The following is a 128,234-nucleotide window of genomic DNA, read 5'->3' as shown; positions in this document are numbered from 1 at the left end:
CAGGATGAACTGAAAACTTAGACTTATGAGCCTGTCTCATAATCTCTTCCTTGAGTTCCTTATTATTAGGAACACTGACCCTACCATTGACCAAGATGGTACCATTGCCAGTTGTCTGGTACTCGGTCTTGTCATTGGCGGCTACCTTCTTTAGATTTTTATCCAGGCCCTGTGCTTGCCTGATCCTGGTCAGGAGATCGGCCTGGTTCACTGCCTCCAACCCCAATGGCTCATCTGAACCAACCAAGGTGTTGAGGTTCAAGGACCTGATCATCCCTTCCAATTCATCCGCCTCCCTCTCAGATGACACTTCAGCCCTTCTGCGTCTCAAAGCATCAGCCACTAGGTTAGCTTTCCCAGGATGATAAGCTATGTCCAGATCATAATCTGCAACAAACTCCATCCATCTCCTCTGCCTTAAGTTTAACTCAGGCTGGGTGAATATATACTTCAAGCTCTTATGGTCTGTGAGTATTTGCACCTTGGCACCATAAAGATATGATCTTCATATCTTTAGTGCAAATACTACTGCAGCCATCTCCAAATCATGGGTAGGATAGTTACCCTCATGCTTCCTTAGCTGTCTGGAAGCATAGGCTATCACCTTCCCATGTTGTGTCAAAACACAACCAAGACCAGTTATGGATGCATCCGTGTACACCACATAAGGCTGATCAATCTCAGGCAACACCAGGACAGGTGCATTAGTCAACATGTTCTTGAGTGCTGCAAAACTTTTCTCGCACTCCTCAGACCATGTGAACCTCACGTCCTTGCCTGTCAGCTTAGTCATAGGTTGAGCTATGCTCGAGAACCCCTTGACATATTTCCTGTAATAACCAGCCAACCCCAAGAAGCTTCTAACTTCCGTAGCATTCTTTGGCTGTGGCCATTCCTGAATACATTTAATCTTATCTTGATCCACTGAGACTCCTTTATCAGACACCACATGTCCAAGGAACCCAATGCTCTTCTGCCAGAAACTACACTTGCTTAGCTTAGCAAAGAGCTTCTGTTCCCTCAGACGGCCCAACACCGCCCTAAGGTGTCTTTCATGGTCCTCTTTTGTCTTGGAATACACGAGTATATCATCAATGAAAATGATCACAAACTCGTCCAAGTATTCTCTGAAGATGTTGTTCATCATCTTCATGAATGCAGCAGGTGCATTGGTCAGTCCGAACGGCATAACCACAAACTCATAGTGGCCATACCTAGTTCGGAACGCTGTCTTCCTCACATCATCTGGTGCAATGGGGATCTGATGATACCCAGAGGCCAGGTTAATCTTGGAGAACCACTTGGCTCCACGGAGTTGATCCAACAACTCGTCAATCCTGGGTAAAGGGTACTTGTTCTTCACAGTCACCCTGTTCAAACCCCTATAATCAATGCACAACCTAAAGCTACCATCCTTTTTCTTAACAAATAGGACTGGTGCTCCCCAAGGTGATACACTAGGGCGTATGAACCCCTTCTCAAGCAACTCCTCAAGTTGCTTCTTCAGCTCTGCCATCTCAGCTGGTGCCATTCTATATGGAGTTTTTGATAATGGGGCCGTTCCAGGTTCCAATTCAATGATGAATGGGTCAGCCCTATCAGGGGGAATGCCCTGTAGTGCCCCAAACACATCCTGAAATTCCCGAACCAACGGTATACCCTCTGGGTCACAGGCCCCTACAACCTCATCGGTGTAAACGGTAGCCAAAAAGGCCTCACATCCATTTCCAAGCATACGTTCTACTTGGACTGCTGAAACCACCAAACTACAAGAGGTTGGCTTAATTCCTTGGTACTTAATCTGGGGCCCAAACTCGTTCTCAAGTTGCACCCTTCCGCGGTGACAATCTAGAGTTGCCCGATACTTTCCCAACCAGTCCATGCCCAAGATCACTTCATGATGCTTGAGGGGGACAACAATCAGATCTATAGGCATCGGCCTATCCAAGATCACCACAGGGATGTCCTTAACCAGACCGAGTGAGCTCATAATTTGCCCTCCGGCCGCACTCACTCGTTCAGGACCATCCCATGTTCCATACTGGAACAAACCTTTTCCAATCATACTTGGACTCACAAAACTATGTATAGCTCCAATATCAAATAACGTGTGTGTTTCCACACCACCAATACTTAAGGTCCCTACACAAGACCCATCAAAGTATATCTATCCATCCTAGGTTCCATACCATGCAATTCTACTGGAATTGTAAAAGTAGTAGTCTAGAATTTTACCAGTGATCGCTTGGAAAGGCTGAGTCCCACCCACATCCTTGGATAGTTCATACACACGAGGTGTTGAGGTCTGACCTCGTCCCTGGACTGGCTTGTTAGCCTCTCCACGTCCCTTACCCTGGTTGCCTTGCAACTTAGGGCAATCCCTGTGGTAATGGCCCTTCTGGCCGCAGTGGTGACAGGTCCTGGACTCACCCAACGGGCTTGGACAATCCTTTGCTGAGTGGTCCATCTTACCACATCGAGTGCAGGCACCCATGGCCTTCCAGCACTCTCCACCGTGGTGGCGACCACACTTAGGGCACTCCGACCTACCACTTGAGGCTTTACCCTCCTCGGTCGAGTCTCTCTTCCTCTTCTTGTCACCACTCTGACCCGAAGATACCACCACACTCTTCAGCTTCTGCTTACCCTCCTCGGTGAGGTTGGTCTCCAGCAAGGCCATCCTCTCAACCAACTCAGAAACCGTGGGGAACTTACAAACAGAACAGTAGGTTCGAAGCTCCACCCTTAGGCCTCAGATGAACCTTCGGACCTGAACCTTCTCATCCTCCAGTTCTCTTCCCACATACCTCCTGAGTAGGTTGAACTCTTCTTCATACTCATGAACAGTCCTTCGTCCCTGAGTCAAGTCCAGGAACTTGGACTCCAAACGATCCCACGCCTCAGCAGGAAAGTACTTATGGTTGAACTCAACCTCGAAATCAGCAAAGTGTTCAATGGTGCCGTTGGTACGCTTGTCCAAGGCTAACCACCAATTATGTGCATCTCCCTCCAGGAAATGCACTGCTATGTCCTTTTGGTAATCCTCAAGACATCGTGTGGACTTGAAGTTTCGAACCAACCTGGTCCTCCACTCGTCCGCCTCCATGGGATCAACACTTCCAGCAAAGTGTTTGGTCCCCAACTTGGAGATATGCTCCAGCACCTTCAGATAGTCCATACCATGCAATGGCATGACCGGTGGATCTATCTCAATCACCTCAGCCACACGACCAGCACCAACATCAGCCACTCCAGCAGCAACCCGAACCGGGGGATTAGCCTGTCCCACGGACGAGTTCACCAATGGTGTGAACGCATGTGTCAAGGAGGCTATCTGAGCTCCCATGATCTGCATAGCCTCCACCAAGCCCCTTATGGTCGGCTCAATGACCTCCTCGGCACCAGTGACCCGAACATTGTTTGCACCAACATTCTGGCCACTCCCAGCACCAACATTGGACGACCCAGTGTCGTCTCCATGGACTTGCTCTTGCTGCTCGTCCACATGAGTTTCATTAACCTCAGTAGGAAGAGTTGGACCCACTGGAAGTCCGGTTACATTGACCACCTGCTCCACCTGAGCGGGTAGCATTGTGGTTAGAATGGTTCCAGCTGGTGACACTCCGGTCTGTTCAGCACCATCCTGCCCCACTGCTCCAGACGCTCCAGTTGCCTCCTTTCCTTTCCGAGATTTATACTTCCTTGTACCCTTAGGAGTTACCAACACAAACAAAAGGTTAGTCCACAACTGAACACACAAACCTCAATCAGTCCTAAGTTAATCAGTACAAAAGATTACTTAGAACCCAACTATCTCACCATGAGTCCAAACGGCCAAGTGTGTGGTGAACCAATAACCCAACAAATCCTAGAATCAAGAATGCTCTGATACCAACTTGTAAGACCCGATCCTGGATTCCTCAATCCAACCAGACCGCAGCCTCACTAAACAATGCAACCAGTTTCATTTACATATTCAAGTTCCAGTGTTAAATAATTCTAAATCTTTTTCAGAGTTTTGAGGTTCAACATTCTACTAAGGCAAATAGATATTTCATAGATAATAACCAAGGTTCATACATCATTCATCATCCTAATAAATAGATCACACACTAGAATCGCATAAGTTCACAAGTTGCACAATAGGCTACAATAATTATACAATTTTTCGAATCAACCCAATCACCACACATCTTCCCATGGTCGCGGTCCTCATGGTGCTTTTCCCTTACCACGGTCCATTTCTGGTCCTGGATCCAACACAGACAAACACACAATCACAAGGTTAGATTACAAAACAAGAATCAGTTCACATTGCATGGTCGGATCCAATCTAGACAAGAACAATCATCAAAAATGTCAAATCTGACCCCTTTAAAAAGAGATCCAAATACCAAATAAAATTCATGATAATTCATAAGAAAAATATTCCCATAATCAGAATCAAAAGAACCGGCTCAGATCATAGAGATCTCGGCCATGATCAGCCCACACAAGAACAAGGGTTTTTCATGGGAATTTGTTCAGGCCAAGGCCTTAAGATCAATAGATCCTTCCCTGTAACATCATAAAACAATCCCTATATAATATACATAAAGAAAACAGAGTAGAAGAAGTCAGAGTAAGGAGTGACCAATCGATCCAAACCGGCCAGACTCACACGGCTATCACCCGCGGCCTTGTCCGGTTACTTTTGGCCACACCTCTCACCTTAGGAGTTCGGTCTCCAGGGGCGACTTCCTTCTCTTTCTCCTTTGCCTTCTCCTTGTCTTTCTGTCTCAAATCCATCCTCTTGATCACACGCCAAACACACCAGGAACACTCAAGAACAATCTCTTGGATCAAATCGGCCAATCCAAGTTTTGTGTCTCTCTTTCTCTCCTGAGTTTTTCTCTGTGTTTCTCTCTGTGTTCAGATGAATAAAATCGACCAGAATGGCAGAAAAGAGAGAGAGAGACCGAGTTAAACTGTCCCCAACTGCCTGGGGTGGCAGTTACCAAGAATCAGATTCCCTTCTTCCCAAAACCGCCCCATAACCGTCCCATAACTGCCCCTTGGCGGTTTCTCCCCTTTTCTTCCTTTGAAAAATTGATCCCTGAGCCTCAGCTCACACTCTGGGAACTTGTCCACTCCCTGTCCCAAGTCTAAGACCAATTTGGTCGAACCGTCCCGTACCCGGACCATCGGCTCGCCCAGTAACCGTCCCAGACTCGTCCACACTGATCCGAACCAAAATGCACTGTTCACCGGATTGAGCTGGTCTCCAGCTGTTCCCAGCTGAGTGAGCTAGTCTACCAGCTCCCGTGAGCTGAATAGATCTTAGTGAACTGAATACCAGCTGAACCGAGCTGATTGAACTCAAACCAACACTCGTCCAGCTGCCTAAACACTCACTCAACTCCTTTAACCTTGTTTCCATCCTATTCTGGTTAAGTCTCAGCTGACTGATGCCCTTTAGGGCCATGATACGCTTGTCTCAAGGTCCAATGACCTGACTGGTGCGTCTCCCCGCACCATGGCCCGTCCAGCCGATCCTATCTAGGATCGGGGACATGACAGTTCGAATCCCAATCACCAGAGAATTAACATTTCAACATCGTCAGAGACATAGGACCGACACATTATAACAAGTGACTAGTCTGTATCATTTATGTGGGGTCAGGATATCCCTGTATAATTCAAAAAAAAATTAATTTAAAAATCATACATCTTATATCAATATATTGTTTAGTTATATTCATATTGTATTTTTCATCTATACTAACATTCTAATTATTGCAGAGTTCTATAGCTGCAAAATGAAAAGTTCGGTTTTGGTCATGTTGGAATTGAGGCAAAAAGAAGAAAGATATTTGATGCAAAGTCAAAACAGTATTAAATAATTTAACATTCAAACCAACGTGTCAATGACTATAGTTATTTGTTTCCAAAAACTCACAAATAGTTAAAACAAAACCCAATGATGAAAAATGTGGAGACGAATAAAAGAGGCCGAAAATAAAGGGAGAGAGAATCATTTTGTAGTAGTATGATGATTGCAAAAGTGGGACAAAAACAGAAAGCTCATGATTTGGTCACGAGAGTGTATATAAATAGTTCCCTTGTTCTAAGTACAAAAAAGCTTGCTTAGAGAAGCAAGTAGTGAAGCAAGAGATTGTTAAAACATCACTTTCTATCGTGTCCAGTTCCAGAATGTGTATGGCATAACGTTTTTGTTTCCTCGTATATTTTTCATGAATACTAATGTTGTTTCATCTTCTGAGAATAAGTTTTAATCTGCAGCATTCGATGGGGATACTAACCTAAATCATCATCTACAAATGTATCTATATGTATTTTAAAAATCCTAGCATAACTTTTAGGTAAACTGTATGGTTGATTAAACATGGCATGCACATGCAAAACGTAGATATACATCCACGACGGTTGGAGTGAAAACATACAAGAGAATAACATAGTTGAATTTCATGATAGTCGATAAGTTTTTGACGGAATACTGAGACATACAAACAGACTATTAGATGAAGTTAATATCCATAAACCACTGGTGAGTATGAATTGTGAAATTAACTACTGCAACTAACTCATTCTCTTGATTAAATTTGAGTTAGGAGTATAACTCAAAAATGTTACAAATTATGAATTACTTAAAAGAATTTCGAGTTAATGTTTGAATTAGAATATTGTGTTATACTTGAATTACTTTTGAGTTATCCTCTTCGTACAATTGATAATTCAAGTGATAACATTAAACAAAATCTCATGTATTAGAAGTTGAGTTAATATTTTTGCATTTTGTTAGCTAACTTACGGTTACATTATGATTTTTAATAATTTTAATTTTTAATACACTGCATACAATGATTGTCTCACGTTACTTATCATTAGTTGATAAATCTTTTTTTTTTGAAAATGTATAGTTATTACCTAATTAGTCAAAGATTTTATAAACCTTTTCTTTTCTTTTAATTATTTAAATAAAATATTTTTATAAAATCTAATTTTTAATTCTGTTTTGTAACTGAAAATTTCATAAATAAAATTAGATTTAAATATATACATTTGTTATAATATATGCATAAATTTAAGTATATTTCCTTAATTTATATATTTATTTTTCTTAAGTCATTTTATTAAATATATATAAATGTTATTATTGACATTTATATATTTTAAAAAAGTTATGCATGCTACATTTTATACATCAAAAATATTACCAATTAATTATGTTGAAAAAATAGTAATTCATATTTATACAGTAAACTTACTACATAAATCTATAGTTTTTTCTCCCACATAATTTTTACTGCAAATTACAATACATCAAGCTATGATTTTTATTATAACTCAACGCTAATACTACAATCAGAGCCGTATTTTTAGACAGTTTGTTTGTGTTTCTATATGTTACAATGGTTAAATAATATAACATGGAGCGCAAATAAATTTTCAAGTCCACAAAACCTAATTATTCACATGTAAGCGGCATTATTCTTTGGGTTGATTCAGGCTGAGGACAAAACAATAAGACCATGTTTATCGGTAATCCTTAATAGGTTTCTTAGTGTATTAATAACATTTAATTAAATAAAAAAGAAGGAAAAGATAGATTATCGATCCTTAAGTGGTGATCTTTGTGACCGATTATTAGAGAGTTTTCCAAACCACGTGTCAGCATTTTCACCGAAATCATTATTGTTTTCTCTTCTTCATCTCTCTTTCCTCTCTTCGTGTTCTCCGTCACGAGTGAGAGAAGATCGAAACCGATTGAAACCACCAAAGATCCTCCACCACCAATCCTCTGTCTTCGCTCTCGTCTTCTCCTCTTCTCCGTGACAGAGGAAGGATTCAAACCCACCACCGATCGAGTTTCCCCAAAAAGTACGACGACTCTTTCTCTTCTCACGGCGTTCCTCCGTCTTGTCTCGCTCCTCACAGCGTCTCCTCCGTCTTCTGTCGTCTTGTCCGTCTCCACCACCGATCCTCCGTCTCTCGCTCCTCAAGGCGTTCCTCGGTCTTCTCTCCCTCCTCACGGCGTCTCCTCCCCTCCGTCTTATCTCGTCTCCCTCAGAAGAGCGATCGAAATCCACAGATAAGTGATGTTTCAGTTTCTCTTCTTCACATGCAAAATCAAACTGTTCGGTTCAGTTTTTGTTGTTGGCATAATCTACTGATTTTTCATTAATACCGAATCAATCTCTCTCGTTTCATCATCTAGTTTCCAAGGAAAGAAGAAAAGAAAAGTTTTTCTGTCAGTTTTGTTTTCTCGGAAGAAACTAGATTCTGACTTTGATCAACGATCCTTTAGCTTTAACTTTAACTCTTTCTGTGTTTACTGGTTAGATATGTGTATACTTTGTTTTAATGATCGTTTTCAATTCAACAGGACGCCAAGGAACATCTTTCTGTATTGGCTTCGTCTCTACCAGACAAAATGGTAACAAACTAACTCTTTTGTAGTCACGTTATTTAAGTTAATAGCGAGAGGGAAGTGTGAGCTTTTAAGTGATGTTTTAGTCTTCTTGTGTTGATAATTTTGACAGGGTTGAGGGCGATGTGAACAAGGTTACACATCCAGTTCATCGAGAAGCAAACACAACGTGAGACTGTCGTTGTTAATTACGGCAGGGACCTTGAGGTCGACAGTCAACCACTTCTTCAGAGTCTCGGTAAGTTTGCAAGAATTGATATCAGTAAAAAAAAAATTTCTTAATTGATTTAGTGTGGATAATAGTTAGCTTAATAAATGCTTGTTAGGTTGTGGTTAGTGAAATTCGTGTGATGAATGGTTGTGATGTATGGTTGTGATGAATGCTTGTCTGCTTAGGTAATAAATAAGTTAGGAACATGTCTTCTCATCTCTATTTAACTCAACTCAAAGCTCTTATTAAAACTGTATGCTTTCTTTCTTTCTTTTCATCTTCTTACACAATCTCTTTCTCTCTTTCTCTCTTTCTTCAAACACATTGCTTCTCTCTTTCTCTCTTCTCTTCCTCTACGAAATGGATTCTACGAATCCACATACTCAACCCTCCAATTTTGTTGATCTGTTGAACAGACAACAAGACACTCCCTTTCCTTATGCGAGTTTTCCACTCGATGGGGATATCGGATCATCACAACTCCCTCTGTTCAGTACTCAAGCAACTGCAACATCTAGCTTCTATGAAGACTCTCCTACACAGCGTAAAGGAAGAAAGAAATGGAGTCCCTCGGATGATCTAGTGCTGATTAGCGCATGGTTAAACACCAGCAAGGACCCTGTTGTGGGCAATGAGCAGAAAGCAGGAGCTTTCTGGAAACGTATTGCAGATTACTATGGAGCTAGTCCAAAGGTGGGTGGAGGTGATAAGCCAGAGCCCATGCAGTGCAAGCAAAGGTGGCAGAAACTGAATGATTTTGTTTGCAAGTTCTGTGGATGCTATGCCGCTGCAACAAGATAGAAAACAAGTGGTCAGAATGAGGCTGATACTGTTAAACTGGCACACGAAATCTTCTACAACGATCATAAGATCAAATTCAACCTTCACCATGCGTGGGAGGAGCTGAGGACGACCAGAAATGGTGTGAAGCTGCTACTAGGAAGATTGATGGAACCGGTAAGAAGAGAAAGTGTGATGATGGAGCACAATCAGAAAGCTCTCAAGCTCCGGCTGATCTCGGTGAAGAATCTCCACGTCCTCCTGGAGTTAAGGCAGCTAAAGGAGCAGCTGGAAAGAGAAGTATAGCTGATAAGGAGGCAGGGAAAGGTGCAGCTCACTTTCAGACCATGTGGAGCATTAAGGAGAAAGATCTGGCCATCAAAAAAGAGCTTAAGAAGATGGGATTGCTTGACAGTCTCATCTCCAAAAAAGAGCCACTTTCTGAATTTGAAGATGCTCTAAAGAAGAAGTTACTTACGGAGATGTTGAATCTTTAGTGTGAACTCATGTTACTTATCTATGTTTAATTTCATGTTCTATATGTTTACTCCTTGACAGTCTCTATGTTTAATCCGCTAATTTCAAGTTTCATTATGTATGTTTCCGGTTTATGTTATATTATGTGATTTGTTTCTGTTGTTTGTTAGATGTTCTGTTCTGTTAGCTCTTCTGTTTAATTTCAAGTTTATTATGTGATGTGTGTCTTTTCATGTGCAGTTACGAGACAAAGAAGTCAGAAGTCTTGGTGTCGGTTTTGTTAGAGAGGTCACGAGATGGCGTTGTCACAAGCAATAGAAGTCATGCGTTTTTGAATTTTTGTGTCACGAGTTTTGTAAGTGTCACGAGTTTTTGAATGTTTGTGTCACAAGTTTTGTATCTATGTGCCAGTGTCATGAGTTTTGTATTCAACAAAGTGACTTATTGAAGTCACAAGATGTTTGTTCCCTCTTGCTCTATATATACGTTTGATCACCAAACATTGTATTCACAAAAACAAGTTTCATTCTCTTCATCTCAAAACACAAAAACAAGTTTCATTCTCTTCATCTCGAAACACAAAAACAAATTGTCATTCTCTTCAGCGCCAAACACAAAAACAAATTTCCATTCTTTCCTTCCGGTCTTTTAACAAAGCTCATCATCACAAAGTCTTTTTCTTTTCTCATTGATCACAACACTTTATACAATTTAATTCTCATTATCAATTTTATGGCTTCTTCTTCTCATAACAGTTTTGAGGATGTTGATGATGGAAGTTTTGATCAATATTTTGATGACTATTTTGATCAACAATTCGATCAAACATTCGAGAATTTAGCCATTAATTATGGTCATCAAGAAGTCGAAAAAAGAAGAAGAAAAAAACGAGTTCATATTGAAAGAAATCGTGAAGAAGGCGATCAACGTTTATGGAATGATTATTTCAGTGAAACTCCAACATTTCCTGAAAATCTATTCCGACGACGATTTAGAATGAACAAGTCATTGTTCATGCGTATTGTTGATCGACTCTCCAATGAAGTTGACTACTTTCGACAAAAGAAAGATGCTCTCTGAAGGCTTAGTCTCTCTCCACTTCAAAAGTGTACAGCAGCCATTCGTGTCTTGGCCTATGGTTCTGCGGCTGATGCTGTAGACGAATACCTCCGACTCGGTGCTGCGACAGCTCGGTTATGTGTGGAACATTTTGTGGAAGGAATAATATATTTATTCGGCGATGAGTACCTAAGAAGACCAACACCGGCTGATCTTCAACGTCTACTTTATATTGGTGAGGAACGTGGCTTTCCCGGGATGATAGGGAGCATCGATTGGGGAGTGGAAGAATTGTCCCACCGCTTGGAAAGGTCAATATTCACGTGGTTCGGGTAAACCCACAATCGTTTTAGAGGCGGTTGCTTCGTATGATTTATGGATATGGCATGCATTTTTTGGACCTCCAGGTACCTTAAATGATATCAATGTTCTTGATCGCTCACCTGTTTTTGATGACATAATAAAAGGTCAAGCTCCGCAAGTTACTTTCTCTGTCGATGGAAGAGAGTATCATTTGGCTTACTATCTCACCGATGGTATTTATCCGAAATGGGCAACTTTTATCCAATCTATTTCAATACCCCAATGTCCGAAAGCGGTTTTGTTTGCTCAACATCAAGAAGCTGTCCGAAAAGATGTTGAGCGGGCTTTTGGAGTGTTGCAAGCTCGATTTGCCATTATTAAAAATCCAGCACTTTTTTGGGATAAAGCTAAAATTGGGAAGATTATGAGAGCATGTATCATACTCCATAATATGATAGTAGAAGACAAACGAGATGGATACACTCATTTTGATGTTTCAGAATTCCAACAAGGAGAAGACACTGGAACTTCACATGTCGATCTCACGTATTCTACAGATATCCCTTCAAATATCGCCAATATGATGGGTGTTCGAACAAGAATTCGTGATAGACAAATGCATCAACAACTCAAAGCTGATTTGGTTGAACATATATGGCGTAAATTTGGACCTAATGGAGACAACTACTAAGCTCAGATGTTTTTCCAAATTATTCTCGATTATTGTACTAGTCTTTTTTTTATGTTTTTTTAATAAGTATGTTCTAAATGTTATCTTTTAATATGTTTGAATTAATAAATAAATTTTATCTTTAAAATTTTTTTTTTTTTAAGAACCCTTAATTAAGAAACTCTCAATGGACCGCTCCAAATGGGATCTCTTAACAATGGTTCTTAACTCCACTTAAGTACAATTAAAATATTAAATAATTACTAAGAAACACACTTAAGGATCAAGGGATAAACATGCTCTAAGAACGCGTTGTTTTAAGTTTCCAAATTTTTGAAGTTTCAGTTGACAGTTGTATCACAACTACTATTCATTGGTTATGTAGTTGACGTTCTGCCACGGCATGACGTACGGCATTAAGACAAAGTTGGAGGTATTCGCCGACGGAGAGATATTAGCAGATGTCAAATGTCATTAAGCATGAGATCCCAAATCGCTGAAGTCAAAAATTTACCATCAAACATGATTACTGATCATCACTCCTTTTTTATAATCACGGAGGTTAGGTAATAATTATTTATTATATCTCCTTCTAAAAGAAAACCACTCAATTAATTTATGTTATTCTCAGTTTCTTTTACTAGAAAAGGTATTCTACTTTACTTGATTTCAGCACATAACGAAAGAGGCAATTTTGAAAAATTGGGTCCACGATAACGGACTCCTTAAATTGATTTCAAAGTTTTAAGTAGTATTGTTTAGTGAAAAACATTTCAAGTCAATAAATAGTTGTGACAAATTCTATTAAGTCTAAACTAATGATTTCTTTTTTCTCGTAACCAAACCTCATTAACTTCGGATTCAAACAAGATATTATAATTAGAAATAAGATGGTTTATTTTCTATTAAACCGCCAAAAGTGCTATAAACAAAATCAATTCAAAATTTTACATGATTATTATAAGTGAAAGATATCTGAAACTTTGATATACATACTAGATTCAAGTATACATTACAAAAAAGTATACATACAAAATCTTCCTTTTTTTTTCCCAACTGGTTCGGGAAACTTTTATGTCTCTCTATAGTTGTTGGTATATCCCTCTATATAAATCTTTAGTTCTAAGTAAAGCAAAAGCAATAATTATAGAGTTTAAATAGTAGTTTGAAGTTTTAATTAACAGAAGGAATTGTAATGAAAAAGTTCGAAAGATTTTTAAGGAGGTGACATGGATTTTCAAAAGATATAAAAGAACTAATAATTTTTTTTTTCTTGGACAAAATAAAAAGAACTAATAATAAAAAGTGTTTTTGTCTAGTTGAAAAGTATGACCCATGATCCTACTCATGCATAATTACATTGAGTAGGACCTTAACTCATTTTCCAAATACCTTCCTTTTCATTTTTTTTCTTTGTCTAATCGAGTTCTTATTTTTACATATTTGCATCCATATTCATAAATTCATAGAACTCACATGTACTACTGGTTTAGACTTTGACAATTTGCGTCTCAAATTTTCCATTCAACTCAAGGTTTTTTTTTTTTTGATTAACATGGAGTATCTGAAACTTATTATGTAATAGTCCAGACTAATTTTTAAGTAAAAAGACTATTTCTCTACGTATTCAAATAAATCATAATTAAGCAGTAGACTTATACATGTGTGTGGTCACATGATTTAATATAGTAAAATTCTTTAGAACCCGGATTACTTAGCAATCTAAAGCACGGCTACTCAAAGTTTATTATTCAAAGTCGGTATTCCTGAAAACTAACTGTATGAAAAAACTAAATTTATATGAGTTAAAGATTAACATATATAGTAGCAACTAGCAATCATAAAAAGGTATCTTGTCTGGTTGGAAAAAAAAATGAGCCATCACATGAATAGTTACATGATGTGTTTGGTAATTAATTAAGTGGGGATGAAATAATACAATAATAGTCAAATCTCTGATTACCCACACTTCATTACTTAAATATTTTTCTTCATCCTCACTTTCTTAAACCTTCCCATCTAGTCACTCTCTTTTTTCTTTCTGTAAGTCTATGTCTCAATTATAAGGATCGAACTCTCTTTTCCCCAATCTAACCTATCTTTTTCAATCCTTTAATTATCTTCCAATGTAAGAATTATTATGAATTTGTGACGCGTAACAGCTCCTTATTTGATCATTTTCTCTAATTTCAGTTTATTAGCTTTAAAGAATGCACACATTTCATACGATTTTATTTGTCGGCCATGCAATACTTGATAGTGTCCACACGAAAGAAAAAAAAACTGGCAATACTTGATAGTCACGAAAGAAATTATTAAAAAACTGGCAAGGCAAATTCTTTTGTAAAATAAATATATGAGAAATTTTAGTATGTGATTATCGTGTGTTTTATATATTGCATTCATAAGAGAACAAACCCAAAACTAATCCAAATGATCTGATCGAAAATCGACACTACTTTAGATTGGTTGACTGATTCAATCCGTTCTATAAGTTTAAATTTGTAGATCAATTAATTCACTCCAGTTTTAATATCATCTTGTGTTGAACGGCATACTTTATGTTGAAAGCCCGGGAAACTTAACAGAGCCGTGCTCACCTTATCAATTTTGGGGCATTGGCCCCATGCTTCCTCTCACATTAGTACATTTTGGGGTCTCCATATTCATAAATCATATAATCGATATATGATAATATGATAAAAACTATAATTATCTCTTAATACTTTTCAATAATATGATCATTTCTGTTTAGTTGTTGTGAATATTAATTTCATTGTATATTTTTTATTTTGAATTTCGAAAACATTTTCCTGCATATAATTTGAGTTTGTATATACAATTTCAGTTGTAATCAAAATATAACTTTTGCCATTAATTTTCATAAGATTAATTTTTCTTAAAAATAATTTTAAAATATAAGATAAGAAAACAATTTATTTTCTGGTTCGTATTAAAAAAAATTAATACGCATATTTGATATAAAATAAATTATTTTTGCCCTATGCCCCTAATAGCCTTGCACTGAAACTTAGTGAAATGAGTCAGAAACTTAGAATATATAAGTGAGACTATCCCAATCAAAATGGGTTCGTGAATTTGGCAACTATTTTTGAAGTTCGGCTAAAAAATTGCTACTGTTATGAAATAACTTATAATTTATAGTATCGAGAAATTTAAATAAGAGTAGAATTTAATACCCGTAGGAAGCAAATAACACTAGTATAAGGGAGAGAGTTTATTATAAGGAAGAAGAAGAAGATGTAATGGTTCTTTGATTATAAACTCTTGTTCTTGTTTGTGGTGTACAAAAGAGTGAGATGAGTGATGGTATTTATAGTGAACAACAATACATAAAATAACAAAGATAGTGCTTAATTTGGTAAATGAGTGGGTGATCATAGTGTTTGATGAGTAGATGATCATAGTGCTTGAGTTGGTAAAGGAGTGGATGATCATAGTGCTTGAGTTTGGTAAAGAAGTGGATGATCATTTCAATGCTTAATTTATAACACTCCCCCTTGATCATCCATCTTGTATTACGTGGTGCCTCGTTAAAAACCTAGTCATGGAAAACCCAATGGGAAAAACCGTAGTAAAAGTAAAAAGAGTACAACTACGTAAGCTCCCCCTCGAATGAGTAGTCATAGAACCTTTAGAACAATGATAGATTTTCATCTCTCAAATTGTAACATTCTCTTTGGTTGTCTATCTTTTGTATGTTCTTTGTTGCCTCGTTAAAACCTTGTCATGGAAAAACCCAATGGGATAAAAAAAAAACCATGATAAGGAAAAAGAGTACAACCACACTTACTATCATATTTCTTTCCCTGGAAACAATATCTTCAGGATATGCATTCCAATCAACTCTCTTCAGAGAATTAAGCTTAAGAGAATAAACTCTATTCATTTCTATTATGATATCTAGGGCCTTTAGACTTCTTGTCCATAATTCTCTTTTGACTTAGACAATAGTTTATTGGTCTATTTGGATTTCAAACCAAATTTCTTACATATAATCGTATAGAAATTCGTCTCGTACATACGAATTATTCATTTGTAACTATAGAAGTTACTATTATGATTTTCTTTCTTTTCATATGAAATTACATCTTTCAGTAATGAAAAAGATTAATAATTTTCTTAAATAACACTCTTACGTATGGTATTTCAGGACCAAACATATACGAGCGTCTTAAATAAAATACTTTAAGGATCTTTATGATAACATCTCAGTTTTAGATCTCCAGTTTAGAATACATAAAAACAATATAGTATTGTCAAGAGTTTTCTTTCAAAATATAATTTTTCTATAACTCTTCAGGAGTTTTGATTATATTCAAATCATGATTCTATTGATTTATAATCTCTTGATAAATACAAATGGATACATTTGTTAACCTTATAATATTTCATATATCCCATAAAATAGTTTGTTTCAATTCGATCGAATATGCAGAGTTCCCGGGAACATGATTTTGATATCATCAATCCTTCATGGATTATACTTTCAGGGATTAACATTTTTCAAGTGGATTGTTTTATTCAAGTTCTTCCTTTATTACCAGACTATAAGGAACTTGAAACTAGTTGCATCTACCACATGAAATTATGTCTCTTCACAATTAATTTCATATTGATCATTCTTTGTGTGCAACGGTTCATTTACATCTCACTTGTTTTACACCTTTTAGTGTATGGACTACTGGTCCAAATACTTCTCTATTTCACAAGAAGTTTATATCTTTGTCTATTGCATCTTTCTGATTTGGCCAATCATTTCTTTGTGTACACTTTTCAATAGACTTTCTTTCATGATCCTCTTTCTCATTTATTATATCAACTGCTACTTTGCATGTATAATATCATCGACGTCAATTTTCTTATCGGTTCCATTTTGTTTCATACATGACATAACTTATTGAGATCTCTTCATTTGTCTCAGGTACCTGAATTTTCGTCAGTCATGTTTAATTTCTCTTCTGGAGATCATACAAAACTATATTGCCTCGTTTTGACCATTATCAATATATGCTCCTTTTCATTTACGAGGATTTATCTTTGGAACCAATCTGTCTACCACGCTGCAGGCGTGACTAGCAGTTTGATATTGTTCTTGTAGAACATTTATTCTTATTGGAGCATTTACAGCTGGTATATGTGACTTGATCACTATATTTATATGGGTCGTGTCTGGCAACTGCTTTAGTAAGTTTTGAAATGAATTATCTTTTGGACTTCTATTTCACATTGTGTTTAGCCCGAGGATCAATGATAATTCATTTCAACTTATTTTCTTTTCCAGCTGTTTATTTTCTCCCCCTTATGTTGGAAGTACTAACTCACTTTTAGAATTCATGTATAGCCTTACTTATAGTTTTCGGGGATGGCTCTGGATTCTTAAGTGTCAATAGAGATTTATATCCAACATATATTTCCAACCTCATTTGAAAACACATCTTCATTTGAAGCTCTGTGGCGGAGCAACATCCAACATTCTTAGATGAAAATGATTGGTTTCTGATTCTATACCAATGATGGGGAGAACTAGTGAATATTTATTGGCTTGATGCGATCCAATGTTGCTCAAAATGTTTAGCACTTATCTCAGTGAATGTGCTATAGTCGTTAAAGACTTTAAGAAGTGAATTCACCAATATTATAAAAATGCATAGTGGGTGATCAGTCCACTAACATCTTCGTTATTTATGCCAATATCTTATTTTGGCTGGTGAAAACCATATTACCCTTTTATCTTATGGGTAAGCAACATATGTCAAATCATTCGGAAGAATCTTCTGGTTCTTATATGACTATGCATATGACCTTTAAGTATATATTCGCATTATTAATGAACCAAAATGGTCTAACTGATTCATGCCAAATGTAAACTTCTAGTTTACTATACATTTATCTTCATTATACTAATCTTTGTGTAGTACAATATATAAGAGGCTGTAGATATTTTCTCTAAAATACTTATACTGCTTTGAGAATTATTTCTGATTGAAATGTATATATCATTTCGTTTGCTTATTGTCTCAACATAAGTGTCTCAAAATCTTACGGATTTACTTTGAGAAAAATTCATTAATCTTAGTTTTAGTGTAAACATAATCTTCTGGATGTTTGACTTATCATAAAAAGTGAGATTCTTTAACTCTTCCCCTCGAGATGATACTACTACAGGTTTATCAATCTCGAATGTATCTCATTTTCTTAATCAACAACATATCCTACATGGGTTATGTATTTTTCGTAGATCGTTTTAACTTTTGATACTTATAAAAATACAATACCTTAAGAACTTTAAATTGCATTCTTAAGAACTTTAAATTAAATTTTTATGTGCAGTAATACTATGTATACTTCTGGAGCATCATATATATCCTCTTTTTAAGCATTCTATAAGTTTTTACTACCTTGTATTGTACACACAATAAATTTTCTTTCATCTTCAGATGAATTCATAATTTCTTTTCTTTATTACCATGTTTATTTTCTCAACTTTAAGTGAGAGTATGAGTTCTATAAAGAAACTCTTTGGACCTTGACCTCATTTATGCTCACGTCTAAAACCACTATTTATGAGTTTTTTTAAATGTCATATTCTCTTCAGGAGAATGAATCATAATCAACTAGACGTGATTTATCAATAGATATTTTTCAATATATATGCATCATAAAAAAAAAAATTCTTGAAGAAATTTTACTTTTAAACTTAACATCCAACATAGTTGGCTTTATTTACAGACTTCAGGTCTTGTAATCTTTAAATGCAAAATACAAAATGAGCTTTAGGTAATCACTTCAGGTGATAATACCTTTTTTATATATATTATCTTCCAAAACTTATGGATCTTTTAGAGTCAAGCTTTAAACTTAAAATCCTCAATATAAATGGTAATAAAATCAAAATATTTCAAATATATATAAATATGTATTAACAAAGGTGTCTTATTATATCAGAAAATAAATAAAACTTTCATAGTAATTATTATATAGACTATATTATTACTCTCATGCTTTTTAACAAAGTTTAACCTATCAATCAATTTAATGAACAAATTTATATCACTGCCAACTTCATGCAAATTGATTTATCTAATCAAGTTTGTTAAACTTGTATATAAAGCATAAAAATACTTATCTTATAAACAGAAGTATATCGGCGATGAAAGTTTCAGCTGTTCACGTTTCTGAATTGGCTGATAACTTGTACATATCTTTCCGAGAGAATACACAATCCTGAAAACTTTAAATTTTGCTCATATAAACATGGCCATTACATTAGTAAATATCAACATATAATCCAAATTCTTTTATGATATTAGACCAAAGACTAATCGACCACAAAACTAACCGATTACAAATAATTTCTTTTATGATGTAGACCATGAATCATAAAGTATGTTTCCTTAATACCATTAAACCATGAAGCATATTAAAGTATAATAAGCAAAATTTAATTCATCAAATAACTATTATTCTTACATATAGACAAGCGTTGATATATATATATATATCATCGTCTAAAATGACTATATATATATATATATTTAGAATTTCGCAATTTTAAAATGAACCATTTATTATGAACTTCATAATTTAAAAACCGTTTACATTAATCATACAAGCAATTACAAGGAGAAGCGATGTAAAGAAAATTAAACCGATAATCATCTTAAATTCACTCGGAGTAAATTCTCCATCGAATAAACCATAAATAGAAACACAAATAAAAATGGCACATAAAAACAAAAGTGCGCGAATCATCTTTCTTGAAAAATCGGAGGAGAGCGATTTTGAAATTTTTGAGAGAAGATGAAATGTTTTGGATGATGAAATGAAGTGAAAATGAGTTGTATTTATAGATGAAAATTACTGTTCATGACCGTTGGAGAAAGGGGAAATTTTTGAAAAAAATTCTTTGTGACCGTTGGGGTTAAATCGAGTGCACCAAAAATTAGTCCGAAAATATCGTATTAAACGGTCAATCAAATCTATAAAATTTCATAAAAGTGAAAAATTATGACAATGAAATATTTATGTTATATGACAATAAATCATGCGACGGCTCAGCCGATCAATGCAGAATAATAAATAAATTATACGGCGGCTCGGCCGACCAATTAATAATAAACAGAATATAAGGCGGCTCAGCCGACCAATAAATAATAAACAGGATATAAGGCGGCTCGGCCGACCAATAAATAATAAACAGGATATAAGGCGGCTCGGCCGACCAATAAATAAATTAAATTACTAGTAAATAATATAGGCGGTATTCCGGCCATTATAACATGATATAAATAATAGTAGAAGCGGTATACCGACCATTATAACAGGGTATAAATGATACAAATAAATTTTACCGAATTGCAGAGTGATCGTGCTGATAACGTGTTATGAAATAACTTATAATTTATAGTATCGAGAAATTTAAATAAGAGTAGAATTTAATACCCGTAGGAAGCAAATAACACTAGTATAAGGGAGAGAGTTTATTATAAGGAAGAAGAAGAAGATGTAATGGTTCTTTGATTATAAACTCTTGTTCTTGTTTGTGGTGTACAAAAGAGTGAGATGAGTGATGGTATTTATAGTGAACAACAATACATAAAATAACAAAGATAGTGCTTAATTTGGTAAATGAGTGGGTGATCATAGTGTTTGATGAGTAGATGATCATAGTGCTTGAGTTGGTAAAGGAGTGGATGATCATAGTGCTTGAGTTTGGTAAAGAAGTGGATGATCATTTCAATGCTTAATTTATAACAGCTACTTATTTATTCATCAAAACTAATAAAACTAGCCCCTGCTAATAATATATTGCATCGAGCACAGGTAAATAGAGCTCCATAAATAGCTCTCACCCTTTAGGCCCAATGGGCTCAATAAATAGTCACTGGCAACAGTGGCAGCAGCCCAAAAAGGACCAGGATGAAAGCATGTCTATTAGACCAGTCACCAGCGACTTGTTTCTGTATTACTACATATTTTTTTTTTCTAAACTGTAAATATGATATAGATGAATAAAAAATTTTACAAGGGAAGATCTTAGATTTTGAACCATCTTGGCAAAAAAGAATTAAAAACAAGATGGAGCTCTGAAATTTGTCCTACGAGAAAACTATTTCAGCCACATCACCATGAGAGCGCTGAAGGTCCTTCGTACTCTCACCACAAGAAAACACTCCTAATTCCGACGGAGCTTCCGACGGACACCAAGGTCGTCGGACATTTGCGACGGAATACTGACAAATTTCCGACCAAATCCAAAAAAATGAAGTCGTCGGAATTCCGTCGGCCATTTCCGACGGAATTCCGACGACATACGGTTCGTCGGAATTTTCCGACGACTTTTCGACGACATTCCGATAAAAAATGTAACCGTTGTAGTCGTCGGAAGTTCGTCGGTATATTCCGACGAAATTCCGACGACATTCCGATTAACAGCAAAGTCGTCGGAATTCCATCGGTATTTTCCGACGGAATTCCGACGAACCATGTGACCGTTGCCGACAAATACATATGACCGTTGTATAGCCGTTTGGGATTGGACAATTCCGACGGACTTCTTTACATCCGTCGGAATTTCGTCGGAAAGTCGTCGGAGGTCCGTAAGCAATTTCCTATAAATACAACCCCTCCTCATTCAACTCATTCACACTTCATTCTCTCTTCATTCTCTTTAGTCATAACAATTCCGTGAAAATCATGTCTTCAGAAGTTTATTATCGTTCGTGGATGGATAAACCTCATTTGGATCCGAACACCAATTTGCTTACGGAAGAATACGTTCAAGGGATTGGAGAATTCATGAGGCTTGTTCAACAGCAACCGGATGCAAAAAGTGGTATGTTAAGATGTCCCTGCTCTTCTTGCAATAATAATAAGGTTATAAAAGAATTTGATGTTTGGACTCATTTGTATATGAAAGGGTTTTCACGTAATTATAAAGTTTGGTACCTTCATGGGGAAACTGGTTATGAATATGGTAGTACTAGCGAACCTCAGCCTGTTAGTGAACCTCAGCCTGATATTAGGTTAGAAGAATCTAGAACGGATATAGATTATGGTGTAGGTACTGAGCAGATGGTACATGATCATTATAGAGGGGAAGAACCAAACCCCGAGTCTAGGAGATTTTTTGACATGTTGGATGCAGGAAAACAACCTTTGTATCAAAATTGTAGAGATGGTCATTCAGTCTTATCATCTGCAACTAGATTAATGGGTATTAAGACAGACTATAATTTGGCTGAAGAATGTATGGATGCGATTACTGATTTTGTCAAAGGTATTCTACCTGAGGATAACCTTGCACCGGGTTCATACTACGAGGTTCAGAAACTTGTTGCAGGTCTTCAACTACCGTATGAAGTGATAGATGTATGTATTGACAACTGCATGATCTACTGGAGAGCGGATGAGACACGGAATGTATGCAAATTTTGTGGGAAACCTCGTTATCAGGAGACGAGGGGAAGAGTTCCGATCCCATTCAAAAGAATGTGGTATTTGCCTTTGACGGAAAGATTGAAGAGGTTGTATCAGTGTGAGCGCACAGCAAAAGCAATGAGATGGCATGCAGAGCATTCCACAAATGGTGAGATTAGACATCCTTCAGATGCAAAGGCTTGGAAACATTTCCAGTCAACATATCCAGAATTTGCGGAAGAGAGAAGAAATGTTTATCTTGGATTATCTACTGATGGTTTCAGCCCATTTGGAAAGCATGGAAGGCAGTATTCTCTATGGCCAGTTATTGTGACACCGTACAACTTACGGCCGAGCTTGTGCATGCGACGAGAGTTTTTGTTTCTCTCAATTCTAGTCCCCGGGCCAGATCATCCTAAAAGATCACTAGATGTGTTTCTTCAACCACTAATATATGAGTTGCAACAACTATGGGCGCATGGTTTTGAGACATACGATGTTTCGCGCAAAGAAAACTTTCAGATGCGGGCAGTACTTATGTGGACAATAAGTGACTTTCCAGCATATGGTATGTTATCTGGATGGACAACACATGGGAAGCTATCATGTCCATATTGTCAAGATGACACAGATGCTTTCCAACTAAAGAACGGAAGGAAAACGTGTTGGTTTGACTGTCACAGACGATTTCTACCACCTGATCATCCATACCGCAGGAGTAAGACTTCGTTTACGAAGAACAAGCAGGTGTTTGATGGTCCACCTGAGGAAGTTAGTGGGAAAGATTTGTTGAAGCAGTTTAGGTATTTTGATGCAGAAAGGACGCCAGATGTAGGTGGACATGAAAACATTCGAGTCAATGCGGTTGGAGAGCTACATAACTGGCACAAAAAGAGTATTTTCTGGGATCTACCATATTGGGAGAGTCATCTATTGCGGCATAATTTAGATGTCATGCATATTGAGAAGAACTTCTTCGATAATCTGATGAACACAGTCCTTAACATCCAAGGTAAAACGAAGGATAATTTGAAGTCAAGGTTGGATTTAGTCGATATTTGTGATCGTTCTGAACTTCACGTTGATGAGAACGGTACGGCCCCTTTTCCCATTTATCGGCTAGATGGTGCTAGAAAAGAAGAGTTCTTTGATTGGATTACAGAGAAAGTGAAATTTCCTGACGGATATGCATCAAATTTGGGGAACTGCGTTGATAGAAGCGAAGGAAAGTTTACTGGCTTGAAGAGTCATGATTGTCATGTAATTATGCAGCGCCTCCTTCCGTTTGCCTTTTCAGCATTATTGCCACGTAATGTTCATGAAGCAATTGCAGGGATTAGTGTTTTTTTCCGTGACTTATGCAGCAGAGTATTGACTGAAGAGGGTATTAATAATTTGAAGACAAACGCACCAGTCAGCATGTGCAACCTTGAGAAGATATTTCCTCCATCATTCTTTGATGTAATGGAACATCTTGCTATTCATCTCGCAAGAGAATTGGAACTTGGTGGTCCTGTGCAGTACAGATGGATGTATATTTTTGAGCGTTATATGCATCATCTGAAGAAGATGGTCAAAAATCAAAGCAGGGTGGAAGGATCTATAGTGGCACAGGTGATCAATGAAGAAACTGCAATCTTTGCTGAAAATTATTTTCCACCAGAAGTGCAAACAAAACACCGAAGACCTGCTCGGCATGATGATAGAGGGGAGAGAGCAACATATCATGTTACTGTCCCAAGCATGTTCAAGGAAATAGGACGACTTAGTGGAAAATTCACGAAGCGGAGACTTACGGACACTGAGAACGCTCATTTGCAAACATATTTGCTCACCAACTGTGAAGATGTTCTACAATATGAGAGGTAAAAATATTTATTCATTTATTGTTAGATTAATATTCAATAAATTTATTTCATATTGATAATATTTTTGTATATAGTGTATATATGGCGGAGTTGCGTATGACTCACAGGCATGCAACAGAAGATGAGCTTCGACAACTTAGAGATAACGGATTTGCTGCGTGGCTTCGTAGTTATGTGAGTCATATATCCTATTACCCTATGCAAATGATTAGTTTAAATTTAATATATATAAACTAATTAATTTTGCAATCATATATGTTTTTTTTTATAGGTGAATGATGGTTTGGCCAGAGGTCTTGTGTTCGATGATTGGATACGCGAATTTGTGCAGGGACCAAACTATGTGGTCAAATCATATCCTAAATTTTGTACGCGAGGATATGCATTCACAAGGAAAGGTCATTCTAAGACAACATATGATGCTGGTGTTTCATCTTCTTCTGGTGACGATGTCTACTACGGCAACATAAAAGAAATATTGGAAATCCAATTTCCTGGAATGGTTGGATTGCGTTGTGTAGTATTCTATTGTGATTGGTATGACACCACCCCAGATAGAGGAGTGAAGATTGATGCGTTTGGTGTTACATCAGTTCATTCGCGGCGGAAACTTCAATATTATGATCCCTTCATTCTTGGTTCGCAAGCTGATCAGGTATGTCAATATATTCATAATTTTTTACCAATATAATTAATTAATGTTATATATTGAACTAATACTTTGTATAATTGATATGTATAGGTGTGCTACATCAGTTACCCTCGGGTGACGTACAGAGACGATCCATGGGTTACTGTAACGCAAATCAACCCAAGAGGACGAGTGGATGGAACTTCTGATGATGATGAACCATTGCAACCAGAGTCTACCAGCAACGCCCAGGCAGTTGAAGATTTGGAAAATGTTCAACTCGTTGAGAATTTGACTGTGTTTGGACATGATGCTGTCGTACATTCAGAGCCGGAAGCCGAGGTTGGGGAGTTTGATGAAGATTCAGAAGATTCTGATTAGTTTTTTTTTTTTTTTTTTTTTAATGGTCCGTCGGAAATCCCTCGCAATATACCGACGACATAGCGACGACAACGGGTTTCATTGAAAATTGGAAAGGTCGTCGGTATTTCGTCGGAAAATACCGACGACATGTTTTTCTATAAAGTTTCAATCATAAAAATCTATAAATTTAGATGCCAAAACTATGAAAATAACACATAATAAGTGTTTAGTATAGTATTAGATCGCAACCGTTCAAATATAACAACTCATTAAAATATTTATGTATGCATATCATTGTTTTCATAACATCTCATCTTAACATTATGTACTTATACAATCATATTTATATAAGCTTACACTACAAAAAATATTGTTGTGTAAAATCGTGTTATAAAACATTTTTATTGTTAAATCTTTATGCAAATACTATATATATTATCAAAGGTTTGGATTTTGCATTTAGAAACTTGAAAAGAACACCCTAAACACTAAGTCGTCGGAATTCCGTCGGAAAATACCGACGGAATGTGTCCGTCGGAAAATACTGACGGACACGTTCCGTCGGAATTTCAATTAGCCCGGGAGAACCAAACCGCTTGAAAATTTTCGCGAATCGGCATTTGGTATATTTTAAATATACCGACGGAATACCGACGAACCCGTGTCCGTCGGAATCCACGGAAATAAAAATCCTTCTCCTTTCTTCTTCGTTATCTCCGCGGCCTCTCTCTCTCTCAAAACTCTCCGGCGATTTCGGCGACTCTCCGGCGATTCCGGCCTCTCTTCACCGGCGAATCCTCTCCTCACCCTCCTATCTCTTCCCCAAACCCCAAATCATGTAAGAATCATCCCAAACCTTTTTTTTTCAATTGTTTAGGGTTTTGGAAGTTGATCTCGGATTTTAGGTTGTTTGATTGAACATTTTAGGATTGAATGGATAGTTTAGGATATATAAGTTAGGATTGTTGTTTTAGTTTTTTTTGGAACATTTTTTGATTTTTAAAAACTTTTTTTGATTTTTTAAAACGTTTTTTTTTATTTTTAAAAACGTTTTTTGATTTTTAAAAACGTTTTTTGATTTTTAAAAACGTTTTTTGATTTTTAAAAACGTTTTTTGATTTTTAAAAACGTTTTTTTGAAAAAAATATAAATATTTAACACCATTTTTCTTCATTTATAAATTTTAACAACATTTTTCTATATTTATAAATTTTTTATAATTTTGTATACATATATATATATATGTAAATCATGTATAGTAAAAATTTTAAAATTTTAAAATTTTTTATATTTTTTTTTAAGTTTCCACTAATAAATATTTAACAACATTTTTTTAAAAAAATATAAATATTTAACAACATTTTTCTTCATTTATAAATTTTTAACAACATTTTTCTATATTTATAAATTTTTTATAATTTTGTATACATATATATATATATATATAAAAAGGTTTAATAGTTTTTTTTAAAACGTTTATAAAACCTTTTGTAAATATATAAATGAAAATATGTTTGATGGGTTAATTTTTTTTTTTTAGGGCCGAGGATGAAGCCCGCCCCGCAGCCCGTCTTCGACGTAGTTCGGTGAGCGGTTCCCGTGCATCGGTATCGTCTCATGACTCGGTTCCCGCATATATTCCCGCTCCAGCTCCCTCTGCCCCTCACGCTGCCCCTCACGCTGCTGCTCAACAGGATCCGGGGGTCATGCCGGTTCATCTATTGGTTCAACAACCAGGTCGAGAGCATCTCCCGTTTCTCCAACTCAACCCACGACGAGGCCATAGCACTTGGTTAGTATTTTTTTTTATTTGTACCGTTATATTTTTTGCTTTAATTAACTTGCTAACTTGTATTTTTTTTTAAAGGTTCACCAAGTCGAAAAATGGCATTAGCCGGAGCATCAACCAGATGATGTACTCCATGCTCCGTTTTGGATATCCAAAGTGGAGTGTGATCCCTTCCGACGAACGAGAGTTGTGGTTTCGTCAGTTTGCGGTATAGTAACCCTTCATTTTTTTTAAGTTTTTACATTTTTTTACATATATTTACTTATTAAATTGTGTTTGTTTTGTAGCAAGAGTTCAACTGGCACTCCGATCTTACGGAAACAGTCCGTAAGAAATTCAACGAAAAGGCCATGGACTCTTACACAAAGCAGATAAACGCGTGGAAGACAGTTTGGCAGAAGAACAAGAAGCCACGGTTCATCAACGGGGGGGTGTGGGAGCAGTTGATAGCTCATTGGGAGAGGGAAGACACTGCAGAGACGTCTTCTAGGAACTCCAGGAACCGGAAGAGCGATCGTGGCGGGAAAGGTATGTATGTGCACAACCTCGGCGCTTGCTCCATGTCTACTAAGGAGGATGAACTTGTAAGTTTTTTATTATTATTTATCTTTATATTTTTTAAATAAATATTTTATATATTTTTTGGCTAATAATGGCGGTTTTTTTAGATCGAAGCAAATGACGGTAATCCCGTTGATCGTCTCCAACTCATTAAGGTGGCTCACACTAACAAGACGACGGGTCAAATTCAGGACCCCGTGATCAGAGGTGTAGTTGATTTGGTGGAAGCTGAGATAGTTTCTCAATCTCAGCCTCTCTCTGATGACGGCGACTCCACGGGAGCTTCAACCAACCTGTCTCTATTGCAAATAAATGAGATGGTTGAAAAGGTAATTTTTTTTATTAATATATTTTTTTTATAATGTCGATTACTTACTTGTCCATATTTACTTACTTTAAATATTTTTGTAGGCGGTTCCTAAAAGGAAAGGAGGCCGTTTAGTTGGGTTGGCCCGTCGTGCTTCTTCGTATCCGGCATCTTCTTCGCAAGCTCCGTATGCCGATCCCATGATTCTCGAGGAGCTACATGACAAAGATGAACGGATTGGGGCATTGGAGGAGCAGAACACCACTATCCTTTCGGAGAATGCCACTATCCGTTCGGAGAATGCCACTATCCTTGCTGAGTTGGCATCCCAGAAGAAGTTCAACACCGAGATTATGCAGAAGCTAGATCGTTTGATGTCTTCGAGTTCTTCTTAGTTTATTTCGGCTTTATAAAACTTTCGGAATGTTTTTTTTTTCTATTTCGGTTTGTATGAATTTTAAACTTTATGAATGTTTTTTTCCTATTTCGGTTTTTATGAATTTAAATTTTATAATATTATTAGTTTTAAATTTCCAATTTTTTAAATTTATTAATATCAAAAAATATATAAAAATGCAAAATTAATTTGTAAAAAAAAAAGGGTATATACCGACGGACAACGGTCGTCGGAATATACCGACGGACATATATCCGTCGGAATTTACTGACAAACTCATTTCCGTCGGAATATACCGACGAACGTGGTTCGTCGGTATATTCCGACGACCGATGTCCGTCGGTAAATTCCGACGCCTACAGTTCGTCGGAATAAACCGAGGAACCACGTTCGTCGGAATTGTAGTTTTCCGATGAACTCTGGTCTCGTGTAGCCGCATCGTAATATCGTCGGAAGTTCGTCAGAATGACGTTTCTTGGTATTCGTCAGAAAGTCGTCGGAATTTCTGACGAAATTCCGACGAATTTTTTTTTTCCGACGAAACGATACCGACGGACGGGTTCGTCGGAAATTCGTCGGAATAGACCGATTCCGACGAATTACCGACGATTTCGGCCATCAGAATCCCCCTGTTTTCTTGTAGTGTCTCCTAGCCGAAATGATGTTTCTGAGCTCTTTGTCAATACCATAGAACACTGCAGAAGCCGGGATTGAATTCTGGTTGTGCACTAGATTGTTCCTTTGCTTCCACAGATGAAAGATGACTGTTTGCACCGCAAGCTTTCTCAATAGAGTAAGCTTCTTAGCCTTTAAAGATCGGATCCACGAGAGCAGCTCTGCCCAACTGGTAAACATTGTTGACAGAGGTTGACATCTACGAAGCACCTCATGCCAGACGTCCTTGCTGTAGCCGCATGATAGCATCAGATGGTCTCTGGTTTCATCAAATCTAGAACACATTGGACAGGTAGGTGAGACCGGGAGTCCCCAAGCAGCAAGTCTGGACCTCGTCGGCAGTCTATCGTAGTTAGTTACCCACATAGTGAAGGCGTGTTTAGGAATGCATCCTTTGAACCAGACGACGTCCACCCAGTCTTTTACCTCCTCTCGCGGTCTTAGCACCTCCCAAGTGGTGACGGACCTGAAATTATGCAAGGGAGAATCACCAGCTATCCATTCATACTCATCATTCACATCCATAGATAAAGGCAAGTTAATAGTTGTAAGATAAGTATGGAGTTCAACTTCCTTTTGGGATCTTGGGTGTGGGAGAGACCAATTTGATCTATTGATTGCATCCGCCACCACCGAATTCTTCCTTTGCCTCAAAGATCTTGGACCTGACGGGCCAATGTGTTCGATCAGCTGACCAAGAGGCGACCAAACATCAAACCAGAAGCTTGCGGACCTGCCATTTCCAAGTCTGATTTTACAGAAGTGAAGCGCCAGCGGTCTGAGATCAAGAAGCTTCTTCCAGGCCCATGAATCAGTTACTGAAGCTTCAACGGTCCAAAAAGATTTATCATTCAAGTGTATGCTCCAATGCCAATCCGCTCACAAGGATGGGGTTTTTGACAGTAATAACCAGATGAATTTGAGACAAAGGACCTGGTTCCAAACTAAGAAACTCCTAAGACCGAGACCACCTTCTTCTTTAGGCAGACATACTGTTCTCCATGCTATTTTTGCTAGACCTTTCTTGTCTATATTTCCAGACCACATGAATCTAGAGCAAAAGGCTTCAATACTCTTTATGCAGCCTTTAAGGAGAATGAAAGCCGAAATCCAGAAAGTGACGGTGCCAAAGATGACGGTCCTGAGTAGTTGCAGTCGCCATGCAAAGGACAAGTGCTTTGCCGACCAGGATTGAAATCGCGAAGAGATCTTGATCATCAAAGGGGCATACTCAGATATTTTTACTTTCCTACTCATGAGAGAGAGCCCGAGGTATCTGATAAGGAATTGACCAGAAGGAAATCCGTAGCTAGGGAAAGCAGCGGATTCATATTGGTCTAAACCTGCTGTGAACAGCTCGGTCTTAGTAGTGTTCATGGAATTTTTGTATTACTACATTTGCTTTGCGTTGTGGCCAGCGACTCGCCGAAAAGTTGAACTCTTTTTTGTTGTATCGTCCTCCTTTTTCTCCGCTTTGTTTTTGTATTACTACATTTGATTACTAAAGATCAAAATGTTAGTCCTTAACAAAAGAAAAACATCACGTTAGTGCCTTTTGAATTAGAAAGAAAGTGGTTAATACTTGATACGTGCATGCTATATTTCTACTACAATTTCTAGCATAATTTTTCTTGTTAACCGATGGTGGTGTCAGGACGAAACCCAGCTATTCTCTCAAACGACAGTACTGAGGCGAAGCTAAGTTACCAAGAGTAGTGGCAAGTTTTTACCCTTTTTTTTCGCCCGTGGAACCAAATATACAAGTCTTACATTTTATCAATCATATTTTGTAGATCTCAACTTTCATTTGGTGAAACAATATTTACATTCTTAACAAAAGCAATATATTAATCTTTCAATGGACATTGGCTCAGGTGGTAAAGCTCAGCCTATGCACCCATAATATCTCAAGTACAAAACTTTTTGCATATGTATTTTTTATTATTAAAAATGCACCCACTTAATAACTTTTCTATGTTCGCCTCTAGTATTGATTACTAATCCTTTTTAGTTAAAATTTGAAGTATGATCTTTTTCGCTCACCAAATAGTAGGCATGGAAATTAATATCTGATATCCATTGTCGGATTCAGGATGCGCTTCGAAAAACAGATATACAGTGGTCCAAATATGCATCATCCAGTGCTTTTACAGATCCGGATACAGATCCGACGGATCCGGATAGTAAAATTTCAAGCCCGGATTTGGATCCGGGCCTATTATATATTTTAAAAATATTAGAAATATAATTATATTTATATATGTATATTATATATAATTTTAATATAACATCTAAATTTTAATTTTATTAAATTTCAATATTTTCAATTATGTTTACAAAAATAATTTTAAATAGTAAATAAATTATTAATTTGTTAGCTTTTAATATAAATTTAATTTAAAAAAAAATATGGATATCTGCGATTATTTGAAGTTTAGTCGGAATATCCTAACTACGGATATCCGGATCCGAATAGCAATTTTACGGATCCAGATATCTAAAATACTCTGGATATTCGATCCGTCCCAGCTTAATTTAAGACAACGGTTTTAATATTTGTCCCAATTCCCAAATCAACTTTTACCGCTAGGCACCCATGGTTAACTTCTAGCAAGGTTTTTTTTTTGAACTATAACTTCTAGCATGTTTTCAGTCCTTTTCTGCTTTTACAGTCTGCGGTAGAACTTTTTATTCCGATCCTTTATTCATCTAATTATTAAATTCATATGATTCGGTATGTAAATAGATACCCAATAAAAGAAATCAAATAGCTTACAGAAAGTTAAAAAATGAAATAAAATTATAGTAGGAAAAGGAAAAGAGATTTTAGATGGTTGGTTCTAGTACGGGAGACACGAAGTCATGTCTTGTCCATTTTGACAGAAAGTGTTTCAAAGCCAAATTGATGGGCGTGACTTGATCTTCAAATCATGAATCTGTTAATACAGAACAATTATATAGCCTACTTGTACTCTAGGTTTTGTCTTTTGTTTCGTGTAGGTCTAAGCATAAATAAACAATCGAAGAATTTATAGATAGAATCTTGAAATAGGAGATAGCACCATACTTGGATGATTATGTTTCTTGGTTTTTCAAAAATGTGTTGTGTTTTGAACGGATGGTCAGTAGTAATTGATCGAGAAATTACATTACAATTAGGGTTTGTTATTGATTTGGACACGTCAAAACTAATAAACGAATATTTATTCCTGTACAATAATTTGTGAGACATACAAAATACCTATAAAATTATGTCTTTATGAAAAAATTGTTAATCTTTATCGTTTTTACTCTTTCAGTTAAATTTGTTCACTTTAAATTTAATTTTGTATACCTGTTTAAAAAAAAAAAAAAATTAATATACAAATAAGAAAAAAAAACTTAATATACCAAGTAATGCATCCCTAAAATCAACTCTCAGTGAATTGACTATGGAGTATGATAAAATATTACATGATCTTCGCTATAGAAAGAAACGATTGATCCCTCGTCTTCACGAAATGTTGGGGAGCGTTAAAGGTTTGTTCCATTGATGTCCACATTAGTAGCAATTTGACATTTTGAATTAGATCCAGCTCAAAAATACTTGTTTTGGGTCAAAAAGTACATATCTAAAAAAGCTAAGCCCCATGTTCTAAATTATTGCAGTAGAGTCTGTAGATATGGACACCTTGTCAGTGCATCAAACATAAAAATGTAGGCATTGCGAATGTTACTATTTAAAAGTGAATGTAGATTATCGTTCGAATCTAAAACAACTCAAAACCGTTCATTGAAAAACATGAATCTCCATATTGCCTACTTGATCATTTGATCTTCAAGTTAGGACAAACCCATAATACCCAGCTACAATGAGTTATAAGCATTTTATTTGGTTTCCACTTTCCATGAACAACCTAACTTTCGGTTTACTTTTGATGGGTTATAATTAGGAAAGTAAGCAAAAACTAAATGATTTTGACTTTTTTTTTCTTTTTTTTAAGCCCTAACAAAAAAAGATGAAAATAGAAAACTTATAGCCATTAACTTTTAGGTATTCCCGACATATTAATTTGGATACAGGATCTAATTAATTTGATAGATTTGAATGATTCCCAAAACATATCATGTTATTTTTTCAAATACAAAACTTTTGTTGAAAGTGTGCTCCAATTATATATAAATTAAATTTTTTATTTTTGGGCGAGATAGTTTAACATATTTCATAGATAAATTTAAAATGTTTTGATATTATCACTCTCAATGACTTATCAATTAAATTTCCTGATTTAACCAAATCTCTCTCTCGTTTGTTGAGACTTGCAAACAAATAAGAATCCAGCCATAAAAAGTTAACAATCTATAGATTTAACTCTTAAGTATTAAATCTCTCTGTTTCTTCAAAAATATCACTTTAACACATGCGGAATAAAAAAATGATAAAATATATTAATGTACTCTCATTTAAGAATAATTATTTAAATAAAATGATTAAAATAAAAGTGTATTGGTTGTTTGAAAATGTAAGAAAGAAATTATATATGAAAATTGCATTTGAAAGATAAAATGACACTTTTTTGAAACAAAAAAAAGTTAGAATAACACTTTTTAAAAAACTGAGAGAGAGTAAAAAAAATTTTTGTAAGTTATGAGTGTGAATGGCAAACACTAGAGTAAGTGAGAACAAAATAAAATAGAGTAATTAGAAGACAAAACAACAAAATAAATGAAAAATTAAAATAGAAATTTGCGTAACTGGTTTCTCTTCAAAAACTGAGAAGAAAAAATAAAATATTTTTCTCTCACATGTAGTAAACATAGTAAGACCATGATGAACCCTAATCTCTTAACTGGGGTTCTTATATTCGGGTGAAACGGTTCTTAACTTTTCTTAGATTTTAACTAAGAAAAACTATGAACCGTCTCTTAAATAAGAGATATAAGAACCGTCTCTTAGCCTAAAAGTGTAAAAAAAAAACAAAAAAAAAATATCAAATCATGAATTAAGAACCCCGGCTAAAAAACCGGGGTTAATCATGCTTTAAGAGAATAAAAGTCAAATTTTCACTTGCTAATAACCTCTTCAGCTGAACCTATAGTAATAGACTTACAGGTAATATATTAACTCTATTTGTGACATCCAGTCATTCTTTCGATCATCTGAGTATTGGCGTTTTTGAACATGGAATATAACCAACAGATCAAGTAAAACCTAACTTTACTTATTTGCATAAGGAGAACAATGCATCATCTCTTTATGATTATAACATCTATTTTGTTGTTTCTGCTCCTTAATTCGTTGTGTGTATTACGGCTAAAATCCGTAGAAAGTCCTGAACCGCGTAGTTAACAAAGCCACAGTAGAAATACCCGACTAATTTCCATCTGAACCATGGCTAAATTTCATAATTAATGTTTTATGTTCTCTTCTCATACATTTTTTTTTGATTAATCTGGGGTATCCCAGACCCATGGAGAGGCCCAGACTAATCCCCAATGGGAGGTGCAGCCCACAGATAGACTTTTTCTCCGGGTATTCAAATGGACCCTAAAGCATAGGTCTATATCCGTGTTAGGTGAACAGAATAATTGTGACTTAGTTTCGCGCAGCAGATGGATCGAACCTGAAACGTGTTGGAGTCTCAGTCCCGTCTCCTACTCGACCATCACCCGGTCCTCTTCTCATGCATTTGTTATTTATATATATATATATAATAACATTTATGTTTAATAAATATGATTTTATCACTAAAATATATTGTATCAAATTTTAAGAAAAAGAAAAAAAGTAAAAGGATATCAAGATATTATAATAGACAACAAAAAGTGATTGTTATCAAAATAAATAAGAAAACTGGAAAACAAATGTACAAATACAAATAAGCAAAAGATGGCGAGCGGGAGGAAGAGGGCAAATCAAGGAACAAATGTACCTTTATATGTACAAACTACAAGTGGGAAAATAGAATCATCTGAGCATATATTGTTCTAGATTCTACAGCTAGCTCCAAAACTAATTCTTCTTATTTAATTAATCGCAATAAATACCAAGTGCAAGTACTTCCTATAGATTATGCTAGGGCTGGGCAAAAAACCCGGATCCGAAAAACCGAACCGAACCCGATCCGAAAAAGTAGTATCGAACCCGAACTGAAATTGATTAAATATTCGAATGGGTTCAAAATTTTGGTATTTAGAGAACCGAAACCGAACCCGATCCGAACCGAAGTATTTCGGGTACCCGATTATATCCGAAATTGATTTATATACCTATATATATTAATTATTTTTAGATTTAATATATATTAAGAACATCAAAATATATAAGATACTTTTAACTTATCCAAAATACTTATAAATATATACAAATAGTCAAAAGTAACATGTCTAAAATAGCTAAAGTATACTCAAAACACCAACAATACTTATTGATTCTCTATCCAAATATTCAAACCAAACCAATTTATATGTTAATTTTAGGTACTTTGACATATGCTATTCAAATTTATAAGTAATATATTGTTTTGTTTATAGATTTTGAGAAATTTAAAGTATATAATGAATTTTAAAAATTTTAAAATAATTTAAATGGGTTATCCGAACCCGAACCGAAATTTAGAAATACCCGAATGGGGCTGAAATCTTTGAACCCGAAAACCCGAAACCCAAATAGACCCGAACCGAACCCGAATGGGTACCCGAACGCCCACCCCTAGATTATGCCAGTTCTAAAAAAAAGGTACTTCCTATAGATCGATATACATGAAACAATATAGTGTAAGATCTCAATTTTTAATACCTAGACCCGAATAATATCAAAGCGTACATATTTAACTTAAAATCAACTAGAGTTTATCCCGCACATAGTGCGGGTATATTTTCATTTTATAAATATTTAATTTTAATATTATTATATAAATTTAAATATACAATTTATATTTTAGTGTTTAGTATTTTATAACTTTTTATTTTATTGTTTAAGTTTCTTATTATTTTATTAATATAGGGGTTTGTTTTATACATTTTACCTTTTTTATTACGTTTTCGAGTTTTCATAATTTGAAATCATCAAATAAAAAATATTCTTCAACATATGATTTTTGAAAATATATAGCTGTAGAAATAAATTTTTAACATATGTTAATAACTTCATTTGTATAAAACAAATCTGACATGATTAACAAATTTGAACCCGTTTTAGTGGTAGATGATAATTTATTTAAATGAAAGCATTCTATTATTTAATTACGAAATTAATTAAACAAATATTAAATAAAAATTATTTAAAAATTTAGTAGGATTTTGTTAGATTTTTCTCAACAGATTTTGTTATAACTGAAAATAAAATTCAAATCTATAGTTAAAATTAATTTATTATTAATATTCCTATTAATTATTATATCATATTATGTGATTAATGAAATGGTCCTAGTAGACTTCTAAATAGTAGATAAAAATGGTACTTCTCTTTTAATAGAGAAGATCGGTGATAATTAGATTGATCATAATTTTTTATATATTATATAGTTCATTAATTCTTTAATTATCGATGTAGAACTTTATTCATTTATTAACATCCTCCCTCACACTCAAGTGTGGACTATCAAGGAAACAACATCTACAAGATGACCCAACATCGGAATGACTCTGACACCATACTAAATTTGAAGTTATCGTAAGTTTATAATTTAAAGCCAATTAGTGATAAGTTGATTGACCAAAACTCTTTATATTTTAGTTTATTAATTCTGTAACTACCAATGTGAAACTTCTTTCATTAGCAAGTATAGTTGAAATATTTATGTGGCAGTCTTCATGAACACTTAAAACATATCTATGAAACTTCGTATGTTATTATAAATTTTGACAAGTTCATTTGTAATATTAATTGTAGATAATGACTTTAAGCTGTATATAAGACGACATCTTATAAACAAATAATCGTAAGGACATCATCATGATCATCAAAGAAAAGATAAAATACATATAGAGCCAAACTAAATAAGCTATTAGCTTCTTCTTTTTTAATTAATTCATCATGATCGTTATGATTATGATGATGGCTAGTTATGATGAGATTGACTAGGAGGGAGAGTTTGGCGCTCGGACTCAGAGACACGAGAGGCATGGAACCTGGCGATGAAGGCAGAAGCTTTACGGTCAATACCTGGCTCAGCCACCCAATATCGCTTGTCCTCGTCGCTGGCCCATGCCTTCCTTGTGTATACGCCGTCGTCCCAGGCGTCTGCTTGAACTCTATGAGACGACCTTCGTGATTTATAGAAGCTGAAGAAAGATAATTGCTTACTGCTGTTGCCTCCCATTAGACAGAACAAGAACACTCCAAGATGCAAGACAAAGTAACTGGTTTAAGTTTGTTTTAGTTTGTTGTGTTTTTGTTTATGTGGAGAGACGAGGTTTGAGGATGTATTTATAGGGTGGCTGAGCAACAGACTTTTTTGTGGGAGTTTCTGTTTCCGGTTTGGTTCGAATTTGGCTCTGTTTAAAATTTACCGTGCGGACCGACATATTTTTTTATGTGTCGTTTGTAATTTTTACGGGTGTAATAGTTACATTTTTGTGTAATTAGGGTTTCCATCATAGATTATAAAACATAATATCCTCGAAAATCAACGTCAAACTTTACTAAAATCTTTACATAAACGTAAACTATTTTTCTCCTCGAACACAATGATTTATTTTAACTCAAACTCAGGACCAGTCATGATATATAAAAAAATGAAGTATTGCTTATAACTTTCAAAATTGTAGAAAAAATTACATACATATATATATATATATATATATAGGATTCTAAATTTTGTAAAAAAAATTTACATATGCTTTTACTAAATGGACTCCAAAATTTTAGGATTGGCTCTATTCAAATCGACAATAACCAATTCGTTTTGTGTAGTGCATGCAGTTTCTTGTTTACGGTTAGCTACTACCTACACCTATATCACCTTTATCAGATAATAATAATAGTAATAAATAATAACAATAATATTAATAATAATATATTGGTACGATTTCCTTATTTTCTAACTTGTAATACAGATAACGAGCAAAGTTATAAGTTCTTCTTTGGTTTTCCACGATTAAATAACAGAAATTAATGTAGAGAAGATCATAGTATTGAGATTATTATTCTGCAACCGGAAAGAAGATGAAGAAACGTGGAATCTGCTGTTACAAGCGGATGATTTAAGTTTATTTTATTTTGTCGCAATTCCTCCCCAAAGGAATCCATCCAAGTTCTCTGTCTCTTTTAAGTCTTTTCATTTGAACTTTCTTACAAAAATTATATTAGAGTGATCGAATCAAACAAAAAAGTTTGCGTTATTTTGTGTTTCACTATGCAACGATTGTATTATTGTAATTAAAAATCCAAACACCTTAGTACTGTTTCTTTGTTGGTTCGTGCTTTATTTTCTTAATCATATATGCTTCTGTACCTGGCTCTCTCAAATTTCAACGAATACCAAACTTAGTTGATCTGCCTAATATTAGTCAATGTAAATAATAAAACTATTATTAGTAGTCCCCAATTTTTTGGTAATCTTTACATAAAAACACACACCTTTAAAATATCCATTAATCTCCGATAAAAGCATATTTAATGTTAATAATGGATTTCTCTCTGACTAACCACGGCAGTATCTTACCCGAGTTTTCAATTAATAATAAAAGGTCGTTGGATCACCTATTATCGGAATTCGAGGTAAATCTTAAGTAAACGTATAAATGTTGTATCTCATTGGTATATCAAACCAATCAGTGGGTACATAAGGTTTATACTATATATATATATATATATATATATCTATTGAATACATTGGTTAACATGTCTAGATACAAATATAGCCAATGAAGGGAATATAGCCAATGGTATACAACTAAGCCTAATGATATGGCTCAATTCAGACTCATAAGCTTATGCAATGTCACGTACAAGATCGTCTCTAAGGTCTTATGCCAGAGACTAAAGAAAGTCTTGTCAGATATCAGAAACCCAATTAGCCTTTGTTGCTGGAAGACAGATATCGGATAATATCATGATTGCTCAAGAAATGTTTCATGTCCTGCGAACAAAACCGAGTGGACGTAATAAAAGGATGGCCATCAAGACAGATATGAGTAAAGCATATGATAGGATGGAATGGTCGTTTATTGAAGTTGTGATGCGAAAGATGAGATTCTCCGAAACATGGATCACCTGGATTATGAGGTGCATTACGTCGGTAAAATAAAAGTTCTTATGAATGGGCAGCCAAGAGAAAATATTGTTCCAGGTAGAGGCCTACGTCAAGGAGATCCTTTGTCTCCTTTCATTTTTATTCTGTGCACGGAAGTGCTCGTTAGTCTTCTCAATCATGCAGAGAACCAAGGAAAGATAACGGGGATGCGCATCACACGCGCATGTCCTTCGGTATCCCACCTTCTCTTTGCTGATGATAGCCTTTTCTTCTGTAAGGCGGAGCTCCGTGAATGTGAAGAAGTAATGTAAGTAGTCAGGACATATGGTAAAGCATCTGGCCAATGTACTAACTTCGACAAATCTTCCTTACTCTTTGGTAAGAGGATTAATACAGCTACTAGGCAAGAGATTAAAGATGTACTTGGAATACATAATGATGGTGGAATGGGGAAGTACTTGGGAATCCCAGAGGATATTAGTGGATCCAAATGCAAACTCTTTGCATTTCTAAAGGATAATCTGATGCATAGTGTGAATGGGTGGACTGGTAGATGAATCTCAAAAGGGGGGGAAAGAGGTAATGATCAAATCCATTTTACTCGTCTTCCGACATACGTTATGTCGACGTTTCTGCTCCCATTGGAGATTTGTGAAAACTTCGCTAGTGCCATTGCACAATTTTGGTGGAGTTCGAATCCACCAAAAAGTGAAATACACTGGGCGGAATGGGAGAAGGTTTGCCTGCCAAAAGATGAGGGTGGAATTGGCTTCCGTTTAATTCATGAGTTCAATTTAGCATTCCTGGCAAAGCAATTATGGAGATTGGTCCAGTACCCTGATTCACTTGTTGCTCGAGTCTTGAAGGACATATATTATAGGATGACCTTGCCATTAAGAGCGGTCTCTGCAAGTAGTCCATCATATGTGTGGACAAGCATCTTCGCCGCAAGGTAGCTTCTACTTCTGGGGATCAGCCAGAAGATTCATTTTGGCTATGAAGTCAAGGTGTGGGAGGATCCGTGGATTCCAATGACACCTGCTAGACCAGCTACACCTGTAGCACCTATGATGCACCCGAATATGAGAGTTAGTGACCTCATTAATCAGGAATCGAAGGAATGGGACGTATGAATATTAGAGGACTATGTCCATCCTGATGGCATACCACTCATTTGCAGTATGGCCATAAGCTCTACTCATCGCCGTGATACTTTCTGCTGGAACTACAGGAGGAATGGTCAATACACAGTTAAATCTGGATATTGGGTTGCTCAAAATCTGTTGAAGCCAGAAGAGGAAAAGAAAATACTGGAACCAAGTATAACTAAACTTCAAGCCTTTGCTTGGAAGTTGAAAGCGCCAGGGAAGATGTGCCATCTTATTTGGCAATTGATAACGGGTCAGGTGGCAGTAACGAGGAATCTAGTAAGGAGGAATATGAGGTGCGACAATTATTGTCCAAGGTGTGGGGAAACAGAGGAATTTGTAACTCATGTTATATTCGAATGCCCTCTAGCCCTGCAAGTATGGTCCTTATCGGCAACTCCTACAAGCCCAGGTTCATTTCCGGTGTCAAACGTCTACACAAACATGGACTATCTATTCTGGAGGAAGAATAATATCATAGAACCAGACCAAGACAGAGATCCTTATCCTTGGATAATATGGTATATTTGGAAGGCTCGCAATGATAAACTTTTCAGAGGAATAGACAGAGACCCTTTGGAACTAGTTCGATACAGAAAGTGAATGTCAAGCCTGGTTTAGTGCAAATGAGATGATACCACCAGTAGTACAGGCCAGCAATAGTGAAGAAAACCAAGTCTTAAGCTTGGGTAATATTTGCCTACTGGATGGATCTTGGACAGCTTATGATCGCTTTAGTGGATGTGGATGGGTCTGGATGGATAGTGGGGAGAACATACAACTTATGGGAACACGGAATTTCACTCGATGTGAATCAGTATTGCATTCGGAGGTGGAAGCCCTACGCTGAGCGATGGAGAATATGTTTCAACACTCGCCATGCCAGAACTTTAGAACAGACTGCAAGAAGTTGATTGCAATGGTAAAGGAACCCCAGAAGTGGCCAAGCTTCGCGACAGAATTGGAGAAGATAGAGACGCTGCAGATTTGTTTCCCGGACTTCAAAATCACCAATGTGCCATGAGTGCGCAATCAGGTTTCAGATTTTTTTATCTAAGACTGCTATGACTTTTCGTAGGCAGTTACTTTTCATTGGTTGTTATATTCCGGTCTGGTTACCCGGACCATCTCAAGTTTGAGTAATAAAATGACCGTTCGACGACAAAAAACACATGTCTAGATTTCCAATGTCTTAACAATGCATTCACACTCATAGTTTCACAATTTGAGTATTAACAATTACCATGAAAATTCAATTAAGGAAGATAGACGAGGAAACAGTCAAAAGAAAAATGAAATGAATCTGTCCAAGAATAAAACACTCCAACATGTTTTTATATGACAAAGAGAGCTTCTTCTTTCATTTCCCTTCTTTGAACTGAGGAATATATTCAACAGCTTCAAAGTATTTTGTGACAACTAATAGTGAATTAATATAATCTTCTATAGTAATCTTTTAGCCTACAAAATCCATACTTTAATCTATAATTAAAGAATAAATAATCCACCACCACCAACCAGCAAAGATCACTATTGGGTTTTGAAGAGAATATAAACGAAAGAAAATGTTTAATTGATTCTTAAGGGATTTGAATAAATTGATCTTCATTGTTTTTTTAAATGTTTACGAGATTTGGCTTGAAATCTATATATTTTAAATGTTAGGAATCAAATTATGTGATATGATCCTTTCTATATACTATTCAATTTTGTTAAATTTAAGTTTTTTTCCTATTTTTCAGTTATGCTGATGATCTATTTGGTTCGTCAATTGTTTTCTCTTTTGCTGAAAATTTGATAAATTATAAATAATCATAATTATAAATGATCACACCATAAACGTTTGTAACTAAAAACTAAAAGATGAAACTAACTATGGATCTACAGGTTCTGGGGGTAAATATTCTTACAGAAACTAAACATGCACCGTACCCATGACTAAACATAAAAAACATTCCTTCTTATCAATGTGGTTTTGGAAAAATATTACTACAAGTAGTATACAATTCTAAATTATAAAAAATTTAGTTACGATATTTAAAAACATGCTTCAAACGTAGTATATGTTTCAAAGTAAAAGTCATCCACTAACTCAGTAGCACCATTTATGCCATTACAAAGTCACTCATCTTTTAATAATGACCAATCATATGGAGGAATAAAATTACAGCCATTATAATTTTCATAAATAAAAATGAGAAAACATGCAAATTAGGAAACCGAGTGGGTAAGTTCACTCGATTTCTGGGAGAGAATCCTTTCCTTTATTACTTTTTACAAACAAAAAGTTTTTTAAATTTCAAATTAAAATTGAAATACAAAATTTTGAATTACAAAGATATTTGTTATATTTTTACTATAATTATTTTAATATAATGATGTTTTCTGAAATAAAGTATTACTGTATTTGATTAAAAAAAATTTATCTATATTTTATTTTCCTTTGATGAAATATATGTCTGAATATCTATACATTTTCTTTTCCAATTATATTTTAGTATTTAAAAAAAAAAAAAACTTAATGCAACTATATGATAAAACTTAGGGTCGACTACCTATTTCCTCTCGAGAACTATCGTATAGTGTTATATGCCTCCAAAACTATTGCCTCTATCTATATCTCCCTGAGAATAAAATTGCATTCCTATTTCCCCCCGAATATATAGATCGAAACCTATTTCTCCTCAACCATCGAATTAGACGGTTTAATATCGGTTTATTGTTTTAAGTTGAACCGTAAACCACTTAAGGTTAATAGTTAACCAAGTAAGATCCGATTAAGATATATATAAACCTAATTATAACCCAATTAAAGACCCATCCACATTAAAAAAAACAGACCTGAGTTTAATCTATCGAAACCTAAAATCCCAAATTGTAGAGCCGTAAAGGAAATCTCCATGGATTTGGAAGCCATTCCATTGAAAAATATCTAATCCTTGTACAATATCCCATTACCACGCCTCAAATAGTTCGTCGACTTTGTTTCAAAAATTTCTCATCCTCGTTACCCTCATTATCGCTGTCAGCTGTGTCACTTTCTGGAACTTCATCGTGTCGAATTGAAGGCTCGTTGACGAAGTCCTCAACCAATTGATCAATTTCAAATTTGTCTCTCTCCACAGCTTCTTCGTCGAACTCATCTTCCACGTTTTGAACAGCTTTAGAGACTGACGCCATTGATCTCTTGTCAACTTAGCTTCCAAACCCAAGGAGATTTCCTTCTATGCCTCTACAATTTGGGATTTTAGGTTTCGATAGATTAAACTCGGGTCTTTTTTTTTAACGTGGATGGGTCTTTAACTGGATTATAATTAGGTTTATATAGATCTTAATCGGATCTTATTTGGTTAACTATTAACCTTAAGTGGTTTACGGTTCAACTTAAAACAATAAATCGATATTAAACCGTCTAATTTGATGGTTGAGGAGAAATAGGTTTCGATCTATATATTCGGGGGGAAATAGGAATGCAATTTTATTCTCGGAGAGATATAAATAGAGGAAATAGTTTCGGAGACATATAGCATTATACGATAGTTGGGGAAATAGGTAGTAGACCCTAAAACTTATTATTATGCTCATTTATCACCGTGGTTTGTTATTGGGCCCAGTTCGAAAGTTCAAGGCCTGTTAAGAAAATAGCAAGCCAGAGAGAAACAAAGCTCTTCATCGTCCATTGTTCTTCTTCTTCTTCTTCGCTCTGCGCCGCGCTCTCTCTCTCTAGAACTCTCAGCTCAGGTAAGCTTCTTCGACCATCCTCTTATATCAAATAGGTGCCTTTTGCCTCCGTGCTTGTAGCTTCGCGTCTAAAAGTAATCTGTATCTCTTCTCTAATGCTTGTGCCGATCTCAAAGCACATTAGATTGAGAAAACCCTAATTTTCGACACCGTAGAGAATCTTGACCTAGATTAGTCTTAGACTCTGTGATTCAATTGTAAGACTCTGTGATTCAATTGTATCGATCTGGAATCGATTCAATTGCAAATGACGGCGAAACCCCTAATTTTCCATGTGCTCTGTTTTGTTTCTTCATAAAAAAACCCGAACTTTCGATATCTCTGTGATTCAATTGTATCTATCTGAAATCGATTCGATTGCAAATGACGGAGAAACCCTAATTCACCATGTGCTCTGTTTCGTTGCTTCAGAAGCCGTAATGGATATTAGGCGGCGTGAAAGTAAGACGGAAGCTAGTGATAGAGAGAAACGGATTAACGAGAAGGAACAGGTCAGTTCCTGTTTTTTTTTTTTTGTCTTACTGAAGTTTTTATGTGTGTTTGGTTATTGATTTTGAGTGGCTTGGACTTGGACTTGTGTAGATGGATCAAGAGTCTTTTCTTGAGGAGCTTGCAGGAGAGTTTAGATTGCCAATAACACACAGGGTGACTGAGAACGTTGATCTAGAGGATGTGGAGCAAGCGTCACTAGACACAATGATATCATCAACCAACGTTGGGTTTCGTCTTCTTCAGAAGATGGGTTGGAAAGGGAAGGGTTTAGGAAAGCAAGAGCAAGGTTTGTGTAGTGTAGTGTAGTTTAGTGTAGCTCAAACTTACAGAACTGGTTGTTTAGAACTGATCGTTTGTGTTTTACTTAGGCATAACGGAGCCTATAAAGTCGGGTATCAGGGATCGAAGGCTCGGTTTAGGGAAGCAAGAGGAGGATGATTACTTCACTGCGGAGGAGAACATCCAAAGGAGGAAGCTTGATATTGAGATCGAGGAGACTGAGGAGATCGCTAAGAAACGGGAGGTATGCGCTCTCAAAACCAAAAGAGCACAAGGCAGTTTTTTATTACCTGGTTGGTGGGTTCCTTCTACTGCCCGCTTCGTGCCTGTTATGACAAATCCAGGTCCAAGCAGAACGTGAGCTGAAGATTGAGAGCGATGTTAAAGAGATTCGCAAAGTCTTCTACTGTGAGCTTTGCAGCAAGCAGTATAGAACGGTGATGGAGTTTGAAGGTCACTTGGACTCGTATGATCACAACCATAAGAAGGTAGAAATATACTTAAACCTTTATTCTTGTTTTTTATAGCTTTTCGAAAGCTCTAAAACATCCAAGTGTTGTGACTATGCAGAGATTCAAAGAGATGAAAGAAATGCATGGTGCGAGCAGCCGCGATGATAGGAAGAAGCGAGAGCAGCTGCGTCAAGAGAGGGAGCTGACTAAAATGTGCTCAAACGTTTTGTAGTATCTCTTCCTCTTACATGTTTTGAAAGATTGTGGACTTAACCCTGAATATTGTTATTCTGCTTGTTAGGGCTGATGCTCGTAAACAACAGCAGAAGCAACAGAACATGCAAGAAGACCCAGAGAATGTCCCAGTTCCAATACCGGCTAAGCCCGCTCTTGCACCACTTGTTGTCCAAGATCAGCGGAAGTCATTGAAGTTTGGCTTTTCTTCAAAAAGCGGCAGTACATCAAAGGTACCATATATTACCTAGTCACGGACTAGGACTGGTTAGCTCTACACCATATCACTGAAACTGATTATATGTTTCATCTTTGTAGAGCCAACCCAAGAGCAGCGTCAAGAAGCCTAAATTAGCAATTGCATCGGTTTTTAGCAACGACAGCGACGAAGATTAAGGTTTACATCATTATAAAGTATATTGTACTAAATGTAATTCTATTTTGTGGTTCTTCCTTTTACACATTTAAAGCTGAACATGGTCTGGAAAAATCTTAACATCTCAGGACCACAACACAGCCTTACAACTTTTTGTGTTTGTTAAATCTTAAAGACTCTTTGGCTAGACTAAAGCTTTTTACTCCAATGAATGAATGTTATTCAAAAATGTTTTTTAAAAAAAAGATGATGTACTAATAATCATTATAGGTCGTGTGGAATTCATCATTAGCTTTTCTAGGGATATTTATCAAATCATATCTAATATTTGGATTTGTTTTTCAAAATTTTGGTAATGAGCAAATGAAATTCAACAACCTTTTTTCTATCAGAAATGGGGTAAAATTAAAATGTTAAATGTGTATAAAAGATCAAAAGTTACATCTTAGCATATGACTATGCAGAGAAAGAAAGAGAGTTCTATCCCCAGTCAATGGAGGGAAGTTGAGGATAGCCTTGCTCCGGAGGCGGTCTCAGCGACGGTGGCAGATCGAACCAACCTGTTCCTCCTGCTCTCCCACTAAAACAGTCACCTGTGTATTTTTAACAATATTAAACTTCCAATATCAAGATTTCTATAAGTCTAGAGAGTAGAGACTACACTAGTCACAATCATGCATACGGTTTAAACTACTTCCTTGGATGTGTTGGTTAGGCAAGCCAGCAAGAAGTTGTGTATTGCTACTATTATTGGTGTATCCTGCATTTGATAATGAATTCAACACGTGATGATGTTTCTGAGCAGCAGCACAAAACAGAATCTATAATTGCATGTAATGGATACGCTGGTTTTAAAAGACTGAGCTAAACCTGTGTTTCCTGGAATGTTGTTAGGATGCAAGTATCTGCAAGAATCTCCAAATGGGCAAAAGTTCTGCAAAACACTCCATTAAGAGTACACAATAGTCAAATTGGTTTCAATACAAAACGACAGGAACACAAAGCCGAAGTCATATTAGTACAAAACCCACAAACAAAGGAGAAAAAAGTGTGAACTTGTTGGGCTAAAAATCGCTAATTCAAGAACAAAATCATCGAAAGAAGAAGACTTTACATTGCTACGACGAAAACAATAAATCGACTGAAGACCATACCGATGAAACGAAACGATTGCAGAGACCCCTCGACGCAAAGCTGGAGACTTGTGGATTATTAACAGCTTTAGAGAAGAACAAAGGAAGATGTTAAAAACTCATCCCCATAAGAAACAGAAGCCAATCAGAGAGACAACAGGGAGTACCTGAGGTGGTGGTAGAGCTGTACCAAAGTGCTTTAGCTCGAAGATGAGGTTTGCTCTGAAGATGTCGTTTTCTAGCGACTTGTGTGTCCTGAAACTCCTTCTCGCAGTAATCGCAGTAGTACTTCCCCGACGGCATCTCTTCTTCTTCTTCTTTTTTTGTTTCCTTTCGATCAAACTAATAGGTTTGGTCTTTTTAAGTGACTCACACGCGCACCACTGGGCTCGTGAAAGGCTTTTCTTTATTCTTGTCAAATCTATGTTTTTCCGGTTTAATTCGGTTTGGATTTTTTTTTAAGCAATTTGATTCAGTGAGCAATGAGGGGAGGAGAGGAAGAAAGATTCACAAAAGCAAAAGTACCAAAACTCTTGATGATGGCTATTACACTATAAACCACTCACAGTCAATATAACTCTTTTTTTTTTATCTACTAATACAACAAACAAAGGGTACATATCAGAGATAGATGCATAAGTGTTGCGTTTGTGCTACATTCAGTTTTTTTTTTTTTTTTTTGATGAAAATCACAAACCGAGCCAAGGACACTGCTTCCTCGCATGCTCAGGTACTAACTTAGCTACAATCTCCACCGCCACACCTTTCAGCTCTGTCTCTCACAAAGAAGATTTTAGTTAGTGTGCCAAAGATGGATTTTTGTAGGCCAAAAAAACTAGAATGATATGCCTTACCGTGAGGCTTGAAGTTGAAGAGTGGTGGAAGGAAACGCCCATTAGGCAGACGCGCATTTGGATCTCTTAGCTCATCAAAGAATGGGTGGACCAATGTGTCCAGCTATGACCAAACAAAAAAGAAGAAAGAGATTAGAAATGAAAAGATTCAGAGAAGAATGTCAGACTTGTAATACACTTACAGCGGCAGATCTTAGATTGGGAGAGTATTGAAGAAGCCTTGAGACCAAATCAACAGCTTCTGGTGGCATGCGTTTGTGGAAAATCTGTTAATAATATATATGATAAAAACATGTGTCAAAACTGGTCTTGAAGAAGACAATGAACAACATGTTGTTGATCTTGATGTATACCTTGTGCCATGGATGAGCTTTGATCTGAGGGAATTTGAACTCGGTGTAGTTAGGGTTCATGCACTTGATTTCTTCCCTAGTAGGCGTTCCCAAAACCTACATTACATCAAAACTATTGAAATCAAGAACTTGTCATTAATGTGAACAAGTGCAAAAAAGCTTATTACCTTGATAATCTCTACAAGTTGATCAACACCACTCTCACCAGGGAACAATGGCTGCCACATGAGCAGATGAAATATATAAGTCAATATTACAAAACTTCAGTTTGAGTTAGAACACAAAACGTTTGAATTAGCTTTTACCTGTCCAAGCAAGAGCTCAGCAAGAACACATCCTGCAGACCAGACATCAATGGCTGTTGTATACTCGGTTGCTCCAAAAATAAGCTCAGGTGCTCTGTAATACCTCGAGCAAATGTAGGAGATGTTTGGTTCTCCTTTCACCTATGTTTTCAGGAAGTTGCAATGATTACTAAAAACATTCAAAATAAACGTGTAACAAGTAAGAGATTTTTATCAAAACGCACCAATACTTTAGCACTTCCAAAATCACACAGCTTCACTTGATGTGTGTGTGGGTTTACCAACAAGTTTTGAGGTTTGATGTCACGGTGACACACGCCAATACAACGGTGAATGTAAGATAAGGCCCTAAAGATCTGCCAAAACATAGAAGAAAAACCGATAAGTAATCCAGCAAAAACACTCTAAAACAAATCACAAATACAATAACTAATAGTCCTCTCATTTCAATATTTTTTTTCTTGTTAAACAAAAATGTCATTTTAGAATTTTAATGCAGCTTTAATCTTAATATTAATTACAAATGCATTGATTTCATAAATGATTTTATTTATCTCAAATACAATTAATAAGAACTTAAATGTATTTCAATTATTTTTTTTAATCCTAGTGAAAAATGTCGAAATAACACTCATTTTGAAACAAATGGAGTAGTACCTGATAGGTGTAGAGTTTGACGTATATGAGAGGCATCCGCTGGTTGAGTTTGTTGTAATGTTTGATAACACGATGAACTGTCTCCGGGACGTATTCAAGCACCAGGTTGAGGTAAAGCTCATCTTTCTCGGTGGTTGAGAAGAAGCAGTGTTTGAGAGAGACAACGTTGGGATGGTCAAAGAGCCTCATGGTCTGAAGCTCACGGTTCTTGTACCTCCGGTCTTGTAAAACTTTCTTTATCGCAACAGTTTCTCCCGTCTCAAGACACTTGGCCTGTAAAAAAAAAAAAAAGAGAGGGAAGCTAACTCAACAGTCCATTGGTTGTTAAAATATCATAGTAAAGGAACAAAAAAACTCACTTGGAAGACAACGCCAAATGATCCTTGCCCGACAACACGCTCTGCCATGTAGCTGATCGTCTGCATTCATGTTTAGAGTAACTTAACAGATGGTAACGAAGAGATTTTGCAATATATACTAAGGATTAACGTGCGGGTGTAGTGGTTGAATAAGTTTTATTTTGTTATTTGTAATCGACAAGTTTATTAATGGAAGTAAATAGACAAAGAAACAAAAGTTAACCTGTTTAGGTTGGCCGTTTCTTCCACCAATAGTAGTGACTATGATGTGGCCAGTCTCTGTACCATTGCCATCTACCACTATAGGTTCCATTTCCTAGCAAATCAAAACCCCAATCATTAGACTTTCATGAACATTTAAAAAAAAAAATAGTATATAGTAGTATTAGTATGTAACATGGTAACGAGAAGCTTACTTTATCGTCACGAAGTTTCATGTCGTTCATTTCTTCAGGCAGTTTATCGAGACCTGTGGAGTCTCTAGCTCCATGAACTGGAGGTATAGCCACGGATGCCATTTTCAGGGAACAACAAAACAAGTTTCTTTCTTTATATTTATCAGACTCTTAGAGAGCTCTCAAGCCTGCAGCAATATATAACATTAATTATCAAAGGAGGAAACTTTGAAAGTGTAAAGCTTTTACAACATTTTGGAAACACTAATTACCCAAAAAGGAAAGATTTTTTTGACGGAATTAAAAAAAATAAAAATTAAAAAACAGTATATGTTTCAGAAGACCTTTAACCCTAAAATCAATTCCAGAGAATCAGCCGATCAAAATGTTTTATGAAAAAATCTGAACTTTCATCGAAGCAGATCTGGAGCTAAAGAATTGGAGATGAGAAAACTGAGCAGAAAAGAATAATCTTTTTAAAACGTACCGATGAAAAAAAAACGTGAAATCCCAGATCCAGGAAGGTATGAAGGAAGAAGAAGAGATCCGTACGATTAGGGAAGAGATTGTGTGTTTGGTGATGATTATGAATCTCTCTCTTCTCTCTCTCTGTCTTTTAACTTTTGTTTACGAAATTTTTATTTTATGTTCCGTAGTATTATTCCTTGTGAGGTGTGAATCATTGCTTATAATGCGTCTGGAGACATTTTTATACTATTGGTTACCAGTAAATAAACAACATTTGATTAAGAGTTTCTTTTTGTAAGTGAGTAAAAGAAGATTTTTCAAAAGTTACATTGGTTTTAGGGGGCACCTCTTTTATTGTGAGTTTTGACCATTCAAACTTGTTCTTTCTCCCAAAACACACGTCAAACGAGTGAGGGATAAAGCATGGTGGAAATTGGCAAAAATACACATTGATAGAAGCCAATCAGATATGCTTTGTTTGAAATTTTGAATCGTGTGAATATTAAAATGAATGAAAGCCATGTTGCGAGTCTTATGAACGAGGGTAATATTTGTCTTTCATTATGAGTCTGCCTACGCACATTGCTTATGGGATTACAAAGAATGGACCAAGCAGACCAAAATGGGCCGTTGGGTCAAACGTGTCGGAGAGGCAGAAATAAAATACAAATCAACGACCACTTTTGTAAGGTGAGAGACGATGCCCTATCTAGTATGTAATGTAAGCTACCCTCGATAACTCCTCAGTTATTGAATTGTATCCCTACAACATTCAATTTTAGAGGAATTTGTAAATAAAAATTGGACAATTCTTCTATTTATTGATTTCCAAGGACATTCGTTTAAACACGCACGAGGTGATCTGAATTTATTACTACCTCCGTTCCTGAAAGTAAGATGTTTTAGATTTTTTCCTTGTTCCACAAAGATAGATTTTCTATATTGTTAAGGTATTTTTTTATACTTTTGAGGAACATTAATTGAGAATATTTGAATTGATTAAATTTCATTGGTGGAAAGTTATTGGAAAGTGTATAATCAAGTAAAAAATAAATTAAATTATAAACATTTATTAAATTCTTAATAAGCGTGCATACTCTTGAAAATCTTGCTTTAGAGGGAGTATGAATCAAGGTTTTTTGTTTTGTTTTGTTTTTCTTCTTACAGTAAACAACTGGATTCTGATAATTTGGTTAGTGTAATCTGTTATTAGATTATGAATTTCTTATGTAGATGTACTATTATTTTAGCTCAGAAAACATATCAATCAAAAAAGTAATTTACCAAGGTAAATGAATGGAGAGTATTTTTTATAAAAATTTCTCTAAAAGTAAAGCTGTTAATTCTCAGTGGTTTAGTCAAAAAAAAAGGGTAAATGAATGGAGAAAAAACAAAGCGAGTAAAATTGCTTAAAAGTCGGTCATAACTTTCTTCGCACATGCATGGAAAAAACTCATGAAACACACATCCTCTAGAATCTCAACATCTTATTAGACTTCAAAACAAGTCCCCAGTCACAGTACATTTGAAATTTCAATTCAACCTTATAAACTCACGACTTCGAACAGTTTTCATTCATAACAAGTTAACAACAATTCAACAACACAGTGTCTCTGACCCATTTCATTAATCATCTCATCTAACTTCCCATTTTCCCCAACATTTCTTCTAACTAAGAGTATTTTTAACCTCAAAATTTAGAGTAAAAATGTTCTAATAGTACTCTATTTTTCTAGAATAAAAAACAGGTTTACTCTATAAATAGAATAATTGATTTATTTATTTTTGTTCATCACTCTATTATTTATTTTAAAATAGAATACAATTGTAGTATAACCAACTTATATAATAGAGTCACTCTACTATAAAGAAACAAATTAACATCGATCAGTCAAAACACACACAAAAGGCTTCTCAATGATTTTTCATTAGTTCTCGTTTGTTTTTGTCTTGGAAGAAATATTAAACACCTTGCCTACTCGGTAACGAAATATAAAATGGTACATGCACCATATCTACTGCTACTACTACTATCTGCACTGCAACTACTACATACACAACAACAAAAAATGAGTGCAAGATCAAATTAACACACAAGAATTCATTTTTTGGAGACAATCACTAATAACAACATGGACATTGACACAACGATCTTGAACCCTGAGGTATCCCAAAAGTTTGGTTTCTCTCTAGGAACCGATTCATTCCACTGTTTTCCAGTAATCTGATCTCTTAGCTCTTTAATAGCCTTGTCTCGCTTCTCCCCCATCTGCATTTTACATTTCATCAATCATTACAATTCACACATAACTCAAAGAGTAAAGCTAACATATATACCCTTTGCAGCTTTCTTGTCTGGCTACCAGCTTCTTGCAAACAAAACTCCAGTTTCACCACCTTCTTCTTCAACTCTTGATCTGTTCTTCTTTGTTTCTCCAACTGAAATGGTCATTTGTAAGTCAAAGACCGAACACAAAAGAGTAAAGACAGAGAGATATGGATGCTGCACCTGAGTTTCGAGTCCCTTAGTCTTGAGTTTCCAGTGAGCTGACATTAGCCTTACCTCATCTTTTAGCTTTGCAATCTCTTCGTCTTTCACACTCAACAGCCTGTTCATTCTCTCAATGCTCTTTGGGGAAACCTCTTCCAGAATTTTCCTTAGCTCACACTCCATGTCTTTTCCTGACTTTGCAACAGCTTCAGTTATCTAACGCTCTATTCTAATAACTTCATCACTCAGCTCTTTCTGAGAACACTCTCTGGTCCTTAGATCTCTCTGGAGGTTATCAAGCTGGTTGGCGAGTTGAGTTACACGGTCTTGGTGTTCTCTTAGAGAACGTGTCTTGTCGTCGAGTTGTTGTGATATCACTGAGCATTGAAGCTGTGTGGATTGAGCAGAAGCAGCGCTTGTTTCTGCAGTTTCCTTTGTTGAAGCTAGCTGTGATCTCAAGTCATCCACTTCTTCAAGAAACTGTTTTCTCAAAAAGAACAAAATTAAAACTCGTAAGAAACACTTTCTTATGTTCCAGATACATTCAATAAGGCCCTATGGAAACCAATCAAGAACCGTATTAAACCAAAATGCATGGAGTGCTCAAGAAAGTAACGGTTATGGAGTTGTATAAAGTGAACCCTTTTGATCAGTAACTGAAACTTAACATCAGTATCATTGTCCATTTGCAGATGTCAGATGTTTTTGAACATTCAATGTAATTTTTCAGTCCAAGCTAGAGACACATCTTATCATCTAAAGATCAAAATGTTCCCGTTAAAGATTCTAAAAATTCATATATTTTTGAATAGCTTAAGCTACATTAGACATTGATTGAAACACAGTCAACTTTTCACATTCAGCTTCATCTACTTTTTCTAGAAGATCTAAAAGTGCCAAAGCCATTGTTCCAATAGATACCAAAATGATTAGTTCAGAAAGTTTGAACTCACATAGTACATTTTTCTTTACCATATAACAAAAACACGTCTCAAATGCCCAAAATTTTCAGATATAATATCAAAATCTTTGGGGTCTTTTAAAAGGTTTTGCAAGTTAAAATGAAACCTTTTCAGCAGCAGAAGTTGAAGCTTCAAGCTAACAGTTTCTATCTTCCAACTTCTTCTGCAATTTACAGATCTCCACTTCCATGTTCTTAGCTTTTGTCTCTGCTTCCTGAAAAAAAAAACATTTAAAAACAAAAACAAATAATTTCTCCTACAAATTGAACCCTCAACCCAAACAATGAATCAAAACACTTTTAAAAGAGACTTACTTACTTTTCTAAAAATGCTTTCTTTAACAAAATACTGTTCTTGAGAAACCAAACGGCCTCTCACTTGCTTTATCTCAGCAGTCATAGACACCACGTTACGCCGGAAACTCTCTTTCTTCTCATCCAAGTCTTTCAGAAGCGGATCCACCGTCGTTTTGAAGGATTCAGACATTCAGGGTTTGTCTGAATCTGTTTCCAGCATTAGATCAAATCTCAAAAACTCTGTAATGAAGAAGACAAAAATATTCATGCATGTGAAACAAAATCTTATATTATAAACAAACAGAGTTGACCATTTAAAGAACTTTTAATGAATCAATTTTTTTAAAAAATCTTCAGACAATGAGTTAAAAAGACGTCGACTTTACAATTTCAAGAGAAGCTGAGTCTTCTTCAGGGTTAAATTTTCTCAGGAAAAAGTCGTCGGAGAAGATCTTAAATCTTCATGTTCATATTTTTTTTGTCTTTCCGTGACAGAGGAGGTAGAAAGTGAAACACGTAAAGCCAAACACGCAGTCAATGTAATGAAGCTAGTTGCCTTATTTGATGTGTTTGTGTGTGTGTGTGTGTGTGAGAGAGAGACATTTATTATCTTAAGAACTTGATTATCATCTGATTTCTCCACTAATTATGGGTTATTACATTTATGATTTTTATGATTAATAATGATAAACTATTTCCCTTATTTCTCCAGAAAATAAATATATAAATATGGTTTCAAGAATGACGAATCAAATAATATTGGTGGGAGAATTGAAAATGACCAAAAATTAGTTTTTTTATTTCGATTTTTGTTTGACTACTAGTACTATTATATAAAGTATCAAAAAGTCTGTTAGGGGGTCACAAGGAAGTTGAATCTTGATATAGTTGAATCATAGGTTAAATAAAATTTAATTTACTAAAAAAAACATAAACAAATGGGAGCAGTGTGTAATAAATCCACATTTCTGAATTTAATCTCCCATATAGTGAAGTGAACATATATATATATATATATATATATATATTGCAACAAAAGCTATTGATTAATGAAAAACAATTATAAGAAATTTCCTTTTTATTAGTTATCCCTGTCTTAACAAAAGCAGTCCACACAACAATTCTATCGACATGATAACATTTGATTCGGCTAATGGGCTTATCCGATGGGCTTGAACAAACAATCGCTTTTCGGAAAAGCCTCTTCACTTGTTGTTTCCGGTGAAACGACGTCGTACTAGTGCGTTCGTCACGAGATACCAAAAACCCCCAAAGTATCGCCGATACGACGGAGGAAGAGAAGATTTGTCAACGCCTGACTATTGAAGAAAAGCTTCCGACAATGGCGTGGATGCAAATGATACAGAGCGCGAGATCTCTTCTGAGGACAACACGACCTTCTTCGACTCCAAGCCTCTCCAGATTCTACTCCAAACCTGCTCCTTATGCCGGTAACCCTTTTTTTATTCTTCTTTATATTTCGCTTTTTTTTTAATCGATTCAGATTTAGATATAGTGGCTGATTCGTTACCTTAGATGAGTTACTGAGCTTAATCATCGAATGCGAGTGAAAAAAAAAAATTAAGTGTGTTTTCAGTTCTTGGATAGCTGTAAAATTGAAAAAGGAATGAATTTTTTTTTTTAATCTAGTGAATAGTATTATGGGTTAAGTCAAAGTCTTGATTTTGATTTGATATTTACAGTGAAAGTTGGGATTCCTGAGTTCTTGAGTGGGATTGGGGGAGGAGTTGAGACTCATATCGCTAAACTTGAGACAGAGATTGGTGATCTTTCGAAACTGCTTGTGACTCGTACCCTCAGGCTCAAGAAGCATGGCGTCCCTTGCAAACATGTAAGTACTATCAAACACCTTCTGTTCTGCTGCATTGTCCCAGGTTTTCAAGGGGATACTAATATGTTAGGAATGAAACAATCTGGTACTTTTTGTTTGTTCCATTACGTGATTTAATGGACTATATAAGACTAGGAGAAAATAAAAAGAAAAAAACTTGAGTTTAGCTGTTATTTCGCTCAAAAGAACTTGAAACGTAGTAGGCTTGTTCACATTTCCTGTCGCTCATTAAGACATATATCCTTTCATGTAAAATGTTAATAGGTTTGGTGAACTAACACTCATCAAAAATAACTTGACATGTTGCTATTATTTTACACTTATGACTTGTGATTTATTTTTTTTTTTTGGCAGAGGAAGCTGATACTGAAATATAGCCAGAAGTACAGGCTAGGGCTATGGAAACCTAGAGCTGACGCTATAAAGGCCTGATTGGTTCCTTTCTTCTGTCGAACTGCGAGTGTGTCATGCGTTGTTTTGCTACTTAGTTGTTTTTCAGTGTGGACTAGGCATAGCAATGTTACCCAATTACTTGAAACTCGAGTCATTGTTTTGTCTGCGTTCATGTACTTGTTATCTCCATGGGTCTGGAAACGTTAAAGCCAGGTCTGGAAATCATGGAGGAGTAGGTTTCTAAAAGTGGTGAATGTTTTGTATTGGAGCTCAACATCATCATTCAGAATATGTGTTTGTTTCAGTTAAATTCAATTTTCTCAAGAGATAATAGAATTCAAATAATTTCATATAAAGTTACCTAAAACTGAATAGTTATTTGATAATCGGGAAAAATACAAATGTAAAAAAGATTATTGATACCAAAATGTATATGGTTTATAATAATATTTAAGTACAATATATCATCTAGTTTCATATAATACAGATAAATTTAATTTGTTGGTTTGGCCGGTTCAACTCAGAAGTGAATTTCACCATAACCGCCTAGAATCACTAAATTTCAGTTAGGTTTGTTTTAATTTTCCTGGTTTAATGAAAAAAAAAAGCCCTAAGCTAGCTACACTCTGGCAAGTGGTAGTAACAGAAACCCTTTGAACGTAACCGCCGCATTTACCCCTTCGAATGCTCCTCCGTCTCTCGGCTCGCTCTATTAGCCGGTTTGTTGTTGAAGTTTGATTTCCGGATTGAACCGGCTAAACCAAGAATCACTCTGTACAGTAGTTTCTTTCGGATTTCCCGGTTTAGTGACAAAGCCCTAGCTAGCTACACTCGGGGAACAGAAAGAACCCTTTGATGCTCCTCCGTCTCTCGGCTCGCTCTATCCGTCGTTACACTTCTTCTCACTCACTCTCCGCGTCGTCGTTTTGCACTCTCCCACCAATGTCAACCAGCCACCCAAAGAACGAGTCCTATCTCTCCGCCGTCATCCCCAAGCGCATCAAGCTCTTCGAGCAGATCCAATCCCACCAGCTCGAGAAGCTCAAATCTCTCCCCCACGACCCAATCAAGTAACTACACATAACACATTCATTGTGTGTTTACGTTTCAGTTCTGATGTTGTCGTGTAGGATTACGTTACCCGATGGGACCGTGAAAGAAGGGAGGAAGTGGGAGACTACTCCGATGGACATCGCCGGGGAGATTTCGAAGGGGTTGGCTAACTCTGCGTTGATCTCATCGGTTAATGATGAGCTTTGGGATATGAGTAGGCCGTTGGAAGGTGATTGTAAGCTTGAGTTGTTCAAGTTTGATAGTGACAAGGGACGGGATACTCTTTGGCATTCTAGTGCTCACGTTCTTGGTCAGGTAAAAAAAGAAGTGTTTCGGTTTAGTTCTTGGTTTTTGTGGCGGATGATTAAAAAGGTGTGATCTTCTTGGGTGCAGGCTCTTGAGCAGGAGTATGGTTGTCAGCTGTGTATAGGACCGTGTACTACGAGAGGAGAGGTAAGAGCGGCTTGTTTTTGGTGTTTTATCTTTTTCATAAGTTCATGTTCAATCTGTTGTGAAGAGTAGAACAATAAAGGATGAAACTTTTTTCTGTTTCTTGGTATTTGTGCAGAGGGTTGGTTATCGTTGATGTTATTTGTGTGTTGTTATTGCAGGGTTTCTACTATGATGCGTTTTATGGTGACTTGGGGCTGAATGACAATCACTTCCCTAACATTGAAGCTGGTGCTGCAAAAGCTGCTAAGGTATTGGTTTTTTCTTTAGTCTGCTAAGCTTCGTTGTAAACTAATTTGCTTCTTTTCATATCTTTAAGTGAGAATATAATGAGTATGTCGCCCAACTTTTACTCACATTTTCTGTTGATCTGATTCTCTTCTATTTACATCTCAGGAAGCGCAACCATTTGAGAGGGTTGAAGTGACGAAAGATCAGGCGATTGAGATGTTTTCTGATAACAACTTTAAGGTGTATTAAAGCTACATATATTATTATCACTGAAGTGGTTACTTGTCTTCTTTTATTTGATTTTTGGACTCATACTTTCTGCTGTTAACCATCTAGGTTGAAATCATCAATGATTTACCTGCCGACAAGACCATTACTGTCTATAGATGTGGTCCTCTTGTTGATTTGTGTCGTGGACCGCACATTCCAAACACTTCTTTTGTGAAAGCTTTCAAGTGTTTGAGGGTGAGTTGGTCCTATATCTCTAGGAGTTCCATTAATCCAGATTCTAGTTTTGTTTCTTGTGTTGACCAGTATATGTTTCTCAGGCCTCATCAGCTTACTGGAGGGGTAGCAAAGACCGTGAGAGCTTGCAGAGGGTTTATGGGATATCTTATCCAGATCAGAAACAGCTGAAGGTACTCCTTTTTCTTAAAATATTCTGACTGCTATGCCAGGGTCCTGAGTGTGCATAATATATATCGTCTTTGTCTTGGTTGTTGCAGAAATATCTTCAGTTTCTAGAAGAAGCCAAAAAGTATGACCACAGACTATTGGGCCAAAAGCAGGAACTTTTCTTTTGTCATCCTCTCAGGTTCTTTCAGTGCTACTCAACTTTGTTTTTGTCTTTGTGACCTGGTGATCAACTATACTGATATATATATACTCATCATCCTTGAGCTTCAGCCCTGGGAGTTGGTTCTTCCTTCCACTCGGCACTCGCGTATATAACAAGTTGATGGAATTCATTAAGGAGCAATATTGGAAAAGGGGTTACACAGAGGTTTTTCTAAGCTCTCATCTGAATATTTAATGTACTTGATTAATCGCAAACGCTAAACTGAATTTGCTTTGGCAGGTTATAACACCAAATATGTACAACATGAATCTGTGGGAAACTTCTGGACATGCTGCAAATTACAAGGAGAATATGTTTACTTTTGATGTAAGAGTACATGGAAAGCTTAAGAGTCTTTACCAACTAATTTAGCTTAGGTTATATTCCGCACGTGAATGACTTTTGTGAATGTTCGCTATGCAGATTGAGAAGCAAGAGTTCGGGCTCAAACCTATGAATTGCCCTGGTCACTGCTTGATGTTCCAACACAGGGTTCGCTCATACAGAGGTGCGACTCTGCTCCTGTAGTGCAGTTTAATATCATCAACTCACAGCTCTAGGAATGATATTAGTACTGGAAATTAAAGTTTACTGCCTAACATACTATCAAAACTCTCTAGTAGATTACTCGGTGCTGATCTTTTTCTATGACAAGAGACTTTGCTCGAAAGTATAATTCGTGCTTTGTAACCTATGGTCAAGGAAGAAATTGCGAAGTCAATCATTTGTCTTTGCTGACACCATCTTTTTACGGCTTATATGTTATGCAGAGTTACCGATTAGACTGGCTGACTTTGGAGTGTTGCACCGCAATGAGGCAAGTGGAGCACTTAGTGGGCTGACTCGTGTCCGACGGTTCCAGCAGGTATATTTCATGTCCTTGTTGAATTTGCTTATTTATCATTTTCCCAGTTCCATGTTACATATATGATAATTACATCACTTATTACAGGATGATGCACACATATTCTGTACAGAGGATCAGGTTTGTGATATTCTTGTGTCTGGCAATGTTGGACCTCCTTTTCCTCCCTCTTTTGTGGTTAATGTTTTTTGTTTGCAGGTCACGGATGAAGTGAAGGCTGTGTTGGAGTTCATCGACTATGCTTACAAAATCTTTGGCTTTACCTATGAGCTAAAGCTTTCAACGGTATCATATCTGAATATTCTTCAATTTCTTATAGACTTTGGGTGATATGTTTCTGTCGCTCATTATTTTCATGTTAATTTGAATCTCAGAGGCCAGAAAAGTACCTTGGAGATTTGGCAACATGGGATAAAGCTGAAAATGATCTCAAAATAGCCCTAGATGCTTTTGGAAAGACATGGGTGGTATGTACACTTACTGATGAATGAACACTCAAAAGTCTATTCACAAAGTCTGCATTTTTTCTAAAGTGTGTTGTTTTGGCAGTTGAACGAAGGAGATGGTGCGTTCTATGGCCCAAAGATAGACATCACAGTTTCTGATGCGATGAACAGGAAATTCCAGTGTGCAACTTTACAGGTTACGGTCCCAAACTCTATTTAGTTTTCCGTTTTTCTCTTGGTATAGTCAGTCAGGGCAGGAGTTTGATTGTATGTTTCTTGTTACAGCTTGATTTTCAACTTCCTGATCGCTTCAAGCTGGAATACTCAGCTGACGACGAAGCGAAGAGGCAAAGACCTGTGATGATACATAGAGCCGTCTTGGGATCTGTGGAGCGTATGTTTGCCATATTGCTGGAGCATTACAAAGGGAAATGGCCCTTCTGGCTTAGTCCGCGCCAGGCCATAGTTTGCCCTATATCAAAGAAATCTGAGGGATACGCATTACAGGTTACATGCGTGGCTGCACTCTTTATTAAGCAACTGGGGTTCTTATAGACTTTAACTGGTAGTCTGATCTTTGGCTTTTCGTTTTCTCTCAAACATTCAAACAGGTGAAGAAACAAATTCATGAAGCTGGGTACCATGTTGATGCGGACATAACAGACAGAAAGATTGATAAAAAGGTAACAATCTTGGGGTTCATGTTCTGTGGTTGGCTGGTTTACTTGTCTTGACTTGAGTGGTGGTTATGGTGTCTGTAGGTGCGAGAAGCTCAGCTTGCTCAGTACAACTACATACTTGTAGTTGGTGAAACCGAAGCTGCTACAGGACAGGTTAGTGATTGGCCTATTCCTTATAATGTAGGGTCTCTGGAGCTCGACTAATTTTTGTGTTGTATTGGACTCTTGACATGTTCAGGTGAGTGTTCGGATAAGAGACAGTGCAGCCCACTCGGTTAAGAGCATCGAGAATTTGCTTGAAGAGTTCAAGACCAAGACTTCTGAATATCAGTGAGATCAGACTCTTGCAAGTTCAAGTTTGATTTGCTTGAAGAGTTTATCTCTGTCATCACTAGACCAGATTTAAAATTTCGCAACTTGTGATCTCCTTCAGCGATTTTGTTTCTCAATCTATTGAACCTAACAGCAGCAAATTTTACAATGTAATAAGATGTTGATCTAAGAGCTGTTCGTGGCTGCGTCAATGTTTTCCGTTCACGCTTGTTCGTTTAATTGACGCGGGTACCTGCGTCTGCGTCTGCGGCCGAACGCTGCGTCATGTTTCTAACGCCGTAAAATCCTGCGTCTGCGTCTGTTTTTTGCGTCAACTTAAGCTAATTACAGTTTTACCCCTAACCTAATTTATTATTTACAAATATACCTAAAGTCTAATAGCCGCAGACGCAGCCTTTCTCCCCATCGACGCAGCCCTCTTCTCTCGATCTCAGACGCCTCTCAAGCTCTCTGTCTCGATCCCGACATCTCAAGCTCTCTCTCTCGAAGCTCTCTCTTCTCCATATATCTCGATCTCAAACCCAGCTCTCTCTCTCTCTCGATCTCTCGATCTCGAACCCAGCTCTCTCTCTCTCGGTCCATCTCGATCTCGAAGCTCTCTTCTCCATGGCATCTCATCTCGAAGCTCTCTCTTCTCCATAGCATCTCGAAGCTCTCTTCTCCATAGCATCTCGAGCTCGGCCAAACCCATCTCTTCCTTTTCTCCATGAGGTAATTGTCTCTGTTCTAAAGCACTTAAGTGTGGTCCGTGTTCAGCCTTGTCTCAAGTTCTCCGAAGCTTCTTCATCTCTCACTCTATCGTAAGGTTCGTCACTCACTCTAGCTATCATCCGTATAGAATTTGTGTTTGCTTTTTCGCTGTGTGTTTGCTTTGTACATTTGTGTTTGTACATTTGTGTTTGTACGTTTGTGTTTGTGTGTTGTGTTTGCGTTGTTAGATTTTTGATGAAGAATGAGTGCCTTCTCCGTCTTTGGTTAGCTTTTTGTTAGGAGACTTTGTAAAATTATAAGACTAGATTACTTCCAGTTACAAGTTGGCTTAGATGAACAAAGTTAGTTTTACAAGCTAAGGTTTTGGGAACGTGCAGGAGACCCTTGAGATGATCATTTATATGTGATATTTATTTAAGATTTAATGTTTTTTCTTTTATAATCAACTTAATGTATTATTTAGCTTTTGTTTAGTGATAAATATTTTGAAGTATTATTTTTGTTTTAACTTAGCTTATAATTTATGATCAAAAAATATTTTTATACTCGTATATTTGACCAAAAATTTATATACCAAGTAAACATAATATTTTAATGGATGTAAATATATTTAAATTACATTTGTTTATTTAAAATACAACTTTGATGATCATTTATATGTGATATTTATTTAAGACTTAATGTTTTTTTCTTTTATAATCAACTTAATGTATTATTTAGCTTTTGTTTAGTGATAAATATTTTGAAGTATTATTTTTGTTTTAACTTAGCTTATAATTTATGATCAAAAAATATTTTTATACTCGTATATTTGACCAAAAATTTATATACCAAGTAAACATAATATTTTAATGGATGTAAATATATTTAAATTACATTTGTTTATTTAAAATACAATTTTACAAATTTTTTAAAATAAAATATGAAGAAATAAAAATAACCGCAGTATCTATCAAACGAACAACCCAAAAATCTGTTTCCTGCGTCGGCGTCGGCGTCGGCGTCAATTTCCTGCGTCTTCTAAACGAACAATAGTCGGCGTCAGCGTCGGCGTCGGCGTCAGCGTCTACGAAACGAACAACAACTATTTTCATTGACGCCGACGCCGACGCCGACGCCGACGCCGACGCCGAAAACTGCGTCGACCAAACAAACAGCACTCTAGTCAAAGATGACAATGTGTCTGGATGTGATTGAAACCGTGTCTTGCTTGCGTCTAGCGAAGAAGATGAATGTTGTTGAAAGCAACCAAATACTTGTTGCCCAAGTCATAAACTCGAGTAACAAGACATGGGAGGGGGCACTTGTGTACATTTAAAAATAATTTGACGATTTTGCAATAATTGGGATAAATATGGAGCAAATTTTCGAAAAACCAAACCAAGCCAAATTGTTCTGACACAAAGACAGGACCTAGTTCTGCTTTTTTCCAAGTGAAAAAAAGGAAATAACATTAAAATCTGTGACAATCTCACGTGCTTTCTCCTTCTCTCTCTCTCCTCTGTAATTGAAGTTTTGGATTCCACATCCACGCGCCTTTTCCCCTCTCTCTCTCTCTCTCTCTCTCTCATTCACTTTCTAGATTAATCAAATCTCTGTCTTTGAAACAAGTTTGCAGTTTCACTTCGCCCTTTCTCCAGATCCGTTCCCCAGGAAGTTCTGTATGTGTCTCCAAATCCCTTATCTTTTCTGTTTCTTTCATGATCTCTCCTGATTCTATATACCCTTTGGAAACTAAGCTGAGATTTGGTTAGGGCCTGTTAGTCTCCAAACGCATTGTCCTTGTTTCGTTCTTCACATTCCTTTAGGGTTTTTGCTGATTTTGAACCTCTGACAATTTTTACCTTTTTTTTATGTTTTAAATTTTTGAATTTTGAATTTATGCAATGAGTGGTCTCTAGTTTCTAAATTTTATAGAAAGTTTGATTCTTTTTAATTTCTCCTTGAACAGTGATTTAGTTTAGCTTAGCTACTTTGTGTAGTCTAGGGTGTACAAAAGATGGAACCTTTTGTCCTGTATTAACACCACTTTCTTCTTCTTGTTCTTCTGAGTGCTTGCAGATAAAAAATGGGGTTCATCTCGAGGAATGTTTTTCCAGCGTGCGAGACAATGTGCGTTTGCTGCCCTGCTCTCAGGCCTAGATCTAAACATCCCGCCAAGCGTTACAAGAAACTGCTCGGTGAGATCTTCCCTAAATCCCCTGTAAGTGTCTCCTTGTGAGCTTCTATATCTTGGTGTCTTTCAGTCTTAAGTTATATTTGTTCAACTGTAACAACTTATAATGCATAAGTTTTGTCTGATGTGAGTTTTGGTTTGTGAATTTGTAACAATTGTTAATTGATTTTTTTTTCTGTAGGATGGTGCACCAAATGAGAGAAAGATTGTTAAATTGTGTGAGTATGCTGCCAAAAACCCAATCCGTATCCCTAAGGTATAGTTTTGTTTTTTTGTTTTAAATGATTCTTACTAAATAGTTGGTGTGTAAGTTTATCATATTGTGTGTGTTTGTGGTTTGTCACAGATTGCTAAGATTCTTGAGGAGAGGTGTTACAAGGACCTTAGATCTGAGCAAATGAAGTTCATCAATATCGTCACTGAGGCTTACAACAAGATGCTTTGCCACTGCAAAGATCAAATGTAAGGCAAAGTCGTAGCAACATTCTTTAACTTTTCACTAACATGTGTGTGTTTCTTCCTTTGAAGGGCTTATTTCGCTACAAGTTTGCTGAATGTGGTTACAGAGCTACTTGAGAATTCAAAGGAGGACACACCAACCATTCTTGGATGCCAAACACTGACAAGGTTCATTTACAGTCAGGTAAAAATCTTAATTCTAGTGTCGCTTTGTGTGAAGTATCTCTCACTCTTCATCTGGTATGAATAGGTTGATGGAACCTACACGCACAGCATTGAGAAATTCGCGCATAAAGTTTGCTCATTGGCTCGTGAACAAGGCGACGAGCATCAGAAGCAGTGTCTGAGAGCATCTGGCCTGCAATGCCTTTCAGCCATGGTAACTACAACAGCCAATCTCACTTTATGTCCCGTTTTATCTGTTGTTTTTTTTCTTTCTTATGTTTGTTTCTTCTCCAGGTGTGGTTTATGGGAGAGTTCTCACACATCTTTGCTGCTTTTGATGAGATTGTACACGCCATTCTCGATAACTACGAGGCCAACATGATCGTTCAGACAAATGAAGACAGAGAAGAGCAAAACTGTAACTGGGTTAACGAAGTGATCAGATGTGAAGGACGAGGAACAGGAGTCAGCGGTTGTAATAGTCCTAGCTACATGGTTGTCAGACCAAGAACTGCAAGAAAAGATCCGACTCTGTTGACTAAGTAACTTAACTGAATCCTTCTAATCTTTGCTTCTCAGTGCCCTTATTTGAAAACTTACTTAGTTGTTTGATTGTTTTCAGAGAAGAGACTGAGATGCCTAAAGTGTGGGCACAGATTTGTCTCCAGAGGATGGTTGATCTGGCTAAAGAAAGCACAACTCTGCGGCTAATCTTGGATCCTATGTTCAGCTATTTCAACTCTAGACGCCAATGGACTCCTCCAAATGGGTTGGCCATGATAGTTCTTTCTGATGCAACATATATGATGGAAACCTCGGGTATCTACTTCATCTCTCGTGTTCCGTTAGAACATAGTTTTTTTTGTCTATTCATGTTTGCAATGTTCTAAAAATCGGCCTAGGCAGCGTCTAGGTGCTCGGCAAATCGGTTATAACCGAAACAATTTTTTTAAAAAATGGTTTAAATTGGTCTAAATCTGTTTAATCAACCAATAATATTAATGCAAATCCATAATTTTGTCTAAATTTTGTAATTTATAATTCATCAAAATAATTTTGTGATTAGACAAACAATCTAAAATATTTAATATAAATATAAATATAAAATATATAAATATATATCAATATTCATTAATGCATAGTCATTAGTCATCTACAAAGTGCCTTGTTACTGCCTAGCGTTTCTTGAAAACTGCATGTATGTGTGTACTCACAGTTATGTTTCTTTTTCTTATGCTAGGGAGTCAGCAGTTGGTGTTATCAACTGTTGTACGTCATCTTGACAACAAGCATGTTGCCAATGATCCTGAACTCAAGGCATACATCATACAAGTCGCTGGCTGTCTAGGGAAGCTGATCAGGACCAGCTCCTATCTCAGGGACATCAGTTTTGTCAATGACTTGTGTCGGCATCTGAGGAAAAGCTTCCAGGCAACATCGAGATCAGTTGGAGAAGAGGAACTCAACTTGAACGTGATGCTTCAAAACTCTATTGAAGATTGTCTGCGAGAGATAGCCAAAGGAATTGGAAATGCACAACCGTTGTTTGATATGATGGCTGTTTTAGTCGAAGGGCTTCCTTCTTCAGGAGTTGTGTCACGTGCAGCTGTTGGATCACTGTTGATTCTCGCTCATGCAATGTCTTCAGCTTTATCACCATCTATGCGTTCACAACAGGTGAGCTATAACTTTGTGTTTACTCTCAGTGTCTAACATAGTCCTGGGCATATTATCCGTAACCCGAAAACCAAGCAAAAAAATGAAACTGAAACCGGACCAAAATTTACAAAAACCTGATATTTTCCTAAACCTGAAACAGAACCTAAAACCAAACACAGGGACCTGAATATTTGAAATATAATAAAACACTAATTATTTTTAATATAGATATATAATATAAATTATAAATAAAAGATAGCCAAAAATACGAATGAACCAAATATTTTTTTTTTCAGGTTTAACTCAGGTTTTATTTGGTTTTCCGTTTTTTTTTTTGGCTTGAAACCCGAACCAAACCCGAACTATTTCTAATTTGGTTCAACTTCAAGTTTTATAAAAAAATAGAAACCCGTCCCGAACCCCCGATCCTATCCGAAAATGTCTGGTTCCTAAGTGAGTCCTAAACACACAACCCGAATAACCCGAAATTCTAACTGACTTGAACCGAAAACCCAAATATGCCCAGCACTAGTCTAACATTATCTTTACAGGCTATTTAATCCTTTTTTTTCTATTTTCATACAGGTTTTCCCAGACACACTTCTTGATGCGCTTCTTAAAGCAATGCTGCATCCAAACGTGGAAACTCGTGTGGGAGCGCATGAGATATTCTCCGTGATTCTCTTGCCGAGTTCTGGTCAGTCTCAGGCTGGACTTGCATCAGTGAGAGCTTCTGGTTATCTCAACGAGTCCAAGAATTTGAGAAGTGATAAAACCTCTGCGTTCACATCCATCGCTGCTCGATTAGACAAGCTCAGAAAGGAGAAGGACGGCGTCAAGATTGAGAAGAATGGTTATAATGAGGATCTTAAGAACTACAAATCTTCCCCAAACTTTCACAAGTTGAACTCCATGATTGATAGGACTGCTGGTGGTGTCAGTCTAGCTGATATGGTAAACATTTTTATTTATGTTGTGTGCTAATGAACACCATTTTTTATGCAATAGTCTAATACTATCTGGTGATGCAGTTACCATCAATGATGAAGTTTACTGAAGATCAAATGGGACAGTTGTTGTCTGCATTTTGGACACAAGCAACTCTTGCTGATAATTTGCCTTCAAACATTGAAGCTATTGCTCATTCTTTGAGTTTGGTGCTTCTCTCCTTGAGACTAAAGGTCTCACCTCTTCTGTCTCTCTTAATGTGTCTACACTTTGGTGATGCTTTACTTAACCCTCTCATGATCATTTTAACTGCAGAACCCTGATGATGGGCTTGTTGTTAGAGCCTTTCAGCATCTCTTCTCACTGAGGAACCTTTCTTTGGACCTTAACAACGGTACTTATTTGATTACACTCTCTTAATCTGATCAAACGCTTAAAAAAATGTTCTTTATTGCCAGGCTCATTACCAACGGTTTGCAAGCGGTTGATCCTTGCTTTATCCACAAGTACTCTTATGTTTGCTGCCAAAATATATCAAATTCCTCATATCTGCAAGATATTGAAGAGTCAACTTCCTGGTGATGTGAGTTCTCAGTGTGTTGTTTCATCTTTCCATGGAGGTTGTTGTGTATAACTTGATTATGTGCTTAAAATTTTCAGGTGGATCCTTATCTCTTCATTGGCGATGACTTGCAACTCCACGTTAAACCACAGGCAAGTATGAACGATTTTGGGTCATCAAGTGATAGCCAGATGGCTACTTCGATGCTCTTTGAGATGAGAAGTAAAGTAGAACTCTCCAACACTATCATAACCGATGTTGTGGCAAAGAACCTATCTAAGGCTTCAAAGGTAAAGCTTCTAATGTTATTTGTTTCTCAGTGAATAATAGCTCTAAAGTCTGTACTTCTTGTTCAGCTCCAAGAAGCTGATGTACAGATGCAACTCTCTGAGCCATTCACACCTGATGATGCTTTTATGTTTGGGTCACGGCTTATCTCTGAGCCTGGACCAAACCAAAGCATCTCTAAGGAATCACTGTCCTTTGATGAGGTATAAACTATTCTCCCAAGATCCAGATTGGGTTTATCTTTGGGACATTGATATAATATATAGTTTCTTTTGTTTACAGGACATACCTGCAGGTTCAGTGGTTGAGGACGAAGTGACGAGTGAACTCTCTTGTCGTTTTCAGCCAAGAGGGTCTCCTTCATCATCTACTCCTCAAGTTATCAGCATTGGCCAGCTTATGGAATCTGTAAGCGTAGTCAGCATTAAACATAAGTTAGTTACTGGTTGATGTGTCATTCTTATGATTGGTTAAATGATTTTGTTTGTCTAGGCGCTTGAGGTGGCTGGTCAAGTGGTTGTGTCATCTGTCTCCACTTCTCCACTTCCTTACGACACAATGACAAACCGCTGCGAAACCTTTGGGACTGGGACACGACAGAAGCTCTCAAGGTGGTTGGCTACTGAGAATCGCCAGGTGAATGGTCTCTACAGAAACTCGTCAGAGGAGTCATCTGCACTTGAAAAGGTACGTAAGAGCTACTTCAGTTTTGGCTACACTTAATCTGTGCTTGACTTTACTAATACTGAGGGAGGTTGAAACTTTACAGGTAACAGAAGATGGGAGCATATATGGGAGAGAATGTGGTGTGTTTCAGGATACGTGGTCCATGATGAGTCTGCCACCAGCTAGTCCCTTTGATAATTTCCTCAAAGCAGCAGGAGCAGGAAGATGATTCTGTTAACTCAATGATGTCAAGTCTCATGTAGAAAAAGTAGTACGGAGTGTGTAGTGTGTAATCTTATCGTTGTTATTGGGTTTGTCCTCTGTAGTCAGCTAACTATCTAGGCTAAGTACGATGCTTCAGACACAGCTTGTAATGATTTAGAATCTGTTGTTGTTAAAACCATTTGTCTTCTTGTGTGAAAAGACTACTCAATTCGAAATCTTCTAGACTATAACGTAAAGCTGGAAGCTTTTAACTTAGGCTTGGGATTTTGAACTAAACCCGCCGGGCCAAACCGAAATTTTGGTTAGGTCAGTTAGAAATTAGATTTGATTCGATAGGTTTTCTTCAAAATTTTGGTTAAAAATTTGGTTTAATTCGATATGAAAGATTTTGTTAAAAAAAATTGGTTTTCAATTTGGTTCGACAATTGGTTAATTTGATTTTCTTCTCTAAAAGAAATATTATACCCAAACCATACCTAAAACTCAAATGAAACTAACCGAACAAACCATGAAAGGATTTCAAGAAACATAGATCCAAGGTTCCTTCCGATAGTTACTATGTATAAAAATTGAGTGAAATAATGTTTGTAATCTAGTTTACTTATGTATCCACTGCATACTAGTATACAAATATCCTCTCACAAATACTTTACTTTTAATAGAGAACCATAAAATGCTATATTTCCAAATTTTCTAGTTATTTTTTAACGACATATTCGATCAAATCTTCTAAAAATATTTCATGAAACACTTGTGAATGACTAGAGTAAAATTTCCACTTTTTGTTAATATTCCTTAATGCCACACACATAATTTGCAAATTTTGCCAAATTCTTAAAAACGCCAAATTTTTTCAAGAGATTTAGAAAATTTCATTTTGTTGAAATTTTTAGAATTTATTAACTTTTCATTATTATCCTTTTCATATTTCAAATAAATTTAACCATATATATATAAGCTTAGTTCTATCTTGAACCTAGAAAAAGAAAGTTAGAAAGAACAAGTTTTAGTTCTTTATTTATTATACCAGTATTGGTTTTGATAATAAAGATGAAGAAAATGAGAAACTAGCGAATGGAGAGTCTTTTAATGGTTTTTGACATTGGAGTAGAACAAAACAAAATCATCCCTCTCACACTCTCTCTTCTTGTTTTAGTTTTTTACCTCTCGGGGGAAAACTTGTACACTTTATTTCAGCTAAAGTGTCTAATGAAAAGAAGAGAAAACTGAATCCATATGTTGTGAAGGACATAGATGGATACACTTACCTTCATTTGGACTTGAAGGGGCACCAAATGGTTTCAGCTTCATATCTAGTAGATATCTACCGAAGAGCTTTGTGTCTTGCAAATAAAGATGTAATATTTCTCTTGTATTTGACATTCGAAAACATACATCTTTCCCTTGTAAAAGCAATGTTGAAAACTGCAAGAAACCATGAGACTGAACTGTATTTACAGTTAGAAAGGAGAAAATATCTTGCACACACTGCTTTCAAGTCCATGACCATAGATTTGTTTCGCTATATACCATTTTAATAATTGATTCTTCTTATGTTTGATAATTGATATTTACACTTTGTTTTAGAAGAGACACTCGTTCTAAATGCAAGACCAAGTCTTTTGGATGAGCGAGATGAGAAGAAAGATTTGTCTTTGGTTTGGAGCGTCCATGAGATACTATGAAGTTATCTGCAATTTGTTAGACCGATCAACGAAAAATGTTTTTGTATGTGACCATGATGAATCATATCATCTCTATGTGGGAGTAGAAAGTAGTCATATGGACGTTGTTAGAAAGATTCTAAAACGCTGTCAATTTCAACGCACATGCTCAACAAAAAATGTCAGAATATTCTTCATGATGCAGCTAATATCTGCAAATTTAAAATTCTTTCAAATACAATTACCATGAAATCTACCAAAACTTGTATGGCACAAATATTTAGTAGAATTAGTAGAGATACTTTATAGTTAGTTAATATATTAAAAATTAATTAATCTACTTAATCTACAAATGTTTTATCTCTACAAATGTTAATCTACAAATGCTTTAATCTCTAAAAAGTAAATTATTAAAACTAAAACAAAGTATTTCTACAAATGTTTTATTCTCTAAAAATTAAAGTAGCTCTACAAATGTTTTCAACCGTTTAAAAAGTATCTCTAAAAAGTAAAGAAAGAGAAAATATTAATTAGAGTCGAACGATTAAAACATTTATTTTATTTTCTAATTTTTTGTTGGTAAAGGAAGGAAAAATGGCTTCTCTCCCTTCTTAGTTAGTTTAAGTAGATTAAGTACATTAACTAATTTTTAATTGAGATACTAAATAGTTTAAGTAGATTAAGTAGATTAATTAACTAAAAAGTATCTCTATTAATTTATTTCAAACATTGGTTATAATTCGAGTCGAACTGATAAACCTATGCTCAAAATATATTTGGGAAACTTTTAAGCGATATTTGAGCGATTTCTAACAAAAAAATGGATAAATAAGTTGAACTTTTCTTTGCTCGAAAAGAGAGTCTCTCTCTACATTTTGATCATCTTTACTCGATTTGGTAAGTCTATCCCCTCCCTCTCATGTACCTGTTTTGTGACTTTTTAAAACACAATTGGTGGGAACTGATTTTGTGTCTCTTTTTTTCTTGTAACAAGTTGTGATTTGGTTTAGGTTTGAGATGGAAAGTTCTGAGATGGAAAGTTTTGAAGAAGGTCGAGATATAATTGAGGCACAGAGGTTAGCAGATGTTCTTCATAATCAAGGGAAACTTTGATGCATCCTTATGAATCTAATAAACAAAGTCCCACGCAACCTTCTCCCACGAGGTTTTCTTGAACATGGGACACCAGTCACGCCACCTATGCTAGAAGTTGAGTTTGCGCCAGAGTTTCTTATCAATCTCAGAGTTTCAGATCTTTTCAACCTCCCTGGTGAAACCGTGCTGATGACTCCAGAGATCTCTAGCAAAGTGAGTGAGGGGACCAAAGAGTGGCTGGAGAAACTGAAAAGTCATGAAACACCACTTGCACATGCATGAATAACGACCAAGGAAATTCCATTCTTCATCTTGCTGCTACCTGGAATGATCTTAAACTGGTGAAGAGCATTCTCTCTGAATGTCCATACCTTTTATTGGAGCCACACTTAAAGGAGCAGCTTCTAATTCATGTGACGACACATGTTGGTCATTTAGCTGTTATTAAGGTTCTTGTTGCTGCATTAACTTTTATTTCAGCTAAAATATCTGATGAAGAGAGGAGAAGACTGAATCTATATGCTGTGAAGGACAAAAATGTATACGAGTCATTGTCCATTCGGCCATCCATACCATGAGAGGAGAGGGGTTGAATCTTTTGTTATATAATATATTTTTGCATAGAGACCTCACTCTTTTTCAATATATTTGGTACTAAAGGTTCTTTTCTCCTTTAGCCTGTAATGTGTTATCATATTAGAATCATGTACTCCTTCCATTTTTTTCATTTGTTTCAGCATATTAAAAAGATTTTATTATAACTACATTATTTTAAGATTTATCGATTTTCAATTAAACCAAATTAAATAATATTTCTTTAAATTTACCATTTATTTTCTTTAAATTTATAATTTATCATTGATTCACTATTTTTTAAAACATTTATTTTATATAATTAAAAAGAGCATGTAGGTTGATAAAACACTGTTGGGTTGTAATCAATGTTTTTAAAACCGGACCAGAAGATGAACCTTATATTTATTTGAGTCATGGTTCAATATAGTTTAACCGGATCAAACCTGGTTCAATAATCTGGTTCAATATTTTTTAAATATATAAATTTAAAAGTAAAGATAATAAATATGATACATAATAAAATATAAGTAATTATCAAATATAAATTATTTTCTTGTTCATATGGTTGGTTTATAGACTTTTGATAGTTTTAATAGTCTATCAAAAAAAAAATTAAAATTCTAAATCATTTGATTAGGTATGAACAAGCAAATCCACTAGAAGAAAATGAGTGCATTGCCATGAATTTACCACCAACATTTTGCGGCAAAATAAATAGTGCCACGTAACATTGTAACAGTATTTTTGGTAAAAACAATTTGTAACAATTTTGTGGCAGTATTTGACACAAAATATAGTTTCTGGCAATGTGTGGAAATTTTTGCAACAAATTATCACAAAAAATTTCAACACAATATTTGCCACGGTTTTCAACGAAGTATTCCACAACTAAATTTGTGGCAAAATATGGCATGTTTGACATAATTTAAATGGTAAATCTTAGATATTTCTGAGAACATAGCCACAACTATGTTTAATGCAATCTGTGGCAAAACTGAGCATCAACATGATATTGTTTTATTTTTCATTGCCAGCTTGGGAGAAGCCATGCTAGTGATCCAGCCAGTGCTTTGTTGGAGCTTCTGGATCCTGAGCAAAATGCAAATTTTCTGGACACTATTCTCTTGACGTGGAAGAATAAAGGAAGATGCTCAAACAAGAAGATAGCGGTTGAAAAGGTTATGAATGATGAATCAAACATTGCAGAGTATGTTGCCAAACCTGTGTTCCGTGCAGAAAAGATCTATGAGCCCACACCGGTAGGAGTTGTGATGGGTCCTAGCTTGGACAATCAATGGGTGGTTCAACATTGTTCATAGAGACAACTGTTGTGGAGGAAGGTGAACTGAATATAAAGGGTCACCTCGGTGATGTGATGAAAGAAAGCACACAAATTGCTCACACTGTCGCCAGAAAGATCTTGCTAGAGAAAGAACCAGCGAATCTGTTCTTTGCAAACTCCAAGCTTCATCTCCATGTTCCTGCAGGAGCCACACCCAAAGATGGTCCAAGTGCAGGATGCACCATGATTACATCATTGCCATGAATAAACCTGTTAAAGAAGATCTTGCAACGACCGGAGAAGTCACTTTAACAAAATTCTTCCTATTGGTTCTTTGTTTTTCTTCATCCTTTTTCCTCTTGAAGAAGATTGATTCTGTAACACTTTCTTAATCATTATAATAGTTTATTTGCATTTCATCTGATCTTTAAAAGGATTTACCCATGTAGACAATACAGAACAAATCGAAAAGAACTGTTGAAAAATATATAAGGAATGCTCAGAGACGCAGACCATGAGCTTCTAGAATGCTGAGAGAAGATCAGACTCAACCAAAGCAGAAACTAACCCATGTCCTTGGCTTCTATAATGTTTCTCTTTGAACACTGAGACAAGATCATTAACTAAATCATCAACCAACGTAGAGACTATCACTCCTTCAATGTCAACACCTTCTTCATATCTCTCTCTCTCGAAATCAAGCCAACACCCTTCCAAACTGCTCATCTCTTTGTCAACAAGCTCGTCCATCATCATCTCCCTCATCTTCTTCAACCCGTGAACCTCTCTGTTGAGTTCTTCAGCTAACCAATCTCTACGTTCAAACAGAATCCCTTCTTTCCCCAATATCCCTCTGCAGGTACCCCTAAACATCTGCTCGCATTTAAGTGCTAAGGAGTTATTGACAAAATCGAACACTGTCCTTCTCCTGAGCTTGGCTGCTGTTGCTTCTCCACGACCCTCCATTTCATCAAAGAGGCTAGCAGGTAATATGTCAGCAGCCATTCCCAAAGCGAACTCTTTCACCATCAGTTGGTCAGAACTGAGGATCTCAGATATGTACTCAAGCTCCCAGTCCAGCCTTTCTTCGTCTTCTGAATAAGCCAGTGTTATTACAGACTCTGAGAGTTCTGAGTCTTCTTGTGCTGATGAAACCCATGTGAATTCTTGATCTGGTGAGGACTGTTTAATCCCTGTAAAGCGTTTAGAAAAGTAAAATTAGCTGCAATCAAGCTTCCTTTTAGTTCTACTGCCTACATCCTATTCAATGCAAACAGTGTCTTAAAGATTTAAGTTTTGCAGGAAGAATGTGGACTTCACAAACCATGTTCTGTGGTCTGTCTACAATCTGAGAAGCCCTTGCTGCAGGAGCTTCTGAGATCATCAGCTTCTGTCACAGTGCTAATGCTGCTAACTTCCTGCTCTTCTGCTTGTATCATCTTTTTCAGAATAAACAAAACATTACCAGTTAGAAAGCCTTAAACAATGTAAAGAGACTAAAACTATAGAATGCTAAATATGACAAGCAAGAAACTGCTTATAGATTAGATACTTGGTCTCTTAGCTGGATCAGGAGACAACTAACCTGGAATTTTTGTTTGTCATAGAATGAAGTGCAGTCAGAAACAGATTCACTCTCGGACAAAACTCTATCCAGACCGTTTTGTGTCGACTTGTCATACTCTGATGAAGATGAAACCATCCCACCGTTCACCCCATCTTTTGCACTGAAGCGTGAAGACTCTTCTTGATTCAAGCTACAGCTGGAAGACTCAAGCTTACAAGTCAGCTCTCTGAGCTTTTTCTCTAACAGAACATTTAAAGAATCACCACCAAACATATCGAAACTAACTGCAGAGTCCGTCTCCTGGTCAATTCCTCGAGTGGAAGATAGTGAATCAGATGATAAGCCTTTGATGGGAGACGAGAACGTGAATGAGATCACATCCATTTCCTTTTTCCCATCATCTTTGCCTGTGTTATCAATGGTGATGTTACATTTTATCACGTTTTCATTCCTTTTGATCCGTTTATCACTGGAGATTCCAGTTTCTTGCTTTTTGCTCCTGGGAAGAGTCTTCTTGCGAGATAAAGATAAAGAAGTGTTCTTTCCCGCCAGTGCCGTTGTTGAACCTTGCTGCTTTGACAGTGGGACCTTGTTCACAACTTTGTTAACTACATTGCTGCTTTTTTGGTTTGAAGCAGATGTTACTGAGCGTTGGTTCTGTTTCTGGTAGTTCTGCTTAAGCGCACTCTTTCCTCTGAGACCATTCTGGCTTTTGACTATACCATTTTTAGCTTCCGCTTTCTCCTTTTGGCTTGTTCTGCTGACGCTTAAGGGCGTTGTGCTGGTCTTTGATACAGAAGGTAACTTCACTTTTCTCTTCAACCCATCAGAACTGTTGTTCCCCATAGACTTACTAATACTAGCTGATGGTGTTGTGACTGATGATGCTGATGCTCTCTTCTCGTTGTGCTTTCGGTTTGACACTTTCTGCGCAGCTTCTAGTTTCTCTCTTAAATCTTGAATCCTCATAGGAACCGAAGAAGGAGAGTTAGACGGTGGCGAAAACCGCGTTCTAGCAGCCATCCTAGGACTTGGCTCAATCATTCTCGAAGCTGCTTCCATTACATACACAGGGTTCCTGGATGGGACAAAGCCAGGACTCCTGATGGGAGACAAGAGTCTATTGTTGGTGACGCAGATCGGTTTGGCCGACCTGGGAGGAAAAGTTTCAGTCTGGAACCTCTCAATGGGTCTGTTGCGTCCTTCACTCGTTCTTGAATCCAAATGTTCCCAAGATACTCCTCCATCATAGTCACTACGGAGATTTACATAGCCAAGATTCTCATACGCATTCCATTTGCCTGTGTTCCTTGAAGGTCTGAGGAAGAATGGATCAAGATCGGGGTTAAACCGAGGCTCTTGGACATTTGGTACTGGTAAAGACTCTAAACCCATGAGCCTCGCAACCACACTTGGGGCTCTTGTTCCCTGCCCTTCCTCATCACTGGTAACAGAAGATGCACAACAGCTTGACTCACTTCTTGGGTTGTAACTCAAATTCTTGCTAACCTCATCAACCTCAATCTGTACAAAAGATTCACATCAAACATCCACTAGACTAACACGAAACATAAATAAAGAAGACCAAAGCCATTTGACATAAGCAAGGTAATAGTGTTGAGAAAACTCACGAGAGAAAGACTAGAGAGGTTTTGAGCATTCTGTTTTGTCTGCTTTGGTTCTTCTGATACAAAAACAAGAAGAGGATGAAACAGACTAGTTATATATTCACTCACATCATTATGAATCCAAGAACAAGAACAACATTGTCTTTAACCAATGCTCAAGAAATCGCTAGGCGGTGATTATGCGCGCTTTATAGGAGATTATTGTTTAGGCAGGTGCCTATACCGATTTTTTTAATGCATAGACCGACTATTTAAATGCCTAGACCGATTTTTTAGAAAATCATTTTAGAAAAATCATTTTGTTTAGGTCTTTAGAACACTAACTTTAACCATATAATCAAATCCTTCGAACGAGAAGTACATTGGTCTTTAAACTAGACATATCTACATGATGCCAGAGAGAGTATCACAAGAACTGAGCGAAACATTTCTTAACTAGCTGTGACCATCACCAAAGGCAATACTTTAAGACACACCTGAGAGTTCCGAGCTGCCAGAAGAGAAGAGCTTCTTCCGTGACTTTCCAGGCCAATCAAATAGATTCAAGAACCCTCCTCTGGATCGTTTCCTCTCAACAACTTCCATTTTTTTTTTTTTAATTATTCTTCCATCTACAATGCAACAAAATGGGATCTTGAATTGAGAAACTGTAGTAGACAAACCAAAAAAAAACGGCTTAAAGATTGGTATAAATAAAAACATCAATAATTGACACAACTATTAATCTGAAGCAAATGGAGATTAAGACAGGTTTAATCTAAAAGTGGACACCACAGGATAATACAGAACGTAGCTGTGAAGACAAGACAACTCGAATAAAGATTAGACACATAGATAAATACAAAAAAAAAAAAAAGACTTGAACTTTTTACAGGAATCAATCAGATCAGAACGTGAACCGCTTTTACCTATTGGTTAACTTGAGTTGAGATGCCAAAGACCTAAGCTTTCGATAATGGGCTCATTCCAAATTGGGATCTTGTGAAGGTTACAAGCAATTTCACTCACTTGAACCAAAGCAATTGAGAATTGAAATCGAAAAGGGAGTCAGAAGAAAGAGAAAGGAGAGGTTTTTTGAGAGATGGGTCAGATCAGTAAAGGTTAAAAATGAGAGTAAAGATTTGGGATTTGGGACCAATGGAGAGTGAAGAAGCAGAGCAGAGAACTTGAAGAAGAAGAAGAAGAAGAAAACAGATACTATACAGTGTGGATTGATGTGACGAGAGAGAGAGAGAGAGAGAGAGAGAGAGAGCTGCGTTTTGAATTTTCCACTCTCTCACTTCCCCCACCACACCTCTGTAAATTAAATTAAATTGAATTTTGACCAAATAATAAATAAATTGAATTAAATGTTTATATCCTTTTTTATTTTTATTTTATAATTTCTTGTGTCGAATTTATTGTTTACAGCTTTCAGTAAAATGTGGATTTCTTCAAGTATTAAATTTTATAAAAAAAAAATGGATTACGGATCATAAAACAAAGTTGCAGTCCAATTAGCCGAATGCCTGAATCAGTAGCGTATTGCAATAGTTTATAGAAAATGACATATCTTCTTTTCAGTTATAGAAACATGCAAAAACTTTATAGTAAACAGTGCTGCAGAGGTCTAATAATATGCCAAATCGTAATAGTTTATTTTCCATTGTTTTTGGGAGCCACAAAATTGGTTTTCGGACTCCACTTTCTTATATTTTACTAATATGCTAATCGTATTCCAATTTTCATATATTTTACTAATATGCTAATCGTATTCCAATTTTTCAACTTTGTCAAAAAAAACAGAGTTATTTCAACATCTTGGTGACTTTATATATTTGTAGAAATCGTAATCAATGCAGTCCAAATTGTCACCATTTGGAAATCTCTGTCGACCACCATTTAGTATTTCTTCTGTTTGTGTCGAACACGTTTGTGTACAGTTATTAGAGCTTTTTTCTGTTTCTGTTAATTACACCTTTCGGATTATTTTGTTATTAAGCTTGTGAAAGAAACGGCACATGGAATTGGTTCATGTGAGGATTGTCGCATATGCAAGTTTCCCTGCTTTAATCATTATACTTCGTTAATATTGTTACCGAAAGTGTTTTCTCACAATTCGGTATTCATCATTGTAAAATATGAAGAGTATATCTCTACTTGACTACTTTATTACATATATGAACATCAAACCTTATCAAATCATGCAAACTTGAAAAAGGTGGAACTAAACTGAAGTTTGGCAAGAAAACATAAAACGAATGACAGTGAAATATACAAATATGAAATGGATAGTAGAAACTTATTTTAATCAAATCCAATATGTTCGCATGCTGTTTTGGGCCAAACTGAAATTTACTTGGAAGTTAAAAAAGTACAAGAGAGTCATCAATCAAAAGCATTTGTAGAGATATTTGTCTACCACTTTTGCGAGTATGATTAGAAGTCTTTTCAGTTGGACGGTAACTATCCCAAGACACAGTCAGATCTTGAGTAAGATATTGGTGTGAATTTGTTGCAAAGCACAGCCACTTTTAATAGCCAGGTTCCACAATACCCAAACCAAACCCCTTGAAATCTTGTAGCATCCACGATGCACACATGCATTCTTATCATGAGAAAAAGGTTAACTGGTTTGGAATTTGCGGTTGTAGAACCAAAAATAATAATAATAATAATTACCATAGTTCTTAGGGTTTAAAATATCTCGAGAGGATTATAGATGTCGACATAGATTAAAGTATTCTCCACTAGATTTCTAGAAAGCAAATCAGTATTTGCTGAGAGCTTGTCATTGTAAAGTTTTGATGCGTCATTATACATATCGTAAGACTCCTCGTACAAAGGTTCTCCGTGATGGGATACATCCCAAAGCTGGTACGAATTCTTCTTGCTCCACGTTCATAGGGTGTCTACAAATATCATGTGATGAAGAACATTAAAGACAAATTGCAAAAATAAATTATGATGCTACTGGCATTTTCGGCTAAAGGAGAGGGGAAAGAATCGAAGTCGTATTTTGAGTTGCATAGCAGGAATGCAAAAGTAGGTGTTGGTGATATCACTACTACCACACACACGCAACAGCGACGAAAGCTACTCTCAGTTATCAGATTTGTCTTTTCTTCTCCAACCCTTCCATTCAATTTCTCTATATGCTCTTCAAACTATTGCAATTGTTGTTAAACGGTATTATTCTCTTTAATAACAATATAGTCTTACTGTTATTTTTTGAAGATCTTTAGATATGTTTAGGAAGAAAATATAAAGATAATTTGTTTGTTTATAAATATGTGGATGAAATTGGAGGATACTGCTAAGTTTGTCAAAGGATCGTAGCCAGCGCCACACGAAGCAAACGTTACACCTTGGCATGCGGTTATTACCCAAACCAAACTTTTGGCAAACCGAACCGACCCGAAAAGTTTGATTTTCAGTTAGTTCGGTTTAAAGGTTTGGTTCAGTTCAGCAACTAAAAAAGTTCGGATTTTGGTCCGGTTCGGCAATCCGTTAGTTTGGTTTCCTAAAAAAAATTCCAAATAGCATCAATCTTAACCGAAACTCCGAAGAAACTAACTAAAATCCGAACCAAAATAACGAAATAACTGAAATTAACCAAAACTTTTTGAATTTATTCAACTTAAACCAAAAATTTAATTGAAGTACCGTAAAACCAAAAACTTTTGGTAAATTTTTTTGAAACCGAACTAACCAAAAACCGAACCTAACCAAAAAAATTCGGTGACCGACCCGAACTAACCGAAATCCGAACTAACCAACCTGAACTAATCGAAGAAACCAAACCGCAGGTCTAGTTACACCGGTTAGAAGATCATTAGGTTTCATATTGGGCAATTGATTCCTAACTATTAGGAAGTTCCCTTGGTCCAGTGGTTTGACCTTTGACCAAGGGTTCATTAATGCTTCTACACCAGGAGGTCATTAATGCTTCTACACCAGGAGGTCTGGGTTTCGATTCTCGGAAAAGGCGGAATTATGCGAATTAAAGGAGAAAATGCTGACAAGAGATCTGCAACATGGTGCAAGGAGTAACGTCAAGCGTGGATTCCATAGGGGGCTCAGGTGATGCAGTCAAGTGTGAATTTTCATACGGCAGGTAGAATTGTCGGATATAGAATCGTCTGTAATATTTCTCATAGTTGTAATAGCATAATTATCCACCGTTAGGAAAAACATACCAAATTTTTACATTAGGAAAACAATTAAAGGATTACATGTTGTGTTTTGATATTTTTTTTTGAACCGAAAAGGGTTAAACCCAGGTCTATTAAAGACACATACCTAACCCCTGGGTGGGAGGTGCAATCCACAGATGGATCATCTTCCGGGTATTCAAATGCATATCCGCGTGACCACATGTGGAGCTAATAATTTCGCACTAGAGGGGAGTCGATCCCTGGCCTGGACCAACAGGGCAACTCCTCCTCTATTGGAAACCATTAGACCACCACGATGTGGTTATTGTGTTTTGATATTTCAATCACAAAATTGATGTTTTGAGGATTTAGTAATTCAAATACAAAACATTTTTCTGAACTATTTATTATTATTTCTTTAAAAATGTATCATCATAACAAATTAGCACACGGTCTAGTTTTCTTGCTCGTTCTTTTTTAAACTTGGTAGCAAGAAGGTTTATTGTAGAGAAATTAGGTCATATAACCTTAATAAAAAACTATAATTTACTAAATAATCAAAACTTTATCCTTTCTCTCTTTCTTTTTCTTCCTATCTCTTTTTACCATCTCTCTACAAATCTAGTTTCAATTTTTGTTTTGGTTACTTGGCAAATAAACTTTTTATCGTATTTGTGAACATCGTTGGTTTGAATCCCTGTTCGGGAACGCGCTAGACGCTAGTCGGACGGTCGGGTTGGGCCTAGCGCCTAAAGAAAAAATCGAGAATTAATCGGAAATTATGCGAGGCGGAATTTTTAGATGGTTTACTATATTATAAAACATGTTAATCTTTAATTGTGTATAACATTAATACATTTTCATGTTTAAGATTGTATAAAACACACAAATAGAATATATAAATTTAATATAGTGTAATTTTCATCAAAATTATGAATATAAATGATATTTATAAAATTTTAGATCAAATAAACAAATAAAAATATTATTAAAAATAAAATTAAAAAATAAAATTAAAAAATAATAAAAAATAATAAAAAATAGATTAGGCGGCTAGGAGGTCATTTAGACGGTCTAGGCGAAAAAAAACGGATATTCGATTTTTTAAACCGATTTGGCATAAATCGGACGGAAGCAAAAGTGGGAAAAAAAAAACAAATTAGCACACGTATGGACGGTGTGTAACACTCACGTGCTACGATGCAAGTACTTCTGCAACAAGTTTAAAAGTTAGTATCTAACAGATGATCTTTCGTCCGATAGTATCTAATAGAGGATCTATGTCCGAAACTTCCTGGATGCTTGGTTCACTAATACTTAATTTTTAACAAAAAAAAAATACTACATAGATCTTCATGTACTCTGACACATTCATGAGTGTAGTACCTACATGAAGAAAAAACATGTCTAGAATGATAACTACAGATGTCTCTTTCACAATATTTATTACTGATACGTCCGAAATTCTTTTTTTTTTAAAGTCCTAAATTTATGAGTTTCATGGTTCTAAATTTAAGATTTTCATGAAAGACACGTCAAAAGTGATTAGTTAACTACATGGCTCGATGATCAAATATATCAATCAACAGTTACTTTGACTATTCGACGTCCCTTAGTTTCCTTATGTTTTCCTCGAATATGTAAGGAAATTTTCAAGAAATTTTCTTAACATTTACACCCAAAAAAGTTTGAAGAAATGTAGTTATGCAAATATTACACGCCAACCTTTAAAAACATAGATTAATTTATCATATGCGACCGCATATGTCAGTTAAAAAGGGGCTACCCTCCGAGACTGATCGTGCCCGCACAACCACGGTACTTCCATCTAATTAGTATTACTAGGGGCATTGCATCCGAGCAAGCACGGAGTCGTGGATAGAGTTCTTGTTTCATCTCAATATTTGCTAGGGTTATTGTATTTGTGAATTTTGCGTTTTAAGTTGTTTTTCAATTTTTTATTTTATTATTATATAGTTAGAGTTGTGATGATGAACTGTGTATGCATTGTTCTCCACTTATGAAGGACTAAACTGTGTTAGTAATGTGATTGATATAATTCATGTTGTTGTTTGCTGTGTCACCGAGACTTATTGTTTGTTTGTCGTTTTAATTTGTTTCTTGTATTGTTGAGAGTACATAAATTATATTAAAATTGTTGAGAGTACCTTTTGTTTCTGGATATTTTTTCTCCAGTTTAGTTATGTAAGTTGTGTGTATTAAGTAATAATTTTTATTATCCTTATTATGTTTGTTATATGTTTTTATTTTATTTTTAAACTTGTTGCTCTTACCGGACCTTTAAAACAAATACATGAAGAGTTGTAGAAATAACTATAAAATGAGTGACAGTTCTGAGTATTTGGGATTTACTGAATTTTAAACGAATTTATGTATTTCTCATAAGAAGACAATAGCATTGACATGTTAACATTGGGCATGTAAGTTATTTTTATAAGACAAGAGGAGTGAGCAGGTGGAGTTGTTGTTGCCGCCTTTGTGTCTGTCGGGATTGTCTCTTGTATCTCATGTTGTGTTTGTTTGTCTTTTATTTGATGGGTAATATGTAAACAAAAATCATTGTTAGTTGTATTTATCAGAGTTCATAACTTACTCTGTTTTTTTGTTTAGGTAATTTCACTTATTTTGGTTGTCGTATTCGTCTTCTTCGTTGCGAAAGTAAGTTTGTAAATTGTTAAATAGCTGGCCGTGTAGTTTGTATTTGTTTAGCTGACTCGATGTATGAGTCGTTGCGAAAGTAAGTTTGTAAATTGTTAAATAGCTGGCCATGTAGTTTGTATTTGTTTAGCTGACTTGATGTATGTGTCGTTGAGTTTTAGTTGAGGTGATTGGTTTGGTATATTTGTTTTGAAGTTTATTTCTAAGATTAGACAAAAAAAAGAGGTGATCATTAATGATTCGTCTTTTTTAGAATTATAGTTTTTGGTGTTTTGATTGTTTGGGTTGTTGTGGTTTCTTTTAAGCTGTAAAATAAAGGTTTGTGTAAAATTAGTTTGATAAGTAAGGAAGATAAATAGACGACCACAAAATTTGGGTAGAAAATATTTTTGATTATTGATGTTAGCACAAGATAGATAATAATATAAAGGGAATTCTGTGTTGATTGTTTCTTACGGATCAATGAGGAGACGGATAACAACTCGAGTTGTTTCTTTGCTAAGGTCAGAGCCTTGGACAAATTGGATTTGCCCAACCACATCTGCGAGTTTAAATATCAGTTATGATAACGAAACATATTATAAACCCAGATGCAATATGATAATATACCTGGGAGTTCTAGGTTTGTGTTCGCAATCACTTGGAAATTGTCAAACAGTCTAATTATGATTGGGGATTGATCTCAGGAGCACCCGTGATGACTTCATAAATAATAGTTGGTGAGATGAAACGAATGAGAAATGGATGATCAATTATCTTGTACATGCTTGAGCACCTAGCAATCTTAAAACAATCGACTTTCACAGTGGAACCGGCTTTCAAAGATGACATGTAATGATTAGCACGTCCGGCAGGAATAAACCCATGAATCACGGAATCTGCAAATAATATTATTTAACAAAGAATCAGGAAATCAATTAAAAGCAATTATATTAAATAAGTGTGATAAATCGAAGATTAACTAATCTTTTCATCAAGGAAGAGAACCGTGATTCCCATAAACTCACTGTCTTTCTTGAAGTTCAGGAAATCCCATAAGCGAGGAGGTTAGAGGCTATGCTCTGACTACTACGACCAACACGAAAAGACTCGAAGGTTGAGTGACGGATGCCGGTTCGCCGGTTTGAGGAACTGGAGAGGCCGATAGACATTTTCTAGAAGATCGTTAAAGCTAAGAGGAATCAATGAGTTTTGTGGAGATGCAGATTGGGTTCATCAAAGATGAGAATCATATATATAGGGTTTACAGAAAGTCTACAAATCAGAAACATTTAAGATCAAGCGATTTAAGATGGAGAGATGAAGAGTTCACCGGTGAAAAAATAGATTACAAACAGACACACATCGCAACTCTGTAACTCAGACTTGTCTAAGACAATGATGAAAAGAACCCTAACTCATGTTAAACGAAGACAGTTTACAATATGGAAAAACTATAATTGTTGTTTTTTCATGTAACGTGATGAACCTCATTTAAAAATGAAACTCATAATACACTTGTAGGCCCGACCCACAAAAAAAAACCGAAGAAGCAAAGGTTTCCGACTTTCATAAATATATATTAGTTTCGGCCATCAATGTACAAAGTATCATTTAGTTTGGTGGTATAAATGTTGGTGTTTATATCTCAATAAGTCGGGTTCGAGCCACATGTTTGACACTTTTTCACACTTTTTAAAAGTGGTACCCACCAAAATGCTGACGTGTCGCCTCAGGAAAGAGAGAACTGCTTCATTATATTATAGAATTTTCGGCCATCAATGTACAAAATATCTTTTAGTTTAGTGGTATAAATGTTGGTATTTATATCTCAATAACCCGGGTTTGAGCCACAGGCTTGACACTTTTTCACACTTTTTAAAAGTGAGACCCACCAAAATGATGATGTGTCGCCTCAGGAAAGAGAGAACTGCCTCATTATATTATAGATTTGGCTTAATATAATGAAGGGAAATTCTCTCAAAATAGACATTTTTAAGTTTTTGTCACAAAAATAGATCTCAAAAACTAAAATGGCCAAAATAACATTTTTTATTTTGAAAATTTTAAATTTTTTTTATTTTTACAAATTTAAAATCCTATCTCCAAAACTCCACTCCTAAACTCGAAACTTTAAACCCTAAACTCTAAACCCTAAATCCTAAACCTTAAACCTTAAACCTTAAACCCCACCGCTCAACTCTAAACCCTAATATCTAGATTAATTAACCCTAAGGGTATAAGTGTATATTTACTTCTTTTGATAAAACATTTAAGTCTATTTTGGTCATTTTTATTTTTAAGGTCTATATTTATGACAAAAAAAATTTTAGGTCTATGAAATTTCTCTATAATAAATATTTTTAATCAAATCTTTATCGCAATATAATGTATAATTAGGTCTCTCCCAGTTCTGGACCTCAATATTCTAGAATATGAATAATAGAAAATCAAATAAAATGAATGTTATTTGTTTTTTTTTTTAACTGAATGAATGTTATTTGTTACCGAAAGAAAAAATTTAACCCCGACGCTATATCTTATCTCTGACTAGTCCAGTCCTAATAGCTACGTGATTCAATACATTAACAATATCTTATCATTGGCAAGTCGGCAAGATTTACTAAGACCATGATTATCGCAAGTGGTCCTTAAAATTTTTTTTTTTTCAAAAATAATAATAATAATAAATCAATTGCCTGTCGCCACGTATCGGTGGAACCCGCAAACAGTGCCAACCCCCCCCCCAATTACCAATCCTTATTTGGTGATTTTGGGGAGTGATTTTTAAATTTTTGTGGGATCCACGCGTTAGTAGGATCCACATTTTGTCAAAAAGCCTCCCTAAAAACCTTAGGATGTTCATGCTCTAATAATTTTCCCTTAAAATTAATTATTTTATTTAAAAAAAATCGAAATCTCAAATGTATTTTTACAAAAGGGAAACAACATTTTTGAAACTTTTTATAACTTTTAGTTTTACTATAATTGACAGATTGCAACACTTAAAAGAAAAACCTATTGTATACTAATTCCATATGTTCTGAATCTTTAAAACTACATTGTTTATAAGCAATCGACGTGTAGATCTTTTCCTACACAAAATCCCTACCTGATTTTAATTAGTACTATTCTAAGAAATTGTTTTATAAGAAATTTAGTGATTAGAGAAAATAAATATATTTATATATTTGAGTGCAAGATTTTTGACAAAGAAAAATTAATATAAGAGGGAACAGTATTTGAGTGTGAGATTTAGTGATTAGAGTTAAAGTTTGGGATGTAGAGTAATTTAGTGTGATACAAACAAAAACACTATTTATGATATTTAGCATTTTTATTCATGTACATAATACTATGTATTGGTCGTTTTTGTTTTTGTAGATACTTGTGTCGTTTTTCGGCTTCCATCAAAGAGGGAGGTTGTCCATTAGCAGAACGCGTTGATGCAGAAAATAATGTTCCAATGTTTTCTGCATCTTTGTCCTTCCAATTTTGGAAACACTTATAATTAATATTTATGTTGAATTTTAATATATATGATGATAACTTTTTTTTGAACATTAACATATGAGATGATAACTTGCTTAAAAGCGCGTTACGGCTTCACCTAAGCGTGCTTTTAGTCGAAGATCTGGCCTTGTCAACGCTTCATGTCAACGGCTTGGCTGGTTTATAAATTTTCAAAATAGTTCAAAAAACTGAAATATTTCATTAAGCTAATTAGACCAACTTATAGGTGAAAAATGTTGGGATTTATTAAATCTATGCCAAATCTATATTATTTGATTAGTATGATATTGTCCACTTTGACTTTTAGACAAATCTGCATGAATTTACTTTTGGTTTTCTTCACAAAATGTCTTGTACTAACTAGAGTTGGATGACGTCTCTTTATATATTAGAGACTCTTTTGTCTAATTTTCAATGAGGGGTTTTGTTTGATATTTCACATTCTTCCTCTTAAACTAAGGACCACATTTATTTCGTATGTTTTTTCTTCCTTTGAGAATGCGCTTCCACAATATTGCGTTTTTTTTAGAATGTTTATTCTCCACAATTTCACAGGTTTCATGATTCTGACTTGATTCTGCTACAGAACTCCTCTTCCGGCTTGAAGGGTCCGCTTCCTATTTGAAATGTATTTTGGTCTTTTTGTAGATTTTCGTCAGCCTGACACTCTGATATCAATGTTAGAGTTTATTAAATCCATGTCCAACTTTATATTGTTTGATTAGTACGATATTATCCATTTTGGGACTTAGACAAACCCGGATGAATTTATTTTTGGTTTCTTTTTCAAAAAATCTCGTACTAATTAGAGTTGAACATTTTTTTATAAACTAGACTCTCTTTTGTCTAATTTCTAATGTGAACTTTGTTTGATATCTCATAAAAAAACACCCGATTATAGGTTTACTTGCTAGAATTTGATATTCTTATCCTATAATTTTTTTAGGCCAAAAATATTAGATACATGGGACAAGATTGGAGAATTATCCAATCGTTTTTAAAAGTTTCATATTAACGTTTATAAATAAAAACATATAGATAATTTCAAAATTAATGTTTGCATCTGAGAAACCTATAACCCCTAGAAAGTGTTTGAAAAAACACTGAATCTTCATTAGCAAAATCTAAATGAACAGATATTGTTTTAGCAATTTGGACATTCATTTTATTTAAGGTTATTCGATTTCCACGATACCGTTATAGTTAAGAAGCTAGTACCGTACTAGGAGTACCTGTGGAATAAGAAATTATTGCTCTTAAGTACTGGTGTTTTTAAAACCGGACTGGTCGATGGTTAAACTAGGTTCGACTATGAAGCGGTCACGTAACCAGATTGGATCTCAGAATTATTAAACTGATAAAACCATTAAAACTATCAAAAATCTATAAACCATCCATATTAATATAAAACTAGTTTATATTTATAATATTTTATGTTTTAAATTTATCTATATTTTACTTATGTATCATATTTATTAATATTACTTTAAAATTTATACACTAAAGATATATTAAACCAGAATATTGAACCAGGTTTAATCCGGTCGAACCATATGGAACCATGACCCAAAACTTATCCGGTTCAGGTTCTGGTCCGGTTTTAAAAATACTGCTCTTACCTATAAAGTTTCATTTTGTTTAAGTTCTAATTAGCATCAGGGGTTGCGTCTCTCCGAGGCCTAATAATCGAGAAACGGACAAAGCGTTTTAAATAGTAACTCTTCTAAAACACGTAGATTGTAACTTCTAATTAAGATGCAATTCTTACACATAATTAAATGCAGGATCTTAATATGTCTGACAACAACAACAAATGCAGACTCATGTCTGAGTCTCTGACCACAAACTATACAAGTGAACGTTTATATCATAATGAAATGGTTGTCTTTTTGTCTTAACGGGGTCAACGATATTTTTCTATTTCTTTGGAATATATTGTTCAAACAAAAATTGTAATTATAGCAATTTTATTTTTTTGAGATTTAAAAGCTTATAAGCTTCAAACTAATTAGATAGACACATAAAACGAGTTTAAAAGTATAAGAAATTGATATAAAAATGATTATGCTTGCAAATTTTCTTCCAAACACGAATGACGAAAACAAGAACGAGTTTCTGGAAGAGAATTAGCAACCTTGTTCATTTTATAGTTTTAACAAGTCTATAACTTGCAGAATAAAATATGTATAGACTAATTTATTATATTGATCCACTTCTTCTTTTTTTTTTTTGACAAATGGCATTATACTGATCCACTTTATAACCGACTTTTTCCAATATGTGAGGGTGTTCTTGAAAAAGCCCGTTATACATGGATTTAAAATTTAAAATACATGCTGTCAATTTTTTTTTTTTTAAATACATGTTTAGCTGAATAGAGTATATATTATATATTACTACAAGCTGAATTTTAGTTTGTACAAAATGATGCAACCATCTTGATTTAGTAGCAAATAAATATATGACACTAGACAAGTGTCGTTATAGTTTAGGTCTAATTAATTAACGAAAAACTAAATAACTAACTTTAGCGTGGTTGATGAATTGCAGCACTACTAAACTCGAGAGAGCAACGAATCTTCCTGGAAGTTTCGAGGTTGCTTCTTCATTGCTTTATCACTAATTCACTATATAATCAATCATCATTTGCTCTCTCCTATCTCTCTCACACACACAAACACAGATCATTTTCTTTCACTAAACTTCCAAGTGATCAGTTGAAATGCGAAACATTCTTGATCTGCATGGGTCTAGTGGGCACAATGGTTTAAAAGCTCATAGATTCACATTTAAGAAGTGAGTTTCTCCTACGCATATCTTACAAGACAACTTTTCTTTTCTTTTATGTTTGGTTTATTTTCGATCAAGCGTTTTAACTTTTGAGTTTGTTTTTGTCATGTAAACCACAGTACTGTGAACAGAGAGATGAGAGATCTGCTGAAGCATCAACTCGTGGTTTGTATGGAGCCCCTGGTTAGAAAAATGGTGAGTTTTCTCGTCCTTTTTCAATTAAATAACTCACTCGGCGAGCATATAGCAAAAATATATAAACCATATAATTAAACAAGAATCTTAATTTAATCACGGGATTAGTTAAAACTTAAATGAAACTGTTCCTACATAGCCACCAGCTTTGACTGACTTGTTCTTCTCTTCGGTTCCGTTTTAATTTCTGTGGTTCTAAATTTTGTAGGCTCCGTATCAACAATGAATGGTCCTTGAGTCTAGTTATTATATAGCACTATATCATATAAACATATAACTAAATATAGTCTTAATCATCTAATTATATGCATATAACGAAAGTACATGTGTGTTTAACTGTCTATTTAGTTTGTCTGCACATGAACATGATCGTATGTTGTTGAAACTTGCAAACATGTGCTTAGTTATATATATATATATATATATATATATATATATATGATATATGTAAAGTAGTGATTAATTATCTTTTCTTTTATGATTATAGGTCGGAGAGGCGCTTGATCATCGTCTTAGTCAACGACCTTATCTCTTTTCGTCGTGGTCCCAAACCGAACGCTCACGTTCGGAAACGCCGTCGTCGCGTTCATGTCTCAAGCTGCGATTCATAAACTCGCCGCCGTCTCCCATATTCATGGGAGCCAAGATCGAAACCAAGGACGGTTCTCCTGTAGCGATCGAGCTCGTGGACGCAGCCACGAACGCTCGAGTCGTTTCGGGACCGCTCTCATCTTCTCGTGTGGAGATCGTGCCGCTTAAAGCTCACTTCACGGAGGAAAGCTGGACCGTTGACGAGTTCAAACGCTATATTGAGAAGCAGCGTGAAGGCAAACCTCCGTTACTCACCGGAGATGTAACTGTCACGCTTGAAAACGGAGTCGGAGTGATAGCCGGAGACGTCTCGTTCTCGGATAACTCGAGTTGGACTAGGAGTCAGAAGTTCCGGTTAGGTGCTAGGTTAACCGGGGGTGGAGCCGTGGAGGCAAGGAGTGAAGCCTTTAGATGTAAAGACCAACGTGGAGAATGTAAGTAACGGTTACTGCGTTTGGTTAGGGTTGTAGACGCTGTTAGTGAGTTTAGGTTAAATTATCAACTGTTTTTAATTGAGAAATAACCGGTAATAGTAAAGCACATTTACCCAAAAAAGACGCACATTTTTTTTTCTCAAAATAACATTAATAAAATAAAATGAAAACATTTTTTATCTTGTATTTGCTTTTGAATTTTGTGATTAGAGTGTATGGTTTAGTATTTAAGGGTGAAGAAGAGTTTAAGATTTGAAGTAATTAAGTTATTTAATCCTTTATTTAATATTATTATAGAGATTTTGTTCTTTTTATGTTATTTTGTCATAAATTATTTTTATGTTATGGAAATGATTTAAATTTTAAAATTGTGGTTATGTGCAGCTTATAGAAAACATTACCCTCCGTCTCCCAGTGACGAGGTTTGGAGACTGAAGAACATAGCTAAAGGTGGCGTTTCGGCAAAGCGTTTGGCTGAGCAGAAGATTTATACCGTCAAGGATTTACTCCGTTGGTATGCCGTATGTCCAAATGAGTTATACAACGTAAGATTCTAAATCTAAGTAATTTTAATAAATCTTTAAATTTTAATGTAACTAAATCGACTAATCTAAATTGTTATTTTGAGCAGATACTTGGTAGAGAGACAAAGTCAGGAAGGATCTCAAAGAGAAAATGGGAAGCAATTGTATCCCACGCCATGCAATGCGTTTTGGACGAAACAGAGCGTTACATCTACAACGCAAACGCTCTTGATGGATCGCTTATTTTCAACTCTGTCTATGAAGTGATCAAAGTGTCATTAAGTGATGGCACGTTTCGAAACCCTGATGAGATACCAACCTATCAGCTGGACAAGTTGAAGAAAGAAGCTTATAGAGACCTTACCCTCTTACAGACCTTTGTGGAACATCCACAAAGATCCTTGCACTGCACGCCAAATCCCGGATTTGGCATCGCATGTCCTGAGTTGCAGCACAACAACTTTCAAGGTATACAGGTTTATCATGGTCGCGCTCTAGGTCTTTTGATATGTATATCCTATTACAGACTTGCTAAATTATTAGAAAAAATATCTTAGAATAGGAATAAATTAAAACATGTTTATTCTAGTCGTGCTCTAAGTCTTTTAATATGTATATATCCTATTATGGACTTGCTAAATTATTAGAAAGTATCTTAGGATAGGAATAAAACATGTTAATTTTGGTCGCGCTCTAGGTCTTTTGATATCCTCTATATATTATTTGTGAAACATTACAACTTTTTTTTGTAGTCACGTGTCATCGCTAGGATGATTCTTAGAATTATTAGAGAAATAGGTTGGTTCATCTAATTATATAATAAGCTTTTTATTAAACTAACCATAAATTCATTATTAATGTCATTTATTATTTCCTTAAATAAAGATTACGGAATTGCGTAATGTGGATAAAATATATATGACAATTAATGATTTTGAATAACAAAGATCTGATAAAAAAAATAATGTATCTTCTATCAAATTTGTTTAATTTTAAACTATTAAAATAATTTAAAAAAAAACATGATAACCATATTATAAAAATTTAGATTTTTCTGTATATGTTATATTTTGAATTTTAAAAAATGACTATAAATTACTAAAACTGTTAAAAGTCTCACATTCAAATTTTGTGATCCATGGTTTAAAATTTTTGTTATGCAAAATATAAATGATTACAAAATCATATAAGTAAAAGTCTAATTTAATTAATCCTTAATATTTAAAATATATATGTATCTATATCATTCTAAATTAAACTATAAACCATATTGAATAAATAAATATTTTAGTTTTAAAATTTACTTTGAATCATTATTTTTGATAAAAGTTTTGAACTAACATTGATAAATTTTTTTAAATTATCAATTACTAAAATTATTAATCCCACAATAAAAATTTTGTTATCAGTAATTTAAAGTTTTTGCTATTAAAGATACACATGATCAAAAAAATATATGAGTAGAAAGCATCATTTAATAGACGTTAATATTAAAAATATACTATGTATGTTAATATCATTTAAATTTAATTACATATCCTATCAAATTTTTTTAAAAATTGTTTGGATTAATAAAATTGATTTATACTTTCGCACCAATTTAATTATATATCTAATAGTTACTCACTTTTAATTATTCAATATATTTTTATTATTTCATAATATGTAAAAACATATAATACATAAAATAATTTTTATATATAATGTTTATCCCGCGCAAGGCGCGGGTCTTAATCTAGTGTATATATTATAGACTTGCTAAATTATTAGAAAAAAATCTTATGATAGCACTAAAAGATGCATCTTATTATAGACTTGCTAAATTATTATTCAATTTTCTTTTTAATGTGTAGGAACTTCGGATCCATCAGGCTCTATGAGTTCTCTTTACTTGACAGCTGCAAACTCCACCATCCAACCAGAGATGCTAATGAGTTGTGAGAACTCACCAGACATGACGTTTCATATCGACCGGAATTTATTACAGAGAAACAGCTTCAGGATAAGTGAACACGAACACGACCACGATGCACAAACTTTAGCCACGAGAGGGTATATCGAGAATGAAGAGGATGATCATGAGAACACTTTTACTTATCATCACGGCATGTCCTCGAACTTGTCAACTGGTGCGGCGGATTGGGAACAACAAATCTATAATAGTTTGTCTGTTAGCGTGTTTGGCACGGAAGAAGCTGGAACGTTTAATATTCGTTTTACAAATACTGCGGGGTCTCCAAGAGCCAGGTGGTGTAAGGTTAAGGCAGCTTTCAAGATTCGAGAAGTCTGGAAACAGGCAGCTGCCAGAAACCGAAGGAAGGCTTGCCTAGCGTACTAGATTCACTAGTTTCGATTCTTACGGTGCACGAAAGATGCATATATATATATTGCGTGTGTGTGTGTATTTTTTTTCTTCTGGCTAATGGCTGTTCCAAACGGCTTTTATCGATCCCAGCTCATGTTTGATACACCTGTCAGATATAAAAGGCTATACATAACGAATAAGTTACATCATACATGTTTATATTTTGTTATTTGTTTTTCCATCAGTTGTAATGCTTTTATAGCAAAGGGCTTGTATTTGACTCAATGGTTTCTTGTAAATGCACGAAACCTATTTATAGGCAGATTATTTATGGTTTCCCCTCTTTGCCTTACCCATATTTTGGAAGAAAATATAAGCGATATTTATTTTGACAAAACCTGTTTACGGTTTTTTTCTTTCTAATTTTTGTTGAAGTAAGCTTGAACAAAGCTTGAGAGACAAGTTATCATAATCCTAATAAGTGTAGGATCTTTAGAGATAAGGATCCATGTTAGTTTACGAGTTATCTAAACTTATGTGTATCTAATTAGGATTAGGATAAGAGAAGTCTTATATATATCAATGCCGAGTAAAGGGCATTGTGTGTGTTGTGTGAGATTTAGAGAGCTTAAGTTTTGAGTGAGTTTCTTAAGCAATAAGAAAAGAAGTTCTTATATTTTCTTTGAGTCTTATACAAACATTACAGCAAGATTTGGTATCAGAGCTTGAGTTTTTGATACAATGGGAGATCTCGTGGTAGCTACAACATCGAAGGTGAAAGACGGAGGAACCTCGTCCATCAAGTGCCCCATATTGAACGCAACAAACTATACCGTGTGGGCTATGAGGATGAGGGTCTTGCTTAGGGTACATAAAGTCTGGGAATCGTGGAAACTAAAATAGAGAAAGACGACAGGAACAATGCTGCAATGGCGTTGCTTTTTCAGTCCATACCTGAGACATTAACTCTGCAAGTTGGAGAATTAGGAACGGCGAAGAAGGTTTGGGATGCAATAAGGGCTAGATATGTGGGAGCAGAAAGAGTGAAGGAAGCCCGATTGCAGACACTAATGGCCGATTTTGATCGCCTCAAGATGAAAGACGCAGAGACCATAGATGACTTTACGAGCAAGTTATCTGAGATATCATCGAAATCTGCTGCCTTAGGAGAAGAAATCGAAGAAGTAAAGATGGTTAAGAAGTTCCTCAAGTGTCTCCCTCGGAAGAAATACATTCATATCGTGGCATCCTTGGAACAAGTACTGGATCTTAAGACGACGAGTTTTGAAGATATAGTAGGACGTTTAAAGGCGTATGAAGAACGTGTTGCTGAAGAAGAAGAGGTTCAAGAAGATCAGGGCAAACTAATGTATGCAAACGAGGAACCACAATCAAACCGTGGTTTCAACGGTGAGAACAGAGGCAGAGGTCGCGGCGGAAGGTACTACAATAACAGGGAACGAGGAAGAGGAAGATATTATAACCGTGGAGATCCATCTAAAGTCACCTGTTATCGTTGCGACAAAGTTGGGCACTATGTGACAGATTGTCCCGATCGTCTACTAAAGCTTCAAAAGACAATGGAAGCGGAGGCTGACAAAACTCAGGAAGCAGACGAAATGATGCTTCACGAGGTCGTATATTTAAATGAGGAGAAGGTAGTTCCAAGAAAATACGAAGCTAATACTGGGGAAGACAATGTCTGGTACCTTGAAAACGGTGCCAGCAATCACATGAGTGGAGACAAGAGGTATTTTGCGAGCATAGACGAGACTGTTACAGGGAAAGTCAGGTTTGGAGATGACTCACATATCAATATAAAAGGAAAAGGAACTATTGAGTTCATTGATAGAAACGGTGAACCGAGAAAGATCATGGACGTATATTTCATACCTGACCTTAGGAGTAACATTATCTCTTTGGGACAGGCTACAGAGTCCGGGTGCGACGTAAGAATGAAGGATGATCTTCTCGTAATGCACGATCGAGACGGGAAACTAATTGCGAAGGCTGTCAGGGGAAAAAATCGGTTGTATAAAGTGCGCATGAGGATTAGAGAGATAATGAGCCTACTTACAACCACCACGAGTGAATCTAGTCGATGGCATGCGAGGCTAGGGCATGTCAATCATGAGACGATGAAGTCAATGATACAGCAAGGTCTTGTAGTTGGGATACCATCCATAAACGTAGAGAAGAGCGTGTGTGGTTCTTGTTTACTTGGGAAGCAGGCAAGGCAGTCTTTTCCTCAGGCTACGTCCTACAGAGCTTCTGAGTTACTAGAGCTCATACATGGTGACTTATGTGGTCCCATAACTCCAAGTACCAGTGCAGGCAATAGGTACATATTGGTGCTGATCGATGATTGTTCGAGGTATATGTGGACTGCTCTGATGAAGGAGAAAAGTGATGCGTTGAATAAATTCAAAGCATTCAAAAACTTAGTGGAGCAAGAAGCGAAGACAAAAATCCAAACTTTTAGAACCGACAGAGGAGGAGAGTTTACCTCAATAGAGTTTAATGAGTTTTGTGATTCTTCAGGTATCAAACGACATTTTACAGCCCCTTACAGTCCCCAACATAATGGGGTTGTGGAGAGACGAAACCGGACATTGATGGAGATGACGAGAAGCTGTATGAAGCACATGTCGTTTCCTAATTATCTATGGGGAGAAGGTGTTCGACATTCCACTTACCTCCTGAACCGAATAGCCACACGAGCCCTCAACGATAGGACACCTTATGAGGCATTTCGTGGTGTGAAGCCTAATCTCTCTCACCTGAGAACTTTCGGGTGTATTGGATACGCGAAGATAGAGAAGAAACTACTAAAGAAACTGGACGAGAGGTCACGCCTGTTAGTTCATCTTGGGACAGAACCAGGCTCTAAAGCCTACCGTTTGCTGGACCCACAGACTCAGAGAGTAGTGGTGAGTAGAGATGTGGTGTTCGACGAGACAAAAGGCTGGAACTAGAAGCATGATGGTGCAGACAAGGGTCAAGTCGGAAGCTTTAGTGTTTCACTTGGAAGTTTTGGGAACCATGGATTGCAGGAGACAGAGCAAAATAAAACAGAGCAAGACAAAGATGACAAAGCTCGTAAAACTGAACATGATGAGGAAGAAGAAGACAACGAAGATGACAGTGAAGAAGAAAAAATCACGGGTCAACAACCACTCAGGAGGTCAGAGAGACAGAGTTCTAAGCCGTAATATCTCGAAGATTACCGCGAAACTTCCAAGAAGCAAGGGAACTTAAGGAGTGAATTCTCGCCTGCGAAGAGGAAATACGATCTATCACAAAGCTCGATACTTGGAGCCTCGTTGATCTTCCACCAGGAGTGAAACCGATAGGCTTGAAGTGGATTTTCAAAATCAAGCGCAATGCGGATGGAAGTATCAACAAGTACAAGGCTCGTCTGGTCGCTAAAGGGTACGTACAACAATATGGGATAGATTTTGAAGAGGTTTTCGCGCATGTGCCTCGAATTGAGATGGTTCGCGTGTTGATCAATCTAGCTGCCTCAAATGGTTGGGAAATTCATCATCTCGATGTCAAGACAGCGTTCTTGCACGGAGAACTAAAGGAGACATTATATGTTTCTCAGCCAGAAGGTTTTGTTGTAGAAGGAAGCGAGAATAAGGTTTACAAGTTGAAGAAGGCGTTGTACGGCCTTAAGCAGGCGCCCAGAGCATGGAACCATAAGTTGAACAAGTGTTTGTTGGAACTCGACTTTCAAAGGTGTTTGAAAGAGCCGTCTGTGTATCGAAAGTGTGTAAGTGGGAAGCTTCTTGTTGTTGCGGTCTATGTCGATGACCTTTTTGTTACTGGTACGAGCTTAGAGATGATCGGAGGGTTCAAAAGGGAGATGGCCATGAGGTTTGAGATGAGTGATTTGGGTAAACTAACGTATTATCTTGGTATTGAAGTTAAGCAACATAAGGACGGTATAACTCTGTGCCAGAAATGATATGCTCAGAGGATCTTAGAAGAAGCTGGAATGGATCACTGCAACCCTGTTCAGATACCGATGGATGCTAGACTTAAGCTAGCCAAGTTCGAGAACGAGAAATATATTGATGCGACAAGCTATAGGAGGATCATCGGATGCTTTCGGTATCTACTACACACTAGACCTGATTTTTCTTACTGCATTAGAGTGTTGAGTAGGTATATGGTGAGTCCAAAAGAGTCTCATGGAAGTGCAGCGAAGCAATGTCTACGTTATCTGAAGGGCACTACTTCCTTTGGTCTAACTTTTGAGCGATCGAAGGAGACAACGAAGTTGGTTGGTTACAGTGACAGCAGTTACAACATGGATCCTGATGATGGTAGAAGCACAACTGGTCACATCTTTTACCTTGGTAAAAGTCCGATAACATGGTGTTCTCAGAAACAGGAACAGGATACTGTGGCGTTGTCTTCGCGTGAAGCTGAGTTCATGGCGGGAACAGAGGCGGCAAGACAAGCAATCTGGTTGCAGGATCTTCTCTGCGAGATCATTGGAGCCTCCTACAGTCGAACGGTCATAAGGATAGACAATCAATCGGCCATAGCTCTCTCAAGGAATCCAATATTTCATGGACGTAGTAAGCATATACATTCAAGATACCATTTCATAAGAGAGTGTGTTGAGAAGGAGCTGATTGAAGTTGAGCATGTACCTGGAAGCAAACAGAAGGCAGACATTTTGACCAAGGCTTTGGGAAGAATCAAATACAGAGAGATAAGAGACTTCATTGGAGTTCAAGAGTTGAAGGATGAAGAGTTCAAGCTTAAGGGGGAGACTGTTGAAGTAAGCTTGAACAAAGCTCGAGAGACAAGTTATCCTAATCCTAATAAGTGTAGGATCTTTAGAGATAAGGATCAATGTTAATTTAGGAGTTATCTAAACTTATGTGTATGTAATTAGGATTAGGATAAGAGAAGTCTTATATATATCAATGCCGAGTAAAGGGCATTGTGTGTGTTGTGTGAGATTTAGAGAGCTTAAGTTTTGAGTGAGTTTTTTAAGCAATAAGAAAAGAAGTTCTTATATTTTATTTGAGTCTTATACAAACATTACAGCAAGAATTTTGTAGTTGACTTGTTTTATGCCTACATCAAATTGGTGTTCAAAGAATGTTTCAGAGTATCCTCCCACAAGGCAACAGTGTGTAGAAGTAGAATCGCTATCCTTTTGGATATGCAGAAAAAAATATGTAACTTTCACTATTTCACGTTTTGTATGTAAGACTACTCAAACAAGTATAAAAATAAACAGCATCATAAGATAATATCAAATCAACCAATTCTATGAGCTTTCATAACATAATCAACTTTCAAATCAAATCTCCACTTACTTATCTAAATAAAAAGTTGATTTCACTTGGCTATAACTTAACTAGAATAATCTATTAAGTTTGGACGGACTATTGTATTGCCTTTTGTTTCCCTTTATAATATGTGTACTTTTGCTTTAGAAGCTATTGGCTTCCTAATCACAAAACGTGTATAGTCAAATGAAAACATTTGTGGCTCTTTTGCTTCATTACTTTTTCTGTGTTCTGTCTTCATGTGAACACATTTGCATAATCTGTGGTTTCTTCTACTTTCTGTTCTAACACACACACAATTATTAAAAACAATCCCACAGATCCTGCTCGTGCGTACACCACTTGGCTTTTCAGTTTTCACCCGTGACCCGACCATGATTTGGCAGATGTTTTGTATTATGTCATCAATCTACCAGAAAGCCATAATCATTATTGATCAAAAGAGCAGCCAAGTGCATTTTTGTCTTCTTACCACAGTCACCCTAGTATGAAAGAGTTTTTAAGGAGATCTTCAAGCCTTTCTTGATGACTAACTCAAACCAGAAAAGAAAAGCAATCTTCCCACATCTTCTCCATATTATTCCTCTAGGGTTTATTATAGTGATCAGGCCCTTCCCCACAAAGGTTGGTTCTTTTGATTTAATTGATCCATAAGAGAGCTATGATCTTGTTCATTGTCTTAACCTGTCAATGTTGCTCTTCTAAATTTAACCAGGGAAATGGAAGGAGAGAAGGAGACAGTTAGGTGTTGCAGTGATTGCAAGACGACCAAGACACCAATGTGGAGAGGTGGACCATCTGGTCCCAAGGTCTCTTCTTCTACCTTCAATTACTATACTTATAATTTTATTTGATATTTAAGCAAAAAAATGGATAATTCAGGAAGTATACTTAAGTTTTTTTTTTTGTGATGGAAGTCACAGTCTCTTTGCAATGCATGTGGGATAAGATTCATGAGACAGAGACGAACCGAGTTATTGGGTATTCGTGTTATTCATACCCACAAAGCCTACAAGAAGATAAACACGTCGTTATTATCATCACATGGTAGCGTGGCTTTGAAGAAACGAAGGCGGAGTCTAAAGGAGGAAGAACAAGCTGCTATGTGTCTACTATTATTGTCTTGTAGCTCTGTTTTCGCCTGAGAGGAAAAAAACAGAGAGTATTCCACTGAAAAGACAGTTTTGTCCTTTATATTTTGTGTTAAAATTCAAAGTCTGATTACAAATGGGTCTTGGTGGTTGGTTACTCCACAACGATGTGTCTCAACCTCGCAAGTCTCAACAGTTTAAACTAAAAGGCTCATTTATCAGCTCTACGGGGATAAACTACAAGGGATGGTATAGCTGTACTTGTTTTTTTTATGTATACTTGATACTTGGCTTGGCTTGAACGAGTAATAAATTTTTAGACTTATATTTGACTTGTCAAAAAATATGTTACTTGCAAGTTACTTTTCTTGTTCGATTACTTGTTAGTTACAAATATTTATTAATTATTTGGATATATTTCCAAGTTTCTAAAATTTTTTTGATAGATAATATTCTATGAGAGAAGGTTATGAAAATTTGTTTTATTTACTCGCCTTGGTAAAAATACGAAGGTATAAAATATTTCCACCTAATATAAAAAAGAATAATGGAACTTAATACATATATTTTGATATGAATTGTTTACTTCTTACAACAAAGAAATATTTGTTTAGGACTTTGGTTTTTATGGTTTAGTTATCATTTTTTCAGTCATAAAACAAATAACGAGTAATATCAAATCGAGTCATAACTTTTTTTGTAATATTTGTTACTTACTTTGTACTTGCAAGTAGCAAAATTCAATGGTTTGATACTTTATTTGACAACAACGAGTACTTGAAAAAATGAGGCGAGTACGGATCAAGTAACGGGTATAAGACAAGTAACAAGTATTCATGTCCAGCCCTAATGTCAGATGTCTTACTCCTATCTCAGGTGTTTCGAACTTTCGAAGACTAATGTCTTACTCCTATCTCAGGTGTTTCGAACTTACGAAGACTAACCATTGAGCTCTCACTTTCTGATCGTGTCCTCCACTCTTACACCATTTCTGACCTTAATACTGCCATGGCAAAGACCAAGGACCGAAACATCTTAGAACCATTGATCTCTTAGGCTTCTTTTATATTGCTGTAGATTCTAGTGATTTCTTTATATAGTAGAAGATGATCTCAGTCGTGTAACCTATCATTTAATTTATCGTAGAAGACTAGATTCAATTGAGTGAAACATATATGTAAATGTCTTATATATTAAAAGATAAGCATTTGCAATAAATGTGTTCAAACACACATTGACACTTGTCAGGTTCACAATCATTTTAACTTTAGAATGTTTACATGTCAGTTTCACAGTCATTTAACAATAAATGTGTTCATACATTAATTTTCTTAACTCTATCGCAGAAAATTTAATGTGTTCACACATTATTTTTTTTTTAAATCAGCTCATTTTTAGTTTTTGTATTTTTAACATTTGTATTAGTGAGTTAAAGTTATCTTCGAGCAAGTACTGAAAAATATCATTGTTGAAAGAACTAAATTACAAAATCATTAAGATTCACATCAACTAAAATGCCGGAATGAAAATGTTTTTATAAATTGATAGTTTCATATCTTGCCGAACTTGGCCATGGTTGATGTTTATGCATACGAAAGCAACAAATAATTGTGATTGGTTATAAATTAAAGAAACTTAGGTGAAAAACGCCACACGCAAAGTTGGATCTTTAGTTTAGTCAAATATTGTTTTTCTTTACAGAGTTTTCATATCAAACCAATAATTAGAAACATAATCAGATTGTTAAAAAAAATCAAAAATTATAAAAGCTTTAAAAGAAAATAAAATTTGCGAAATCGATTGAAAAACAGAATTCATGTACCGAGTGAAGAGATCACATTATTTTTGACGCAACTCTAACCTATTTCACTCGACTGTATTGTGTTTTTATCATATTTACCAAAAACTTTTATAAGAAAGTATACGTTATTGGCTATAGACTACGTCAATTTTTTAACATGTCCAACAATATTGACACGATGCCCAACCATTTTTATTGGTATTTTTTATAATATGGTTCATTAATTATGTATGAAAAATAAGCCTAACATATTAGTTTTACATTCATTTATTTTTATTTATATTTGCAGAAGAAAGTAAGTTTGGGTAAAATATTTGGATCCGAAGAATCGAGCTGAACTTGATTTGAAAGTAAATACTAAACACAAACTAAAACTGATTAAATACTCAAATGGATCTAAAAGTTTAATATTCGGATAACCAGAACCGAATCCGATCCAAACTGAAATATTTTGGATACCGAAAATATCTAAAACACAATTATATACTTAAATATATTAGTTATTTTAAATTTTATATCTATTAGATATTCATTAATATGAAAATATCTAAGATAAAAAAAATTGTACAAAATACTGAAATATTTTTCTTTCTCTATCTAAATATTTAAATTGAACTATTTTTATGTAAGTTTTTATATTATTTTTATTTTCAGATGTTGAGGATTAAGTATATTTGAATTTTTGTTAAAAAATTACATAATTAAAATAAGTACTCAAACTCGAATCTGAACCAAATGTGCAGTGATTCGAACCAAATCCAATCCAAATTCAAACCAAAATTTGTAAATATTCGAATCATATTAAAAAATTTTACTCTAAAAATCAAAATTCGAATAGATCAACTGAATCCGAACGGATATCTGAATGTCCATCCTTTGAAAAAGCTCTATGACAAATCTCTTATTACAGCGTGAAATAAATAATCTAATCAATTATTTCACTCCGCGCACGTGCAAGTTATTAGCGAGTATATATATATTGTGTCCATCTCCTCATACTTAAAATACTCACAAAAGGGTATTTACTACTCTCCTCCTCATCGCCTTTATTCATCTCATATTCACTCTTCCCATCACACCTGCATGGATCGCATGTATAGACACATACATAGATAAATGCATAATCTATGTCAAATTAGCATATACAATCATATAACGTGAAGATGAATTGGTGAGAAGGACCTTGAGGAAGAAATCGAACAGGTGGATCTTGAATTCATTTCGCGCACTGTTTGAAGAAAATTATTGAAAAATAAGAACTATACCCTCAATCAATTTATATATTGGATGTGGCGGACATGTCGTCTTCAATGTGAAATAGACCAAGTTGTTTCAACACAAAATCCTATCCAAATCTCTAGAGATTTCTGAGAATGATTTCTATCGAAGATGAATATATATACCTACTGATTTTTGTTTTATATTGAACCATTGTATTATTAGATTATACAGATCCTAAACTTATATATACATAATATCTGAAGTGAACTTGTGTTAGTATGTATGCCGCAAAGGAGATGTCTAGCAAATGGAAGAACATTAAGAAGATCATTGGTGGAGTAACTGTTGACTTGTCTCTATCTCCACCCTTCATACTGCTTTGAGTATTCTCAAAAGGGTAATAATAATTTTCTTGATCGCCGATATGAATCTCACCATCACACCTGCCTCTTGAATTCATTTTCTAGTTACAAACTGTTATATATATATTTTTACTGAATCATGCAGAATAGTAGGGGCCATCAAAAAGCTGCCATACATTTTCAATATTTTGTTTTTCTTTGCTACTTGTTGTCTCTCTAATACTTCATCTCTATCAAAATGTATGATATTTTAGTCTAATATAAAACTATTTTAAAAAATATATTTAAAAACTACCATATTTAAAATTATTCTACTAATTACAAATAGATTATACAAATATCATTATCGACACAATTTTTGATAAAATATAAAATTATCTACAAATATGAAAATATTAGACATTTTGAAACATCAAAATCTATCTTAAACATCATAAATTTTGAAGGGGATGAAGTATAATTTTCATTATTTTATTCGGTATAAATTTTTGAAGTGGATGAAAATTTAAGTTACTAATTTTTAGATAATATTATAAAATTTTGAATTTTTTTTTGATTTTTTAATTTTTAATCGTAAAACTCCTCAACTATGTTTACTTAATGTAGAAATTTCTAAACTAAAAATTTACCGGTAGTAATATTAATTATGATCTGTTAAGTTTTAATTTATTAAATAAAGTTAATTTAAAATTTTTTTTTGTTAAATATTTAGTTTGGGGTTAGGGGTTTTAACGTTAAAAATCTTACATGTTTTGATCATTTAAAATATAGATTTTTTGGTCGACATTTAAAATATAGATTGATTGCCGACAATTTGTCACTTTTATTGAGGTGAGACAGATATCATAAAAGTGAAACAGGTGGGCTGTTGCAAAATACACTACAACATTCTTACCCAATCAGTGTAGAGATTTGTCGAGTGTGATTGATTTCTGTGAGCGTAAATGAGAGTAGTTAATATATAGAAAATAAAATAAATCAGAAAATGAATAATATAATGTGAAAATAAAATATTGAAATCAATTTGATTTGATTCGTTATTCGTTTTGATTTGATTCTAAAAATCTAAATATCCGTTATTTTACAAATAAAAGAAAATATTAATATTTAATATCCGTCAAAAACACAAATACTAATATTTTAAAAACTGGATATCTGATCCGATCTATTATATAAACATATGTACATGTATATACAGATTATATATAAGTTATATAATTTCATATCTCTCTATAATTTTTTTTATTCACTAAATTAATTATTTAATTATTAAAAATATTTAAAAGTGTAGTTTTTAAAAATCATAATGAAATTTATTATGTATTGATTTTTTTTTTTTTTAAATTATGGATCAGAACCCGATAAAAAATATTCGAATATTCGTAAAAGTGCGGATTGAATCAAATCGAAAAGTTAGTTATTCGTCTGGCGTGGAGCAGATCACTGATATCTTTGAATATTATTGGTACAAAATATTATTTTACATTAGAACTAGACTTTGATCTGCGCGTCCGCGCGGATATTATTTTAATTTGTATTTCCTCTGTTTCACTTTAGTTGTCATTTTAGGTTAATACACACAGATTAACAAAACATTTAGTTTTGCATATTTTCAAACAAAAACATCGTTACCTATAATGAAACAAAATTTTAACCGTAAAACGACAACTAATATGAAACGGAAAGAGTAATATCTTCTCAGTTAATATATGTTTGTATATGTGTGACCTTGTTCATATGGTATTGTTGTTTGATCTATACATGTTAGACCATGTTTTTAAATATCTGTAAGTTATGTCGGTTGCTTATTTCTGATAGATATTGACATGATTAAATAACTCATATATTAAATTTTTTAATCTATTAAGTTTTTATAATTTATATAAATCATTTTAAAAAAATTATGTCTATTTTGATTTTATCACTTAATATATATATATATATATATGTATATATTTGTTAATAAATCTTATTTTAAAATAGGAATACCTAATAATTAATTATTTTACATAGTCTGATGTTCTATTTAAATTTTAAAACAAAATATATTTTAATTTATGGTGAAGATTTACATAATCTGATTTTTTAGGTGACAATACTTTAACAATTATTTTACTCAAATATTTTAAAATGGGCCTTATCATTTATATATGAAGTTGACGAAGTTTAGTTGGCCCATCAATTCTTTTTCTTTTTTGGCGCAAAGACCAACAGAACAATTTTATTCTCTAGGGTTGTTTCACGGGGCAGTGAACCTTTTCTTTGATTTCTCAACAGCTAAGCTTTTTTTTTTTTTTTTTTTTTTTTTTTTTTTTAACTCTGTTATCTCGGCAGCCACGTTCCCAATTTACTATCTCGTAGGGGTCCAGCGCCCCAACGAAAAGTATGTTTATCCGCTGTGGCCGGGTTCAAATTCGTGATGCCGGGTAGCTCAGCCGAGGTTCCTGTACCTCAGCTAAGCATTTTTATTGAGCATAAGTAATCTTTAAACAATTAATCGTGAGATGTTTCTCTTGCGTATATATGTAATCGGTAATTTGTTGAGTATCTTCTTTGTAATCATTTTTCTGAATTATAATTTCTGGTTCAATCTAACAATACACATCTTTCTTTTCACAGATCGGTGATAGATCTTCGGCTTATGAAGATAAAGGAAGAGTTAAAAGGGGAAGATCATAGAGAGTTCAGCTTAATTCCAAAGGCCTTTGGTCTGCTGGAACTGGAAGCGAAGGTACTATTTTATTATTTCTCACTTTCTCATCTCTGATTTTCTGATCTCAGATAATGGAGACTGAAACTTTGTGTAGTTAATAAAGAGAAGAGTTTAGCTTAACCAACTTTGAAAATGGACTTTTATTTCTGCGTTTATGGTTGGCCTTTTTCTTCCTTATCCAATATATGCTCGACAGTCAAAAGAGATTTAAGTTAAATTTTTTTTTTTTGTATTTGTAAAAGAGAATCATGTATCTGTTTCCTTTAATTGTGTGTGATTGATGTATATCTCTTTTAACAGTGCTTGGGAGAGTTCGAGTGGAGATGACTTCAGCTGATCTCCTAAAGCAGATTCTGCAACTCAGGGAAGCTTGTGATGTTCTTTTCAGAACCTGATTACAACAATGAAACGAATGCTCTGGTTAACAAAGATTGTGAGCTTGGTCGAGGCGGTCAAAAAGTTCATGTTCGAGTTTGGTCTCATCGCCCAATGTGTAAGGGTTTATAATTTTTAAGTCTTTGTGAATTGAACAGATAAATGTTTGGTTTAGAGTGTGATGGGTAAATCAAAAACTTTAGGTTAAGAAGATGTTAAAGGAGGTATCTTATTGATACTCTTGTCAGATTCTCTTGGTCATTGCTTTGTTTCATTGTGCTTTAAAGGGTCACTCTTTTTTTGGATTACAGGTCGACAAAGATAGTGAACTCGCAGATGTTGAAGCGGTTAGTGCTGGAAACAACTACGAACTAGGCAATATGATTGCCGAAGCAATGGCCAAAGTTGGTTGTAAAGGTGTTGTCACTCTCTAGGAAGGAAAAAGCTTCGTGATACTATTACAGTTGCTGCTTAGACTCCTGGATTTGGAGAGAGGAAGAGTCAGTACCTTGACGACATTGCTGCTCTTGTGGGAGGTGAGACCAATGACTAAATCATCCTTTTGTTCTCCTTTTCTTACGGTTTCTTCATTAAAAAAAAAAGCGATGACTAGAGATCACCATCCAGTTTTAAATGGTTTGACATTTTTGAGTCTCTTTTCTGAAAATGAATAGGGTTCACAATTTTAGTATGAAGGTTATATATATATATATAGTTGGTTTAGGTGAATGTTGACGGTAGAAAGAAATCTAAACTAAATCTTTTGAAAACGTGATTTGCAAGTTGTAGAATAAGAATATACTAAATTTTAGGAATATTTGCAGAGCTATTCACGGTTTGACTATGTCATACGAAATTGAAAACAAGCTTTATTATATGAATATACTAAAGATTTTTACAATCTATAATATACTAAAGCGTGATTTGCAAGTAGATTTTTTTTGTTATTAATGTGATAAATTTAATTTAGGGGATTGTTATCTTAAGTTAGTAAGACGTTAAATGATTTTAGGAATATTTAGTGAAACAGTTGATTTTAGGAATATTTAGTGGATCTGTTAACAGTTTCGAAATGATTTTAGGAAATCTGTAATTCTTATTTTATAATACAATGATTTTTCTATTTTTATAAGAATAAGTTTTCGAAATTCTATTTACAACTATATACTAAACCGGATAAATTTCAAAATTCTATTACTTCATGTTACACATATAATCTGGTTTAGTGATGTTCTTATTACAATTATTTATTTGGTAGTGAATTTTTTATGTTAATAGTTGTAAAATGGATAGTAAAAATAATTTTGCAGAGAGATCCACATAATTTTACAATTATGTGGTTAAGCAATTAAGTGGTTATGTATTTATACAATTGGTTTTGATTATGTAGACCAAGATAAACCAAGGTATGCAGCAGGAGAGAATGACTTTAATTTGGTTCATTCGAATTAGGTACAATGTATTTAAGAGTAAGCGCCGTGAATTTCTTTAGTTGTTTTAGGAATAGTATAAAACGACAGTTTATTAAATCAGTGGCATGAGAATGTAATTATTAGGGAAAAGTCATGGTGAATTCATTTTTGTACTCTTGTTTTAATAGATTATAAGATTTCCTAAAATTTAAGTCTGGAGTTTTTGGCGTAACAAAATGGGTATTTTTTTTTTTTTATGGATTTTTAGTGGTGATTTATATTGATTTAGGCCTGGCACATCGCACGGGTTACATAATAAAATTTATTTCCGAATCAGCGAAACGACTAGACTGACAGACGTTTTGTTCTTGCAGCTAGAATGCTGCGACACATGATGTGCATATTTTTCAAACAATGTAGCGATATTAATGGCATCTCCAAAGTAAGCTACAAGCATTGTTTCAGTCACTGCTCTTATGCAATTAGCTTCCTTTTCCCCTGCTTTTGCTCTATCTGATTGCAAGCCATATTCTTCGTTACTAAGACCGAGATCAAATATATGTGTCTCCAAGTCGTTTACCATGAATGAACCCTCATTTCTAATTAGTTCTTTCACTTCGTCTCCGTTAGGATCATAAAACGGCACCTTGAACGAACTCACCTTTGATGCACTCACAAGACCCTATACATAGATCATGATTAACCATCCGTGTACATTAAAATATCAACGAAATGTAAATATCTAATGATTTTTTTTACCTCGAAAACTAGGTCACGGAGAGAATCGGATAACAATGTCAACCAATGACAACAATCCCTGTATAGTGGATCATCAAGAGTTTTCCTGCCGATTAATGTGAGAACCATGCGTCCATTAGATACCATTTCTTCAGAACGCATTCTTAGAAATGCCGTAAAATCTTTCTGGAACTGATTCAGGTAAGCCTTGTGTTCACTTGGAAGACTTGAACCTGTTATGTACACACTCATCTTGTTCTTCTCAAGTCTGTCGGGAACCTTACAAGCCAACAAATTCATTGTCATAAGCTTTGTACCTAGGAAGCAGTTACTATATTATTATTAGTGGTAGTAAGTGCTTATGATACCTTAGAGAGGTAATGAAGACTGTAGTTTGAATGAACGAAATGGAGACTCTTGCGAGGAAAGAGCCTTGAGTAAAAGGAACCAGGTACTCCAGAGACAAAGCATGGTATTTTGCTTGTGAGCTTATCGTTGAAGAAGGTTAGGAACTTGAATGTCATGTTGAAATCATTACCAGAGAGATCGTTCAGACAACAATCTATCTCTGGAGGGTTTTTGTTGCTTTCTTCACATAACGCAATGATTGTGTTAACGATATCAGACATGGCCGTGAACGTGTTTTGTCCTGAAGAACAGCCCAAATCTGCTAGTTTAATGCATTTAGGAAAGTCCAAGTTTGTCATCATTTCTTTAGTGTTTTTAACCAGGATGGGCTTGGTCATTGATAAAACTCTTCTCTGCAGAAAACAAGGAAAGACTTAAATTACTTAGCAAATGTGTGTGTTTTTAACCACGAACGCATCTAGGCCAGGGTCCAACAAATTCATCACGTGGAACAACACCGACTACTAGTTCAGCTTTGGATTTTTTTTTAATGAAGACTAAGACTTGATCCCTATGTTTGTCTAGTTAAGCAGTAGCAATTTAGTTCATGGTAGGATTCGAACCCATGACAAAGGAGCTTAGGCTATTTAGAAAATATGTTGAAGTCTAAATAGTTTGAGTATAGAATATAATATATAAATATGTAATGATGCATTAGTTTGTGTATGCATGTCCTACAATAAAAAGAACAGAAAAAGAAATATATAGAAGACGAAAGAACCTGAAGAAGAGAGTTGGTAGAGTAGCTATTGTGTCCATCTCCTCCTCGCATACTTAAAATAGTCGCAAGAGGGTATTTACCACTCTCTTCATCCCCGTTATTCATCTCATTTTCACTCTTCCCATCACACCTGCATCGATCACATTTATAGACATATACATAGTTAACTGCATATATCCATGTCAAATTAGCATATACAATCATGTAATGTGAAGATGAATCGGTGGGAAGAACCTTGAGGAAGAAATCGAACGGATGAATCTTGAAGTCATTTCGAGAACTATTTCAAGAAAAGTATTAAAAATGAGAACTATAACAATATGATATGTTTTCTGAGAGCGGCTATCCCTCATTCACTTACTTTATATAGAGGTGGAGGTACCCATTCGGGTTCGGTTTGGGGTTTATTCGGGTTTTGGATTTTCAGGGTCAAAGATTTCATCCACATTCAGATATTTCTAAGTTTCGGTTCGGGTTCGGTTCGGATTCGGATCTTTGCGGGTTCGGTTCGGATTCGGATAACCCATTAAAATTATTTTTAAAATTTTAAAATTCAATATTTACTTTAATTTTCTCAAAATCTATAGACAAAATATTATATTACATAAAATTTAAATAACATATGTCAAAATACCTAAATTTAATATATAATTTGATTTGGTTTGAATATTTGGATAGATAATCAATAGATATTTCAAATATTTTTGGTGTTTTGAGTATATTTTAGCTATTTTAGACATTTACTTTTGACTATTTGTATATATTTTCAAGTATTTTGGATAATTTAAAAATATCTTATATATTTTGGATGTTTTTAATAGACAATAAATCTAAAATATTTTTATATAAGGGGGTATAGAAATCAATTTCGGATATATTCGGGTACCCGGAATACTTCGGTTCGGTTCCGGTTCTTTAGATACCAAAATTTTGAATTCGTTCGGATATTTAATCAATTTCGGTTCGGGTTCGGTACTACTTTTTCGGATCGGGTTCGGTTCGGTTCTTCATATTCGGATTTTTTGCCCGGCACTAACTTTATATATAGAAGTTGGACATGTCTTCAATGTGAAATACACCAAGTTGTTTCTGCATGAAATCCTATCCAAATCTGTAAAGAGATTTCTGAGAATGATTGCTATAGTATATCAATATAACATAGAAGAACAAGATTATATTCTAATTTTTTTTTTAATCTTGAACCCTTCTATTATTAGATTATGCAGATCGTAATCTAAATTACATAATATGACCTGTAAGAACATGTCCTACAGCTACACTTTTAATTTGCAATTTTTTCAAGAGTTAATTTGTTGTATATACCTAATAATCATCAATTTAGCAAACTACCACTTGGATATGTAAAATAAAAATCTCGTAGTGAAGTACACACAAAATGATTATTGTGCCCCTGCCCAGCTCCCGTCCCTGCCCCAGTCTCTCTCTCTCTCTCTCTCTCTCTCTCTCTCTCTCTCTCTCTCTCTCTCTCTCTCTCTCTCTCTCTCTCTCTCTCTCTCTCTCTCTCTCTCTGTAATCAATCTCATAATCACTTTTAATCGTTGCATACTCCATTTTATCACCAAATTTATATTAACTTTACTCCACAACTCGTTTTCATCACCATCACATCACTTATGCGATGTTGGATGCGCCATATATGCCAGTGAATCAAGGATTCAAAAAAAAAAACCTTCTAAATAGATTACAATTGGTTATATGATTCTACCGATTCAATATTCTGAAACTATTTTAGAAGAGATAGTAAACACAATACAGTAACAATGAACATTTAACGCTAAGATGTTACATAAAATATTAGAGATAATGTTAGTAGATAACTTGTTTAATAGAAAACATACTTATCAAGTAACAAAAACAATGAAATCAAATTTAATATATTATTTACTTTATATACCATAATATTAGATATTATTTATTTATTTGTATATTTATATATAATACATTAATTGTTAACGTTAAGAATATATTAGTTGAATAGATAATGAGTGAGTTAACCCGATAATCTAATATGTATCATCTAACAAAATGCATAGCAGTTAATAATAGCTATTTTTAACATCTTACCAATCAATTTAAAAATCAATAACATGTTTTGTAACAGCTAACCAAAAATGTACCGGCTAATGACAACATATTATATAAAAATGTAACTGTTAATTTTGGATGTACTATGTTATATGACCAGATAGACCGGTAACCAATTTTGTACCATCTAAGAGACTGTGTATTAGTCAATGTCAGCTATTTATTTATGTTTTGCAACAGCTAAACAAACATTTATCTGCTCACAATACTTAATATATATCATCTAATCAAACATTTATTAGTTAATTTTTTTAATAGCAGCTACAAATACTCTCAACTGAAATGTTAGGTTCATGTCGTTTTCAACTATGTTGGAGAGATTTCATTCTCTCTCACTATACTACCCCATCCATACGTCTGTGTGCCTTACTAGAACATGAACACTCCAATACGCACAGTGGCGGTTGAGATCGAGTGAAACGAGGAAGAAGGTGTGGTAGACTAACTCATGAGGTGATAGTTATCGTTAGATCCATGCTCTGTGTTAAATGAAACATACATAACTGTAAACTCATTTACACTGATAGAAGTTAAAAAAAAAAAGAATTTATTTAGCATTGAAAAATTATAAACTATATTTAGAAATTTTAAGGAGATACAAAAGAGATACAAAGAAGAAAGAAGATGATATAAAGAAGAAAATTGTTTGGATAGAAGAATTTATGAGGACACAGAAGAGAGAAAGAAAGAAGGTGATAGTTTGGACATGGATAATATTGTATTATGAAAATGTCAATAGTGTCTAAAATAGTGTTAGGGTAGTTAGCTAATATTGGTTTTTTATATGTATATGGAGCCTAAATACTCTTTTTTTAATTTGCTATTTGTTGCCTTTTACGATTTTGTAATGGTATATTGATATCACTCAAATTACTCTAAGAAGTGATTTATACTCTCTCAAATAAGAGGTCGAATTGTAGTACTTAAAGATCGAATCCACATAAATCTAGGGCACACAAAAGATCTTATAATTATATGATTAAGTTAGGCTAAAAGTTTATAAAGCAGTAAACATAATAAATTGCAGGGGCGAACAAGGTAGTTGTTCTTATGGGACTGAGAATTGTTTGGTGGAAGGATGGTTGCTAGATCTAGGGTTTCTATTCAGGTAATCAGGATTATAATCTTACAGGTGCCTAACAAGTTGTATGCATGATATTATAGAGCTTAACACTTATAAACAAACCGATCGGCTCTCGCTTTCTAGGTTTTTCTATTGACCAGATGTAAGTGTCGATCGATGATTTTATAGAAATATCGATCGATACACTTGTTGTACCGTCGATCGATTATTCGATTAGAATATCGATCGACGCGGTTAGTCAAGATTTATGCGCAGGTTGAATTGTGTTCACTAGGTTTCCTAGATCAGCTCTCGCCTTACTCTAGCAATCCTAGCCCAATTAGGATGGATTCAGGGTTAGATGCAAGTGATGACTTGAGTCTACAACTCCTAGATCAAGTTCTAGCTAGCTAAACTGGAAACATGCTTTAATGACAATCCTAATGATTATCACAACTTAGCAATCTATAGTTGGGGTTAATCCCTCATGACCTATCTGAATCATAAACCTAACAGGTGGATCTATTCAAGCATGAAGTTTATCACAGAAATCATAGATGAATATATATAAAAAGCATAGATATAAAACCAAAACATATGAAGTTCCAAGAGGACTCTGAAGAAGTTCATCCCTTCTCTCCCAACCTAAGAGAAACTATAGAATAGAAAACTAAGATACATAGCCGTCAACAATGGCTTAGAAAACACATAAATAGGGTTTTAGGTCTTCCAATGGTATTCTGGTAATTTGTCGTTGCTTCTGGGCTTCAGTCAGTCATAAAATTTGCTCGGCCCATATTCTGGCATCACTGTCGATCGACAATCATTCATCTCTTCGACAGCTTCCTCTCGCGAAGCAAACTGGCCACTCTTCAGTAAACAGGCATAACTTCTGCTACAGGATGCTGATTGACTTCAAACCAGCTTCATTGGAAAGCTAACTCAAAGCTATATCTTGTGTCAAAATATGGTGTCAATAAAACGGTGGGAAGGTATCCATCCATAGTTAGACATCTGACGCGTCTGTGCAGCTCTGCACTCAAAAGACTCCAAAAGACACCAAAATCACCACTTTCCTCCAAATCATCTCTGAACCTGTAAAACCTTAAATAGACTCTATATCATAGTAATTAGTTATTAAAACACTTATAAACCATGGTTAAAAGTGGATAAAATCCATGGCCTATCATATATATGTATTTTGCTGGCAATATTGAGTTTAAGAATAGCTAGATCGCCTTTTTAGTTTGCTTCTTTCTAACACCCTTATGTATTATAATTGTATTCGCCCCCTCGCACATGTATTTGTTTTCATTTTCATATACATAAATATTTACTTTGCATGAATAGTGGTTTTTATTTTAACATTAGCTATATATTTAAATGTTTATGTGAATTTTTCAAACATTATAGAAGTTCTCTTAGTCTAATAATTTGAATAAAATTTTATTAATGCTTCTACACCAAATATCTAGGATTTGAGTCTCAAAGAAAGTGAAATTATGCAAATCAATCAAGAAAAACGTTTACAAAAATCTTTAGCATGGAGCAAGAAGTATCGTCAAGCGTGAATTATATAGACCGGTTCAGGATGAGGCAGTTAAATGTGAATCCTAATAAGATAGATAAAATTATCGGTTGTAAAATCGTTTATAACAGTTCTCATAATTGTAATATCATAGCTATTCAGCGTTAAAAAAAAACTTTTTTAAACACAATAATTTTATAATAACATATTGAAATATGATATAATATAGTTGGAATTTCATTATTCTTTCATGAAACAAAATATGCCAATTAGAATAAGAGATGTTATGTTGGATATATCGGATCTCCAAATCCAATATACAAATTCTTCAACCAAAACTATTACAATAAATATGGCAGGTTCCCTAAGTTTTTTTTTATTTGCAAGATTGATTACAGTGAAGATTTTATGACTACATTTAAATTCAAATTCATGGTATATTTCCCGAAATTAGATAGATTTCCTAAATTGTTCTGAGGGTGATTGGTTGTAACTGTAGATATTTTAGATAGCCAAATTTTAGTGTAGAATTGTATATGTCAACCAATCAAACTTTTTTTTTTAAAAAAAACTTAGAACCAAATTTTTTTTAGAAAATTAAAAAGTGGTTGTGAAGAGCTTTATTTCCAAAACAAAAAACAGTGGTTTACAGAGCTTCATCAAAAGAATTTACAGTCTATAAATGTACAACAAATAAATGTACATCTTAATTCTACAGGTAAAAATATAAAGTTACCGTTTATTCTAATCGCCCCTTGATGTAACTATTTTTTTGTATACAATATATTTAATAATATTGATTATTATCTATAATCTACAACAGAATTTTTAATATGTTTGAAAAGAAATCAGTTAAAACGATTGAAAAAACTTACCATTTGTAGGACACAAAATATTTTTAAATATATTATTTTATTGATAATTTTAAATAAGTATATTTTGTTATACACTCATATGATTCACTTATTCCAGTCATATATAAATCAACTAAACCAGATTATTCTGATATATAACCGCTTCATATATAATATAGATAATTTATTAAATTATTAGAAACTATAATCTCTTGCATATGATATAAAAAATTAAATTATATGAAATTAAATTTTTTTGCATATGGTATAAATATGGTATACGCATACATGTTTAATCATTCAATCTGACGCCAAATAATTAAATAAATAAATACGTTATAAGAATATAAATAATAATGTATTGATTATACAATGATTATGAAAGTAGTGTTAAAAATCAAATACTTGGAATGGACAAAATATCAAATGATAGAATTTGGAAAATAAATAAGCGTATTATATTTATGTTAAATAAATAGTTATTGTAAAGATATTATTCGATAAATACAAAAATATATTTATTAAAAAAATTAAGGGATAGTCCAAATAAAAATCCGCATAAAAATCATTTATGTTTTAATAGATAAGATTATAATTTTTTTAGTGAGATTCCAAAATTTATTGTAGTTATATATATTTGCTTTATTGTCACGTTTAAAATATTATAATTATAACTAGAGCTTGACCCGAACAACCGCACGGAGATTTTTCAATTTCATAAGTAAAATTTTGTTTTGTATAAATTATATTATTTAAGTTTTGATATTTATTATATAATTATTAAATATAATATTTTAAACATAATAATTCTTTTTATTACATTGAGTAATTATATTTTTTTAACATTCAATTACATCACCATATTTTTTATCATATAAATTTATTGTATTTGATTTTGAATGAAATTTAATTTGTATGAAAATAAGATAACAATAATATATAATGGAATAATTTATATTTATGTATATATTATATAAATGATTATTTTATGTAGTTTTCAATTTTTAGTTATTACTAATAAATAATGAAAATATAACTATATATTTTTAAAATGATATTGTGTTCTAAGAAGAGTAAACAGATACCTAAATCGGGTTAGGTGGTTTTTACAAATTATTTTACGTTTATGTAAATTAATTATTATTTAAAATATAACATTATATCACATTTTTATCATGTTTATTAAATAATGACACACCTTCCTGATTCGAAATCAATTTTATATAAATGCATGTTGAGTTTTATATAATTCTATTTGACTAAAACTAATAACACACATAACTAAATTAAATTATCAGGCATATTCATCTTGTGAAAATATGAAAATTAATTTTGAATATCAATCTCAAAATATATATGTTTACAATTGTTATAGGTTTTAAATTTTAACCATTGGTATTTATTTTGCTTTTATAATTATTTTAGTTAAGTATATTGTAAACTTTGACAAAATTATGCTGTAAATGAAATGATTTTTTTTTTAAATTCTGTATGTTTACTTATATTATTTTAGTTAAGTATATTTAACCATTGGTATTACTTGGTGTAATAATATAATTATGGTTGATAAATATATATACATATATATTATCATATTTCCATTATTTTACTATATCATCAAAATATATTTTATAATAGTTTATAATAATTCGTATATATTTATTTATTAATTAGTGAAAATTATTTTGAAGAAAAATTGAAACAAAGTAAATTGGGAAAGTAGTGATTATAAATCTCTTAAAATTTATTAGGTCATGTATTTTTATAATTTAAGACTTGTCAATTACGAATATCTTAAATATATGGATTTCGAATTGTGGTGTATTAATTAAATTTCGGATTTATCATGAATTTTTTGTGAATTTATTTTAGGTAATTGTATATAAATTAGGAAAAGGCAGTTAATGCTTAAAGATAAGATTAGTTATTACTTAAGTGATATTGAAGCGTAAATATATTGAAGTTTTAAGGGTTAACTATATTTTGACATGTGCCTCCGCGTGGATGTATTTTTTTTAAAAATATGGTGCTATTTGTTTTTTATGTCACCATTTAGGGTTGGACAAAAAACTCGAATTCGAAGAACCGAACCGTAATAGTAGTAGTACCAAATCCGAAACAAAATTGATTAAATATCGGAATTATTCAAAATTTTGGTATTTGAAGAACTGAAACCTAATCTGATCCGAACCGAAATATTCTGGGTAACCAAAATAAATATGATTAATTATTTTATTTTTAGATTTAATATATATAAAAACAACCAGAATATATATGATACTTTTAAGTTCGTTTAAATACTTGAAAATATATACAGATAATCAAACATAAATATCTAAAATAGTTAAAATATACTCAAAACTCCAAAAATACTTAAATAATTACTAATTCTCTATCCAAATATTTAAACCAAACCAATTTATATGTTAAGTTAGGTACTCTGACATATGTTATTCAAAATTATATGTAATATATTCTATTGTTTATAGATTTTTTTAAAATTAAAGCATATAATAAATTTTAATTTTTTAAAAATAATTTAAATTGGTTATCCAAATCCGAACCGAATCCTCAAAGATCTGAACCGAACACGAATTCCCAAACAGACCCGAAAACGAACCCGAACGCCCACCCCTAATCACTATTATATATCCTATATGTGTCATCATAGGTTACAACAATATGTGTTATCATATAATTAATTGTATTTTAAACGTACCATCAAATAAGTAATCTTAAAATTAATAATATTTTATACGTACAATCATATAAATAATCACATATATTTATCTTATATTTCAATGTGAAATATAAAAGCCATAATTTAAGTTGGTGTTTGAATGTGAGCTTTTTATTGTATTTTTCTTATATATTGTGGGAGCCGAAATTCGTACTGTCGATTTCCGTTTAAATTAGGAAAGATAGAAAACCCTAAATTTCTCAGAGGTCTCGGATATCTGCTAAACCACACACCAAGCAATCAGAACACGGAAGTATAGATGAGAAATAAATATATGGAATCGAAAAGAGAACCTTAAAGGTTTTTATTATGAATCCGCGTTTGAGCGTAACAACAAGATAAGAGCCTTCGGCCACGAGAGCTGTTGGGGAGATTCCTAATTCTAGCAACCTAAGACTTGAAAACCTAATTAAGTCGCAACTCGATAACAAAAACGAAATATTGCCTAAAAGCTCTAAGGTTTTTGCTCTCGGTAATAATTCTTGTGTGTCCCTTCGCCCCTTCAGCTTTGATCCCCTTATATACTCCTTCTTGGGTGGTTTACCTTTTCCCTTTCTTCCCTTGGTATATTTTATCGCTCCGTGGAAATATTCAATTTTTCTTTGATCTCTGTGTTTATCCTTGGAAACTTGACATTTATCTTCGGAAACTTGACATTTATCTTCTTCTGGGCGACAAATGATAAACCGTCGTAACAACTGGGCTTGGTTTCATAAAATCATAAGTGGGCTCTTTGTCGTGTTATGGCCCTTTCTGGGCCGTTTTCCGACTTCGGTGCTTTTATGATTTTATAACAAGAATGCTTCCGAAAAGACGTCAATTCCGGAGAACATTCAAATTCCTCGTGTAGCCTAGGCAACCTTGGGTGTTCGGCTAACCGTTGTCGTTTTATATGATCAATCCGAATGTTCTTCGAGAAAGAACGGGTTCTTTCGGTTTTTAAATCGTAAAGTTCCGATGATGCTTTCGATCGAGACGAAGCAAGAATGAGTTCGATGCAATCTCGGGAGAGGAGTTAGGAGGACGAGGTGAAGATGGATTTTGGTCGATCCAGCTCGGTCCAGCTCGGCAAACGGCCGAGCTGAATCCGCCTTGGATCCAGCTCGGCGAACGGCGGAGCTGAATCCGTGTTCGATGATCAAGTTTGTTTGTTTCGACGAACTGATCCTTAGACTTTTGATAGTTTTTCCGTTCTTTCCCGACTTCATTTTTCTTTTAATGAAGAGAAAGTTTTTTCAGACGTTTTTTCTGACGTTGATTTCGCCGTAACCGATTTTGACCCCAACATATATATTGAAAACATTTTTATAATAGTTATTGGAAAATATGTTAGTAAAAATCAAGTTTTGAATATATGTATATTTTTGAATGAATTTTTGATATAAATCAATTTTAAATTATTATTTTGATTTGAATATGTTTATCAAGTAATATAAGCCCATTATTTTTTAATATAACGTAATGAACTTCCAATTTTTTTAATAATATAAGCCCATTATTTTTTTTCTAATTTACTGCTATCCATGTTTTCAAACAAAATTATCTTTATTATTTATGTTTCTAAACAAAAGTTTAAAATACTTTTACTAAGATAGATTTATAAGTGTAGTTTTATTAAAATAGATGTTTTAGTTGGTTAGGAGAAAACAACTTGTTCACTTCATTTATATAGATGTGACATATCTTAAACGTGAAACACGTACGTCGAGTTGTTACAAAACAGGAAAATACACTACTCCATCAGCCTTAGATAATGAACTTGTGAAAGATCTCGAAGACAATGACGTAATAAGTATTCCACGATATTCCTATGCATATGAATCTCATGTATATTAATACATAAACATTTAAAAAGTTTCAGACACGTGATTTATAATAATTATTAAAAAAATTTGTTGAATTGTCACTTAATTAAGATATCAGTAAATCTTACGTGGCAGCTTAAAAATCAATTAAAAAAATATTAGTCCAAAATCTAATTACTAGAAAACATTATATTAAACCAAAATATAAAAAGCGTATATTCTTTCATTAAATAAAAACTACAGAGTGTGGGACCCGTAATTCACACTGTCGATTTTCGTAATCGGAGGAAAGTCAGGAAACCCTAACTTTCCCCGAGGTCCCGGATTCTCTGCGAGAACCAACGACAAGTGACCAAATAAATGCAGAAAATATGAAAAGATAACAAAACAAATTTATAGAAAATGTAGATCTTATTTCGAATCCGCGTAAAAGTGTTGCGATCATTACAAGAGATTATAAAAGCTTCGGCCGCAAGAGCTGTCAGCGAATTACCTAGTTCTAGCAACCTAAAACCTAAAACCTAGTTGAGTCGTAGCTCGATAACAGAAGACGGAAAAGATATGAAAATGGTTTTGATTAATTTCGGACTGAACCTTATGAAATGCTGCCTACGTACCCCTTTCGAGGATCAAGCCAAACGTAGTTCAAGAGTGAACCAAGAGATCGAACTGCTTGTGCGCGTTCGTCTGGTAATCGGGTGCCAGCCATAGAAACAAAGCATGTCGAGAATAATGCCTCAAAGTTTCTAAATTCCGAGGGTTCTCCCTCTTGTGCCTCTCGCGTAGAACTCGTTATATACTCCTCCAAGGTCGGTTTTAGCTTTTTCCTTCCTGCCCTTAGGCCGTCTTAAGTGAAAAATGGAGATATTCTATTTTTTTCGATCTTCATGTTTATCCGCAAAAACTTAACATTTTTTCTGCGGAAACTTATCTTTATATTTGTTTTTATAAAATAAAAACATAAACCGCCATAGTATCTACGAGCTTATTCTTAAAGAATCGTAAGTAGGCTTGTAGTCGCGTTTTAGACCTCGTTGGGCCGTCTTTCGACATGAAACGTTTGTTACGATTTTCTTTTCGACAAAAACAAGTTCTCATTTATAGTAAAGTTTCAACGGTAACTTTGATCGGAATGACGTGAGAAATGATATGGCTGCGGTACATGGGAGCTAGCATTGAGGAATAGACGAGAATGCACAGATATGGGTTGTACCCATTGATCGATGTCCAAGACAGTTCGGTCGCTACTTAACGACCTGGTACGAGCTGGATCGGTCGCTACGTAGCGACCGAACGAAAGGTTTGGTCGGTCGCTACGTAGCGACCGACCGAGTGGCTTGGTCGGTCGCTACGTAGCGACCGGCTCGTTCGCGGACCGGTCGCTACGTGGCAACCTTGTTTGGATCCTTTTCTGATGTTTTATGAACGTGTTCTTGGACTATGAGTGTTTAGTTTCGAAGATTATTTTTCGTAAAAATGTTCTTTCTGATTTTTACGGATATTTGGATGTTAACTTTGTCGTGTCCGTTTTTGACCCCAACAATATTAATAACTCGTCGTATAATCTTTTCAATAAAAATTATACGAAATTCACAAATCAAAAAATATTTTTTGGAGAGTTTTAGACATTAATTTCGTCGTAACCGATTTTTACCCCAACACAGATTTACCTAGGCTTTGAATGCAATGCAGTTTAAATGCAGATTAAATGCACATTTTTGGGATGCAGATCAATCTGCATTTTATTTACCATTCAGGTTTTAATTGCAGTTCATTAAAATGTTGATCTGCAAAAATCAAGAAAAAGTGTTGGAATTTATGCATATAACCAATAAATGAAAATCTAATTTTTTTGTTAATTATTAATAAACAGTGCACTTTGTATCATCTACTTTCTCTTACTTCGCTACAAGTCATAAATAATATTTACTTTGATAGAAAAACATATATACCATAGTTCATTTTATTTTTATTCTTGATAATAAGTAATATAATTTAAATAACTAATACTTGTTTATAAATTTTTATTTTATAATATTGTATATAGTTAATTTCACGAAAGCTTATATTTATTTTTAATTAAAAAATTATTATATTTATCTTTTATAACATTTTAATTTATATTTAGTTAATATATTTATATTTTTATAATTTTGTTTCAGTATGTAGTTATAGATGTTATTTTCTTATCGTAGAAAAATATATGACCAGTAAAAAGTATGTATAATATTTCCAAAAATTAATTAATATTTTTATATAAATAAATATAATGAATTCATGCACAATGAAAAATATCAAACATATTTTTGTTTTTACATATTCTCTTTGTTCCATCATGATAGATTTTTTTTAAAAACACATTAAATCAATATAATAAATATGATTATAGAAAATAATATATTTTTTATAATTTAGTTGCAGTATATTATACATATTATTTTGTATCCTTTTAAAATATATGATCAATAAAAATCATGTATTATATATTCAAAAAGTAATTAATATTTTCATATAAATTAGTTTCATAAATTTATGTATATACTTTCATATTTGATAATTCATAAATTAACTGTATACTTTCATATTTGTTAATTCATAATTTAACTGCATACAATTATAAATGTTAAAGGTTATTTATAATTACTTAATATCAATAAAATATCAAACATATTATTTTGGTTTTACATATAAATTTATGCATTTTATATTTTGAAATTTTTGAATGAAGATTTATTTGATACAATAACATATATTTTGTTAATTTTGAAATTTGCATTGAAAGAGTATTGAGATCTTAAAATTTTAATTTTGAAATTTGCATCGAAAAATATCACATCGAAAATTTTGAGATTAAGGGTTTAAATTTTCTGTTACATCAAACATACAAATGTTAATAAAACCATATGAGTAAGAAGTCTCAATAATAAATATTTTTATTAAAATATACTATTTATTGATGTCAATATCCTTGAAATATAATTATATACCATATAAAATAAATAAAACGATTATTTTGGTTTATTTACCATAAATATATTGTAAATAAACAAGAGGTATTGTTTTGATTTATGTGATTACTATGATCTCCTCGTGAGTCTGTAAATGTTTTTGCTGTAAAAAAAAAAAGATTACTATGATCTCCTATATATTAATTGAGAAACAATTGATTACTCTAGCAAGTGTAATATTTATTAATTAATATTGTTCGGAAATCTTACAAAAGATCGATACAACTAAGATTTATTTAGAAGTTATTGAAATCACCTAGCGAGAACATGGATTGCACAACAAACTTGTTTTCCTAACCTTAACACCCTTTCTATTCGTCACAGCACCGACATAGAATATTTGAAAGTGTCAATTGACAATCTGAAATTGTAACGTTTTTTTTTAAGTTTAGCCCATTGTTTTTCTTTTCGGACCTAGAACAATTTTTAATGATTAACTAAATTGGCCACATACATAGTAAAATGTGTTTTGGTTTAAAGATTGTTGCATGGCCAAAATCAATATGAACCTTCGTCATTTCGTTTAAAATTTTATCAAAATAAAAATATAAAATTGGACAAAAAAACTGAATCCAAAAAACCGAATCAAGGCCGATCCAAAGACTAATACTGAATTTTAACCAAAATTGGATAGATATCCAAATGGACTTGGTTCAAAATTTTGGTGACTAAAAAATAGTTGTAAGTTGTACCAGAAATGAGTTTGTACGGTAGCAAGGAGTTGTTGAAATGTTAGAGTCTAAACTCAAAATGAAATTGTTTATCTCTAGACTCAAAATGACAATACTCTCTCTACACTCAAAAACACCACCGTTTTAATTTGGGCCAAAGCTTTAACCTCTGTTAGTAGGCCCATATTCAATACATCTCTAACAAATCAATCCCAAGAAAACTAGTCACTAGACTCCTCTAAAAGAAAGATTAGTTTTGTCTAATTACTTTCTACAAACTAAAAAGTAAATGAATACAGAATCCTCTTATCCTTGAGTACAAAGTCTCAAGTCGAATCCAAAGTGATAAAAGTTTTTTTGTTTAATTGGGAAACACAATCAACCAATAAGGTCACAAGCTCGAGACGTCGTCCACCTTTTTTCCTCCTCGATATTCAAACCACTTAATAGAGTAACGTGCACCTATCACAATGATTTTGTTTTGTCCCCTTTTACTGCTGCGTACGTTAGCCTCTCCCCACATCTCTTACTCTTAATCCTGCGCCGTGGACCCCGCTCTACCACTCCACACACGCGCACGCGGCGCGTGTAATCATTTCCGGTAGATCCGCCGCTCTCCTCCACTCTCCATCCACCGTATCGTACAACAACACAAGGCTCTCTCTCAGCCCCCTCTCGCTCCTCCCACTCCGTCGCAGCAAATCGTCAATGCACCCCACCACCTGAACCACCGCCACTTTATCCTCCACGCCGACGCAGCTAAACCTCACCGTCCCGTCTAACCTCACCTGCGCCGGCAACGGCGGACTCTTCAGCCTCGTCCATTCCCCGAATCCACCGCCTCCCCCGCGACGCGCGTAGAATCGCCAGAACGAGAGCTCCACCGCATGGCTGCTCAGCACGTACACGTGTCCCACCGCCGCGCAAGCCGCCACCACGCATCCACCTCCGGGAACTGAGCGACTCCTCAGCCACTGACGCGATCTCACATCGAAGAGATCCATGGAGCTCGCGTAAACGTGCGCCGCCGTGCCGCGTGACGTCACCGACGTCTCGTTTCCGATCTTCAAACCTCCGATCACGTAGAAAACTCCATCCACCGCTGCTCCGATGCATCCGTACCTCTTCCTCGCCGCGTGCGTCACCACCTCCCACCGGTTTCTCTCCGGATCGTACTCTTCAACCGCCGCCGTGACTTCCGAACCACCTCCTCCACCAGCAACGTAGATCTTCCCGGAAACGACGGCGATCGCGAACTTCTTCCGAGGGAAAATCATCGGCGACCTCAAGGCAACAGTCCCCGTCCACGCATCGTATCTCAAAACCGCATTTCTACTAACGACGTAAACCCTCGGTCCAATCGCCGCCGCGCGCGCGTGAGATAGACTTCCCTGACCACCGTCGTTGCAAACAGCGAGGGAAACTCTCCACGACGGAACCTCAGACTGAATCTGCAAAACCGCGGCGAAAAGTCCGGAATCGACGGCGGAGATGGCGAAAAGAGAATGCCGGAGAAGGCCTAGACGACGGCGGAGGTGGAGGAAGTAAGGAGAGAGGAGGAGGCGAGACCAGCGGCGGCACACGGCGGTGAGAGAGGGAATGGAAGAGGAAGGGACTCTGGAGAGACATTCGAGCAACAAATCGTCAGGCAGAGAAGAGATCGGCGTGACGGTGGCCGGAGGATTCGCATGGTGGTGGATCGGGACGAGTGATTTGGCGTCGGAGGGATTGGGTAAGCAAGATTTCATGAGCCATGAGAAGTGCCGGGAGTTGCAGCTCTCTGACATCAGATTTTTCTTACAGAACAAAATCTGATCCTAAAAATAAGAAATAAATAAATTAATCTCTGCGAGTTACCCAGTTTACTTTTAAAATAATAATGTATCAACGACTTAGGAGGCGTTATTGGTTTATATATTTTGATTGATTTAGAAATCCATACAGTATTTATAAATCCAAGTAAAATATACAAATTTGTAAATTCTCTCGGATTAGTATTTACAAATCCGGAGGTTTTCCCTCGGATTTGAGCCTTTGTATTTTTAACAAAAAAATCTATGCAAATCCATTTAAATACATTATGAAATCAAATCTATTAGTAAATCCGTATGATTGAATAACACTTGATTTGAATTAGAATTTATGAATCATTAAACGAATAACACATGATTTCAATACATATTTTAAAATCACAGAACCAATAACACTAGATTTAGTTTGGATTTTCAAATCCATCAAAATACACCAACCAATAACCCCCACTTAGCTTGTGTTTATGGTTATCCACAATGCCCTATAGTTTAATTGATTAAATAATCACTTTTTGAACAGCAATTAAATAATAACTACTACAACACTTTCAATGGTTTTGTACTTTAAATTTGGTACTAGATCCGGCCATACATCAAAATTATACAACTAACAGAAGAATTTTATTTGTAAAACAGGGATTTAATTTGTTATCCTATTGTTATATAGTAAATTAGTAATCAAACTAAACAAGTTGTATGTAAGTCTTAATAATCGCTTATATATTAATTGAGAAACAGTTCACCAAAAAAAAATATTAATTAAGAAACATTACAACATTGTTTTGTAGTCACGTGTTAACATGGAAATAAAATTCAGAATTTTTAGAAAAATATGTTCATCTTAATTTATATTATATTTTTTTAACTAACTATCAAATTGATAAATAATGTACAAAAGAATATTTTCAAACTTTCCTAAAAAAAAGCTACGGAATTACCTAATATGATTAAAGCATATATATGACAATTAATGATTATGAATAATAAATATTTGATAACAATTTTTGTATTTTAGCTATTTTTTGTTTAATCTTATATTATTAAAAGATACTAAACAATCACATTAACTATATAATAAAAATTATTTTTTCTTATATGTTATATTTTGAATTTTAAAACGACTATAAATTACTAAAAAGGTTAAATGTCTCACCTAAAATTTTGTAATCAATGGTTTAACTTTTTAGTAATAACAAGATACAAATAATCATAAGTCGTATGAATATGAATATGAGTCTCATTTAATAGACATTCATATTATATATTAATATAGTTTTAGATTAAACTATATAACATATAAAATACATAAATATGTTAATTTCTAAATTTGTATTGAAAAATTATCGAAACCTTAATATTTTAACTTTGAAATTTGCATTGAAAAAATCGCACATTAGAAATTTTGTGGTTATCTTATAAATATGAATTCTAAATAATAAATATTTATATTAAAATATATTATATATCTATGTTAATGTCACTGAAATTTACTTATATATCATATAAAATAAATAAAATGATTGTTTTGATTTTTTACCAAAAACAATATCGTAAATAAACAAAATGTATTGTTCTGATTTATGTGTTTACTCTAATTTAATTATATAAATAATACGTAAATGAACACAAATAAATAATACGGAAAATTTGGAAAAATACATCAATAAGATTTTAATTTGAAAACTACACTATTATTTATTTATTTTTTAAACTACACTTGTGTATATGTAAATTGACTAAACTATCCAATATATATATGTCTATCTATTTTAAAATTATTATATATTATCATTTCTTCTTTTTTGTGCATGGTATATTTTCTCGTGTATCGCCAACATCGTCTCTTTCAATGGCAACATCAACTACGTTTTTCAAAACTTAGAAAAATAGACATTGTATGGTGGATCTGTTGAAAATTATTATGTTTTTTGTTAATTTATTGCAGGATACTATGCTTTTGATCAAAACTATACAACTAATGAAACAAGAAAGAGCTATGTTTTATTCACGAAAAACAGAGTAAATCTGTTTTGTACACATAAACAAAGTTTCCAGATATAAGCATACAAGCAAACCAACACAAACACGAACCAAAATAACCACAACTTATTCATGAATTAAATAATTGAACATATATAACTTTGATTAAAAAAAATGCTTGTACAGAAACACCGAACACGACCTAACATCAAAGCACCACCTCCGAATGACTTAACCCCAAATCCTAATCAAGAGCAATTTCAAACCATTAGAAGAATTCACTCATGAAAAGTCACATACGTAACACTAATAAATTTGTTACAATTCCAGATATCTACTTTAAGATCCCTAAGGCCTTCAAGCAGAATGAACTGTAGCTTCTCATGGAATATAACGCTTGTTTCACCATTTTAAG

The 128,234-nt window shown here is 34.8% G+C and overlaps 15 protein-coding genes and 1 long non-coding RNA gene across 26 annotated transcripts; 8 read left to right on the top strand and 8 right to left on the bottom strand.

The window, feature by feature from the left end:
- Positions 1-9,002: 9,002 nt before the first annotated feature.
- LOC125592295 (glutathione S-transferase T3-like) lies at positions 9,003-9,919 on the top strand. The gene is made up of 2 exons (XM_048767087.1): positions 9,003-9,345; positions 9,513-9,919. Exons 1-2 carry the CDS (start codon positions 9,003-9,005, stop codon positions 9,917-9,919), a joined length of 750 nt encoding a protein of 249 aa, XP_048623044.1.
- A 26,946-nt stretch (positions 9,920-36,865) lies between these two features.
- Positions 36,866-37,622, bottom strand: BNAC09G03510D. Its single transcript, XM_013884242.3, has one exon. The coding sequence runs from the start codon at positions 37,266-37,268 to the stop codon at positions 37,008-37,010; it is 261 nt and encodes an 86-aa protein (XP_013739696.2). The 5' UTR covers positions 37,269-37,622; the 3' UTR covers positions 36,866-37,007.
- A 6,325-nt stretch (positions 37,623-43,947) lies between these two features.
- On the top strand, positions 43,948-46,052 carry LOC106440348 (G patch domain-containing protein 8). The gene is made up of 8 exons (XM_013881992.3): positions 43,948-44,032; positions 44,444-44,523; positions 44,615-44,810; positions 44,893-45,047; positions 45,148-45,291; positions 45,374-45,468; positions 45,557-45,722; positions 45,808-46,052. Exons 2-8 carry the CDS (start codon positions 44,452-44,454, stop codon positions 45,883-45,885), a joined length of 906 nt encoding a protein of 301 aa, XP_013737446.2. The 5' UTR covers positions 43,948-44,032; positions 44,444-44,451; the 3' UTR covers positions 45,886-46,052.
- A 177-nt stretch (positions 46,053-46,229) lies between these two features.
- LOC106440350 (zinc finger CCCH domain-containing protein 3) lies at positions 46,230-47,379 on the bottom strand. The gene is made up of 5 exons (XM_013881993.2): positions 47,166-47,379; positions 47,020-47,084; positions 46,736-46,799; positions 46,548-46,625; positions 46,230-46,458 (listed from the first exon to the last, which is right to left on the bottom strand). The coding sequence occupies exons 1-5, from the start codon at positions 47,299-47,301 to the stop codon at positions 46,346-46,348; spliced, it is 456 nt and encodes a 151-aa protein (XP_013737447.2). The 5' UTR covers positions 47,302-47,379; the 3' UTR covers positions 46,230-46,345.
- A 307-nt stretch (positions 47,380-47,686) lies between these two features.
- Positions 47,687-50,600, bottom strand: LOC106440347 (shaggy-related protein kinase alpha). Its single transcript, XM_013881990.3, has 12 exons — positions 50,409-50,600; positions 49,943-50,109; positions 49,750-49,842; positions 49,527-49,586; positions 49,168-49,440; positions 48,735-48,866; positions 48,511-48,651; positions 48,373-48,423; positions 48,206-48,301; positions 48,035-48,118; positions 47,853-47,955; positions 47,687-47,770 (listed from the first exon to the last, which is right to left on the bottom strand). Exons 2-12 carry the CDS (start codon positions 50,042-50,044, stop codon positions 47,688-47,690), a joined length of 1,218 nt encoding a protein of 405 aa, XP_013737444.2. The 5' UTR covers positions 50,045-50,109; positions 50,409-50,600; the 3' UTR covers position 47,687.
- A 219-nt stretch (positions 50,601-50,819) lies between these two features.
- LOC106444442 (nuclear envelope-associated protein 2-like) lies at positions 50,820-53,356 on the bottom strand. The gene is made up of 3 exons (XM_048769724.1): positions 52,899-53,356; positions 52,727-52,828; positions 50,820-52,658 (listed from the first exon to the last, which is right to left on the bottom strand). Exons 1-3 carry the CDS (start codon positions 53,061-53,063, stop codon positions 52,491-52,493), a joined length of 435 nt encoding a protein of 144 aa, XP_048625681.1. The 5' UTR covers positions 53,064-53,356; the 3' UTR covers positions 50,820-52,490.
- LOC125575509 (nuclear envelope-associated protein 2-like) lies at positions 53,097-54,328 on the bottom strand. Its single transcript, XM_048767086.1, has 4 exons — positions 54,161-54,328; positions 53,984-54,056; positions 53,703-53,767; positions 53,097-53,360 (listed from the first exon to the last, which is right to left on the bottom strand). The coding sequence occupies exons 1-4, from the start codon at positions 54,326-54,328 to the stop codon at positions 53,097-53,099; spliced, it is 570 nt and encodes a 189-aa protein (XP_048623043.1).
- Positions 54,329-55,368: 1,040 nt separating this feature from the next.
- Positions 55,369-56,691, top strand: BNAC09G03460D. The gene is made up of 3 exons (XM_013885911.2): positions 55,369-55,589; positions 55,842-55,990; positions 56,345-56,691. Exons 1-3 carry the CDS (start codon positions 55,481-55,483, stop codon positions 56,420-56,422), a joined length of 336 nt encoding a protein of 111 aa, XP_013741365.2. The 5' UTR covers positions 55,369-55,480; the 3' UTR covers positions 56,423-56,691.
- Positions 56,692-57,171: 480 nt separating this feature from the next.
- LOC106440346 (threonine--tRNA ligase, mitochondrial 1) lies at positions 57,172-62,183 on the top strand. 2 transcript variants are annotated; one of them, XM_048769723.1, is made up of 20 exons: positions 57,191-57,453; positions 57,514-57,751; positions 57,830-57,889; positions 58,048-58,137; positions 58,283-58,357; positions 58,454-58,582; positions 58,666-58,755; positions 58,843-58,931; positions 59,024-59,120; positions 59,196-59,282; positions 59,379-59,463; positions 59,726-59,820; positions 59,908-59,940; positions 60,019-60,105; positions 60,195-60,287; positions 60,370-60,462; positions 60,552-60,773; positions 60,878-60,949; positions 61,028-61,099; positions 61,185-62,183. In XM_048769723.1, the coding sequence occupies exons 1-20, from the start codon at positions 57,239-57,241 to the stop codon at positions 61,278-61,280; spliced, it is 2,118 nt and encodes a 705-aa protein (XP_048625680.1). In that variant the 5' UTR covers positions 57,191-57,238; the 3' UTR covers positions 61,281-62,183. The 2 variants fall into 2 exon arrangements, with proteins under 2 accessions (XP_048625679.1, XP_048625680.1); XM_048769722.1 differs by having other exon boundaries at positions 57,172-57,453; positions 59,908-60,105.
- Positions 62,184-63,416: 1,233 nt separating this feature from the next.
- Positions 63,417-69,353, top strand: BNAC09G03440D (protein SEMI-ROLLED LEAF 2). The gene is made up of 18 exons (XM_013881988.3): positions 63,417-63,651; positions 64,052-64,193; positions 64,348-64,422; positions 64,513-64,628; positions 64,695-64,809; positions 64,876-65,004; positions 65,085-65,332; positions 65,413-65,609; positions 66,031-66,467; positions 67,035-67,403; positions 67,481-67,630; positions 67,713-67,791; positions 67,856-67,980; positions 68,058-68,249; positions 68,316-68,450; positions 68,530-68,655; positions 68,740-68,934; positions 69,017-69,353. Exons 2-18 carry the CDS (start codon positions 64,059-64,061, stop codon positions 69,140-69,142), a joined length of 2,949 nt encoding a protein of 982 aa, XP_013737442.2. The 5' UTR covers positions 63,417-63,651; positions 64,052-64,058; the 3' UTR covers positions 69,143-69,353.
- A 4,794-nt stretch (positions 69,354-74,147) lies between these two features.
- Positions 74,148-78,229, bottom strand: LOC106440344. 4 transcript variants are annotated; one of them, XM_013881986.3, is made up of 6 exons: positions 77,859-78,229; positions 77,427-77,561; positions 76,954-77,006; positions 75,341-76,846; positions 75,080-75,194; positions 74,148-74,948 (listed from the first exon to the last, which is right to left on the bottom strand). In XM_013881986.3, exons 2-6 carry the CDS (start codon positions 77,533-77,535, stop codon positions 74,278-74,280), a joined length of 2,454 nt encoding a protein of 817 aa, XP_013737440.2. In that variant the 5' UTR covers positions 77,536-77,561; positions 77,859-78,229; the 3' UTR covers positions 74,148-74,277. The 4 variants fall into 4 exon arrangements, with proteins under 4 accessions (XP_013737440.2, XP_013737439.2, XP_048625677.1 ...); XM_013881985.3 differs by having other exon boundaries at positions 77,427-77,597; positions 77,859-78,223; XM_048769720.1 differs by having other exon boundaries at positions 76,954-77,003; positions 77,427-77,597; positions 77,859-78,223.
- Positions 78,230-89,807: 11,578 nt separating this feature from the next.
- LOC106440343 (calmodulin-binding protein 60 G) lies at positions 89,808-94,434 on the top strand. Of its 2 annotated transcripts, XM_013881982.3 has the most exons (6): positions 89,808-90,053; positions 90,167-90,242; positions 90,730-91,267; positions 91,652-91,812; positions 91,899-92,259; positions 93,645-94,434. In XM_013881982.3, exons 1-6 carry the CDS (start codon positions 89,980-89,982, stop codon positions 94,127-94,129), a joined length of 1,695 nt encoding a protein of 564 aa, XP_013737436.2. In that variant the 5' UTR covers positions 89,808-89,979; the 3' UTR covers positions 94,130-94,434. The 2 variants fall into 2 exon arrangements, with proteins under 2 accessions (XP_013737436.2, XP_013737437.2); XM_013881983.3 differs by lacking the exons at positions 89,808-90,053; positions 90,167-90,242 and adding an exon at positions 90,432-90,613.
- A 257-nt stretch (positions 94,435-94,691) lies between these two features.
- LOC106444440 (GATA transcription factor 23) lies at positions 94,692-100,827 on the top strand. 3 transcript variants are annotated; one of them, XM_048769718.1, is made up of 3 exons: positions 94,692-100,035; positions 100,127-100,220; positions 100,329-100,550. In XM_048769718.1, the coding sequence occupies exon 1, from the start codon at positions 95,026-95,028 to the stop codon at positions 97,069-97,071; it is 2,046 nt and encodes a 681-aa protein (XP_048625675.1). In that variant the 5' UTR covers positions 94,692-95,025; the 3' UTR covers positions 97,072-100,035; positions 100,127-100,220; positions 100,329-100,550. The 3 variants fall into 3 exon arrangements, with proteins under 3 accessions (XP_048625675.1, XP_048625676.1, XP_013741364.1); XM_048769719.1 differs by having other exon boundaries at positions 97,081-100,035; XM_013885910.3 differs by having other exon boundaries at positions 97,083-100,035; positions 100,335-100,827.
- A 5,604-nt stretch (positions 100,828-106,431) lies between these two features.
- Positions 106,432-109,914, top strand: LOC106440342. Of its 4 annotated transcripts, XR_007329216.1 has the most exons (7): positions 106,432-106,617; positions 106,900-107,092; positions 107,286-107,510; positions 108,365-108,426; positions 108,761-108,828; positions 109,158-109,242; positions 109,326-109,914. It is a non-coding gene; the product is annotated as an uncharacterized LOC106440342 (long non-coding RNA). The 4 variants fall into 4 exon arrangements; XR_001287661.3 differs by lacking the exon at positions 108,365-108,426; XR_007329215.1 differs by having other exon boundaries at positions 109,158-109,914.
- LOC106436482 (salicylate/benzoate carboxyl methyltransferase-like) lies at positions 108,655-110,768 on the bottom strand. Its single transcript, XM_013877445.3, has 5 exons — positions 110,488-110,768; positions 110,254-110,383; positions 109,493-109,885; positions 109,146-109,403; positions 108,655-109,068 (listed from the first exon to the last, which is right to left on the bottom strand). The coding sequence occupies exons 1-5, from the start codon at positions 110,604-110,606 to the stop codon at positions 108,709-108,711; spliced, it is 1,260 nt and encodes a 419-aa protein (XP_013732899.2). The 5' UTR covers positions 110,607-110,768; the 3' UTR covers positions 108,655-108,708.
- A 13,499-nt stretch (positions 110,769-124,267) lies between these two features.
- Positions 124,268-125,886, bottom strand: LOC106440339 (F-box/kelch-repeat protein At5g26960-like). The gene has a single exon (XM_013881980.3). The coding sequence runs from the start codon at positions 125,813-125,815 to the stop codon at positions 124,586-124,588; it is 1,230 nt and encodes a 409-aa protein (XP_013737434.2). The 5' UTR covers positions 125,816-125,886; the 3' UTR covers positions 124,268-124,585.
- Positions 125,887-128,234: the final 2,348 nt, after the last annotated feature.

The sequence above is a fragment of the Brassica napus genome, chromosome C9 (assembly GCF_020379485.1).
Source record: "Brassica napus cultivar Da-Ae chromosome C9, Da-Ae, whole genome shotgun sequence".
Lineage (NCBI taxonomy): Eukaryota > Viridiplantae > Streptophyta > Magnoliopsida > Brassicales > Brassicaceae > Brassica > Brassica napus.
Note: the sequence above shows the minus strand (reverse complement) of the source record. Positions and strands in the feature narration are given on the sequence as shown.

Excerpts from the sequence above, each read along its gene's own strand:
- LOC125575509 (XM_048767086.1), bottom strand. The coding sequence starts at position 54,328 with ATGTCTGAATCCTTCAAAACGACGGTGGATCCGCTTCTGAAAGACTTG. Across the intron at positions 54,057-54,160 it reads AAGAAAGCATTTTTAGAAAA|GAAGCAGAGACAAAAGCTAA; the intron begins GTAAGTAAGTCT and ends TTTTTTTTTCAG. Across the intron at positions 53,768-53,983 it reads GAAGTTGGAAGATAGAAACT|ATCTTCTAGAAAAAGTAGAT; the intron begins GTTAGCTTGAAG and ends TGGCACTTTTAG.
- LOC106440350 (XM_013881993.2), bottom strand. The coding sequence starts at position 47,301 with ATGCCGTCGGGGAAGTACTACTGCGATTACTGCGAGAAGGAGTTTCAG. Across the intron at positions 46,800-47,019 it reads GCAATCGTTTCGTTTCATCG|AACTTTTGCCCATTTGGAGA; the intron begins GTATGGTCTTCA and ends AGTGTTTTGCAG. Across the intron at positions 46,459-46,547 it reads CCAAGGAAGTAGTTTAAACC|GTGACTGTTTTAGTGGGAGA; the intron begins GTATGCATGATT and ends AAAAATACACAG.
- LOC106440343 (XM_013881982.3), top strand. The coding sequence starts at position 89,980 with ATGCGAAACATTCTTGATCTGCATGGGTCTAGTGGGCACAATGGTTTA. Across the intron at positions 91,268-91,651 it reads TAAAGACCAACGTGGAGAAT|CTTATAGAAAACATTACCCT; the intron begins GTAAGTAACGGT and ends GGTTATGTGCAG. Across the intron at positions 91,813-91,898 it reads GTCCAAATGAGTTATACAAC|ATACTTGGTAGAGAGACAAA; the intron begins GTAAGATTCTAA and ends TATTTTGAGCAG.
- LOC106436482 (XM_013877445.3), bottom strand. The coding sequence starts at position 110,606 with ATGAGGGATAGCCGCTCTCAGAAAACATATCATATTGTTATAGTTCTC. Across the intron at positions 109,404-109,492 it reads GTCTTCATTACCTCTCTAAG|GTTCCCGACAGACTTGAGAA; the intron begins GTATCATAAGCA and ends TTGGCTTGTAAG. Across the intron at positions 109,069-109,145 it reads TCCGTGACCTAGTTTTCGAG|GGTCTTGTGAGTGCATCAAA; the intron begins GTAAAAAAAATC and ends ATCTATGTATAG.
- LOC106440348 (XM_013881992.3), top strand. The coding sequence starts at position 44,452 with ATGGATATTAGGCGGCGTGAAAGTAAGACGGAAGCTAGTGATAGAGAG. Across the intron at positions 45,048-45,147 it reads AGATCGCTAAGAAACGGGAG|GTCCAAGCAGAACGTGAGCT; the intron begins GTATGCGCTCTC and ends TGACAAATCCAG. Across the intron at positions 45,723-45,807 it reads AAAGCGGCAGTACATCAAAG|AGCCAACCCAAGAGCAGCGT; the intron begins GTACCATATATT and ends TCATCTTTGTAG.
- LOC106440347 (XM_013881990.3), bottom strand. The coding sequence starts at position 50,044 with ATGGCATCCGTGGCTATACCTCCAGTTCATGGAGCTAGAGACTCCACA. Across the intron at positions 49,843-49,942 it reads TGAAACTTCGTGACGATAAA|GAAATGGAACCTATAGTGGT; the intron begins GTAAGCTTCTCG and ends TTGATTTGCTAG. Across the intron at positions 47,956-48,034 it reads CCAATCTAAGATCTGCCGCT|CTGGACACATTGGTCCACCC; the intron begins GTAAGTGTATTA and ends GTTTGGTCATAG.
- LOC125592295 (XM_048767087.1), top strand. The coding sequence starts at position 9,003 with ATGGATTCTACGAATCCACATACTCAACCCTCCAATTTTGTTGATCTG. Across the intron at positions 9,346-9,512 it reads TAGTCCAAAGGTGGGTGGAG|ATCAAATTCAACCTTCACCA; the intron begins GTGATAAGCCAG and ends AACGATCATAAG.
- BNAC09G03510D (XM_013884242.3), bottom strand. The coding sequence starts at position 37,268 with ATGGGAGGCAACAGCAGTAAGCAATTATCTTTCTTCAGCTTCTATAAA.
- LOC106440339 (XM_013881980.3), bottom strand. The coding sequence starts at position 125,815 with ATGTCAGAGAGCTGCAACTCCCGGCACTTCTCATGGCTCATGAAATCT.
- BNAC09G03460D (XM_013885911.2), top strand. The coding sequence starts at position 55,481 with ATGGCGTGGATGCAAATGATACAGAGCGCGAGATCTCTTCTGAGGACA. Across the intron at positions 55,590-55,841 it reads CAAACCTGCTCCTTATGCCG|TGAAAGTTGGGATTCCTGAG; the intron begins GTAACCCTTTTT and ends TGATATTTACAG. Across the intron at positions 55,991-56,344 it reads ATGGCGTCCCTTGCAAACAT|AGGAAGCTGATACTGAAATA; the intron begins GTAAGTACTATC and ends TTTTTTTGGCAG.
- LOC106440344 (XM_013881986.3), bottom strand. The coding sequence starts at position 77,535 with ATGGAAGTTGTTGAGAGGAAACGATCCAGAGGAGGGTTCTTGAATCTA. Across the intron at positions 75,195-75,340 it reads ATGACAAACAAAAATTCCAG|ATGATACAAGCAGAAGAGCA; the intron begins GTTAGTTGTCTC and ends ATTCTGAAAAAG. Across the intron at positions 74,949-75,079 it reads TAGACAGACCACAGAACATG|GGATTAAACAGTCCTCACCA; the intron begins GTTTGTGAAGTC and ends AACGCTTTACAG.
- LOC106440346 (XM_048769722.1), top strand. The coding sequence starts at position 57,239 with ATGCTCCTCCGTCTCTCGGCTCGCTCTATCCGTCGTTACACTTCTTCT. Across the intron at positions 57,752-57,829 it reads GTGCTCACGTTCTTGGTCAG|GCTCTTGAGCAGGAGTATGG; the intron begins GTAAAAAAAGAA and ends TCTTGGGTGCAG. Across the intron at positions 58,583-58,665 it reads AAGCTTTCAAGTGTTTGAGG|GCCTCATCAGCTTACTGGAG; the intron begins GTGAGTTGGTCC and ends TATGTTTCTCAG.
- BNAC09G03440D (XM_013881988.3), top strand. The coding sequence starts at position 64,059 with ATGGGGTTCATCTCGAGGAATGTTTTTCCAGCGTGCGAGACAATGTGC. Across the intron at positions 64,810-64,875 it reads CAAGGTTCATTTACAGTCAG|GTTGATGGAACCTACACGCA; the intron begins GTAAAAATCTTA and ends TGGTATGAATAG. Across the intron at positions 65,005-65,084 it reads TGCAATGCCTTTCAGCCATG|GTGTGGTTTATGGGAGAGTT; the intron begins GTAACTACAACA and ends TTTCTTCTCCAG.
- LOC106444440 (XM_048769718.1), top strand. The coding sequence starts at position 95,026 with ATGGCGTTGCTTTTTCAGTCCATACCTGAGACATTAACTCTGCAAGTT.
- LOC106444442 (XM_048769724.1), bottom strand. The coding sequence starts at position 53,063 with ATGGAGTGTGAGCTAAGGAAAATTCTGGAAGAGGTTTCCCCAAAGAGC. Across the intron at positions 52,829-52,898 it reads CTAAGGGACTCGAAACTCAG|TTGGAGAAACAAAGAAGAAC; the intron begins GTGCAGCATCCA and ends TGACCATTTCAG. Across the intron at positions 52,659-52,726 it reads AGACAAGAAAGCTGCAAAGG|ATGGGGGAGAAGCGAGACAA; the intron begins GTATATATGTTA and ends TGTAAAATGCAG.